The sequence below is a fragment of the Pyrgilauda ruficollis genome, unplaced genomic scaffold (genome assembly GCF_017590135.1).
Source record: "Pyrgilauda ruficollis isolate IOZ18807 unplaced genomic scaffold, ASM1759013v1 scaffold58, whole genome shotgun sequence".
In the NCBI taxonomy this organism is placed as follows: Eukaryota; Metazoa; Chordata; class Aves; order Passeriformes; family Passeridae; genus Pyrgilauda; species Pyrgilauda ruficollis.
In genome coordinates this window covers 3,288,911-3,433,089 of record NW_024527488.1, presented here as the reverse complement: position 1 = coordinate 3,433,089, position 144,179 = coordinate 3,288,911, and positions in this window count along the sequence as shown.

Genomic DNA, 144,179 nt, shown 5'->3' with positions numbered 1-144,179 from the left:
TATGTATCTGAAGGTATAAACAACACTTGCAGACATAAATTATTCAGGTTGGTCTACACGAATTTAGTAATGTTTTTGCAGAAAATGGAGGGAAGAGAGTTACACCAAGCATTACAAAAGTCTTACAAAATGACAAAAGTCTTGCCTTTTGCAACAGGCAAAACACCAAAAGCTGCAGTGTGTCAAGCCATCTTGTAGTTATTGTGAAAATCCATTGGATTAATGGATAATCCCATTTGACTAAATAGAAATAAACACAAATCTTTCTTACCCTGATGTCACCCAATAATTACAGGTGCAGGGGTATGGCCCAATATTATGTTCTTAATTACAAAGCCTTTTCCAGTATGAGTGTTTAGCTTTATTTTTGTCTTATATAGTTTTGCATTTTCTGTGCCTTTATCCTGATTGCATAATTCCCTAGTTACAATAATAAAGCATATTCATAATAAAACAAAATGCTTTGTAAGAGTTCAGTCTTGGGTTCTTTCTTTCCAGATTAGTTTTGCCTCTAAATCACTACTTCAGTATAATAATCTCAGATTTACATCAGGTTTGCTGAATTTTCAGCTTCACTGAATACAGCAGTGTAGACAAGAATCTTCCCCCTTCTTTTTCTTGGACAGTCCCTTTTTTCTATTCCTTATTCCTTGTTTTTATAAAAACACAGATTTCTTCAGAAGTTTTTTTTTTTTTCCTTCTCTATTATTTATTAATTTGTTGGTTTTATTTATTTAATCATTTTGCTACATCAACTGCGTTCTTTGCGATGGCACTGAATACATTTCAAAATGGGTTTCCTTGATGTGTCTGCTGGATCTGCTGCTCACACCATTTATTACCTGCCTGCACTGCACTGGAGAATCCTCTGAGTTATGGTGATAAGGACAGCAGAACAGAGCATCCCTTTACTCTGATAAGGACAGGAGAACAGAACAGCCTTGGAGAAGTAGATAAAGGGTGTAGCTTAGGCAAACTGAAGTCATGAAAAATGCAAGCAGGGTGCCAGCTCAGTTCTGCAAGGGTGACAAAACACAAGTCAGGCAAAGCAATGATACTGCGCTTACCCAAAAGCAGGGGTCAAGGAACAGCCACCTGAAAAGGACACTGGACTTAGACAAACACAAAAGAACAATGAGACTTCTATTAATTAAAAACAAAACAAAAACATAAACTAGGTATTTCACATAATTATTTAAGATTTTCTTTTATTTTTCACATAACATGGATTCTCAAAGTGAAAAAAGAAAGGGGTGAAGGCATTGAGCTCTCTGCCACCCTGCTTTCTGTTTTTGATTCACTTCTTAAAGAATACAGGAGGCTTAGTACTGAAAATCCCAATAAAGGAAGGAATTGCCAGGAAGCATTGTGTAAGATGCCCAAACGCCAGAGAGAGACACACTTGTTCCTGTCCTCACCATTTCCTACTGGATAGTTACACTGGTTTTCAGCTGATTGTCTGTCTTGCATGGTTTTATCTGACCCTCATCTTCCTCACAGTGCGCAAGGAGGCAACGTGACAGAGTCTGCTCACAGAACAGATGCCTAAACAAGGGAGATGATACCCTTGCACTAAAGATCCTTTGGGGTTCTAGGTGCTCAGTGTCCATTCAGCGTTACTCTATGCCACTGAGTTCAGGATTTACTTTTAACAGCAAGATGATTTGTTAATCTCTGTTAATAAACAGTTCCCTGTTTTTGTATCATTTCACCTGCCATCACTCTAAAAGATGCAAATATGAGAATATTACTGTTATAGTAAAAGAAAGCCAGGAAGACAAAATATTCCTCAGGCTTCTGGTAATTTTTTTGCACTTTTGAGAGGGCATGGAATGTACAGAAAGCCTGCCATTGACAATCCATTGCTTACTCAACCAGCAAAGCCAGAGAGGTGAACAGCTAAGTTATTGTGATGCCAGCTAGATCCTTATAGCAGATATTCAAGCATATTTTCTTACAGCATATCTTTCCTCAAATAGTCACTCTTCTACAATAACTGCTGTGTTCAACCTGAGAGCCTGGAAATACACATACATTTTATCATAAACAAAACCCCCAAGGCTAGGTATCCTACCTATATCCCTCTTACACCTCTATACCACCATATCCCTCTTAAAATCTCTATGGTCATGAAATTGAGCTCCTTAATTATCCTCTTTTACACTCCAGCTGATAATTTCCATCTGCACGTAAAATGCAGAGATTTGTCCACACGTGTTTCTACTTTTGTAGAACTCAGATTAATTTTTCCTCCTTAATTCAAAAAGAACAGAAGCAGATGGAGTCCAAGGTAATTTTCCCTTTGGGAATGGCAGATATGTAAAATTGGATCTCTGGCATTTGATCCTGTAAATGCTCCCAGATGGAAAATGCCTTCCTAACATTTTTTTAAACTTAAATGTCATGATGAAAACCAGAGAATGCAAGGACTGTAATAATATTACAAAGAGAGCTGCAACTAATTGACACCAACCATAATAATATTAAGAAAATGAGAGAAAAAAATGTATTTATGTACATGAATTTAAAAAATCATTACGTATTAAGCCTATTTACTTAAATTACAATATTCAACAGAGTTACCAGCTACTTATAATAAAGATAAATCAGACTATAATTTACTTACCTTTAAAGTAGGTAGAATCTTACTCTCATTCAGAACTTCCTTTAGATATTATAATTGTTCACTGAGGTCAGGCTTAGAAATCAAACAGTGCTGTGTGATAAGGCAGTAAACATTTTAATGCTAAAGAATAAATTTTAGAACTTCTAATTTTATTTCAGTTTAGAGAGTAATTATTTTTTAAATTTTATTTTAGCTAAGAGAACATTCTGATAGAGACCTTTGGTTTAGTTTTCATTCCATAGAAAACCCAATTTTTGATCTAACACACAATTACTATTTACAGAGAAAGAATTCAAACTATGATGCATTAGGGACATTTTTTCTCTTGCATTTTGTTTCCAGAAATCACACCTGAAGCACGCCATCAAAATTATGTGATATTGATGCTACTCAAGGAACAGATAACAAAACATCCTAATGTCAAAAGTAATTTCATTTTTCCACCAAGAAGAATGAGGCCATCTCTAAACATATTAAAATATTATTCACTTTGACAATCAAACCAGTTCTGAGACATGAACTATTGCTATATTAGAGAAGGGAAGCAATCAGTATTTTTCATCTTCTAAGAATCTCTATAATACAAAAAATCCATCATTGTCTAATGGAATCATTAAGTACCTGGAAGGCAAATGTCTTTTCTTACTTGCAGTGTGAAATCTAGTTTGAAACAAGCACTTACAGTTAACTCACTTCTCTAACATCTAGGAAAGTTTGACCAGTAATGAATGAATATTATCTGTATCTTTTTTTGAAATTACATAAATTTTTCATTACTATTCCGTGGTGTATTGCTGTACCATTAAAGAGCCCTAAAGGGATATATATGGGGCTGCACTAATACTCAACACTTAAAGCAGTTAGTTTTTCAACATTTTTGACTATTATTACTCACTTGCTATGATATTTTCTCTGCTAATCTATTAAACTTATCACAGTGTTTTACACAATGGCAACATTTGTGCTATATATGCTAGCTGCATTCTAAAGAGGCATTTTTAAATGTTCCTAATGTCAGTTTTAAGTCAAGCAATATGGCTGTTAAGGATAGAATTTCATGCATTTTATTATGAAAAGTTTATTTTAACTGTGTGGTTAATCATACCTTATGCATTTAATTAAATGCATGGTAATAAAAAATAAAAATAAAATTTAAAAAAAGAAAAGAAAGGAATGTTGAGTAAACCTTTAAAATTAATTTCATGTGTACAAATCAAGAGCTTGAGTACTTCATCTGGGACAGGTCAAACTTTTCCTAACAATGTATAAATTGCTGCTGCTCTGTATCAGCTTTAGCAGCTCAGGGATCATCACAGACACCATTCCAGTTACATGTCTCATGTAGTGTGTCTAATCCCTCTAACTTTATAAATTAAGAAGCTGCATCATTGTGATGGAATTTCTCTTTGCTTGAGAAAGAGAATTACTCCTGATGCAGGGACAGGTATTTATTTTTTACTTAAGACTCAATCAGCACAGCCATTCCCTGTGGTTTGCTTCCTTCTCCATTCTACACTGGGCTCACCCATGTTGTGCTTCCTAAAATCCACTGCTGTTCCACACTCCGAGTGGAGCCAAGCTGCTAAAGGGACAATCAAGCCTCATAGATACAAAATGAGAATTTTGTATCACACTGTTTTCACAGGGAGTGAAATGAGACTAAAACCCTTGGTCCTCTCCCACTGTAGTTCTCTGGGTACCTGCATAGGATGGGGGAAAGTACTATCCTAATTAAAACTACAGGAACTGTTATCATTGAAGTCTACTGTCAAATTTACCAACAATATTAATTACTAAAGCCAGTGTGACTATCTGAATCATAATTGTAGGCATGTGATGAACAGGGTTTGGAATATGAAATATATTGGGATTAGCTGACAGTTGGCTTTACTGTGATGCTGGAGATAAAACACAGAAACCATAGCACACATGCATCTCCAGACTTGCCCACCAGAAAGAAATCTCCTCATTCAAGGTCTCTCAATTGTATATTTTATCTTCACGGCATCATCTTCCCATCACCATTACTAAAGCAGCCAATTCATTACCATTAGAAATATATTTCATGATACTTAAAGAGTTCTCTGAGCATCACAAGTGAATTTGACTGGTGCTATCAAATCACAGTCTTGAAACAGGTTTCTTTTCCTGACAACTCAAGATGGTTTGGAAAGGACATAAATAATGGTGTGCTTCAACATCTTACCAAAAGCCACCAAGCTATTTAGACACCTTTTTCTTTACTTAAACTTTTAAAGGCTTTGTAACATCATTATATTTTAAAACAGATTTAAAGAAACCATTTTAATGTTGTGTTGAATCATAGTTTTCTGTAATTTTAAATTGCTATGTTCTTTGTTTCATGCCTATCTCTTTGCAAATGTGCTCTGGTTAGTGGGACTTTACAAAATGCAAAATGAATGATCAGGTTTCTTATTTAAGAACAGTAGCTAACATCCCTTTTCTGTGTGGAAATACAAATACGAAAGAAAAGTATTTAGATAAAACTCTTAGTTTCTATGGTAATATCATGAAGCGTGGTAGCAAATGTTATTTTAGAGCATTCTTCTATTTCTTATTCAAATGGTTAGTGCGAAGTATTTTCCAGTATATTTAGTCAATAGCAGATCAATGTTTTTTTTTCTCTCCTGCCAGGCATATTACAGACAAGGAGGAGTCATACTGCTGAGCTATATTGCTGTGGGAGATGGGATTAAAATAATCAATATGACTTTTAACACATGTTTTTCATTTGGAAGGAAACTGTAAAATTCTAGTTCTTGGATTGCCTCCTGCACTAGGAGGATGTTGTAATTATTATTTCCCACAGCAACTAGCTGTAGTAACACAGGGATTAACACACTAAATCAGCTGCGGGGTTCATCTTGTCTGACAACATATTTCAGACTGCCTGATCATGTAAGCCCTACCAAAACGCACACGAAAACTCATATTTCAGCAGAAGGAGGCTGGTTAGAGAGCCTCTAACTTTCATGCTGCTAGTGGAAAGGCTGTGTATGGTTCCAATGCCAGAACTATGCTGGGTGACCCATTGTGAGGCTGCCAGAGTATTATAACTCCTAGTTGTACTTATAGGCTTCAGAGATTTCAGTTCCCAGATGGAATCTTGTGTTCCAAGCACATGGGTTCTTCTGGAGCTATAACTTAAACTGCAAATATTACAATGGAGGTCTTCCTTACTCATCAAATCACTTTGGTTTCCATGAAAGATTATACCTTGTACCTCAGGAAAGACTCAGATAGTCCTTGACCTCCCAAATTCATCAAGATGTTGATGCATGGATGCGTATCACAACAAATGTGGCACTGCAGTTTTGCACTAGTTCTCTTTAATGGAATGCATTGGCCACAGTCCCAAGTATGCTAAATTACCATAGTTTCATCTGTGGAAAAAAACACCTAATGTGTATTTCCTAAGGCAGAATCTATTCCTTCTAGTTCCTCCACTGTCTACAAAGGCAGTATATTAGAGCTGGATGGTGACAGCATTGCCTATTCCAGCATTATCCCACTTCACTGGCAGCACTGCTGCACAAGCCAGTGTCTAACTGGCCATCTGCTGTTAACTCTTTCAAAGAAAGGGGCTCCCATTTATGAGGGCAAACAGGCATTAATTCTCATAATGCTAAAAAAAAGTATGACTAATATATTCAACCATATACACAGACAGAAAGAGATTAAGAAAGGAACAAGGAATGGAGCTTAAAATAATACATATTGATGTAGTATCACCTTGATTACCAAGTACTCAGTATATATTAACATCTTAATTACTAAGTACAAAAGCAAATTTTTCAAAGCAGGTCTCATGAGTGCAGAGCAAGACTAGAAAAATATCCTGTTCAGAAACTTAGAACAAATTATTCTTGGCAAAATAGAACGATAAATAATAAAAATTCCCAAAACAGTTTAATTTTTCAATAATGTTCTGTTGTGCATGGCTGTTCTTACATTATCAATCCATCCTCCTCTCTTCTAAATTTTGAATTTGAGCTACCACTAAAGGTATCACTTAGAAGGAGCCTGAATAAAATCTTGCTGAACAAGAAGCATACTCATTCAGTTATATGTCCTCTTGCTTCCTATACATGCCTCTAAAGTTTAAATTTCTTCTTAAGCCATTAAGGGCGATTTGGGGTTATCTGATTTTGAAATTCAAAAAGCTGCTGTAGTTTTGAAGTATTTTGCATATAATTTGGTATCTCTTCAGAGAAAGAAAACAGTCAAGGATGATTCACTGAAATTATTTGTGTCAGGGGACAAACACCACAAAATTACAATCAAATTGTTTCTGCCAAGGGAAAAAAAAAAAAGGAGGAAAAAAGGAAACATGCTAATCCTGGCATTTCTGATACTCTTCACATTACAGATAAATGTAATAAATTTAAATGCATATAAGCATGCAGGAATTTATTTGCACACAACATTAGTAGTTGGATATAGACTCACTCGTGGGATGGGGAGACCAATGTTAATGTTCTTAATTTGAACATTAAGAATTTCAAGAATTTGGGTGAGACTGGGAGAGGCCAGTGTTCCACCCTGAGTGACCACGTGCCCCTGAACCACTCCATGAGCAATAACAGCACCTCTGTGTCCTTTGGCTGCCCAAGACTTCCAAATTTCCTCTGTGTAGCTAAAAATGACTGCAATAGAAATGTAATAATCTTTTCAGGTTTTGTGAACCTTTTTTTCCTCTCCTTACTTTCTAGGGAGACACTACGAAATCTATTTTGCATCTAATTTCAGCTTTTGCAAGCTGAAATTTAAAGCTTCCAGCATGTTTGGAAGAGAGCAAAAATTATTTAATAATGCCCCATGTGATCCACGAGTAAGATTGGTAATATCTATCAGACAAAATGGTAAGCTGCCTCTTGTTTTCAAGTTATTCTTCAGCAATTGATCTAAAAATATCTAAAAATAGTGTCCCAGGTTACAGAGACTGGCCCTGTAACTTTTATTCATATAAAGCTTGATTTTGCAAATTACTGAGGACTCAAGGCTTAAAAAAAGTTACATGCTGAATTTACATCATAGAGCTAACTTTCATACAATCACAGAAAATTCTGAGTTTGAAGGGGCCCACAGGGATCATCAAAGTCAGTCCCTGGCCCTGCACAGAACAGCCCCAAGAATCACACCATGTGCCCCAGAGCATTGTCTAAATGCTTCTTGAACTCTGGCAGGTAAGAATAAGTGAGTAAAATTATACTACTGACAAATATAAGTTTGTTTCCTCTCTGATCTCAGGTCAAAAAAAATCCAGCAACTCTTAGAGCTAAAAAAAAAAACCCAAGTAATCCCATGGAATTAAAGCAATTGAATTAAATAATTCATGTTGGACTGAATCTTTAATTTGCAAAAATAAATAGTGGAATTGCTTTCCCTTAAGTTTCTTACCAATTTACTTCATTTTTACCTTGTTGCAGAGATTCACCAGTAATATTTCCTGAAAGACTTACCAAAACACAATTAGGGAAAGGAAAAAAAAAAAAAAAACCAAAAAAAACATATCCAGGTAAAGTTTGACAGCACTTCAGACTGTGAACTTGTTAGGTGAAGGGACAAACATTCAAATATCATGAGACAACCTTTTATTTTCTGTAAGAATATTTGCATTGCTCTGCTGGCCCATGTTAGTATCTTATGGTGTCCTTAAAAACACTGGAATCAGCTGTTCATCACAGCTTTGTTATCTATCTAATCCTTCTAGGTTTCTTAGTAAATGAAGTGATTTACAGGTTTTCTTTGAATTTGTAAAATTTAAGGGATGAAACTTGCCAGTGTTTAAACATCTGTTGTTTTATTTGTGAGGAAGATCTGTCACAGGGACAGACAGTCTGTAAAAAATGCGAAGCATCAAAGTGTTTCATTCCACAGCATTTTTTTTTAGCCTCCTATTTACATTTTCTAAATTGTTTCTGCTTTTATTTATAATATACGGGGGAGCTCTGTCAGCTCTTGGCACTTTCAGAACAAGTCTCAGGCTTTAGCAGTCCAAAATAGCAAGTTTCATTTTCTCATTCTCTTCAGAAAAATTACTATACACACAATTATTTACATAGTTCTTTCCTTTATTGAAAGCTGACTTTCTACTCAAACCTTGGTAAAAGGAGATATTAGCATCATTTCTGAGGAAATCTCATTTTTTTTCCATTTATATATGCACATATACACACAGATGGAACTAAGTATAGGAAGCTAGCTTTACTTAAATATTTGGTGTATACTATGACTGGAGAAATTATGGGATAGAAAGGTATAAAAGAATGAAAACATTCTTTTATAGGGATTTTGAGAAGCTTACTGTAAAGAAATTGAATGTTTGTTTTAAGTTGTACCTGATCTATACTTAGCTCCTGTGGTTTTCCTATAAACATGGCTGTAAAATTTCAACAAAGGAAGTTGATTTGTCTTTCTCTAGAATGCATGACAAAAAAGAGATATACATAGCTTGGGTAGCTATATCCTATATTCCATTGAACAGGATGCTATTTAGTACTGTTGTATAATAAGCAGAACTTCAGAAATCACACTGGCTTAAGTGACAATTTGAATAAAAAAGAATAGATTAGCTCATCTCCTAGGATGTGACCATGCACTACTTTTAATGGACCTCACAAATACAGAAGCCCAGATCTCACGAGGAAAAGCTGAAACATTCCACCAGCCAAGCAATTTAAATTCTAACCATTTACCAGAAGACATAAAGGTCAGATATGTACCAGTATCTCTAGGCACCCAGATACCTTATCTCCATCTCTGAAGGAAAAAAAATTATTAAAGGGAGATGGTACATGAGAATCAGAAATAAGATGCAGGCACTTCTGCTGGAAATAGCATCAGGTGAAATCTCACCCATGGGACAAAAAATCCTCCCAAACTCAAGTTCTAAAAGATTCTGTGGATTAAAGGAGAATACTCAACATCAGTCTCAAAGCATGATTATTCTTATTGAGGATTTTTTATTCTTACATACTCACTGTGTGAACTGTTATTCTCACATGGATATTTTGGGATAACACAACTAATGGAATTATGACTAATAGCAAGTCAGTAGTGGGGGAGTAAAGATGCTGAAAATTCATCAGAAAGAGTGACTCTGACTGTGGATGCCTGAAAAATTGGGATTCCAGTGTCTTTTCCTTTAAAAAACCCCACCGTGTTATCTTACTTTGAATAATGGAAACCAAATGAAAGCTACACAGTTAATTTGTTTTATTTTAGCCTCCCTCCAAAGCTTTGTTTCCCCAATCTGCTCAGTTCATACTACTGGTTACAGCTGATTTCTCTCATAAATGAAAGTCTTTGGAGATATAACTCTATTTATAAATGGAAAACAAATCAAGCAGGCAGAGAGAGCAGTCTCTGTGAATGCTGAGCTGAGACAAAGTTTTTTATCTAGGAAAGAAAAAATACCTCTTACAAATTCTTTGTTAAAATGCCTGGAATTCAAAATGTAATTTCTAAATTAGGGGTGTGTGGCTACTAACCCTGGCATAAATTTGGCAGTGACTGGGACATCAGCAGGGGCAGAACACAAAGGCAGGAGAACGAGGTAGCACATAACAAGCTGTGTTGAACAGCAAAACCATTTGCACAAACAAAATAAAAATCAGGATTCTGTTACTCATTCAGATCCTGCTAGATTCAACCATGTAGTTGAAAGACAACAGTTTCACTCTCAGTCCCATGAGAGATTATTTCAGCCCCAAATTATTCCCAATCAGTGCAATTTTTCTAAAATATATGGCAAGATGGCTAGGGTTTTTGGGGTTTTTTTTCCGTCTATTCTTCTCTTTTAGTTCCCTTTTAACATAAGTTTTACCGGCAGTTGATTCATTGCCCAGTTAAGTCAACTCTAGGTACATCAGAATCTCTTCATGAATATTCACAGACCTTAATAGAAAAGCTGCCCAAAAATCAGATTTGAATGAAAAACTAGGACATCTGTCACACAGACAGGTAACCCTGAAGAAGTGTTTTGTTGGAAGAAACTGAAAGAGAAAAGTTAGCTGCAAAAAGAGACTTGCCTGGATTTTTAGCCTAAGCATCAGGGAAAGTGAGTCAAAATATGTCTCAAAAATTATATATATTGTTGAATTTTCCAGTGTCAATACTGTCATCCTTTCAGCAAAAAATCTGTGATGTATGCTGCTTATTGAGGGAGGGAAGTATTCTTTGCAAAATATGCTGGGCTTTCAAACCCTTTTAGAAAGTGTGAGGGATGTTTCACAAATTTTAGTAAGAATTCTTACCTATTTGCATCAAGTCCTGCTGTTGACAAGTCTTCTTCTCTATGAAAAGGCAGTGGGAGAGGATTTCCAGAGAGCTAGGGCAGGCTGCAGAGCGTGCTGCTCTCCTGTGTGCATAGTGCAGCTCCAGGGAGAGCTCCTACTGAAAACTGTAATCACTCAAAGGACCTAGACACCACTTTCTGTTTCATTCGCACTTCATTGCCATGCTGTAGCACTTTGAAATGAAGAGATAAATTAGTCTTTACAGAAACAAGCAAGTATATCTTCTCCCACACCTATGAAGACTTATGGAAACTCAAGCACTGAAAAAGCCAGCAGGATGTCCCTGCCTTGCATGTGCTCTTCAAGACATCGTAGAATTGTACAGATTATTGCCCACACACCCATCAGGGCACTACAAGATTTCTCCCGAATTGCAGATTCTATAGTAGGACCATAGTCCACCATTTTGCTTAAATGGGCAATACCAGGACTTTCCAAATAGGAAAAAAAAAAAAAAAATCTGTATTTTTTTTCTTGTTGATGTGTCAATAGTACCAATATAGTATACAGGGTGTCCCCCAACCAGAGAACGGTTGGCATCTGACTCCATTGATTCAGAATGCTGAACAATTGCTTTATTAAACTATATTATATTACATTTATACTATACTCTATTAAATAGATTCATACTATACTATACTAACTTACATACTAAAGAACACCCGTGATTGTCTCCAGTTAGGACACAGCTTTGACTTAATAGATGAATTAATATAAACAACCATCACTGGAGTCTAATTAAGAACTCACTTCAGGTAAATAATCTTCTTAACACATTCCACATGTGCCAAACCACAGGCGCAGCAAGTAAAGACAAGAATTGTTTTCTCTTTCTTCCCTCTGTGCTTCTCCAGGAAAAAAACCTGAGAGAGAGAATTATCTCTCTCTGTTCAGAGAATGTGAATGCCACATACCAAAGCACTGAGTGGCTCAGTTCCCTTCTCACTGCACAGCTCAGCGCGAGCATGCTTTATAAAGACATGCACGCTTTATAAGCCATATGAGAAATCTGGTGTTGAACAGGCTACTCCAATTTTGGGTTTGCTGAAGTTTAGAATACTTGTGGGTGTACAGTACTTATGGCATATCAAAGTAATTAAGGAGACTTGAAAATTGATTAAGATCTTTTAGAATTAGAGAAATAATGCTAATTTTCAAAGAGCCAGACTTTTGAGCATTTGGTCAAAATGGATCAAAACATCAGACAGAAAATATTTTGTACTTTTAAATGCTTGCGTTCCATTTAACATCTATTAAAAAGAAAACAAAGCAAGTTCAAAGAAGACTTGAGTTGTTCCTTCATGATCTCTATTAGTACATACCTTCCTTGAACCTGACCTATGATGTCTGGGTCCTACCCAGAGGAGCTTATAACTTTTTTGATCTGTAACTATTTGGTTTTGTGCCTCCTGGACCAAGCCCCTCTGGACATAATCTGACCTTAAAAGAATTACTATTGACTCAGACATCATTAATTCAGCTGTCAACTTTAGTAGTAGTTTGACTGAAGATAAAGTTAAATCATCCTTTACCCAACCTAGTTTGCTGAAATTCACCCAGTCTAATTGAGTTATCCTTTTAATAAGAGACCTTTCACTAAGTTTTTCTTAATACAGAAAGAATACATCAAATATTAAAATCCTTATGTGTTATAACATAAATTTATACCTATGATTTAAAAACAAAAAGACCTTTCTTTTTCATACTTGACTTCATTTTGAAGGCTCAATTCAATCAGATTTGACATTTTCAAGTAGGTATTTCTCAGTTATTTAATGGCAAAACTCTGAACAGAATGTATATGAGAAGATACACTCTGTCACAGAACTTCCAAAAATCTGCTTCAGCTCCTCATAAAGACACACTGGCAGTGATTTGCAAGGGAATCAAGGATATTTTCTTCTCCCCCTCTTTTAGGACTAGCTAGTATAAGAGAAACCACCAAGTCATCTTGCACTGCAGTAATTAATATAGGTTGAACTTGCAACTCTCCCAATTCAACTTGAATGCATAAAATGATAAACTGAACGGAAAAAAAAGTGTGCTGAAAGGCTCATTCGCAAATTCTTTAAAGGGTATAGGGACAAGAGGGACTTTTATTCTGCCTGTAAGTTGTCCTGATTATGCTTGAAATAGTTTGTGCAGATTTGCACCGTAGACAACCAGCAGGTACCATGTAATGGTCCTATCCAAACAACAGCCTGGGCAATGACATTTCTCCTGCCAGATATATTCATTATCTCTGCCACCCATTTTTGAAAAGCATGGACAATTGCTAATCTTTTCCAATTAAATGCTCTATGGTAAATATTTTAAAAAATGTTTTAGAAGTTATTTATACTACTGTTTCAGTTAGGCAGTAAATTGCTATTATATCACAGAAATCATTAAGCATCATATATTTAAAGTTCTTCTGATCTTAATGCCATGCTTCTGAAACAAAGGTTCATACTTATGGTTCTATTCTAGCAGTGATTCTGGGGGATTGGGGAAGGGAATTCTTTTTAAATGTCCATTTCAGATTGACTTCTTAGAAGAAAGTCTAGTTGAAAGGGTTAATAAGGTATTTAGCAGTGTTTAACAGATGATATCTGGACAAAAATAAAGTTGTTTACTGAAAAAGTATATCCAAGTCTATTCTCCACATGATTAAAACCATGCTGCAAAATTTGAGAAAGCAGCAAACAGCAAGGATGATTTAAACACTGGAAAATCTGCCTTACCGAAAGAGATTTAATAGGTTCAATCTATTTAGCTCATCAAAGTCAAGCTTAAGGGATCTGTAAGAACGGACAAGGGGAGAGCGTATCTTTCACCAGAGGGTTTTTCCACATAGCAGGCTAAGATAAAACTATATTCCTTGACTGAGAGTTAAAGTTCACAAAATAGAAATTAGAAATAAGGTCTGTTTTAAACAGTAAGAATTATTAACCAGTAACGAAACTTAACTAGGGATGCTCTGGATTCTCTCATTTTTGAAATGTTTAAAACAAACCTAAGTATTCCCTTTTATTTCTTAACAGATATGATGTGCAGGCTTGATGTTGAGCTAAAAGATTATGAGCCACTCCTTCTTGCACAGTTTCACAATTGTGTTGTTCCCTTTCTGGAATGGTCAATAATAAAACTTTGTGTGTAAATTCTTCAGCACAGGCTAAGAAAGCTCTGATTCATCTGCAAAATCCAGCTATGGTCAGGGGTTGACTCATTTTCTGGTCAATAATAACAATTAAAAAGGCACTTTCATGGTGATGTTATCTGATTAATGAGATGAATCTCCAGAAAACTCCCTTCTTTTTTTTTTTTTTTTTCTGTCCATTATTGCTACAACTATAATCTTGTTGAGAAAAGAGGAAAACAGCACATATGTGGAGTGAAGGATTAGGATTTATTATTTGGCCACTTAATATTTCAAAAATTTATCTCTTTATTTTTAAACAAACATACCATCTAAGCAAGCAATCACGTAACATTCCACCTGATTTCCCCTAACAGAGGTTATTACAAACCAGCAAACTGCTGTTGGCTCCTGGAGTACAAGGCATAAACACCTTATCCAGAAAGCTGCTCACTTCTCGGTGCTACAGCTTTTCATAATACTTATTCTTGATCACAATTAGTACTCACTATGTGTCCTGGACCCCAAGGATTCGTTAACCTCATCATTATCATCACAGTTGTTTTAACTGTAAATGCTATTATTCATATGGAAAAATCAGCCTTTAAAGAGCCATAGCTACATTATTACCTTTTGAAGCTTAATCAGCACTTCAGTGCAAAGTTGGTCTCATTACTCTGAATGACAGGGAACTCCCTATCTGGTTGAGGAATCTGAATGGAATGTAGCTGCCTGGGACTTCTACCAAAAGAAAATGTTAATTGACATTTATGTTCAAATATGGATTACTTTAAACATATCCCAGAGTATAGCCTGCATGTAAATCAAGGGTCTAAAAATGCTCTCTAAAACTTTTGGTTATTTCCTAAGTTTTCTCTCTCTGTAAGTAATTATCATGATCCTTCAGGAGTTGTTTTCAGAACCCACCTTCCTGTTCAAATGAAGCAACTTCAATCTCTCTGACCAGCTGCTTCTTATAAGCCCTGTATTTGCTCACACTTTAATCTTATGCTTCCTTAGAGCATATTTACCAAAATAGTGAAGTGTAGGAAACGGTTTTCTCGGAAATGCTTTCTTTTGATGTTATACTGAAATAAATTGTGGAGTAATTTTCAAGTGCACATGATAATATTTACACAGTTCAGACAATATTTAGATATGTAATTTGGCCTGTTGGCAAATCAAGGCCTTCAGAATTTTGAATTTTATGCTGTAAAAAACTCAAGGCAAAAAAAAAAAAAGCATTGGGAAATGTTAAAATTAATGCAACAAACACTGACATTTTTTCTAATGTTTCATCAAAGGCTTATGTAGCTGAAAGGCCACCTAGCACAAGAGTTGCAGTACACATTAGTGAATAAGATAAATAGGGGGGAAGAAATGAACACAGGCACAAAATCAAGAGACAGAGGGTAGGTAACCTCAGAAATAAATCTTTCATCAGCACAGTGTGTGGGAAACGACTGTGGGGAAAAAATGGGCAGGGAGTCTAGGGAAAGCAGTGACAAAACCAGTATTTTCTGTGTTCTAGCTGCTCTGCTACTAATCACCCATTTTGTTTGTACACAAACCCCCACCATTCACCAATTTCCCAAAGTTGCGTTCTCTGCTATTTTATTGGACACTTTACAAGCAAGAAGCAGTTTTAAGTTTGTATCTTAGGACACATGAGTAGTACATTTCGTATCCCTCGGTTGTCATCCCAAGTGCATTTACAAAACAGGGTTTAGCAGGCAGTATCCTTTGAGAGTAGATTTTACCCTCAAGCAAGAAAAGCAAATTTATGCACAGCTTCTGTTAAAAGCAGGGATTAGGATTGCCAGCTGCTATGAACAGGCATAGAGCATCCTAACACCTGGATACCTACACTGTGGTAGTGGTCTGGATGTAGAGAATGATGAAAAGATATTTCTTCTGCCAGCCAGCAGAAAGTTGCAGCTCAGCAGAACACATCTGTACATGTAAAATTACCTTCAACCCAATCATACAATTAATGAAGCAAAAGTTGAACACACACACACACACACACACATATTAAGGCAGCTGCTGCTTTTTTTGTTTTGAATTATTTTCCATTATCAACGGTCAGTCCTGAATCGGCAGAGCCTGGCAGTTTAATTTTCATAAGTTTTTCTTATTTAATCCTGATATCAATGTGTTTGTGTAATATTTAGACTGTTTTTCAGAAAAAATCACTAGTCAGGTTTTTTTCAAGAATACAATTGTTCAAAGACTGAAAGAGATATATATGTGTGTGCAGATCATTTAGCATTTTTTTATTTCTTTATATGATATATTGATTTTTCCTTCAGAGGTGTTGTGAGGGACTGAAATGTTATGGTTAATGGATTAAACGTTGTTATGAAGAACTTTTTGCCTGTTATGATCAATTTTGTTCTTATTAGGTCTTTTAAATCTAAAAGTAAAATGCTGAGAAATCACTTCAAATTTCTGTGAAGAATAGTAGAATAGTAGACTCCTTCAGTTTCTCTGAGACTAATTTCCATCTGAACTGGGGGAAGACATAATTTTATTTTGGATCAGCCACAGACCACAGTTAATAGCTGGTGAGTGTAGGACCAAAGGGACTTGGTTCTTAATCTCAAAACTCAGTTTCTGGGTAAACTCCTGTAGAGAAACCACAGCAGCTTGAAGCAGCAGTGCTGCTCTGGACCACTAAAACAGTACAAAGAAGAGCAATGACAAATATAAAAATCTAGGAAAAAACCTTCAACCTGAAACCCAGCTTTAAAAACTCATTGATTCTTTTTTGAAGACAATGGAATGGCAGACCTTGCACAATGGCAGGCATTGGGCAGCATTCAACACATTGGGCAGTATTCAACACTAATATCTCACAATATGTGAAATATTTAATGACAAACCATTCTACTCGGTGATGTAAATGCACAAACAAGACCATAGGAAATGTGCTTTCCAAAATTATGACTGGATAAGTTTATTTTGTTTCAATGGTTTTCATAGGGACTTTTTCTTCTCTTTTAAAGCAGGGACAGAACAATAAGAGAATTGCTACACTGAAAGTATATAATTGAAACCTCTGTTATGCACCAGAACTTTACTTCCAAGTTATAGGATTATTGCATTTTTTTCTCATAATTAAGCATTATATGTTAATTCTGCTTTCTTCCTTAGAGCCATTAGCATATAAATATAGACACTGACTCAATCTTCAATTCTCTGTGAAAGATTAAGTTTTTAAATTTCAATGGACAACTCATTCATTAAAAAATAAATATGCTTCATGAAATTACGGTTGCTTTGACATTTCCATTAATAAATGCACATCTAAAATAGAAGCAATTTTAATACTACATTGGACAAGATGGAAAAATTAAATTTTAGATCATTAAGTGCATATTTACTGTTATAAATGTTAGATTTATTTACTGTTACAAATGCTAGATTTTCTTTAAAATATATGTCTTCAGTTTAGAAGTTATTTTCTTCTCCATTTCGAATCATTAAAAAAAATATGGTTAACCATTTCCTGGTTGACTTTTCTTATGTTTTGCAGCAATCCAAAATATCAGATGACATAGTGTCAATAATAATTACTAAAGGCTGGCAACATTCCAAAGAAATTTGCTGAATTGGAAGAAATCTCAGAAATTTGTTTTTATACAAAGTAAAAGAATTTAAATCTTCAGCTGCCAAAAAAAAAAAAAGCTCAGGAATCTCAGTTGTTCATATCCTATCCATTCTTTGTGCTGTTACTGACTGAAATTAGAGATATATATATATATATATATATATATATATATGTATATATCTCCATTTTTCTAATCCTGGAACAGGCAAAGACCACACATTCTAACCAGTGATACAGATAATTCTCACAACATCACTGGTGCAAATGAAAGGCTGCTGTGTGAGAGATGGCATGTTTGGTTTCACTTTTATACAGTATTCCTCTACAAGGGGCGACAGAGAAGCCCCTGGCAGGAGGGGGATGTTTTCCTCACCTTCTGAATTCTCACCCAGCTTTTAGCGTGTGGCAGAAGCTGTGACAGCTACACCAAAGAGCAGCATTCACCTCTCAGGCAGGGAGCCCACAAAAAGATCAAGGTGCACAGAGTCATGGGGTGTGTGACTTGGATGTTTTTAGTTCCAGTCTACATTTTGGAGAAAGAGGACAGATTTGAAAGAGAATTCAGAATTAAGCAGCATAATCTTTCTCCTACAGCCTGCCAAATGTCAGAGCCTTTTCTGCCTTATGCTGACAGCCTTTGTAAATTGTTCTGAGTGATATTTGCTAATCCATAGGGAATTTTCACATCTTCCTTTGCTTATGAATCAGATGTTGAGCTCTTGGCAGCTGACCAGAAAGATAGTGCCTTTTCCCTGCTGTCTTATCAATCAAGAAAGTTTCTTACTGTTCTGTGCTGCAGACACATTCCTTCACACACTAAATTATCTCTGATGGACCGATTGCAGCGAGGTTAGCATGCTAAAGCCATTTGACTGGAGTGCATAAAACTCTTTATTGCTACACAGACACAGCTGCACCAGCAATTCATATCTTTGAGTGGCCCAAAGGAGTTTTCTGTATGGCCTTTTCAGTAGTTAATATATGTTCTGTAACAGTTTCTCTGGCAAGTTTCTTCCAACAGTGCCCTACAGGTTATATAGACCACTAAACCCATTAAATATCCTGGTGACATAGAAAGATGTCACACAAAGGAAACAACGAGCAATTCAGTGCTCCACATAGCCTCAGCTCTGCTCTGCAAATTCTCCATCCAGCTCAGTTCAGAAAATATTGGCAAATCCCACTGGAATATCATACCAGAGCAAGAAAACACTCATTCCCTTTCTACCTCAGGCAAGACACATAAAAATCACCTGGCTTGTCTGGTTTGTTCTCAGCAGTAGCAGTTATCAGTGATGTCCCAGCTCTCCCTCTAGCCTTCTCTAGCCCCCTTCTCTTTCTACAGCATTTATTTTTTTTAATTTCATTGCTCTTTTCCCCCTAATAACACTGTTTTAAACTGTGTATCCTGTACTTTGAAGATGCTCATCTCCCACATCTCTGTAATTGTAAAGCAAGAATATTTGTGATGCCAGGTTTTGCTAGCACGAGTGCTACAGGGGTGGCTCCTGTGAGATGCTGCCAGAACCTTCCTCCATGTCCAGCAAAGACAATCCCTGGCAGCTCCAAGACAGAGGTCAGAGGTGCTGGTTGCCAAGCAGGGCCAATTAGAAACTATGTTAATGCCTCTGTCGTAACATATTTAAGAAGATATACCTATGAGGACACCAAGATCAGTGCAGAAGGAGATGCAGGAGGTGTTCCAGAGATGAGATTCCCCTCTGAAAGTGGTTCCTGGCAAGGATCTGCAGACCCATGGAGAGAGGAGCCCACACAGGAGCAGGTGTCCTGGTAGGGCTTGTGATCCTGTGGAGGATGCACACTGGAGCAGGCTGTTCTGGAAGGACTGCACTCCATGAAAGAGTTCCACAATTTCAAGACAACCAGAAAAAACCTGATTTTGGATAAGCACTGATATGTAAAGGGTGTTGAAGAAGGCAGGGAAGAGAAACATATAGGTATACCTTTCATTCTGACTGGCTGCTCTGAGCATTTTCTCTGAAGACTATAAAAGAAAAATTCCTAATGAATATCTGATGATTCTGTATATGAAGTTATTTATCTTTACTTTTCAAGGAGAGATCTGTGTTAAAATATCCGTCTAAAAATCTAAGAGAATCAGTGCTGAAGATTTCAAATAAAATTCTAGAGATCTGGCAGGTTTAGACTACAGCAGGGGAAAGCCAAATTTCAGATCTAAATTCACCCTAATTTTAACTGTGTTGGTGTATCAGATCAAGTATTTAACTCCAGTAAATAGCAGAAAGGAAATTGATATCAAGGTACTGTCTTAGACTATCATTAGACTATTAGTTATTTTATTCTCTTCCCATATGGAATATTGGCATGTTAATTTTTTTTTGTAACTACTGTTTGGAAAGGAAATTAATTCCCTTTCAACAAATCTAACATTCCATCATTCCATAAAGAGCAGAGCAGAAAACACAACCAGGGAAAGGAGCACTGTGTAGGACGTGGTAAGTACTTGCATTTTGCAGGTCACAGCTCTGTGTATCGAACCCTGGTGCCAGGCAGTACCTGCTGTTTAAAGCAGTGTTCTGGAGTGGAAAACATCTGGCTGTAGTTAATGAGATGTTTTGTAGCCTCCTTCAGTGTTAACAACACTGAGCAAAGGTGAGGGTGGCTTTACCTCACAGGGAGCTCTCTTTCCTGGTGCAGTGCCACTGATGTTCCAGTCTGCAGTGTATATAATCATATCCTCTCCTATGGTTCTCCTGTACATTATTACTCATTTATTATCACTTTTAATTACTACTTCTGAATGCACCCATCTTTTCCTGAGCTTAGTGTTTCCCAGAAAGCCCAACAAAAATGAACAGAATATAAAGATCAAGGAAATTCTCAATGATCAATAGATCCAAAGAGCTCATTATTATGATAATTTATGTCATCACTTCTATCTACTACACACATTCTATGGCTGCTAGCAATGATGCTGCTGCTGGTAGAATGACAAGGAAAATACTTTTTTTTTTTCTTTTTTTTTGCCTACCCATCTAGATTACAAAATCTAAATTTTATGTGTTATATATTATATATTTTACAAAACACATAAAATAATGTAGATTTTTTTTTTAACCAATGTACCCACTAAACACTTTAGAAGGACCATAGAAACTAATCAAATTAGAAGGCAATGGGATTGGTGGGATTAATCTTGTGGGATTAAGTTGAAAGAAATTTTGCTACATGCGTCAAATCAGCATAAATTTAATTTCGGGAATACCCGGAGAAGCACCATGCTACTAGCACTCAAAGCTAAATCTCAGGCTAAAAAATGAAATTTTGTTTTTATGATTTTCTTTAATTTAATAAAAAACATGAATGATGGGCTCAAAGAGATCTGATGCATTGTGATAACTTGGATTGCTGTTGACAAAAGAATATATTCACCAAAGAGCCTGTACAGCCTGTTGCTACACTTTAAAAAAAAAAAAATTAAATAAAAAAATACAACAGTATAAGAAAGAATTTAAATGTTCCTTTAAAAGTTGAGATATTTCCTGTTCATTGAGGTGTAGTATTTAGTGAAGAACAGATATGTTTCTGCCCACAAAAATAACTGATTTGGATGAAACCAAAACTTCTCACTCTACAAGTGGAAGGCAAATATCTATATATGAATAAAAGACAGCTTTCAAAGACAACTACTAAAAGTAATAAATAAACACAGGTCACTGTCTGACACAAGTAGATGGACACGGGTCTATCCTGAAAATAAAATGTTTGGTTGGGTTTTTCTCCTCCAGTTCAACTGAATCAGACCACTCAACTGAGATGCAGCTTCTCAAATGAGAAACAAGCTTAAAACAATTTCTGTCAACCTCAGCTGACCTAAAAAATTGATCTCTGTGTTCAGGTGGATACTAAGGCATCTATTTCCAAGGAGCAATATAATAAATATATTTCTCTTCTCATTTGCTGGCTGGCAAGCAGAAAGTTTCATATGTAGCAGAGTTTTATTTTTAAGTCTAATGAGTTTACTGTTTAAAAGCATTTGTGGGAAGTCTTGGGCTAAAAGATGGATTTCCCATTTTCTCACAAAATAAATAACAAAAGTCAACTCATGCTGACTTGCCTTGGTGAAATTACTATAGACACGACAGTTTCCAGCAACTGGCCCTTAATTCAATCACAGTAGTCAACAGCAATTGTGGACATTTTAGAGACCCTTTTGAGGGTCTAACTGTGTGATACATTCTGCCAAATAGATCATCAAGAGAGGAAGACGACCCATGTGACCTTCACTGCATATACTGCCTAGCCCCTCTTCAGAGGCTAGAAATCCAATTTGGCATGGAAATCAGCCTGATACTTCCTGAGGAGAAAAAAAAAAAAAACCAAGATGAATGATCCCACCCAAACCCCTCCTTTCCAACTGTTAACTGTAGCTTGCCAGCAAATCATTTCTTTGAAAGAGTCTAAGGCTTTTCAGGCAGATTCAGAAAAAAGTTATAAGTCATTGTTCTTGATAGCTGGGTGAGCCAGTCCATACCTCTCCACTTTGGGGTCACTTAAAATTGGTTACTTGGTTTAAAATGTTCAGAAGCAAAAAATAACCTAACCTTGTTCAAGCTCCCACTCACAGGTAACACTGTGATTCTGCACAGATAGTTTTAAATGGATACATGAACTGAAAAGGTAATTAATTTATTACAAAGGGCTATTTTTATAGGTTATAGTAATGGCTGAAAGCTTAAAGGTTTTTCTGCTTCAAATAATTATATTAATATTTCTTTTGGAAGATCAAAAGGAGGTTGAAAAAATTATTTCTTTAAGAAGCAGTAGTCTTCTGAAGCAATGCCATTTACTTTCAGCCGTGATGTGATTTCCTTTGGATATAAATGTGCTGAACCTCAATCAGGATGCAGAGCAGACAGTTAAAGGAGAACTTCAAAAAGCCCTGAAAAAGGGAAACCTGCATAAAAGTTCACAGTAATTTCTGCATACAGTTCTGAAAATGAAAGGGCTTTGTAACATGAGTTCTCAGTTTGCAATTTAAGGTGCGCTGTTCATCTAAGATGCTTTTCTTAAGACGCTTTTTGCTTTAAGATTCAGACAGACAAAAATTAGCCTTTAGATGTTTTCTCTTTTTAAAATTCTGTTTCTTCTTACATTTCAGAAGGCCTAAAGCCTTTAAAATAGGGCTTTCTTTATGTAGCTTTTTTGGACAAAAAGAATACCATCTAACTGTATCATTTTCCACACTTTTCGTATGAAGTGTTAGAAAAGTAACTCACCTCAGTGGGTAAGAATGACTAATCCCTCAAAAATATGGATAAAGAAGATTGAGAATAGCTAGTATGAGGCTGTAAGATAAAGCATATCCTACCTTTACAAAATTTTAATATTTTAATACATTTCAAATATCTTTCTAATTATGAAAAATTAAGGCATATGATTTTAATAAAGTACTGGGAAACCCTCCAGGAGACATAGGAAGCTTAATGCAAGCCATATGCAAATCCAGCCCTGTGAATTTGTTATAAGTATATGGCATATGTAGGAACATATAAATATACTGGGTTTAAAATTCTGGTTTGAAAACACAAGAAATTTTTTTCTCAGCTATATTTTGACACAAATATGACAACTTGCTTCTCACAATAGAATGTAAATAGTCAGTTCCCTAGAAATGACGGAGAAGGAAAAACAGGAACAAAAAAAAATTGTGTAGGAAAGAGAAGTATATAAGAGCAAGACCCTTCAGAAAAATATTGACAGATGTAATGGAAAAGAATGTTAACAGAGTAGCTCATACTATTGCTGAAAGCAGAAATAGTGAGTTTTATAAAATGAATTAATACAAGACAAGACAGTCACGGATTCCAGGAATGGCAAGTTGTCAGAGCCAGATCCCATGCTTTTAAAAGGCTTAAGTCAGAGAAAACACAGAAAATCAGCAATGTAATTTATATGCCAGCAGCAAAGATGACACCACATCAGATAAAACTGATATAGAGATGATGAGCAAGACAAGGCTGATAGGAGCAGTAGCCCCGTACAGCTACACCATGGGAAGCCAAACTGGCCTTGCAACAGAGGAAAACAGACTGTGGGAAATGTAAAAAAGCATCAGGCCAAAGGAGGAATTAGATTTCCAACAGGAGACCAGGATGTAGCAGGTGTTACAAACATAATATTTTCCAAAAGCACTCAGGCCACTCCGAGCAATCCATGATGGGATGCAATCATCAGATAATGGTCTCCTGGGAGATAATGTCATTAGTGCAGACCACAGGGATGACTCTAAATAGACAAAATATTACACATCAGGCTGCTTCAGTGCAGAAGGGGTCTTCTTTTTTGTCACTTTGTGCCCCATTTCCCATCGGTATAAGCAGGATTATGACCCTGCTGTGTGCTGCACATGAGGAAACAATTGCGAGCAGAATTGCAGTCCCTTGCTGGGAAATCGTGGAGGTCTCAGCAGCAGCAACTGTAAAAGTCTGTTTCATCATTATGATCCTAAGCCCTACCAGTATAATATCCTTCTAGCCTGACCCCAGCATACAGAATATAGTGAAAAAAAAAAGATTGGTGTAATACATACACAAACAATCTGATAAGGACTTGAGGAACCAAGTTGGACTCAATGTTTCAAGAAATGAGATAAAACAGGATTCTGCTGTGAGGTGGGCATTCCACAGTTGTTCACGCATGGAATTACTTCTTTTCTCTTATTTTGGTGGTGTCTGTAAGGTTCTGTTCCTCAAACACTTTAAGGAATGAGGGCGCTTCACAGTGCTGTAAAGGGACTGGCCAGTATTTATGCAAGTCATCTAACATCAGAGCTCAAAATGTTGCATGGAAAGTGACCCTTTTATAACTGTCTGAAATGCATTTGCAAGCTTTTCTGCTCTTCCCAAAGCAAAGGGCCTAAATTCTAAAGATCTCATTCTGTAACCAGCCCAGCTCCTCCTGGATGGTCTCTGCATTGCAGCTAAAATTTCCTTCTCCTTGTTTATATTGCTTCATACTGAAAAAAACACCCATGAGACTGAATGAGAATATCACACATACAACCTTAGATGGTTAAATATGTAACTTTGAGCTTTGATAAGCTGCTTCTGATTTTGAGTAAAGAGGACAGACCAAAGACAATTATGCAAGTATAGCATACCCCTGCTCAAAGTACACAGTGTGGTTCTAGTTAGACAATTAGTGAAATTCCTTAGCAATGCTTTAAAATGTCCAAAAGTTTTATTGTTGCTTTCTCCTGTTTCATTGCAGTATTTGATACTTTGTGACCAACACACAAAAGTTATTTTCACAAATGCAGAGAGAAACATGCACATATTTGATAATTTTTTTTGGCTATTGAGAAACTCTTTTAAATGTATTTTTATTGAGCAATATGTATATGAGCATCTAAGATGAATCCTTTAAAAAATGAATGCATTCATTCCACAAATATGATAAGTAATGTTATTAAGAGGAAAAGAAAACATAAACATAACCAAGGTTCACATTGGGTAATTTTATTTTCTTGAAGGCTCAGCAACACACAAGAAAGGGACAATATCAAATTTTCTAAGTCTGCATTCTTCACATTTGAAGCAACTGAAAAAGTTAAGCCTGTCCATTACAGAGCAGGACTAAAATTTTCCTGTCCATGTTTTGGTTTCCACTTCCAAGAATGACATTATATGTATTAATGAGATTTTTAATAATTAATCCGTTCCACATTTTGGCGTCAGGAAGAGAGAAGGCTGAATAGCCCTACCACATAATGCACACAAGTTTGTCGAGGTCAGACATGGCAGGAGACTATGAAGTTCAATAGTTTGCATTTTAGGAAACACATTTATTGTAATGGAATTACTAGGATTTTTGTGTGTGTGTGTGTGTATTGTTTTTCATGGGTTTGGAAAAGAAACAGCACTGTGATGCAGAAGATCTATATTACTGCTGGCTTCCTAATATGTGGCTTGCATTACATATTAAAAGAATACAGTAACATGTATCAAGGTCTATAAAACAAACAAAACCTTCTGCCATGGAAAATTGATAAGTGATTTTCACAAGTTTTCATAAATTTTGGGAGAGTTTGCTTAGCTGAGCCTGATTATAAATGCAAAATTAGAAACACTAGGAATAAAGGTCAATGATCTAAATGCTCAAGAAATAAAAACCAGAGACATCAGTGTGAACAAGAAACTGAATTCAGAAAAAGAAGGAATAAATACAGGAAAATCCAAAAAATATATTAAAAAAAAAGTATTTGCAAGGGTTAATAATGTGCATATGTATGTACATTTCACAAAAACAAACACCAGCCTAAAAACGCTGCTCCTGACAATGGATTTGATGGTGACAGTCCTGGACTATAATTATTATCTGGCCATTTAATAAACTGAGGTTTACTAAATGGCCAGATAATAATTATATTAAACCAAAATTTAAAGTTTGAGTTCTAAATGTTACCTGATTTTATACCACTGTTGTTAATCATTAAAAAACAATACTGAACCCAATCAGCATTACATACCTTAAGTCACTGAATTATTTCCTGCTCTAAAAAGGTTGAGCTTCAAGGAGGAGAATTTATATTAAATAAAAATACACCTTTAAAAATATTACTTTTTCCTCTGTTTTCTCTTTACCTTCTATAGCAAGGGATACCAAGACTTCTATAATTCCTTTATTTTTTTATCATTATTTTCCTGGTCTTTTAGTTTTATCTGTGCTTTCCCATGTAGTTCAGACACACCAGCACTGGGGGAAAGTAAAGGAAAAAACAGATGAAGAACACTGAAATCAAAATTAAGTCTTCCAAAATAACATTTAAATTATGGTACTGTGGGAAAAAAAAAGTACATTCCTAAGTTCTCCTCTGTGACTGCCACCTGTGACTGCTGGTAGGAAATAAAATAGAATGTTAATTTTAGTCTTAAATACAGAGATTAAATAGGATCTTCTCATACAGCTAACATGCAAACCTGGCTAAATCTCAGTAACTGAGTTCTCTATGCATTTGTCATATTCATATCTATGTTATGCATTATAAGCCAATGCTTCTATGTGTTTTCCTCTAAGTGACCTCTTGTTAATGGCCAGTTTATTTTGGATAGCAAATCTCAAAGCATACCAATCTCATAATCTCTAAAAATACAGTAATTACACTAGTGACATACAGCAAAACCCAATCTCAGTTTTGTACCAAACAAAAGCTAAAGCAGGTAGTTAGACTGTAAGTTAATGTTAGTTCCATGTGCCTGAAATACAGTTTTTCAGAATGAAAATTGCTATCTTTCTGATTTTGCTTAGGAACCTAAGAGAGGAAAGGTGAAAACTTTGGAGATTTTGCCAAAGGTTCTCAGCTAAGTTTTTCAAGCTCAGAGGTTTCAAACACAGAAGGTGTTTAAAGACAGAAGTAAACCTCAGAATATCTGGGTGCCCATTGATCCAGACAAACTTAAATTTCCAGGCCACCAAAGATTTGCAGCTAAAGATCACTTCTTTAAAAACAGAACTGAAACCAAGGAATACTTCAATGCAGATTTCAACATGTCTGCACTTTGAAAATGAAAAAAAATCCTACAGCTATATTCACATTCATAATACCCTTTTGCATATCACCCAAAATCTGTAATGACTGCAGTCCTAGTGATAACAATTGCACTGACACCTGAATAACTTAATAAGAAAAAGCAATTTTACATTCCCAGAGTACACAGGTATTCTTTTTTTTTTTTTTTTTTTTTTTTTTTTTTTTTTTAAAGATGAATTATAAACTGGAATTACTGTAATTTTTTTTGCCAAGGGTAGACATTTGACAGAAATGTTGAGATTTAGAGCTGTACAAAAGAGAAGTGAAAATAGAGCACAAAATTGGAGAGGGCTACATTCTGACAGAAAACAGAGAAGCAGCTGCAACAAATCAGTAGCATGCTATCATCTATATAACAGCTTTCTGGGACACTGAGGCAAAGAAACAGAAGTGTTAATTTGTTACTTTACTTTATGTTCAATGTATTCGTTGCCACTTGTCAGTGTATAGCCTGAGCCTGCATTTCCTTCTTTCTTTTTTTTTTTTTTTTTTTTTTTTTTTTTGTATTTTTGTATTTTGCTGCTGGATACAGTATTGGCTCAGGGCTGCACATTACAGCTATTTAGTTTACTTTGTTATTGGATGAAAAACACTTGGGTGTAAACAACATCAAGGTAACAATATGCATTACTGTAATAATTATTCTGGTAAGATAACAGGAAGACAACAGGAAGTAATCAATCAGTTTTGCATTGATGTAATGTTGTACAAAGCACTGGAGATATAACTGTAACTGGGCACGTGCTAAATTACCCAAAAATTCAGCTCTAACATGCATCTGCTTTCCCTGAAAATAAACAAATAGGAAAGAGGCACGGAAAAAGAGTGTGCACTTGCCGTGCTAAAGAGTCTAAGTAAATAACTGAGCACAAAAAATAGTGAGGCTAAAGCAAAGGACAGAAGCTATTCCACTTAATTGATGAATCCTTTCCTATTACAGCAAAAGCACAGCTGTTGAAAGGAGTAACTCTGAATGTAAAAATAAAATTGCATTGGACTGTTCTGCTGGAGTTGAATATGCAGAAAGCTGACAGCCTGGAATAGTGTTACCAAGGTGAAGTCATGCTCCACTCTGGAGGTCAAGCAATAGTGAACCTATACCTGTACCTTAGCTTCTCCAGTTACTTAAGTTTTTTTGAAGATTTATAGACCATTGTGTTTTACCACACATGTACAAATGCAAGTTTGTAACTCCCACTGACCCCTCAAAAAATACTGATTTGAAAGAAAGTTGATTCCATAATAATATGGAATGCTGTCCCACCTTCTCCATGCAATTGTTCAAGGATTCCACACTCACAAGACAGTGGGCTTCCATTACTATTTCAGTGGCATTAAGGCCTTATGACCCTTAAAGTTTGTGCTGTGTCTTCAAGTGTGTCCTTATCTTTATGATCAAAAGCTGCCAGGACAGGCTTGGTGAAAGATAATGAATATCAGAAGCAATAAAAAAAAAATAAATAAATAAAAAAACTAAAAAAAATTAAAAAAAAAATCAAAATTCATCTTTCTGCTCTGGCCTTCATCAATCATTCATAACCACTGCAGCTACTTCCAGCTTTCTGCTTTACAGCAGCACATCCCAGAAAGGCATGTCTTGTGTCTTGATAAAACAGGAGTGTCCTGCAGACAAAATCAAAGCACAGTGGGACCAAAAGTGCTTACTGATGTGTAATCTTCCAGCTCAGAAAAAGTATTTCTTTCTTTCATGACAATCACATTCACTCACAATACAAAGGATCACAGCCCTTTCTGAACACCAATTTCTGCAAAATAATGTTCCTTCATCATTTAAGCTTTGGGCCCTTTGATGGCAAACTAGGAAATGAGACTTCTTATTTCTCTTTTTCTAATTTGTTCCTGGTTAACATTTTAAAACAGAGAAAACATATTTGCCTCAAGCTTTCATTAAGTAAACATTTTTTTCAACTCTTAGGTCTTCTTGCATGTGTTAGGGTGTTTTTAAACTTTGTCTTGATTTTTGCTTTGCATCATTTTGCTTAACTGTATTTTTTTCTTCTTTATATTACTCTGGTATTTATCTTGGCATATTTTCCCATCTAATTAATTTCCCTTTTTCCCTTTGCAGCTTGCTTTCAGTCTCCTCTCTGCTCCTGATAGCCTTCCACACCAATCACCTCTTCCCTTCTATATTTTTGTCAGTTCCTGTCAGGAGCCTGTAGACAATCCCCAACACATCCCCAAACATACCAAGAACCTCTCAAGCTCTTGTGTCTTCCCCACGTGCACACACCTAGGTGCACATCCACACACACACACACACACGAGGATTCTTTGGAAACAGTCACTGTTTATTTCAACAGAACAATTCACCTTCCCCACACAGACTCTCCATCATGTGTATCCTTCCTCCTCAGAAGTATAAAAATGGGCATGTAGAGAGGAAAATCAGATGTTTCATTCTTTTTCTAGAAAGGCAAAATCATTAACTCTATTTTTCAGCTTTATTTGCTGGTTGGTATTGGACTAGGGGAACACATGTTAGTTACAACTGGGTAATTAGGGAAAAGAAGTATACTGTCACACTATGTATAATTACCTGCTGATTGAGAGTGAGTGAAGATATTTTAGAGAACAGTAGGCCATCTTGAAGGAGACAGAGGCAAGCGGTTTTTCAGGACAAGATCTCACACCTGATTTCCTGAGTTCATGTGTGCTTGCCCTCCGTTATCCAGCCATTGCACACCCTGTACACCTTTAAGGTCAGCACTTCTATCTCCAGCACAAACAGGTTACAATCCAGCCATTTGCTGCCTAGAAAACCTGCAGCAGCAACACTGCATGTCCCTGCCTGCTTTTGTTCTGCACTTCCCAGTACCACTACCATTTTAGAAAGACTTCCATGAAGAGGCAGCTTTTGTTTGCCCACTCTCTTTCATTTGCATGATAAATTTGAGGTAAAGAAGTTACTTGGGTATTTCTCTACATTTAGTTTTCCAAGCTCACATTAAGCTGAGATACATGCCTCCAATTACCTTAGCAGTGTCATTTATTTTGATGAAGTGTAATAGAAGTTGTTTTGATGAAAGATAGTGAGCCATATTAAAACTGGACAATTTGGTCAGCTGTGACAGGTTTCAGCATGTCATAGAGAATAAAAATAATTGGAAGTAGAAATAGATCTATTTCTCCCTTGCAAAATTTAGAGATGTCCAATTGATCTTGCAGCTTAAAAAACTGTATAGAGGAAAAGTAAACTGTCAATCATAGTGTCATTTATCTCTGTCAACTCTAAACATGCCATGCAATGCTACAAACAGCTGTCCAAGATAATTCCTTTATCCAAGACTGCTAGGCCAATTAAGGAATCTTGTGGATAGATAAAGGAGTTCTCTTTTTTTCTTACAGTAGAATGTTGTGTAATTGCACCAGGTGTTCAGAAACTCTTATGTGTATGTTTTAGGAGACCAAAGAGAAGCAGTGTGTTTTTATGGCACTACTTTAGCACAAAATACCCGTTTCTCTGTGTTTCTTCAGTTGTAATTTAACCTGTTCTTAAGGATATGTTTTCAGTGAATAATTCCTTAACAGCAAGTCACCTACACTATAAAAAAAAAAAAAAAGCTTTGCTGAATATAAAAGAAAAGGTTTTTGATTTTATGTAAGTATAAAACACTACAATTTCTATTTTAATTAAAAGCACATGCCTCCTGCCCCCAAGGTACAAAATTTTATTCAGTCTGTTTCCTAAACCACATTTTTAGAAGGAGACTTGGGAATTCAGATGCCTGAATTTTAGATCTTTGACCTGAAAGGGTCGGATTGTCAGAAACTGCTCTGAATCATTCAACTGAAGTCTTCTAGCAAAAGAAACAAAGAAAATTCCAAGGTTTGTGTAGATCAACTGTTTGATGCAGTTGGTAGAATTTCTGAAAGAACAGTGTGTTGAGCAGATACTTCTGTTCTACAGCTGGAATAGAAAAAGAACAAATATCCATGATGGTGATGCTGAGGAGCAGGAAGACCTACCTACTTGTTGCTAAAAGTATTTTCAAACTAGCAGCTTGAAAATTTTTAGCCAAGAGCCTCAAACAAAGTAGCTCAGGAGACTAATGAACCACTAATAATACTTTTTAGCAAATCTTGCAAAATTAAAAACCTTCCTGAGACAGCCTTGTCCTGCCAACACCATCCTAATATATTCAATTTACAAAACCATGGGGAATTATAGGCAGATCAGCCTGACAATTATCCCCTATAAATTAGTGGAACTACTAGTATATAATGAAATTCTTGAAGATAAAGTAATTTTGAGTTAATTATCCAGATGACTGGAAGGATGGTAGCTGAGGTGTATAAAACAGAGTGGAAAAGGGAATGTGAAGATAGATCAGCTGCTGACTGTGTCTTCCAGGTTAAGACCCAGAGGCATCAAATGAAACTAGCAAGAAGAAAAGTCACCTAAAAAAATGAAGTGGTTCTCAACAACACTCCAGTTAAGTGAGATAGCTTCTTACCTTAAAGATTTTTGTCGTTGGTGTGCTTATACAGGGCAAAAAAAGCACTAGGCAAGTTCAGGGGTGGGGGGCGGGAAATCCAGGAAACTCGGATATAGAAATGATATCTTTATGTCTCTAAGCTTCAAATTGGTAAAAATGTCCAGAATATTCAAGAAAAAAACCAAAATATTGCTGTTTGTCATAAGAATAAATATTTGATTTTGTCCCAGTCACACATTAATGAGCTAGAGGCATCTTTTCTATGGTCTTTTTCATCATTCTCTAACAATCAATCACCTTGTGAAATACTTGTAATCTAAGAAAGTTACAGACAACACCTAATACTTCAAAAATTACAGCGTGAACAGAAGGAAAAATATTCAGAAATTCATTCATAAATGAATGTTTATCACGGGTGAAAAAAGGAACACACCTCTGTTCACATGTATATACATATATACTTAAACTGAACAGGCAGAGACTCACAGCCAAAGCCAACATGGCTAGGATCTTTTTGAGAGCTGTCTAGCATTTGGATTTGGAGTTGTACAAAAAAAAACCACCCCAGCTTTATATCTCCCCCAAAAGGGGAGCTGCCTCTGGCCTTGGAATTTGTGGATTGATGAGTCTTAGTATTCATCCTTCCCAGTCTGGGGCTTTAATGAGATGAAGGTTGACAGACTACCTCATATGCCTATGACACTTGCTATAAAAGACAAGAATTACTGTCAGTTTCCTGCATCACAGTTTAACACTGTCATCTTCTTGGGTAAAGCTTTTACATACAGATACTGAAGTTTACCTGGGTGCAATGGAGGATTTGTTCTGGCTGAAGAATGATAAATTGGCCAAAGCTAGAAGCAGTTTATTAAAAGGGATGAGTTACTGCAGCTAGGTCTGTTTTTTTAAATTGTTGTATCTGATCTGGCCTTTTCACATATTTACAGTCTCTTTGGCTGTACTTCACTGCACAAAAAGGAATCCTGGTCTCCTAAGGTGAAGGAGTAATTCTTATCCATATGCCAAACACATGGAGGGCAGTGGTCCAAGGACCCTGTATTCTGATTTCCTCAAAAGATAAAACAGGGACATGTGAACCTGTCATATGAAACTGACAGATTTAGCCAAAAGCAACTTTGGTGTCAGAAAGAAATTTCTCTGTAAAAATGTATTCAATGTGGAACAAGACTTGAACGTTCAGCAGCTCCTCTGCAGGCTGTACTTTCCTGCTGAAATCATCCATGTAGGTGTGACCTCATCAACCTCCTGCCAAGACAGATATCTTGGTGACACCAACATCTCTGTGCTCTCTGCTGTCTCAGTGTTCTAAGGAACAAAATGTTTTAGTCTAATTAAGATCTCCCTACTCTGGTTACATGAACCACAAAGGCCTGTGATATAAAAGAGACTAAATTAGGTTAAATAATGCCTTATGATCTGAAACTCTATGAAAATTTTAAAAACTTTACAAACTCCAATTAATAATGGTGTGTATCAATAGCCTGTGTTCTGAGACATGGTTCCCTGATTTCATTTTAGCTCTGCGTTAGTAAAGCGTTAGCTTTACTGAGTTTGATCTGTGATAGTTTGCCTTTGATATCCTGGCCTTGTTTTAAATAATGTCAGGGAAAAATTTGTAAAAGGCTCTAGATGGACTGACAGTGAAACAGCTCATTTTCAATAAAATAATAATAATAATAATAATTTACAATTACCTACTTTTTTATTCTTAGAGGATTGATCTTAGCACAGTGTACAGATTTGCAATCTTTATATAATAGCTTCAGGCCTTGTGGCTAGCTGGAAATTTTTTTCTTTTTTTTTTTTAGTTTTTCTTACAGCTCCTACTATGACAAATTAGAAAGCTGAAAGCAGGTGTTATCTGCTTAACTCAGAAACATTCACAGAAATGCAAAGTATTAGGCAGCCTTTACAGAAGGCTCAGTGAAGCCTTTGCAGCTGAATGACTTTTAAATACATGTCACATGAATATTCAGTTAGATATGCAAATTTAGGGTTTCTGTTCCTTTAGTAGATTGATTTGTTATTTGAGATCAAGGCATAGATCACACCAAAAGCATATCAAAATATCAGACCTTTTATAATATTCTTGTACAGAATATATTGCAGGTGGTCTTGTTTGTTTTCTATTCCTCTTGGCAGTTTGTTTTCTTCCTATAGGAAAATAAAACCTAAATTCCTTTTAGCTTTGTCATTCCATATGCTTTGATAACGTGCTTCATCACTGAGGCTTTACAAATAACCTGAAAAGAAGGTTTTGATACTGTAATACCAAATCTGTGCAGTATCCAGCATCTCTGAATTAGTTATATATTGCAGATAAATGCAGCTAAAATATTTGGAAAGTCAAACAGATTCAAGATAACTCTGTATTTCACAAGTGGCTAACTGGCTCTGTAAAGTATTCAGGCCAATGAGAGAATGGGAAGGATTGCTACCCTATTTCAGCTGCTGTTTCAAAGCAGGGCTCACCAATTTCTTCTGGTGTATTTTAAGAAAAAAATTTTGAATGTTACTCCTGAAACTGTTTCAGAGAAAAAAAATGAAATTTACAGGAGGGAGGGCTTTAAACAAAGATCAAAATAAATTAATTACTGACCACTGAAAGAAGTCATGGTTAGTTGAGAGGAGACATATACAGTTCTGCAAATCTCCTGCTATACATTTCAGGATATTAATAAATCAGACAAGTAAATCCAAATTGCCAGGTGTCCCAAACTTCAGCCAAAATCTCTCTGCTTCCAAAAAGACCTAGGACTTTTTACCTTCCCTTTCTCACTCTTACTGCCTTTTTGCCTTCCCCTCTCCAAAAGGATGCACACAACAGTCCTATGCACTGGGCAGTTTTACCTGCCTGGGAGAGGACACAGTCTTCTCCAGATATTCTTCAAAGTAGTTCTCTCCATCTCTCTGTGGATTCTCCTTGGGAATGGCTGTTAGACATGTTGCCTCCTTTCAAAATTAGGAGTGGGCAGGACATCCAGTGCTTTAGCCTCTGTATAATCCCATTACACAATGGAGGATAAAAGTTTGAGGGTTTTTTATTTCTCCCTCTCTCCCAGAAGAAGAAAGCCTCAGCTCAGTTTTGTAATTCTTTAGTATTCTTTGTCCACCGTTAACTGTGAGGGATTAAACATCCCTCTGTAGCACTCTTTTTTTTTTTTTTTTTTTCAGCTGTATCACTTAGCACAACAAAAGATGTCAGTTCTCCCTAAAAACTCTACCTTATCTATGTTTCAACCACTACATTTACAAAACTACTTTTAAGAGTTGAAAATGCAATAAAGGCCAGCCAGGTTTATCCAGAGCAGGGTTTGGATGTTGACAGCAGTGCAGACAATAGGATTGCAATGACCCAAGTTTCCCAAGTTTAAGAGAAGGGTACCTCTCTCACTGATAGTTGGCTTGGCTATAGAATTTATTTGTAGGTTCCAGTGGCAGTGATAAAGTTAATCTTCTTTGTCACAAATCAGCCAAGGCTCTAAAGAAGCTCAACACCAGACCACACAATCCAAGTAAACTTTAGTTTTAGATGCTTAAGTTCCCAAAACTCTGCTGTGACTAAGATGAGTTTTATATATCTGCCTTTTCCTTTTGGAATCTGTGGTGCTTTCTCTACAGGATCTTGTGCAAATGAATGGTGTTGCTGGAGCTATTTGTTTCATTTAGGAAACTCTCTTTAATTTCCTTCCATGTTAAGAGGCTGGTATTCCAAAAGAACAAACTGCAGAAGAGATGTGATTTGCAGCCACAGTTATTTGTTAGTCAGACAACAAGCTCATCAATGATAATAAGCAAACAGGAACTAAAGATCAGGAAAAAAACCCATGAGAAATGAGAAGAGTAACTTCTTGAAGAGCAATAAAAGAAGTGAAGGGAAGCTTGTAGCTAGCAGCAGGAAAATACGAGGAGCGTTGGAATATTCTGTTATCACAACTTTTTACATTTACTTATTTTATATAATAAATATATGACATATAGTTATATCAATGTACTTTACATTTTATATTAAGTATATGTATAGATATTGATTATTTCACTACCACCAAAAAGAAGATATTAGGATTTTGTTTTATGACCCATAAAGGACACCTGCCAATAGCAAAATGATCCTCAGAGACTCAAGATTTTAACAATTTTACTAACTAAGCAGCTCAGTGGCTGCTTAGTTTCAATTTCAGTGATATGAGACATGGAGAATCATACAAAATGTGTCTGACATGAACAGTCTGCCTCCAGAAGGAAGGAATTTTACAGGGCATGCCATGTGTGACCATGACATTATGAAAGGAAGTTCTCCCCACCGATGAACCCGGGACACAGCACTGGAAAAGTCTGATGACCATTGCACCTTATGCAGCTATCAAACATTATACATGTAATTTTTTTTATGATCAATAAAACCAATTCCCAGTCCATTGCAGATGGACTCTATTTAATGGTCACTTTCCTACTGTCATCATCTTTGCTGCTGCTGTGTAAAAAAAGTAATGATGATTCCATCACAGAGCATTGCTGCACGTAGATCAGATAATCTAGGTCAATGTAATTGTTATTACTGTGTCAATGATATTGGCCTAAGGCACCATTGATTTAAAATAAATCTCCATATTGTTTAATTATAGTGTAAATAAAGAGATTAGCTCGGTTGGTCAGAGCATGGTGTTAATAAATGCCAAGGTTGCAGGTTGGATCCCTGTGCAGGCCATTCCCTTAGGAGCTGGATTTGGGGGACTTTGTGGGTCCCTTCCAACTCAGAACATTCTGTCATTTTGTGAAACATGAACAGCTTTATGTACAGATTTGTTCTTCATAGCTAAAGAGATTCTCAGCATGGTTTCTAATCCTGTGAGATATCAATTTTAATAAAGACTCAAACAAAAAGTCTGTGTAAACCATATGTAGAGGATTAATCATAGGTTCATTCAGTTGTCATAGACTGCACTATGGGAACACAGAAAAGAAGAGAACATGGCAAATATGAACTCTAAAAGGATTACGGGTTATATAGTTCAGTCTATGATTAACACATATTTTAGTTGGACCACATACAATATAGAAACTGTAGGAAGATAGTTCCCTTTTAATTGAAAAAGATTACTGTAAAATTTTAGGTCAGAAAATCATTTTACAAGATTTTTGGGAGTGTTTTTTCTTCCTTTTCTTTCTTAGTCTGCCCATGTATCAGAGGAAGTCACTTTTCAATTACATATGAAGCTGAGGGTTAAAAAATTAACACAACCAGAACCCAGACTATTTTTAAAGAGGTAAATTCAGGCAGATACTGTTGTTTTTTCTAAAACCTATAAATTTCACAATAAACTGGATATGCAGTGTAAAGTGATAATGCTTGTTAACTCAACAAAGGAGTCTCTCTGAAGTAAATGTATTATACTAGGACAGGGAGAAGTCTAGCTGTAGTTTATAAAGCACAGAGACATTTTGCAAGATATCAAGTACAACAATAAAAACTGATCTATGAAGTAAATAATTTGCAGATAAAAGTTATGCCAAAAGCCTTCATTAATGTTGCAAAATCTAGCTGTTGGCATTTAGGAAAGGTCTAAGTCAGAGTTTAATACACAACCATTTAACTGAAGATCACATTTTCCATGAACCCAAATTAGGCATTTCTGAGACATATCTGTAAATGAACTCCGATGAGCTACTATTTACTGTTAGGAATGTTACACAGTAAACACTCAAGATTAATTTCTTTCCTAGTGTCTTTTGAATTCTTCATTGTTTTTAATGGTGTCCATTTTGTTTGTTTTAACAATACACCAAAGTAGTTATTAGTTGGTACTTCCTGCCTCATAAGTCTTGCATTTACAGCCCATTCCTCTTTGAATTTTGGCAATGTAAAATCATGGTAATAGAACTGTCTGTTCTGAGGTCTAGACTTTGGATTTGTTTCTTTTCATGTTAAATATGGTTAAAGTTATTAAATAGTTATGGGCTTCATCTTTGCATTCATTATTCCCTTTGTAACCATCTTGTATTAATATCTAAGAGTCATTATCGCTACTTAATAGAACACCCTAAACCCTTCTTCAATGGAAGGTGTATATAATCGAACACCTGCCAATGGCAGAGGCAAGCACGCTTTTGTTGTGACATCTGGATTATTAGATTTATTAATTTTTAAACACCTAGCTTCACATCAAAGTGAATGATCCCAATGCATCAATACCAATTTTGCTATTAATTTTCAATATTTTTATAAATCATATCAGCCTCAGGAAGGGCTTTTCTTATAAGCTCCCTTTTCTATACTTTACTTATAAACTCCCTTCCTATATAGAAGGACCTATTCTGGTCCTTCTGTAGGAGAGAACATTGATTAAAGTCCTCAGAAACACATCATTATGTCACTGCAACCTAAATTGTTCATCTGCTTTGCCATCTTGAAAATTCTCCCAGCTGATAAGAAACAAAACAACTCATCTAGAAAAGCCAGCTTACCAAAACTGAATCACTCCATTATTGCAGCTGCCTTCCTTTTACAGCTCCTCATCTGCTCTGTCTCAACATTTGTTTAGAAATTCACTGGAGTGGAAACTAAAATTTACCATAACTATATGGGATAGAGCCTTGATTAGCTTATAGATCTCTGGGTGTCTCACCAACGTAACCAGGAAAATAGAAAAAATGAGACCTGCCTTGGGAGCACAATAACAGCTCATAAAGAAACTTCCCTGCTGGTGTCATAGTAGTTCAGGATGTCTTTATCACAGACATCTGAAATACAAAGATTTAGAAAGAAATTATGGCTCCAATGAAGTCCATGCTTTATTTTTTTATTTTTGATATCTTATTTTGGTAATAGCATAACTTATGGAACATCTGTGTATAAAACTAACTTTAGAAAATGGCATATAATTTTCTCTTTCTCTGTTCTGCAATGGCTTTATTATTGTATTTACAAGTAGCATGACAGAATGTTCTTGTTTTCATCCCTGGTTTAGTAAAGGAGCTATTTATTTTTCCTTTCAAGCTTGTGAATCAGATAGCTGTGTGTCAGTTTTGTAAACTTGACAGATGTGTTCAGTTAAGGGAGGAGATCAAAGGGAAAACTGCTGGACCTCAGAGTTTTGGCTGTGACAGGATGAACCCATCACAGAGGACTGTGCTGACAAGTGTTGCTGCCAGGGCACAGCAAGAGCCAGCTGCTTGCTTAGGGATGGGGAGGCAGGAGCTGGGGAGGCACCCTGTGGTGGCTGTGCTCTCACAAACAGGGTCTGTGATATTTTATTTAATATCTATATTTTTGTGGGAACCAGTATCCCTAAATGATTTTAGGAAGATCCATAGATGATTTTTCCAATAGGCAAAAGTGTAATTAGCTCAACTGTATTTTAAACACATTAAAGAGAAGAGGTATAAATACCATTTCAGCAATGTTCTCACAGCATCCCCAGGGTCTGAGCATGGCAGGCAGGACACAGTGCTGGTGAGAGAGCCTGTCATCAGCGCTAGACATGGCAGTGAACCAAGTCCAGATAAATTCCTGTCAGGAGCAGTTGGTAATGGGACAAGAGACAGGGCCAGGCAAAGGTCCACACCTCAGGTAAGCCCCGCACAGGGCTTGTGGGAGCTCCCAGGAGAGGCTGGTCAAAGAGCCCATTAGTGCTCATCAGTGAAATCGGGCCCCACAAAGAGCTATTTGCTTTTAATTCTTTCCTCCAGTTTCTTTCTTCCTTTGTTTTTCTACCAGCTGCCAACTTAACAAGGTGAACATAGGTTCACCTCATTCCTTTTGTGAATGGCATCTTGCTTACACATCTATGAATAACACTTAATAAACACTTAATAAAATGCTGAAAGCCTTCTTCACACTTAAGGGAAAACCAATTAAATGCTCTACTGCATATGCTGAGTTCTCAAGTGGCCCCCTAAACAATGTTTTCTTAAACAGAGCCCCACCTGTCTGATTCTATCAATCAGCACCTAAGAGACCCTGTTTGCATTCATATCTTTGGACTTGTACACATACTATTCTGAAAACAAAATGCTAGTTTACTTGCACAGCCACACACCACAGAGGAAAATTTTTGATAGCACTTAAAAAAGAGGAAATTTTGTTCAGTAGAGATGGGATTTCATACTTACTTTTTTTACTGTTCTAAAAGGTTTATCCATGAAAGTCATGGATGTGTTTGGAAAGACTGATCAACAGCTCCCTTGGGAGCTGAAAAAAATGCAGAACAGTAACAGAAACTTTTGCATTTCAAAGGAGGCTCTTGAGACCAAGTTGGTTCCAGAGAAATATACCAGAGACTCTTTCCTTATTCTTTTAACTAGATAAATACAATGCTTTTGAGATTAATTTCCCTCTTACTTATGCTCCGTGTATTTGTCAGTCAAATTTGCTCAGTTATTAACTATTCATTTGCTATTCTGTAACTTATTCTGTTAATTCATTGTACAACAAAGCATGCAGGGACTCATCTTTCTATGTTCAAATAAGGCATAAAACTTTATGCTAACCTCCACAAATCATGCTGAACTTGTCAGGAGTATTTATCACATGACCTAAAAATGTATATACAGAATTTTCAGTTAGTGATATTCTTAATGAGTTTACTTTCTTTCTTTTTTTTTTTTGGTTTTTTTTTTTCCTGTTTTATCAGCATGTACTGATTGGCATTTGTGATCCATACAGTTTACAGACTTAATCAGGTCAAAATAAAATTAGTAGAAGTTGGTCAGATATTTTCATTGATTTATCAGTTCTAATGACAGCATACTGAAAAGTTTTAAAGAATGCCACATAATCGTAATGAAACAATCTTGCCTCAATACATGATAGCCCATTGTATTGGAAAGTGGCACAAAAAATCCATTTAATATTATCATCATATTATTAGACACATCTTGAAAAGTAGATACTTATTTACCGAATTTATCAGTTGGAAAAATATAAATGAATATAATGTTCTTAGCTTAGTGAATGTGAAAGCAGAAAATTGGTTTTGTCTCACTAAAACCAATATATACTACTGAAGCTGGACTAAAACCAAAATGTGACATAGTGCTTTTCAGTGACTATTAAAAGCCTATTGACTAAAAAAAAAAAAAAAAAAAAAAAAAAGCTTCTTCTAAAAGAAACTGGGTACTTTGCCACATATATATCATTAACTTTCAGTGGACTTTTTGGAAAATTAGGTCACTAAGTTACCACTATAAGAAGTATTAATGTAATACTTTCCAACATTTTCACGTATCTTAACCCCAATACTTCCATGCCTAAAGGTACATTCATAAATCATCAGTTCCTTGATTCTCCATTCTATAATTTAATTGAATCTCAAATTGACCCCAGCACCTCTAAAATACAGGCTGTGTTTACTTAGAACTCTCTAGCTCAAAAGAAAGCTTAAAACAGGCATCCCAAACAGACAACACTGGTTCCATTTAGATAATTTAATATTTTGTTGTCACCAAATATTTAAATAATATTCCTTTGATTTTGCCAGCATACCAACTGTTGAACAAAATACTGAGAAGCAGAATGTGTGCACTATTAGCATTTTGAATTCAAGCAGATTTAAGGCCAAAGGAGGACATATACATAATTGAAATCAAAATTGTTCATTTTTTCCCCCTCATTAACGACTCTTCCTTGTTTCCTTATTGACTTACTCAGGTAAGTCAGTGCTATCTGTAAGAATCTTTCTGGCATACAGAAATCTTACAAATGTATGTGGAAAACTAGTCACTGAAACTACTCTATGGAAATTAATAGAAAAGTGCAAAACATTGCTATCCAAACAAGAGAGTCAAATAATTACAAATAAAAATAAAACTATTGTAGAAATGAAAACTTCTCTTTGTACAGCACAGACTGACAAAAATACTGAATAACTTGTGACTGGGGAGAAAATATGAAAGATCCTTGTGAGACACCACTTTTAGCAAAGCAGTCATTCACCCCAAGAAAATTTTGAACATATTAGATTGCTATGCTTGAAATTGTGTTTATACCTCTTCTGTTTAATGTGTGTAAAATACAGTTGAACTAATTACACTTTTGCCTACTGGAAAAATCATCTATGGATCTTCCTAAAATCATTTAGGGATACTGGTTCCCCACAAAAACATGGATATTATCTGAAATATCTTAATTTGTACATTTACTGCTGACCTGGCTGTTATAATTCCATAACCCAGGTTTGTCCATTTCTGGTTTGTTTGCATGTTTGGCTTTTTCCAATCTAGAAATCTTCAGATGGTGAGAGAGGTGTTTGTTGCAACAAACCCCCTTCAAATGGAATCAGAATTCTGTCCCAACCCCTGCAGCAGTTCAGTCTAATTATTTTAATCCCTGTGCAGCATTTAGAGTTGGGAAGGGAAAGGGCTGCTTCCATTGGCTCCATCTGGCAAACTGTCATCTTAATGGATGGGAATTCCAAGTCATCTTCCACCCAAGGCCATGCTCAAACTCATATCCCTCAGCACAACACTTAACAAGAACAGTTTTTTAAAAACCTAGTTGAATGAACTATCAAGCCTGTTCTTCAGGGTAATAGGTATTTACCTCATTAAAATGCTTAGAAAAAAAAATTTTTAGGGTTTTCTGTGGTTATTAGTTCTTTGGTTTGCATTTTTTCCGCCTTTATTTGCCCTGCATTAGTTATCAGTTTCCACCATCAAGAATGATTCTTGTTTTAAAACAGTGGTAGAAGTGAATTAATTGTGGATCTATCATCCTCTCAAAATTTATCAACAAATCAAATTATTAATTTATCCCCATTCTAGCCCTAGAATGGGGATTTCTCTTGCAGAGTTACAGCAAAGGTCCGACTCAGTGGAGTTCAGAGGCTCTGCCATCCGTTTTGGGAAATGGCAACATCCCCCAGAACTTGGTCAAAAACATAACAGAATACAGGATTTATGTTCTTCTAGATTTGGAAAACAGAGGGGAGAAAAATTTCTGATTAATATATTTCTGGCAGCCCAAACAGGAAGTTTGGCACTTGTTGAACTGAAATTGTGTTATTTGTGCAAAGTCTGGTAATTTATGCATACTTCATTTATGTGTATTCTTAATAATTTGGGGAGAGTCATACATTATGAGAACACAGAAAACTCTAGCTTAATATAAACACTGATTTAGAAGACAGAAAGAAGTGTTTTAAAAAGAACAAAAGGAAAAAAAAAAAAAAAACCAAAAATGGAAACAGGAAAAAAAACTGGGTAGAAGACACAGCTGTAATGATCTATTTTCATTATATATATAATATATAATATGCTATTTACCTAAAGCAGACACTCTGCAAGTAAAGTGATAACTGAACAATAATTGGTTTTGTAATATCTACACCTCAACTGAAGGTAGCTGATCCATACTGGGAAGGAGACTGCAATTGTAAATCATATTCCAGTTTCCAGCTGCCAATAAATCAGATAATTTACAAGCATTTAAGCCTCATATTTTTGTTTTACACATGTACATGACCACATTCCATTTTTAGATCATTCAGTAGATCATTTGCAAGTGAATTTAGGGGTGATAATGGAGCTCCATAAAACAAACATTTACACTAATTTAAATGACATTAAAGTATTTTTATACATCCCATTTGCCATAGCTTTTGTTTTACAAATTTCCTCTGTGCATTTGCATTCCTAAGATTAATAAAATTAATATTTTTTGAAAATTGCAGTGTCCCTATAATTACCTTGGATACAAATTCCACACATTTCATTGCCTTCATTAAGCCTGTAGACATATGTGGCTAGAAGATTAGTAATTAAGTGGTTAATGGACTGTTTATTCTACTTTTCCAGGCTGCCTTGAAATTTTTTTTACCAACCCCTCATAGCTTCTTCAAGCAGTTGTAGCCTTTGCATGATGATATATCCCTTCTTCCCTGGCTGAAGGAATCACCTACATGGAATTTCAGAAAACTCACAGTCTTATCAATCAGCATCGAATTGCACAGAAATTAGTTTATTTCATTTAAAATCTTCCTTTCTAATTAGATATTGCTGCCTACAGTAACCAAAGCTGTGAATCTTTAAATCATACTGTGGCTACTATCAGTTAATGAAGTGCAAGAACACGTCTATTCCCTACAATATTAAGATAAAAGATATGTAGATTAAATAGAGATTCAGTCTAGATTCCTAGCAGGTAGCCCACATGTTCTTAAGTTTACCAGCAATTTTGAGAAAAGGGGTGTCATGTGTTTTTGGGAAGCCAGAAACAGGTAAAAGAGCAAATTGTAAATTTTTCTTGTGCTCTACCCTCAAACCAGGGACTCAAAAAAATTGCATATCCCTCCAGTTGGTCATATGACATAACATGATTCAGAGACACCAGGTTTCTGCTTCACACTCTGATGACCAAAGTCAGGTTTTTCCTACTCAGTCGTTTTGAAGACAACTAAATAAAAATCTCTCCAAAGCACAGAATGACATCAGACAAATACTGGTTTAGTTAGAGGAAATCTACCCATACATCCAACGCCTTCAATTTGTGGGTACAATCAAGAAGGGCAGGGGGTCAGACAGTTCCTTCTCCAGTGTGTGCATGCCAGAGATGGGGAGAAGGATGGGGCAGGACTTTCTGCTCACATATTGACTATTCCACTAGATATCAGATATTTTCTCTTTACATCTTCTCTGACGAAGATTAGACGCATGAAACATTCTAAGTGATTTCAAATGCCCTGCAAAATAATATTTTTTAGATCTCTTATTAGCTATCAGTTAAAAATGCCCTGCCCAGATCACTGGCAGATCAATAAAGGATGCAAAGGGTCAAGCATTTTGAATGGTATAAGGCTTTGCTTTTGTTTTGACAGTCAGGATCCAAAACTATTGAAGCTTTAGAATTTCATCAAATGCAAATTTTCAGCTTTGGTACACAGGAGGTTAACACTGTAGTTCCTAGCCCTGGAGTGATATATGAAAATACACAGTCAGTGATTTCAGGAAAACCCATCTAAGCCCTACATGTACATTTTTCACTTCACCAGCCACTCTGGTGGTAGCCAGTAGATCTAATTTCATCAAGCCTTTGCTCTTGACAGCAGTCACATCAAATTAAAGAATCTTCCAGACTTAGCTGGCACCTTCATCTAAGCCTTTATATCAAATAATATGCCTGTTGCCTTCATCATGCAATCCTTAATTATGTGAAAATCAGCAGACTGCTGCTTGTGCCAGCAAAGAAAATGAGGAAAGAATGGTGTTCTTTCCAATGCACATGGCTGGACACCCTTCAGAGACATCTGATTTGATTGGCAGCAACAATATTCCACTGATGTTCATTTTTATATCTATAACTTAAGGCCCAATTAGCTTATGCATGCACATTTTAAAAGAAGCTTGCTTTTTTTTTTTTTTTTTTTTTTTTCTTGGTGACAGAGATGCTGCAAATTTTAGCTCTGGTTTTTAAAGAGATGGATAAGTATTATGTGCCCCAAGCCGAGTATATTTTGCTAAAAAAAAAAAAGATTAGGAGGATGGGCGAATATTGTTTACTACAGAAGCATGCTGTGTATAAATCTCATGAGAGATTCACAAAATACCTTATCCAATCCCAAACAAAGATGTTCTAATTTTTTGAAGTCAAATACAAACCCCAAAGGGGATCAAGGTCAACACAGCAAATTAGGTGATCCATCAACAATCTAATTACATTCCATTGAACCAGAAAAAAATCTAGAAGCATCACAGACACCTCTGGATGCTGGAACACTATCCACCAATTGCTGGACTCTGGTCCTTGTCATATCCTGACATCTCCCTGCTAAAACCATCCCTAGGAATCTTTGCATTTCTATAACCTGACCATTTAGGCTGGATGCCAGTACCATGCTGTTCCATGCTATATTCCAGCAGAAAGCATCATAAAAGGGATTTTGTTTTTTCTAACATCCTGCCTCTCATTACCAATGTAAAATATTTTAAAATAAGCTTCTTTGGAAATCACATTCTGATATTTACCAAGCATTTCAGGAAACCTGGCCAGAGGGAACATCTGAGGACTCTTGTCTGCCTTATAAAAGAACCTCTTTATAAAAGAACCAAACCCCAGTAACTTCACCAAGAGGAAAGGAAAATAATCAAATATTTTTTGAAATGGAAAAAAATCCCCTATGCATAGACCAATTAGCAGATATAGACAGATTGTTTATATCAGATATTTAATAGATCCTGGTTTTTTAGTTACCTGTTATCTCAGTTGGACAGGGATCTGTTATATGTGCCCAATATATTATCAATTACAAAAAAAAAAGTAATCGAATTCATGCTTTATGAATGTTGATTGCTAATGGCTCAGCAGAACTGCTCTTTTCAATGATGTCCACTGGTGCACTGAGGACGGCTGAAAAAGCAAATGAGAAAACTACACTGGAAAAATAAAAAGACATTACTATAAGGATTATCTGTTTCTCAGTCTGATAACTTTTCAGGGGGAGAGAAGCACACAGTGTTATTGGCAACAAATAAATATTAAAATATAAAATAAAAGGTACTTTATGTCAAGTCTCAGGACTGTGAAGTACTGTGAGTGTGAACTGTAAAAAGCATTCAATTGTTGCAACTGTATTGAACTGTACACTGTACATTTCTTTTTGTTTATTGCCTCATGCCACAAATATTCCCTTTTTCCAAATCTCAGCCACATGCAGGAAAATATATTTGTGCTGCAATCTAAATGGACTAATAAAAAACAACATTCAGCCATTTGGAACTGAAATATTCATGAGATACTCAGGGAACAATGAAAGTGAAGTGCTTCAGCTATCCTCAAGGAGCAAGAGTCAAGAACACACAGGAGTAACTATAAAGTGTCCTACTGCGCCTTCAAACTTGCTCTTTCTTTTTCTTCTGCCTTTTATTTCAAATCAAGCAACCTCATTCCCATTTAGTAGATGCCACTCCTGGCTACCCAGGTGGCTCACATCCATTTATTTAAATTTTAGCCTGTGTTAAATCACTATGAAAGCAAAATAGGAGATTACTCTGCCTACTTTCATGAACTCCCCTTGCCACAGTACAGTCCTACAGCCAGAGGATGTATTTATGTGTGTGCATTTTCACCTGAGTCCAAATAAATACTGAAATTAATTTTAAAAATTTCCTAAAATTATATCCTCAATCTCAGGAAAAACTGCATATTCCTTGCTTGTTAGAATTAAATGCTACAACTTCTGGGAGTTAGCTCTAGCTCAAGCTTCTTGAGACATTTGTATTAGCTGGCTATTTCCCACTTCAATGAAACATAGGACCCAAATAAGAAAAACTGTCTCCTAATTAAAATTGTAAGCAGCAAAACTAAATTCTCTCACACTGTTATTTAGAAATCTGGGTCAGTGCTGTTCTTGCCAGGAATTGAATTGGTCTAGAAATAATGTGCAGTGGGGCCAGCTATTTTAAATTCCTGCACCTTTACGAGTGACATCCACAGCTAAAGAGGATGTTACCTGTGCCTCTTCAGTACCTGCTGGTCTGGGCAAGCAGAAGGGAAATTCACATGATTCTGCTTATAATTCTTTATTCTTAGCATCTATGTAGCTATCTGTAATGTCAAATATAACTGTCACCTTCCCCTTCTTTTTAATAAATGCCCGTTTTCAGAAGAAGGTTGAGCATTCCAGCAACAGCACAGAAAAGGTCTCTGTTTCTCCCATTTCACAGATGTATTCAGTTAACCCATACTTTTTCTCTCAGCCTTACACAAAGGAAGACAACTAAAACCTAAATAAAAAAACAAAGCAGGTAATCAGCCTGATAAATCTGGAAATAAGAAATATTTTAGAGAACTTTTAAAGGCACTTTTGATCTATTCTGACCATTTCAGATGATGTTCAAACTGCCAGGACTGCCTTTAATGTCTACACTACAACTTCCCCTTCCTTTTGGTGTAACAGCCAGGATTGTCTACACACAAATTTTCTTTACACATCTTGTAGGGGCAAAGGCTGCTGTGGCTGCAGCCAGCCTCCTCTGTTCCAGCTGCCCAAAGCTGTTTGTCAGCAGCTTTCTGCACCACCTCTCTGCACAACCATCCAAAGTCCCATGCAGGACTTCTACATCAACACCTAAACAATGTGTGAAGCCAGGACATAGAAACATAATTTGAAACCACACCTCTAAATCCAAGACTGACTTTGAATTGTTTATTCTTGCCCACTAGAAGATATTTCATTAATAATAATAAAAATATTTTATATGAATTATCCTCAATTCAACTGTTCTTTTTTGGAATACAAAATAAATAAATAGGCTTGGGGGGGAAAACTAGGCAAGCTTTACCTCTAGAAAACTAATGTTTCTCTTGACTTGTTAAATGACAATTTTTGACATGTTCTTTAACGCTGATGACCATTTTTTGCCAGTGTAAAACATCTCTTTTCAATTTGCTACAGCTTTCAAATCTTAAATAATTTTCACATTGTAAGTTCTGTTGGGAGAAGTCCCATGGGTGTAGGATACAAATACTGACAGAAACTGAAGAACTAAACAGTAGCTTCCCTAGATTTATGCACAACCTGCTTTTGTATCAAGCTGTCCAGTGCTAACAGCAGTATAGTAAACACAGGATCTTAACACTTTTCCACCAAAGAAGCACCAGTAAATTCATTTGTTTGGTCCAGTTCACCCCACAAGCCCTCCATTTTCATAGCCTTGATCATGAGCTCTTAAACATCTTTAGGGGCCATCCAAATTTCCAGATTACAAGCTTTAGGATAGTTTTTGGCTGGTACATTGTTCAACCCTGGCTCTTTTGCTAGATTTATATTGTGTATTTTGCTAGATTTATACTGTGTATTTTTATCCCCCTGGGATACTGAGTGTTTCGCAGACATGAGAATGTGCCATCCTCTCCACTGAATTTTGACTTCAAAGTTAAGCATGCAATTCTTTTTGTTCCCACTTTGACAAGTGTTTGGGGGATGATATGAGAGAAAAATTATAATCTCTTTACCTTTTAGTCATAAAAAACCTTTATGTATGTTTAGTATCTTCATTAACATAAGCAGTAACAAGAGTTTGCTTTTGTTTTTTAGCAAAACATTTACTGGAAAATAGTTTAAAAATGAAGAGGACTTCAAGTTGTCATATAGCAAAAAAACCCAAAGAACAACATAAACAAGTTTTTAGTTGTCGTTTTCTGAAGGCATTGTATGTAACAGAAAAGTAATATATATTATTTAATCTTTGTAATGATGAAGACCATTAGTTTCGTCTATTGAAATTATTAATCTGTGTTCCTGTTTGATTCGAAATGTGACAAATAATTATTGTGTTTCCATGCCTGTTAACAGAATTCTGAATACAGCTCAGTTAAGTCTCCTCAACTTTGTGGTTACTGTTAACAAATACAAGTACTCATATTAGAATTTTTATATAAGGAATGGCATAACTGAAACAAGACATAATTTAAGAGTGAACTTTAAAAAATCTTATAATTTATTTGAACTATGTAGAAACTGACAAAACAGAATTTATTTATAAAAAGACTGTAAAAAGGAACAAATAAATGAGAGAAAAATAAACTAAAATATAGCACTATACTTCCAAAAACTTTGATAATAATGCTTATCATCCTCTAAAATATCAAGTTCTGAATTTCTATTCTGCAATACCATTTTTTAGTTCATTATTTTGGTTGAAGAGCTGCTCAAAGCACTGGATCTCAATGCATAAACCTCTTGCTATGAAGAAACAAATGACCAGTTATTTGCTTAATCTCCTCTTTGAAGAACTTCCAGCAGTAGTTATATTAAGCATTTATCTATTGAGTTATTGGAGCTTTAGATTTGAATCTGTACTATAGATGACACCTAAGGTATCTTCTTGGTATTTTCCTAACAAGAAAGTCTGTTCTTCACAACACATGTGGAATAGCAAAACACCTGTTCTGCATGGAAGAAGATGTACTTTTTTCTGCCTCATAATGGCAAATCAATTAAACCTTGATTAATGTTTGGCTCAGTGTCACATAAATTTGTCTAAGAACTGATGCTCCACAAGTTAAGATGGCTGGATGCCAACTCTCTTAAAACACTGCACTCAGTGCATCCTGTGCATCCCTTTTGAAACACGGGTTTGCTTCCTCCAGCTGCCAAAAATTGCTAACATGAAGAATGAAGACCTAGAAATACCCATCATGTGTCTTTTGTTTGCTACCAAACATAGCTAAAAATTCAACCAGAAATATTATCAAAGTGCAAATTACAAGTTTCAATAATATACTTTAGGGTTTACACTCTACTTGCTACTGCTTTTGTTTGTGTGACAGCATAAAGAACACTAAGCAAACTGGAAGATAGATAAAGCTGTCAGATTCTTCCAAAATAAGAATTCTTGATACATCTCAAATACTTTGATTAAAAATTCCATAAGTTTGAGTCATTCAGATCGATTGTCTGACTTAAGTAATCTCTACAAGCAATCTATCTGCATACTCAGGCAAAGAATGGCTAATGCTATGCTGAGCTTCCTTTAAAGAAAGTAATAAACAGACTTCTGATTATGTGGCAATGCCAACCAGAAAGGGTGTAATCATATAAAAATGTGGTTCTAAATAATTTGCATGAGTCCCAGACACACAGGGGCAGACAGGGTGCAAGAAATGCAGAAAAAGAAAATAAAGTACAGTACACAACAAATTACATGTCAAGAATTCAAATGTCCTCTTGATACTGTGATAAGTAACACTTCTTAACATGGACAAAGTATGTACAACATCTTTAAATGTACACCTTCCATCTTCTGATCACAACAAATGTGGAGAAGCATCTAATATATTTAACTGATCATGGCTGCAGAAATATGTCCAAGAGTTCACTGATGTAGAAAAAGCATTTCTATAATTATGAAGTCATTAAAAAGCAGTTAAAAATAGCCAGCAATAAATACACAGGCAATTTGTGACATTAAAAAAAACCAACTCAAACTAATTGACAAGGAGACATTAGTATAATTTTTGATGAATTTAATCAATATTGATTGTACAATTTAACAATACCCATAGTGGTCAATAGCTCCACCCTGTGCTCTATAGGAACACGAAGCTCAGTATTTGAGGCATTGTGTATTATTCAGTATTTATGGTAAAGCCATCTGTGTCACCTCTATCATTTAGCACTGGGCAAGATCAAGTTGCATACAAATGCAAACTGTAATTAAAATGACAAGTCAAGCTAACACTTGCACAATGGCAGGTATCTACAAAGTGACCAGATTTCTCAATTATTTCAGATTACTTTTCTCAAAATGTCTAAGAATTTTCATCAGTGTCCACATTTAGATTCTAATTAGATATGCAGCAGGCAATTAGACATTTATTTCAAATGCTGTAAGGATTGTTTGCTGGCTTTCTCTTCTCAAAAAGCCAAAATAGCTGACAATGGCTAATGACTACATATTTCATGTGAAAAAGGATATGCAGACATAATTACTGCTGCAATCTCATCAGAGCAGCCAAGTCTAATTAAGTGTCAAACTAGAGTTACAGAAGGGTTGTGAAACTTTCCCTCAAAAATGACAACTCAGCTGTGGTGGCACACAGACAATAAAACAACCTCAAGAGCAAGAGAAACATGAATTTTATGTAGGTTTGTGAGTTATGTTATGGAAAAGACCCTATTATTTCACATTATTCATAATATATTATTGACAATAAAACAAAATTGCAAGATTCAACTTGTAACCAAGAAAGAAAATGTATTGTACTACTCCCCCTTTCATTAACAAGTCCTTAAAGCTGTTAATAACTTTTTAAATTGTTATTCTCTCCAAATCAACATAGGAGGCTGTCATAAGCCTTATCTCTCTTCCACTTCTAATGATTTACATTTTTAATTACTATTATATCCTAATAATGAGTGTTAATTATTATTGAATTGATCCTTAAAACATGAATGTTCTGTATTCTGTTTGTAGGCACCAAAAAACCATATAAGAGACAGCAGTGTATTAGATGTTCAGAAACAAAGATAGGAAGGAAATAATATTATTGAGCTGCAAATCTGATAGTTTTTAAACAGCTTTCCTCTGTGGTATTTTCAGGGTCCCCTGACAAAGGGAGGAAATGAATGAATCTAAGTCCATGTCCTTAGAAGGCTAATTTATTATTATATTATTATATTAAAAATGCTGTACTAAACTATACTAAAGAATACAGAAAGGATACTTACAGAAGTCTAAAAGATGATTAAAAACTTGTGACCTTCTCCAGAGCCCTGACAGTGATTGGTCATTAAATACAAACAATTCACACAAAACCAATGAAACAATCACCTGTTGGATAAACAATCTCCAACCACATTCCAAAGCAGCAAAACACAGGAGAAGCAAATGAGATAATATTATTTTCCTTTTTCTCTGAGGCTTCTCAGCTTCTAGGAGAGAAATCCTGGAAAAGGGATTTTTCCAGAAAATATGATGGTGACATTCCTCCTTCTCGCAGACAGAGCTTTAAATTTCATATAAAAATCTAGACAGAGTTGAAAGGCCTGTTTTACCTAGACTTAGTGTGTACTGTGTAAAGTCTGATTCTCAAGAACAGAAGATGTAAAGATGACACATTTTATATTCTGTTTATCATCCTGCAAAGATACACGGACATTCCTCATAACCTCTTCTTTAATGCAGCAATTACTTTACCTCATTTGAAAAACATCCACTAGAAATAAAAGGAAATCACTGTGGTTCTATCACATCCCATTATTTCTAGAAGTGGCTGCCCATCTCAAGTTAGATGGATTAGATGGATTCTTATTTTACTTCTTCCACACAGCTCTGTCATTTTCATGATATTTGTATTGAATAATACTGATCCTTTTTAAATTTAAACATTCAATTGTGTTTCAAGTCAATTCCTGCTATACTACTTATCGTGTAGAGCAACACAGCTATGCTAATGCTTGTGGTAACAATACAGAATTTGCTCAGATTTTACTATTAGGAGGCACTAAACTCTTCACGTGTGGCATGCTAATCTTGTTCTAATTTTTCATCCATCTCTTTTGAACCTTCCTCCCTTCCTTACCCGAAATAAGCTGACAATCTCATACCATTGAATATCATTACAGTTCCAAGAACTGTTCAGTATATATTTTATCTTGCTCAAAGAATCCTCCTAATAATATGAATATGTACATGGAATATCTTAAACTGATTGGCAGCCAGTCACCTTTTTCTCAGTCAAGACAGATATTTAGTATTTTAATATCTTCTATTAGAAATGCAAGAAAGAATGCAGGAGTTTAACACCCCCTCTAGCCCAATCACATCTCTGATTTTCCTTCCTATTCACAAGCAATGATGTCTATGCTGTGTTCTAATCAAACAACGTTCAGCCAAAGGGATGAAATAGCAGGCTTACTTAAAGATATTATAAATAAATCTTGGGGTTTTCAGTAAGATCGTTTTGGGTTTGTTTGTTTCTTTTGGCAGGGTTCTCATTCTGGATTAGTTTTGTGATCTTTCGATTTTTTTCATGCCATCAGTTTGAAAGGGAAGACATGACAGAATCTCTGACACAATGCAGCCCGCTCCTACTGGTGATTTGAATGCAGGTATTTGAGATTTGCACTTTTCACATAATAACTTTGCTGCCCTCCTAGAATACTCCTTACCTGCAAAACCACATAGGCTGTTAAACTATTTTATCTTTTCCCTATAAAAAAATCCATGAAAATCACTTTGACTTTTTTATTCAAAACAGCTCATTAAAAGAACAGTCAGTGCTACACAGTATTGAAAACAATCCTTCATCACAGAGTCTGACTTGAAGAATCAATGTATGCATCCTGCAATAGCCTGATTATCTGCTGAGATAAGGGCATGCATCATCTCATCCTCTCCACTCTTTCTGACAATGGCATCCCTGTGCTTGAGCTGAACTGCCAAACAGGGCAGCCAGAGGTGTGAGCCAGATGATGCCCCAAAATCTCATATCAGCAAAGAGAGAGATTGAGCGAAGGACTTAAAAAGAGAGGAGTGCAAGGTGAGGTAATAACGCAATGTTCATGCACTTGCATTGAGTAAATTCATTTGCTTTCCTAAAACTTTTATTTCAAAAACAGAAGTGGGAACAGATTTTGAGAAAACTTCAGGAGAGGATGTGCAATTCCTGATGTGGGTTGTAAGATACACTACTTCACAGAAAAAGACAGTTAGTTACCACTGAAATTAAACAATATCCAATAAAAGCCAAATAAAACATCTCTAAGCATAAGTGCTATTTATATCTTGCATTACAGCTTCTCTTTTCCTGCATGCAAGTTGGACTTTACTATTGTTGTCATTCATTTAGTTTTGGGATATCACTCACATGAGTAGACTAAATTCTAGTAGCTCTGAAGAATATGAGAACGTACTCATATTCACATATGAGAGCAGAACTTGTCTGTAAAATTGCAAAACTGCAGCTAAGAATTTACTGTCTACATGTTTGGGTTGGGGTTTTTTTAGGTTTTTTTTTTTGTTTTGTTTTGTTTTTTTTGGTTTTTTTTTTTTGAGACTTTTGTCTCAATGGAGCTTTGTCCATTCAAGCAATCCTAAAATGCTGGCCACAGCAATACTGTGAAATACCACTGTGAAATAAAAATAAATTGGAAAGAAAATAAGCTATTGAAGTGACACTCATATTTCAAAGGCATTGTCTTTGAGGATGAAAAATAAATTTTTAGTATTTTCCAGTCGTTTTAAAAACTCCGGTGATCTAAAAATAATAAAATATCCCAGGTAACTATATGTCTCTATTATAATAAAAAAAAATCTATAAATTTTCTATGATATTTATGTAATATCATTTGCAGAATCACAAAGGTAAGGCATGAAATTCACTTGCAGAAGGGCCTTGTAAAAGGAGCTTAAAAAAACCAGAGGACTAATGTTTCTCATTGACTCTGCATATGAGAAATACAGGCTTAAAATATACTGCTGTAAAAGTCTTGCTAGAGTGAAATTTTAATACTGTCAGATCTTTGTAATTGTTCCTTATATTTGGTGCAACACTCAGCACTCTTAAATATCACAGATATTTAAGAAGAACAACATCCAAAACCATGAAGACCTTTTTTCCCATTATAGATTGAATCTCCAGTTTTAAATTAATATTTTGGAGGTTTTAAATAACAAAATACAAAATAGATATAGCTATGTTGTTGCAAAGACCAAAAGTCATCTTTATAAGAATCGTATTTCGAGTAATGCATATTGTAATTGAGTTAAATATTAACACACTACTAATCTCCCAGAGTCAAAATTATTATCTGTAATATTTTGCAAGCAATGCAGGATTGTTAAGCATAAGAATTAACTAAATTGCAGCCAGAAGATGGCCCTTTCAAATAATGTTAAAGTATGAAAGACTACAAAAAAAAAAGAGGAAAGATATACTGAATATAAACATTTTCTACCACATGGTGAGCAGAAATTTGCTGCATCTTTAAAAAGCAATAATGTTTAATATAAGAAGCAGACAACTTCAAAGAGGCTGTTTTCCTCTTATGTTTTCCTCACTAGTTTTTCCTCCATATTTTTTAACACCTAGGAACCTCAAATTTCAAAATTCCAAGCATTTTTTTTTTTTTTAGAAACAATGTGCATTTTTTTTAACAAATTTAGGTTCTTATTATGGCTGTCAAATACTGTCAGACAAATTTAGCTCACAAAGCATCACAGAGGCCTGGGCTGCTGGTTGTACCAATTTGGACCACAAATTTCACAAATTTGCATCAAAAATCCACCTTCTCCTAATGATCTACTTACAGCAGAAAAATGTCTCAAAAGAGATTAATAAATCTGGGGGCTTGTGAGGGCATCAAGTGTCATAGTATAAGTACAATATTTATTTTGAAAAATTAAAAAACCATGCAGGGTCTCTGCAAATGTATTAAAAGTTGTGCTCCGATAACATGACACATTGGATGATAAAGTTTTCATCTTCCTTCAAACACAGTCTTGCACCTGTAGAAAAACTTCTCCAAATCCACAATCAGTAAACAAACATTTACTTAAATAAACTTATTCTTAAGGGTTCAGTGATAGAGTTCCATTTGGAGTGTCTCTTCCAGAGAGAGGATTGCTTCATTTTTATCCTACCTGAACACAGAGAAAGGCAATTATTCATGAAGGAAGGAATACCAGTGTGACTGATTTTATTACAAAAAGAATTAAAATAGATCAAAGCCTATCCTACTAATGAAAACCAGGCTTGCTAGATGTATTTTATCATCTTGAAAAAGATGGTGCTTGCCAATTTCATGAAGTTATGGCCAGGTGCAACAAGCTATATAAATCCAAAATACCTTGATTTAAAAAAAATAGAAAACAGCAAAAAAATCTGAAGTCTCTGCTTGTCTGGTAGTATCTGGTGACATACCAACTGAGTAAGAAATGTATACATCTGAGAGGTCTGGGATCAGAAGAATGAAGGGGATTTAAAGGGAATTATTAAAATTTGTAACATTTATATTGCTGTGAGGAAACATAACTCAACCTTTGAAAATATTTCAGTATTTAGTGAAAGCCAGAGCCTGAAATAGAGCAATACATTCTCTTCTGTCATTCGGTGCCTCTCCAATTACCAAGCTTCAACCCACTTCTCAGAGGAGTAAGCAACATGAAAGACAGCTTTGTGAATGACTGATTAACATGGAAAAGATCATTTCTCCAAGATTATATTGTATTCCTAACAAGACCAAAAGCGTGCACTAAATTATTATTATGATAATTAACTTTGGCAGACTTTGTCTTATTGTTAAAAAGCAGTAATAAGGTACCTTAAGAGGCAGAATAATTGCACTTATCTGCTGTAATTAGTAAGTTAATTCTCAGGTAAAAATGATTCATAACATAGGAATTACGCAACGGCTGCCATTTAAATTCTTAGTGCAATGCCTTCATATAATGTAAATCAAGCATTGTTAGTATTTCAGAACCTTTACTTCAATAAGGTAAAAAAAAATTGGTTCAGGAAGGAGAAAATTTGATTTCTACGTGAATGGACTGGAATGTTGAAACTGAATATCAAAATATGCACATATAATCCAAATGAGGGGGGGAAAAATGATAAGAGAGCAGAGTTTAATATTTGTACACACATCATTTCTGATATTAGTTTGTTCTTTTTCCACTAGAGGCTATTCCAAAATCTTTTTTCATTAGTTTCTTTATTTCACAGCAGGATCCAAAAAACCCCCAGAATTTCACAGAGAGATTTAATCCTCTGTTTTTCTTGTAGAGAATTTGTGCCAAAATTTGTAATTTCACATAATTTTAAGTGAATTTCTTTAACTGCCTTTCAGATCTATTTTTTTGGACTGCTCTTTCTGGGTGATCATCAGAAAACCAAAAAATTAGTGATTTCTGTCCTGTTTTATAATAAATTCTTCATCAAAGTAATAAAAATGTATTTCGTGCAAAACAATTCCTAGACTACTTGCATTTTACTACCAATACTCCTAGATGACTCCTAAATCACACTCCTAAAGCACACAGAGCTCAGAGCCCCATCCAACCTGGCCTTGAACACCTCCAGCGATACTCTAATTTAGCTGTCAAGCCACTTCTACAGCTGGACATAGGCAGCTTCCAGAACAAATATTAGATTACCTCTGAGCCATAGGTACAGAATTTAATTCATGGGGGAAAAAAAAAAAAGAAAAAAGATGGTGTATTATTTTCCTGGAACACTTGGTGTGTGTGTCAACCATTATACAATAATCATCTGTATTCGTTCAGGTATTCCAAGCTTACTGTCCTCATTATAACATTAGCACTTAATTATAACATGTTTCATCTCAGACAACATATGTACAAGTTTTTAGCAAACTTGCATTACTGGGCATCAGTCATACGGAGAAGAAAAAGACAATATTGTGCAGATGTAAGACAAAAGCTTGATTATCAAAGGATTCAAGTTGTGTCTTCTGCTCCTCTGCCTCAGCTGAAAGGCCAATTTTCTCAATGGCCTGATGTTCCCCTTTCTAATATTTGTCATCAACAACCCACTTGTGTTATTTTTATAACTGAATTCCCCAGTTAAGCCTCTGACTCTTCAAGAACAAAATCTCGACATGTACACCAGGAGATGAATACTTCATTCAGTTCCTATTTACAGGACCAGACAAGGAGGTCCACACTAATGTCTCAGAGCTCCTTTTGCCTTTAAAAGGAACAGTTAAATTCTCAGTGTTCAACCTTACAAAAAGTTAGCTTCCAAGTCTTGGTGGTCCTACCTGAACCTATCACTGATAAGCAGAGTTACTGATATGATAATTCCTTTTATTTAAACTTTTTTTTTTTTACCTCATTGAACATCCTTAAGAATCAATAAATACTTTGAGAGATAAAATAAACCAACTGTTACATGATAAATGAAGCAGGTCTTTACAAAGATGATAAAAGTTTAAAAGCCATAAAGGGTTCTCTACAGGTGCTAATTTTACTACTTGAATGAAATTAATAAGACTCTCCATAAAACAGCAGGAGATCCTTAGATTACATGAGTAATCAGCAAGAAAATTTATTGTGGATTCATGAAGCACTAAGTGTTTGTGTAATGTATGCAAAAGTGGTACTTTATTCTCTGCAGTGAACAATTCTGAGTCCTTATAATAGAAAAATATTTAATAGCTTGAAAACTCTTGAGGCATAGTTTTAAAAAGTTGTTCAACTGTGATTAATTCAACTCATGACAAACCAGTAATGAAAGGTCTGCCTTATTTTACTATTCAGTAGAAACCACTATTAAAAGAACTACTTAAGGTTAAACAATGGATACAGAGACAACTGAAAATCCAAGGAATGTAAGAGTTAGGAGAGTGAGACTCACAAAGTGGGTAGTGCATTAATCTGAACAGCTAAACTAAATCTTCACCTTGGCTGCTGAATGGATAATGTATTTATTTACATGACTACTTGATCCTGCAAACTTCATGTTCTGTGAACCATTTCAGATGGAGAAATTCCTCTATTCCCATAGAGGAAATTCTGTCACATTTGTGCTATCAAATTCTCAGTAAATTATGCCCTCCAAGGAAGCATATAGCCAAGCTTTAATGATTTTTTCAAAAATCTTTTATTACAATATACCACGGAATCATGAGTTTATGTTCAATACTTTACATTTAATACTTATTGATTGCTGCAATTAATTGCCTTTGGTTTGTAGCTTGGGGCTTAATTAAGTGGACTAAAAGTGTCAATACACTGAGGCTGCTCAACTGACTGACAAATGAAACTAAATAATGCTCTACCATGACTAGTTATTAATGTTCTATCAATGAAACAAGCAAGGGGAATGCATGGGTCAGGGAAGTAGTAATAATAATAAAATACAAAGCCTTTAATGTTTAGATTAGCTGCTCAGCACAGATTAACAGTAGCCAAAATGACTGCAATCTAAGGACCCCAATTAATTCTTGTTGCATTATGTATTATGTGAAATGAGATTACTGATAACAGTACAGTGCTTAGAGACACCTCATGGCCTGTACAGAGGCGAGCAATCTCTGCCCAGCTTTAGGACTGGTTGAAAGGCACATGGCTGGGTCAGTACACTGCTAAAACAAAGTAAACACATGCTACAGACAATACTAGCTGGAGTGTGAAAATGTGCTCCTCATGGCTTTTGAACTTAATCTGCGTCACATTCCACAGACCTGTAGTTTGGGCAATGGAAACATACTGTGTAGATACATTCACTAGCTGTTCAGGAGAGGGCCTTTGTATCAAGGAATTTGGGCACTGATCTACACTGTGACCTTTGTAACTATTCACCCCTTTACATGTCTCTAGCCCAATAATCTAAATAGGTTCATTTCTGGATTTATCAAGTAGAAAATATAAAAAACAGGAAAAATATTTATTTTTAGAGCTATTTCCTCAGGAATATTATGTTAAAATTTATGCAAAGAAAGATGCTGTGTTTGTTGAGGTCAATTGGTACATCTTCTTTGATAGCAACGTAGCTTTGGGGAAGTGAGAAAACCTACTCCAGAATATGAACTAAAATCCAGTTTCCCTGCTTAAAATACAAGCTTCACATTAACAGATGTTATCAATTCTACCTCAGTAACATCTTCTATCTGTTCTATGCAGGTTTTTCTAGCCATCATTTAAGTCTGGACACATACAGTTTCTAAGATCTAATTGGTTAACTTATTCTAAACCACAGATGTTCACAACTTGTTCATCATTAACTAAAGGCCTTAAAGTCAAACTTAATTTATCAGTATTGCAGGTTATCCATGGAGTTGCTGCCAATCTTTTTTGAGCATCAGTGTGATACTACACCATCTTTTCCCAGGCTTTCAAGGTTTTTCCATTTCCTGCATACTAAGTAATTTGTCATTTAGCAGCTTCCTTTCAAACTTCCATACCTTTGCCCTTATCAAAAGGCAACATTCAGCTACAAATGTCCCTAAGACACTTAATTTTGAAAAAGTGAATGGGCTTGGCTCTCAAAGTATCCCAGTTTCACAGAATCATAGAATGTGCTGAATTGGAAGGGACCCACAAGGATTGAGTCCAGCTCCTGGCCCTGCAAAGGACATCCCCAAGAGTCACACCATGAGCCTGAGAGCATTGTCCAAACACTTCTTGAGCTCTGTCAGGTTGGTGCCGTGACCACTGCCTTGGGGAGCCTGTTCCAGTGCCAAACACCCTCTGGCTGAAGAACCTTCTCCTGACATCCAACCTAAACCTTCCTTCATGTCATTCCCTCCTGTGTCACTGTCACCACAGAGCAGAAATCAGTGCCTGCCCCTCCTCTTCCCCTTATTGTATTTGCGAAGGAATGATGCATCTGACTCCATGTTCTCAGATGACCAATTTATTATTTTATGATACTATATTATATTAAAGAATACTAAACTATGCTATACTAAAGAATACAGAAAGGATACTTACAGAAGGCTAAAAAGATAATAATGAAACTCGTGACTCTCTCCAGAGCCCTGACACAGCTTGACCCTGATTGGCCAATGAGTCAAAACAATTCACACAAAACCAATGAAACAACCACATGTTGGATAAACAATCTCCAACCACATTCCAAAGCAGCAAAACACAGGAGAAGCAAATGAGATAATATTGTTTTCCTTTTTCTCTGAGGCTTCTCAGCTTCTGAGGAGAGTAATCCCGGGTGAAGGGATTTTTCAGAAAATATAAATGTGACATCCCCTCATGAGGAAGTTGTAACTGCAGTGAGTCCTCCCCTCAGTTCCCTCTTCAGGCTGGACAGACCAAGTGCCCTCAGCCACTCCTCATACGGCTCAGAGTTTTACAAATCTTTTTTCCAAATCTTTTTTTACCAAGAATTACTGTTTTTGTGAATCTTCTCTCCAAATATCTTACCATGTTGAATATCTGCTTTTTACTTTTCACCCTTTTTTCCCCTCCCTCTACACAGCAACACACATGCACGTTATCTACAAGAAGATTTATACATCTACAGGTTTATATAGTATTTATACATGTATAGGTTTTTATGGGTCTTATCTGATGCAGATCTCCTGTAATATCTTCAGCCATTTGCTCCCTGTGGGGGCAAATCAGCCTCACTAACATTTCAGTTTACTATTTAAGGACAAATAATAATCTTGCGTTCTGGGCAAATAAAAGCAGACCATCTTCAATAATAAAACACCATGCTTACATTGTATAACACCTATAAAAATGGGTTACAGAGAAAGATAAGGTTTAATAATTTGTGAAATACTTGTATTTTGGAGGAATATTTATGGTTTTCATATTCTCTGCAAATATAAATACAAGACATGAATCATGCCCTTTAACATATTTCTCTGAGTTTTCTGGGACTAGATCAGGTAGAACACTTCATCAGAATCCTTGAAATCATGCAAACAAACATGAGCATCTGCATTTTAAATATTAACTGCTAAAGCACCATGAAAACCTCAATGCTAGCAGATTTGCTCTGACTCCACTGGCAAAGCACAGGCTCATATTCTTTACCTTAAAAGCATTTTGCACAAGAGATGAATGTGAAATTTAGCTTTCATTGCTGACACACATATAGCAAAAAGCCTTACCATCATTAAATTTAATCCTGATAAAGAACACAGTAATTCCTATGCTACATTATTTATATATGATTTAAAGAGACTATTCAGTAGATCCAAATTCAAATAATTATATCCACCCTTACATCTTTGAATCCTAATATGTTATTTCAGCATCTCTGGAAGTGACTTTACTGACAAACACAGACAGAAACTTTTCATCCTGATAGGCTAGTTCCATTCTTTAGTGGCCTATCTTTATAATTTAACTTATTTGGTCATTTCTTCAAGGAAGGAGAGGAGGGTGAGAGGGAGGGAGGAAGGGAGGAAGGGAGGAAGGGAGGAAGGAAGGAAGGAAGGAAGGAAGGAAGGAAGGAAGGAAGGAAGGAAGGAAGGAAGGAAGGAAGGAAGGAAGGAAGGAAGGAAGGAAGGAAGGAAGGAAGGAAGGAAGGAAGGAAGGAAGGGCCACAGGCTGTTCCATAATAAATGATCCCACGTAATGACAAAGTCCAAAATATTTATGTAAAAGGAAGGCATGGCCAGCTGTCTGCATTTTCTGGCTTTGTAGACTACTCTCAAGTTTACAGCAATGTCTACACTGGGCAATGTGGAACTAGTGCAAGGATCCCAGAGCTTGAGTTCAGTCAAAGTAGCAAGTCTGGAAATGATATGCATACAGTGGTCTATCCAAAGCACTCACTCTGAAAAAATGCATGGGATGATGAGAGAAAGAGACTGCCAAATAGTATGTATAGTCCCTCTGAGGAAGATAAAGACTTTAAAAGCAACAATAACCACAAAAGTATGCAGACAAAATCTGAATGGTCACATAAAGTAAGATCTGGAACAGAATTTACAGCTTGGCAGAGTTGCAACTTCAGTTTGTTCCTTTCTACAGATAACAGCATATTCCTTCTTTCATATCTCATTCCCTGCACTTGTCTAAATGATGTGGTCAAATTAAAAACAGCACAAGCACTAAAGAAAAGAAAACAGGCCTAAGGACTGAGGATTTTATAAGCAGCCAAAGATTCCAGTCTCCAAAATCCCCAAGGCAGCTTTGAAAATCTCAGCCTAAATGTTTAGCCGAGTTCCTATCTGCTTTCCTTTCAAACTGCAAATCCCAGTTGTTCTCACAATTTCCTAATGCTCACTGTGCTTATCCATGAAACATAAGCTGGGGTTAGGATGAAACCTTTGCCCTGCATTTTCTCCATGGATACAAACTGTCTGTCAATACACTACAGCACCGATACCATTCCCCTCACATTGCATTTACCAACATCTGCACTTCAGGATTTAGGAGGCTTCAGGAACCATCTATCTTAAGGATTTTCAGCAATGTAAAAAGCAGTGTTGGTCGATTGCAAGTTTTTAATATGACGCAAAAGAATGTGAGGTGGTTGCAAACACGGAGGAGTGCTGTGAAAAGGAAGTAGGTTTTCTAGATAAAAGTACTTAAGATTAATTTAACATGCACAGGATTTCCCAATTAAAACTTTCACATTAGCACTGCATTTTAAACAGTTAATCTCCTAACGAGACATCCCCAGCAATAAGAAGTGAATTGCAGGACCGAATAAGGCCCTGAGGCCTGCATCTGGAAAAGGCTGTGCTTTGTAAATGTTGGATTTATGCTGCTGCCCGAATTCTGCAATCAAAGAGCTCCACTGCCACCTACTGCCAAGATGTCTTTTCCCACCAGAAACCACCACTAAAAGTGAGAAATCATCCCTGCTTCTGCACAATATGCTAATCAAAGAAAATTAGGCACCTCAATTCTTCACACACACAACTTTAACACTTTTTTGTAAAACTCTAGTAGCTGGAAAGGCAAATTGTTTATTTTTTTGTGTCTTTTCCTCATAATATGGTAAAAGCTGAACAATGTGGGAGAGTCTATGCAAAAGACTGGTTTTCCCCCTCTCATTCCCAGATGTCATCTTTGAATCCTGGCTGACCTGCAGGTCATCCCTCATTTTCTACTAGATTATTTATTTTGCACATTCGGATTTTTGATAAGGATCCTCAAGGAAAAAGAAGAAGTTTTAAAAGACATACATTTAACTTCCATTATCAGTTTAAAAATGCAGTTCTGCATCTTAAAGCCTTTACAACCAGGCTTTGGTTTTTATTCTCTGTGATGGTTAGGATAGAAATAAACACATTCAAGAGCTGGAAAATATTCCTGGTATACAATCTATTTTGATAGACAGTCTATAATGATACCCCCACGGACTCATTCAAAAGAGTTACACTGAGGTTGACTTCTTCCCTTCCCTGAGGGGCCAAAGACAACACCTCTGTGCTGTGCCTGATCTCCAAGAGTCTGGATGTGAAGGAGTCCTGCACAGCATCTCACAGCACCACTGTGGAGACACTGCCTTAAACTGAAAATGAAGCTTTACTGTGGTTTCCTTTTGGGGTCTTTTTTTGACAGCTAAATTGCAAATCAATTAACATTTTGAGAAGAGCTACTATCTTGCCTTGTAGACAAAGCCACTGGAAATTGCTTGTGAAATAAATTTTTGGAAGTAGCAGAAAACAAAGGGAATTAATATTTCAGAGCACAATGAAAGATGCTTAACAAATAGTGAAGCAGGGAAGAGAGAACATCAGGATTAATGAATGTCAGCTGTGCTCTCTGTAAATTCTAGCCAACTTGAACCATGGATCTAGGATTCCAGATACAGTCCTCCATAACTAGGTGGTTTTTCTGCCCTTTGCCTTAAGAGCATATGCAAATAACATTATAGGTGTATAGGTGAGAGAATCCCCATCCTTGTGTTTATAGTTGTTTGGTAACATTGAAGCACAGCTTGACTCGAGCTGCTGCTAGGAAAATCACAGCATTACATATCATCTGCAAGCACCCTGGGGGGAAAAATATCTCCAATTCACTGTGGCAGTGGTGTTTCAGACTGAAGTTGTATGCACACGCTCAAGAAATATGTGCTCTTCCTGCATTACCATCAGAATAAGTACAAAACAAGCAAGATAGCTTAATTACATTTTTAAGACAACACTTTTTTATTTTCTTCTTTTAGACAGACAGCTCCTGCAAGTACAGATGGGGTGAGATTCACTTGTTTAATATCTAGGGAATAAAACTCCAGACATCCTGACACTATCTCCTCTGCCTTCAGGCTTAGCAGTACTCCACATTTCAAGTACAAACTCAACTACAAAATTTGTGTATCTCCATTCTGTATCTTATTAGATACATAATATCTCACAGCACCAAAGGATTTCTAGGTTTAGGGCCTGGAAGAGAGCTGTTTCTTTTTAAAAGCATGAATACAGCACAATAATCCTTGAGAAAGCATAAATTTTCACACATTTGCACTTGAAAAATGTCCTTTCACTTCTCATTTATCAAGAGAGTAGTTCTGAACAAATAATTCTGTTAGAAATTATATTTTATCTGTTGCCCTGAAATTAAAATCTTGTATTTATCTGTTCATTGTCTTATGTGCTTTAGGGTTTTTACTGCAAATACATTCAAAATTTTTGTCTCTTTTACAGAACAATGACAAAAGGTAACAAAAAGCAAACAAATTTTCTTCTGCTTTTATGGAAATTCTGCCTTTTCTTCCCACTGGAAATGCTTAAAACATCTTCCTTCCAGCAATAAGCCCACGTGATAACTTTTATATGGCATACTATTATGTAGTGTTAACAAAATAAAGTTTTACTTTATCTATTTCTTCTATCTACTGTGTTTAACTGCATCTAATGGAATCGTTTCCATCAGGAATAACAGACTTTTAAGTCATCTCTACAAAAGCTCTTCAGCCAGCAAAGTCAGTCTAAATAATTATATGTTTTCATCCTGTGTTTTTACACAAAATCATAAGACAAGTACATAGCAAGAGTAGTCCAGAAACAACTTTAGGAAGACTAATCTGCCCCTCCACACTTTCAGTATCTGCTGGCTTGGGTTCATCCCTAGTTGGCCAGACCATCACATACTTGGCCCAAGTCATTTGTCACTTTGACCTATTTTAGCAAGATGTGTCCACAAAACATTTATGAGCAAAAGTGTATGAGGTTTATGTCCTATAACACAATAGGAAGTCCTTAATCCAAAAGCATTTTGCAAATGCAAAGCCAAAAAATATTGAATTCCTTTCTGTATTTAGTTTCATAGAACTCGGGGGTTTTAACTCTGCTTTTTTCTATTTCCTCTCCCCCAGACTGACTCTCTTGATAACCTTTGTCTTTACACAAAGAAACATCCAACAGTATTTGAGCTGAACCTTCTACAATGTTCAGCTGTATCAATGGTAGGGAAAATAAGCTGTTCATTTTAAAAAGAAAATTGAGTAAATATGAGAATCAATGGAGAACTGAAAATAAAAATCTATGGGAAAATTATGAAGATGGTTTTGGCACGCAATCAGTTTCTAACAAATTATACATATTCTTTTTCATTATTATTGTTTGTGAAGAACCAATCCTGCAATGCATTTCCTTTTGTAAGTAACCTTTTTTAGTACTGGAAAGGCAAGGACAAAAGGCCAGAACCTCAGGCCCTGTAAATGATGCGGCTTGATAGCCCATAATAACACTGTTCTAATAGGAAGCACAATAAAGCAAAATCCTGATGTACTACAATGCAAACCCAGGATTTCTACTGTTTGCAGTGAACTTGAGAATTCACTTAATGAGAAGCTTCATTAACACACAGCAGATATTTTATTATACAGGTTAACAGAACAAAACCCCAGCTCTCACATAGAGAATAAACCTTTCAGAGCCCCAGCAGCACTTTCTGACAGGAGACTGAGTGCCCAGCTTCCTGCTGATGAATGACAGGATGTCCAAATGACACTGCTGGAACTTCACTGAGCAAAATAAAGATACAACTCTCCAAATGACAAAGGTTAACCACATACAGAGACATGTCCAGGCTAACAAGAATGCCAGGTTACAGAGGCTTTAGCTGTAATTTCTCCTCAGTTTTGGTTCACTGTTAATAACATGACCCCTTCCACAATATTCATCCCCATTGTCAGCTTTTACAGCTGAATGTCCTGGCTGCCCAGCACAGCTCTTTCACATCTTTCTCTCCTCACAAACTGCACTACTGATACATACAGGCAAAAGTTAATGAAACACCTGCAAAATCTGCATACATAGTTAACATCTCTTCTAACTAAGAATCTAAAGTTCTCTTTTATAAATCTTAGTGGCAAACCCAGGTCATTTTAGGGCATATCTTCCTGGAAAAAGTAGCATATCCTGCAAAAGTATAGAAAGAAATGAGACCTTTAATACAGCATCTCTGTTTACTCAGAGATTCAGGTTAGTGTAGGCATTTACAGATCTGCCCACCACAAAGGCAGCTATCTCACCTCCAGCTTGGCCCTTGGATAGAATAAGGACTGCAGCAGGATTTCTTACCCAGGAGATGATACTTCTTGAGATATTTAATTTTAATGTTCCTTGTTATTTATACTTCAGCTGATTAAGTAAATTAACTAGCCAAAATTGTTAGAAACCAGTTTAGAACAGAGTACCATCCCTCATTTTCTACTAGATGCTTTATTTTTCATATTCAGATTTTTGATAAGGATCCTCAAGGAATAAGAAGCATAAAAAAATATACATTCAACTTTCATTATCAGCTTAAAAATGCAGTTCTGCATCTTAAAACCAGTCTTCTTTGGTTTTTATTTCCTGTGATGGTTAGGATAGAAATAAACACATTCAAGAGCTGGAAAATATTCCTGGTATACAATATATTTTCAAAAGGAAGAACACAGCTCAATCCTAGATATAAATCCTAGTTTTGCAAAAGTAGTGTCTTTAAGTAAAAGTGGTTAAGCTTAAACCACCACAACTGAAGGAAAATCATTTTTCTTTGGGCTTTTTTTCCAGTGTATTATGCACAGAGAGTTGCAATGAATTGCTCTTGACATTAAAGAGAAGATGATCAGTAAAATGTTCTGCACATCTTCCAGATGCTGGGAATAACAGCACAAAGCAATAAATACACTCTACTTATTGATGTGGTCTTTGTGAATACTTGTCAAGAGTGGAACATACCTGAGATGAAGTCTCTGCTCCATGGTTCTTCCAACCACAAAAAGAAACAGAGGTTGAGATAAAGACAGAGAAATTCAAATGGTAATTCTGCAGCTCAGAGAGATAGGATGCTGCTGAGCTGAGTGGTACGTGGGAGCTGAGACAAAGCTAAACTCAAACGTAAGTCAAACTCAAAGTTTAACTCAATAAACTCAAAAATAAGTTTAACTCAAAGTTAAACTTAAAAATAAGTATTACTTATCCACATGCAACGACTTTATATACTGATTGTGCCTTCAAAGTGCCTGGCTATCAAAGGTGATTCTTACACTGTCATCTATGGAGCACTTCTGCTGAATGTGACACTCAGAGATCCATCTAATCCTCAACAACATGAAAGAACAAGTTAGATTTGACTTTAACTCACATTATTGTACATGATCAGCTGCCTGAATTTGTTTTAAGATTTACGACTGTATTAATGCATGACAAAGTTTATGTGCCTCTCACTTGGATAACCATGGGTGAAAGGTGTGCTGGTTGGACACAGAATCCTCATTTCTTTCCACATGAAACAATTTGATATCAAATTAACCACTTCATTTCTGAGCTGCTTTCCACCACAGCTCAATCAAATTGCAGTGACAATTAGGATGGAATTCTGCTAAGGTTTTCCAATGGATCACACGGGACTCCATAGCTTTGGCAGAATCCTTTACCAAGCATTTTCCCCAAGAAGGAAAGCTGTGACTCTCCTTACCTGGCAGTTGAATTACTGAGCTTCTGGTTTAAAAATTTCAAGTTAAATGAAGAGGAAATTTATGAACAATGCAAACTTAAAGTTCTCTTGGGCTGAAAGAAAGAAAAAGAAACAAAAAACCTATGGTGTTTAAACAAGAAAAGAAAGGGATTCAGAAGTTCTGAAGAGATTTTTCACCATCTAAAATAAGACTAAATTCAAGACCTGCAACGCAATAAGGTTAAATAAGGTGCTTGAGAAACCTGCATATTAAGGTTGTTTCTCTATAATGAACTAGCCTAGGATGGCCTGTCTTTCATCTAAAGAATATGAGCGCAAGCCCCTTTACCCTAGGAACATTTTGTGGGATAGAGGCACGAGTACCTTATCAAAAAGAGATGAACTATGGCCAGGACTGACCAAAAACCTGAGAATGTAGTCTTAGATTTTCATGTCTCACTCCTCCATCTTAGAAATAATCTATTATTCTTGAAGCAACAAGGTTAATGTCAAGAAAACTTGGCAGAATTTCTTCTAGATAGTTCAGTCATTTGCTTTAAGGCCCAAAAGACCATTCTCATCTGCTGTGCCATGCTGGTGAAGGAAGATTAAAGATGTCAAGCCACATTTTTGGGTTACCCACAGCACATGTTTTGCAAGAGTTCCAAGTGTCGTGTTCTGGCTCTAATACACAACAGGAAATGAAAGCAGAAATACCCACCAAAAATAAGACAGTATTAAGAATTGTACTGTCAAGACAAAAACACTTGCAACATGAACCTGTCATTTTACACTTGACAATGGCAAAATGAGTGCTCAAGTTGAAGAGCATTATATTAAGAAAAATATCTTTGCTTCATCTTATGTATTGAAATTGTCTTCATGTTTTAGTCAAGTAAACAAAACTGAGAAAACCGCCCTTTATTTTGGGCTATATTTCATCACACTTCTGAGAAGCTGCTGCAGTGGCCAGGGTGAACCTAAATATTCTTATTCCAGAGGGCAAAGCAGGAGCCAGAAGGACTCAGTAGTACTAGGGCAGAAGGCAACAACACAGAACACATGGATATACCTCTGTCTGAAAAGCCTGAGTACAACTGAAGCTTCTTGGTCTTCTGGCAGAAACTTCTGGAACAGGTAGCCAGGGAATGACATTAGCTTCTGATGGGCTGAATCCCCATCCCACAGGTCTTGAAGGACCAGGTACTCTACTCCAGCCTCTGAACCTCACTTCTTTCATTTAACTCATGGTTTTCAAACTCTTCATACACAAATTTTCAGCTGTCTCCTTGCTGTTCATAGGTTATACTTATTTTTAGAGTTGTGCATGTATGTCCAGGTCAGCAGCTGTTACAAGTAAGGAAACAAATTCTGTGCTGGAAGAGCAATGGTGTTTGGGCTCCAGAAAGACAAACAGCCAGGCTCTGCATTACATAATCCAGGTGTCCATCACTCTCAATTGTGATGAGCACCGTTTCTACGTAATTGTATAGAAAAACTGTTAAGTATAATTAAATATCATTTCAATCCCATCAGATCCTCATATTATTCTCTTTAGGATTAGTTTTAGACTTCTAAAAACATAATATTAAGTACAGATAGTGAAAAGTCGTTAATTATCTCCATTTGTTCATTTTATGAAGCTCTACAGTGCAGCATTTTGCAAAAAAAGTGACACAGTGAAGGATGTTGAAATGCATGGATTGGTATATTAAAGATATTCTCATTGCTACCAACAGACTTTAAACGAAAACTGAACAGTAATCTAAACTAAAAGCTGCTATCAGGAAAAAACCCTCAAGTTGTAACTACACCCTCACTTGAGTTTCTATTATTTCCCTTCTTCCCTTGCACACAGTTATTTGTTCACCTACCAAATTCATGGTATCGGAAGCATTTTAAGATAAGTTAGATAGACCTAGGTGCTAAGAAACACCTAAGAGAAAATCCATCCGAAACATGCAGCTCCAAAAAAGTTCATTAAGAATATGAATATAATGGTAAAAGTTATGTGATATATCATAATTAATTCTATATGAATTTGTTATTAATGTGGTAATCCTGTATCATATACCAAAATGGGCACTACAGCTCTGAAGTCCATCTGAGGCCGTCTTCGCACCAACAAGATTAATGAAAGTAGCTGAAATTGATACTTTGTCCCACTGTATTATACACAGGGTAAATTGTTTTCATACTCTGATATTTTGGAAGGGGCAAAATCTCCTCTCATAATACTGTATGCATACAGCAATGTGAGAAAAAAAACACATGGTGCTGTGCACAATTAATGCACATTTAATATGGAAGTTACTACCTAGCAACAATCAATTTTTAAAAATACACATTAATTTCTGTCCCTTTCCACATATTAATTAAATACCATCCTTTCAGAATCTGTGTTTCTATTAATGTTTCTCAGTTTAAAAATGAGAGCCATTCTTGGGAGCATGTTGACTTCTGTAATGGTTTTCAGATGGTGTTTTCCTGAAAGGTGGGAGGTGACAGGTGCTGCTGCACAGAGCTTTTCTATTGTCTCTCAACTTACTCACCTGCATGCATTCATGTGTCCTGAATCATCATGCAGAGGCATTACAATTATGGAGAACTAAGATGATATTTAGGCTCTCATTAATTAGTTCCCTTGTTTATATGATTTTTCTTGTTAACTTTGCAGAAGGCTCTAGAATACCAGAGTCCTATTAGGCAATACTAAAAATGTGCATAGAAGCCACATTTTAATATAGCATCACAAATTAAATCAGCAGCACCACTAAGCATTTGCAAATATGGATTCAGTTATAGATGCATCATGATGCATTTCTGACTTATTTCAGTCACTTTCTATAAACATTCCAATGAACATATTTATTTTGACACAAATATGCACTGAAAAATACTAAAAGTGATGTGACTAATGATATGGCCATGCAGCTGCATAAATGCTTATGTATGATGTCTTTGTGTGTATACTGAAAGCTTTTTGTGGAATTATGTTTCATCAGAGCATAATACAGAAAAAAATAATTTGCTATTCAATATATTATTGCAATTCAGACATATTCAATATAGTATTGAAATTCAGAATTCCAGATATAATTGATTTGTATTAAAGGCAAAAAACCCACAAAAGCATAGATTGAAAGTGGCATTAGAGAGGTGCTTTATGACTCAAACTCCACTGTAGTGGAAACTTTAGATAGGCACACTATAATTTGCTAAGTGAATTTGCACTATGATCAGGATAGTAGGGTATGGCAGCTAGTAAATAATTTCAAACATTTCTTTCAATAATTCCTGGCTTTATTTAATATACAAGCTTGTCTTTTTATGTCATACTATCTTCACATTTCAGATATGACCATTCTATTTAAAATAGCTTAATAAATATATTTATAGAAATTACAGACAAGTATTAGCTCTTACCATTCCTTTAAAAAATGTAAACTTATTTTTAGGCTGATAAATTGAAATTTGAAAAGACATGCACTTCCCATCAAAACAACTTACAACAATTTTATTAGTTGCTTAATTAATCCTGTAAATCTTTCATTGATTATTTAGTAAATGTGTGCTGCATAGTGGGTGCATTTAATTCAACTCCATTTTGCTCTGTTTCTTCAAACTAATCCACTATCACCGAACATGAAGCTGATAATATTTTTGTCCAGTAATTACAATCAAATGAAAATCAAATAAGATGCAAACTCAGATCTTTGTGCAGCAAAATATGTCAACATCCATTTGAATTTAAGCATGGAGTGGTTTTTTTCTGTTAAAATCATTATGGAAGTCCACATGATTAAATCTAAGCAGGCCACCAAGTGGTAAACTGGATCAGGGCCCAAACATTTAAAGGAAAAATCAATCCTTTGAAAGCCACCAAGAAATCCAAGTAGAGAAAGTCAGGGTTCTCACTTACCAAGATTTAGGAGAAGAGTCAAAAATGATTAACTGGAATCAATTTGCACATATTGTATGCACTGTATTTAGATCACACAAATTACTTCATGTTAGCAAATCAATACTTCCATTCATTGCAAGTTCCAAGACTGATTATCCCTTGCAACTCTGAAAAGACCATAGAGCATTTTTATCCATTAATAATTCACACAAGGATAAAGGCATTCTCCAGGCATATAGATTAAAATAGATGCTTATAAATATACCTTTAATTAATATAAAAGCTAAACTAAAGAGCATTCGGGAACTTGTTTTGCAAGCAGCCAAAGAAAAATTGCAGTATTGTATTTGCAGATTCCTATTCTGTTACTGAACTACTCAGAATCTTCCCTCATAGCAATCCCATCCCGTTGTAAGTAGTGACTATTATAAATATACTAGGTGAGCAAAATTTGCTTATTTGGAAATGAGCACCTGGCTACATTAAAAAAAAATTAAATCTCCAGAAGTACCTGGTTTTTAGGCAAATAATCCGGATGGAATAAGATAGTAACAATTCCTGACACAAAAATACATCCAAATGGGGTGTGTAATATAATGATGCGTTGGCTGGGATGAAAATTGGAAAATACAGGTTTTTAGCGGAATGCTTTCAGTGATAATATGGCCCTCAGTACTAATATAGGTGGGTGCAAACTCATTCTGTTTGCTGGCAGAATTGTTCTCAGCTGAAACCTGTGAGATTGTATTACCTGAGAGCTGAGCTAACAGGCTCACTGAGAGCTAAAGCAAATGCCTGCATGTTCAGGTCTCTGCCTGTGTGGCTGTTCAGCTTCCTGACCAGACCTATCATCTCTCACCTCCTGAGTGAATTGCTTCTCATTCTAGGGCAAGTCACTTCATCTTTTTGCTTCCCCTCCCACTTCCATATCTTTGCCACTCAGTGTAAAAGCTCTGCAGAGCAATGCAGGCATGATTTCAGCTGGGACTTCTAGATGCTTCTGTAATATGAGCAGCAGCAATAAATCGGGAGAGGATAATAGAAGTGTCAAGCGAGTCCTAAGTGCAGCAGCAGAGCTGTAATGTACTGTACGACACCCTACATCTAACACCATCCTTCAAGGACTTTGCACAGCGTGGTTTATTCCACTGCAATAATAAATGTATCCATGATGCATCTCCAAGTATTACCCAGCGTTAAAAATGAATCACAGTAATGTTACCTTCCCTTCTCTCCAGCAAGAAGATAATACTTTTGTGGATGTGATACCACTCTGTATAGTTTTTGACAAACTGGAAATACTTTAGTGAAATAAGGCTGCATGGGGAGCACATGATTCATTTTGAGGCAGTAACATATAAAAACAGAGTGCTGAAATCAGTGTGGCAATTCAATTCATATCTGTTTAGTAATGCTGGCTTATTTTGCTATTCCTAATGGTTCTAGATTCCTGCAGATCCTTTCTTTGCAGCTCCTCCCATTCCCCATGACCAATACTTTCTGAGAGGTTCTTGAGATGCTGCAAGCTAGGCAGGAAATACCAGCAGGTGTGTGGATTACTAGCTTACACAGAGATTGTAGAATAATCAATGTGTAATTTTTAATTCTCCATTAAGTCAATGGTGTTTTTCAAAATTTGAGATACTGCTGTTGGTTCTCTCGTTTCTCTCACAAATCAGTAAACCTGGCTACTGGTAATCCTGTGAATGTTACTGTGAAGAGCAAAAGTGAATCAGTACCATTTTCTATTCATGCTCTTGCTTTTTTTTCTGGATGTTTGCTCAGGCCACGTTACTCTTCATTCTATTTCAGCAGTTTATGCTGATATAACGTTTCATGAATTTGTAAATCCATCTAAGTATCAAATGTTCTCTTTAAACCTCAATAAGTTCTGCTATGTAGCTGTTTCAATGTTATCTACTAATTTAGCAATGTTCAAAACCCACACAGTCTCAGTGTCCTCTTTATAAATCAGTGCCAAAAGACATTGCAGTGAACAGCATGTTTTGAGTCTGAATACCCTGTAGTTTAACCAGTATTTTCTATATCATCCCAAGAAAATTTGGTATGTTCCTTTAGTTCCCATTACTCTACAAAAATACCCTTCTCTTCCATACTACTGATCACATCTATTAATTCTCTTGGCAGAAGACTTTCTTTTTTCTATTGCTAATAATTTTGGAAGGCTAATTTGTGATTTTTCTGAGCATTATTCTTCATCAGCTTTTGATCATTCTAATTGCCTTATTATAATCTGCTCTCCTACAGTGATAAAGGCTTTTAATGTTTCATGTGCTAGGGAAGAAAGGGAAAAAAAAACGTGAGCAAAAATCTCTTTTTGTTCCTGAAATATTACCACCTCCACAGTTCATAACTATTAGGGGGAAGAATTCATTTTGGCCCTCTGTTGTGTCAAAGTTTCATCTTTTCAGTGGCCCCACTGTCTCTTTGTGATTTTGTTCACTTCAGCAGCAAAATGGATTGATCATTGCAGCTCCTTTTGCCACCTATTTCACATGCTACTTTAACATCCCAGAATAATGATTTGGAGTCTCTTCTTTAATTTCTCTATGAACTGTACATGCCTTTTTTCAATATAGTTTCTTGTATAATGAAAAAAGTGTATCATCATATTTGCCTAGGACCCGAATTTTATAATCTCAGTTTTTACATCCTTTTCTTCATTACAAGGACACGCTTAAAAAGCAGAGATTTAAAAACATGACTGAACTTGTGTAGATTTATCCACCATTTTGAGTTCTGTCCTTTGAGAAGTTAGAAATGGCTCCAAATAATACAGTATCTACCACCCTCCACGTTATTCTGCCTTTGAATGTCAGACTTCAGAAGCATACACCAGAAGCTTACAAGTAGTGCCACCAAACTCCTCATTAAAAAACTTTTCAGATTATTCTTCCAATAATTTTGTAGCCCATTTAATTCAAAAGTATATAAACTTAACCTTGTGATTTTTTAAATCTTTTTTTTCTTTGTCAGTCTACCAAAACTGCTCATGGAAACATGCTGGCTTCAATATTTTCTCCAGAAGGACTCCTCAGGTTCATAGTGGAATTAGTGCTCAAAACAAAAGATAAAGTAAAAGAAAGAACAAAGAGAAACAAAAAACACTTCTGCCCTGGTATAGTCCCAGCCCATTAATTCCCAGGAGATTATCCTAATTTAAATTAGAGAAATAGTCTGCCAATGGTGTGTGAATATTTTTTTTTTAATAACTAACTCAAACAGTAGGTGGAAGAATAAGATAACAGCACTGGCTTTACAGTACTGCAGCAGAAGTGTTCAGTGCTTGGCAGGAAACCTGGGCTCCAGTTATCCTTTTGGTTTGCAGCCTAGAGCCTGTTTTAGAAGGTGTTTGGGACAGTTCTTTACTAACTTCAGTTACTGAAGTTTTACAAGTCTGAAGAAAAGACATTACTCCAGGTCTTTTGAATGCCAGGATATGGAAGATACCTTCTGGATATTAGCCTCCCTCTGTCATCCCTTTGTAAAGCTCCTATTTTGGCAAATTGTTCTTCTGTATAGAAGTGAATGTTTCATTTGGACAAGAGAGACCCAAGTGCTACATGGTCTAGTGGCTACAGCATCTGCTTAGGAGTCTTGTATTCAATTATCAGTTTCAGAAAAAAGAGCAAGAAGAAATTATTTGAAGCCTTTCTTCAACATTTCTTGTGGAGCAATTATCTTAAAGAACTAGCAAGCTACTGAGTACAGTGTCATAACAAGGCTATGCTGCACTGGGGTAAAGGAAGGTCTACTAACAAGGTCAACTTCCAAAAATGGTTACCTCACAACTTTTCTTGAAGGACAAAACCAGTGAAAAACATTAGAAGGATTTTATTTTTTAATTTGTGTAAATTTTTAGTCACATAATTATGCTCAGATGAAATTTTGTTGTCATAGTACTCCTATCTTAGTTTAATCACGTGAAAGAAACAGCTTTTTTACATTTAATTGTACAATAAAGAATTATTATTATTATTACTATTATTATTATGAGTTAAAGAAAAGTAAATGCACATTGAACTTGGCAGTCCAAACATAAAAATTACAATTATTTTGCAGGTCTACTTCATTAAATAGCACAGACCTGTATGAACACTTTTAAACTGATCTGCAACAAGTTTCTTGTAGCTTAAGTAAGAAATCAACTTAAGGTAAATCAATATAAGCCTTCTGTAAAACCATTTAGGTTTATATGAGGGCTTCAGGACTGTTACTAAGTTGATAATTTAAATGTGAGTTCAGTTAAACAGACACTGCTTTTGTGGGGAGAGAAGGACTAAATGTGTGACATACTGTCTTATCTGCACTGACTCCATACTTATTTTTAATGTTCATTAGATTTTTAATCTTGTTAATGTTGTGGCCTTCTTGTGAAAGGGCAAAACACCAGCCTTATTTATATATTCTGTGATCTAAAATGCTCAAAAACAACTGCCTGTTGGTAAACCCTTAACTATCTGTGATCAAATCCCAAAATAAACTTTACTGATTAAGGTGGTGTCCAAACTGCTTATTCACCTTACCCTTTAGCATAACTGCACAAAGAATGGTTTCCTTCCAGGCTACAAGTAGAAAACAAAGACCCCATTAGTGGTAGACTTAGTGACAGCTGCAAATACCACTGGTCTCAGTTAGGGGTTCTCTGAGCTGTCGCAGCAGAGCCGGGATGGGATTGCAAACCACAAGCTGTTCACGCTTAGAGAAAACCACACCTGTTGGATTCTGCAGGACACAGCATGAAAATGGCCAGGTAAATGAGATACTCTTAAAATATTGTGGTATAATCAGAATGGTGATGGACATCAGGTAGTCCAGGCAGCAACAGACTGTTTCATGCATCTGATTGCACTTTTAGTGTTCAGTCCCTCCAAAAACAAAGAACGTGTTATGACCCTCCTACTCATTATTAGAACAGTGGATTTCTTCTGGTGCCAAAGACTCTGGATTCTGGCCCATACATGTTCTGTTATTTCTAATTTTTGCCCATTCTGTTATTTCTAATTTTTTTTACTGGGTTGTTCCCTAGCTTGACATTTTTCCCAACACAAAGGAGAATCTCTCTTTTGTAATTTTACAAAATGAGAGGTATGACTTTAAAAGCTTAAAAAATAAAAACCTCAGCAAAGACTAGCTACACCTGCATTTCTGGGGAGTTTCCTTCCCTAACTTCTCATGAGTATGTGGAGGGATTGAGGGTTTTCAATGAAAGTAACACAGTATCAGAATTACTTGGAAACAGTTCTGTTTTGATTTGTCCCTTCAGAAAAGACAGTGATCATGAAACCATGACCTTCAAAACCCTGGGATCTCAAATCTGTGGAACAAACTTTAACCAAAATGAACTGACTGCCTCTAGGCACATTTTCCAGAAATTAGATTACTTTGTCGTGACATATAAGCAGATTTATTGAAAGACTGCTGTGATATTTCCAGGTACGTTGTCATTATCATCACATTTTTCTGTGCAACAGCATGGAATAATGCATAGGAATAAACATTCTTCTAACACTCAGTTGAATTCAGAGAATAAATATAAGGATATTTTTCTATTATGGTAGCTGTGGTTTTGTGAGAAAACTAAAATGTTCCTCTCTTACATCTTTAATAATAGATAGCCATGGAGCCAGCTATGCAGACAGGGGGTGAATAAAAGGAAAAAAATAGGAAAAAAAAAAAAAAAGGACAGTAATAATTGATCCACAGCTATGCCATATATTGTGCATTAACAAATACCTTCATATTTTAAGGAATGCTTTCTAAGTAATAACCATTTATACACAACTGTAAATGTATGCAGTACATTACAAAAGCCTAAAGACATGTTCTTTTGTCTGGATTGCTTACCAGCTACCAGTTATAAATATTCTAATGAGGCTCTTATTCCTCTAATGTCAGTGTGGTACCAGAGTGCCTTTCTATTAGTGCATTAAGCTACCTGACTAGCATTTTTCTGTCTTTCTGTCCCCAGGTAGAAAATTACATGTATTTAAAAATAATTAATATTTTATTTTGTATCTATGATGTGCACGCGCTTTCACTAGAAAATGCAGACAGAATAATATCTATCACATTTTATTGTATAGAATTTAAAGTACTAGACAAGCCTGCTGTACTAAAATAAGAATACTTATATGCTGAACATTTTATATTACTTCCCACTAAGGTTACACCAGAACACCCGTGAGTTACCCAAAGAAATTCTGTGGCTGTATTTTATTGTGCCATTTTGTATATGACACTCACAATTCATGATGCTACTTTCCTATTAAAGTCCCTTACTCCTGCTTTTATTTCCAAGGCATAACCATACAATGATTTCAATTCTCAAATACATAATACATATTTTAGTCGGGTTTAATAGGAAAATTTTGATACTCCAAAATGCTTTTTTCTGCTGGGGACATGACATAAGCAGCATTTTACTAAAGATGCTTTTAACTTAAATTTGGATTAGATCTGTACAACTTTTTTTGGCATTGCAAGGAAAGCAAGGAAACAAATATTTGAAAGATCAGTGCAGTTTGAAAAATCTGTGCAACTGTCAAAAGCTTGGGTCATTCCAGCATTCCAGCAGGCTTCCAGCATTTGCTTGGAACTAGACTCCCAAGAACAGATTAAACAACCCAGAGGCCAGGAAAATGTTACACTGTTACATAGAAAACTATTCTATTACTCATCTAACCTACCTAGATTCCTATAAATGCTGAATACAACACTTATTCCTGCTTAATTTTTATGCAGATATCTCCCTTTTTCTCTTTTTAAAAAAAAAAAAAAAAAAAAAAAAACAGAGAAAAAGTTCTTTATAGCGAAGTATCACAAACTCAGCAGCAGGAAGATGTGAAGAGCTCCATTAACAAGAAGGAGTTTTTAAAAGAGTGATCTGTATTGTGCAGCAGCCTGACATTCAGAGTGCAGTGCATTACTGCAGTACACAACCCATTACTGCACTGGATTATTCTCACAGCCCCTTCCTCAAAACACAGCAGCCATTTCAAACTGATCTCTCTAGAATCTAACTTCACTAATTCATGTTTCTGTAGTCTAGAATGACATAAGTTCTGAGCTGCATTTGCCCTTCACACATCAACACTTCTTCACAGAAATATATTTTGCATTTTTAATATCAAGTCTGTTTTTATCATTGGAATAGCTTTGTTGTTACAATACTATCACTATTCACAGAACTTCTGAGTTCCGAAAGACTGATGAGGCAGGTCTCCTATGGATGTTTATCTTCACTTCCCCTTATATCTATACTACCATAAAATCATCTACTCTCTCATGGCTTGCTTTTTACCCCACAGCACCTTTACATCCCTGTGGCTCTTCTACCAACCAACAGACAGCACCTATAGTCACCAGACAATTATTTTGATGCTGATTGACCTACTATCTGCAACCACCCAGAGCATAAAACAGCTGAGTTGTTTCTGGATTTTCCTTAGAGCATGGGGAGGACATGAGGCTTTTTGCTATTTTGTTAGTGCTCTGGGTTTTCATGAAAATTGCAGTTTCAAGATTCCTACCTTTGTTCCAAAGAAGCTGAAGCTGAGCAGCTGCTTTAAAAGCTACTGGGGAGGGATAAGCAGATGAACAATCAGGTTTCACCTCTGCCCTCAAAAAGAGAAGAAATATCAGGATCATTCAATGGCTTACCAGCAAGGAAAGGCAGCAATCACATAGCACCTTTCTAGCAGGGGAAACCAGAAGAATCTCACAGTTACTCATAATGAGGTCAGAATTTTGTCAGACTGACGTGAATATGTCCAGAATAATCTCTGTTTCAAAGATCAGAGATCACCCAGTCCTTTCATTTTCCCAGTACTTAATAGTGGAGATATGACATAGCAGAGAACCAGGACAGCAAACACCTCAGTGTTAAACTATTATAATTTTGAGTCAGCTATACTTGTAAGCTTTAAATTCTGTTAAGACATCTATTCTTGATTAGTAGGTAATCAAGAAGTGAAAGGGCATATCCAAACACAGTCTTATGTTTTATTTCTCATCTCAGAAATGGATTTAAGTCTAAACATGTATTATTTATTTACTCAACTGATCCAGCTAGCCTATGAAATCAATCACATATCTGATATCAAAATTAGGTCCAGCAAAAAAGTGGGAATGACACAGTGGTTAAAGGGGGCTGACCTAGGAGGAAGGAACAGCCAAGTTCATCTGCTAGATTTGATTAATTTCTCTAATGTGCCCAAAAGTAAATCACTGTGGAGCAGGCACACCAAGATATTTACATCTGTAAACTCTGTCCACTCAAGAAAGCTGGAGAGACAGACAAACAGAATAAAGGTACAATCCAAGTGTCACTGTTCATCCAGCTTTTGAAATATTTATTCCTCCCTGAAATGTGTAACATGTTGTTTGCCTGGCCTACAGAGGCTTTGAGAAGAAAAATAGACTCAGATAGCCTAGGTATGCAAAGCACAATCATATTTTGGCAGAATCCTCAACAAGTAAGAACAAAAGTAACAAACTCCTCAAGAGTGTGTTTTAGGCTGCGTATAGGGTACGAAGACCTTCTAACTGTGTGAACACCACTCGACCTGATCCGAATCCTGATTAAGAAAAAGGACATTTTTAACTGAAATTAAATAAATTTGAACATGATCAATCCTCAGTTAACAATGTACAGGTGCCTATCACACTCTTTTAACAGGGGTGTACAGATCACCTCTGTACTGCCAAGTGCAGCAAGACCACACCAAAAAAACCACACCCTAATGCTGTTTAAACACTTCATAACCAACTTAAATACTATTTCCTCTCATATTGACCATCCTTAATTAAAAGAAAAATCTGTTCCAATACTTCAACCATACAACACCAGCAAATTTAGGCTGACATTTGGTTAAAGATATGTTTGAATTCCAAAGTTATTTAAATCTGGTGGGAAATAAGGATGCTATTCCAGAAACCAAAATGTCACAAAAATGTATGAAAACAATACACTTGATTCTACTTCAGAGAAAAATACTTAATCTTGGTTCTTGGGTTTTTTACTTACATTCACTAACCCAAAAACACCAAGACCATAAAAGCAGCAAGGAGGGGAAAGAAAAAAAACAACAAGATTTCTTGCACGGCTATAATGCAATCCTTTGGTGATAAATTTGGTGATCAAATAGCTAAAAACATTTTTATTATTTTGCCAATATGATAAAAATACAAATGCAAAGATACATAAGAAATTTTAAAATCCATATTTTTATCAATAATAAATCTCAAAAACTCTTATTCAATAAACAATTCCTATTACATTTTTTAAACATAACAGATCCATCTTTGGACGAGAATGCTTCTATTTTAAAAATAAAGCAGATTTTTCAACCTTGGTTCCATTCCTTTGTGTACCTTTTTCACTTTAGTTAAGAAGAGTGTATATTTTTTTTTTAAATCAGACTCCAAAAGCTACAATAATTAAAACCACATATAGAGCAGGAACATACCATTGTTCATGTTATATTATTTCTTCAGCATTATTATAAGTTCAGCCTGCCTGATGTGAGTCTAATTCTTTACTCAATCTTGGGTTAAGTCCCACTGGAAAAGTGGGATATTGTGATTATTAAAAAAAAAAAAAGTAGAGAAAGAAGAGGCTAAAAGCTCCCTGCTAATGAGTAGAAGAGAAGAAAAAGTGCCCATCTACAGTGTAGTATGACTAAATTGAACTGCCAAACAATAAACTACAATTCTTCATTACAGTGAGAGATATTTTTTGATGTTCATAGATAATAAATGAAGAATGAACAAAAATATCGATAAGAGAAAACATAATAATAATAAAAATAATAATAATATGCCATTTGGAATTTATAATGTTTGACTACTTCTCCTACAGCCTTTGAATGAACAAATGTAATTTAGACCTCTGGTACATTTACTAAATATTTGAAAAGATAGATGAATAATGAACATCCAGTAAGATATTGCTAATCTTATTAATTTTTATCTACTTACCTTAGCTGATGAAAATAACAACACAATTCAGTTTCAGTAAGAAGGAAGGCTGTTGTGCTGTAGAGTAGGACCCAAAAACAAGTGTATTGAACTGAACAAAAATACTAGTAAATGTGCAGACAAAATATTTAGAAATGACAGTTTTGTGGTACTTGGGGTTTTTAAACTCCAGGAATTGTCACTTACACCATCTGTACTCCCAGAATCCTAATTCCATGCAAGTTAGAAAAAGCACAATGATGATGAAGAAAAATGTGTTTGGAGACAGCCTACAATCCAAATTCTCTAAAGACTGATGTTACAGAATCAGGTAGAATATTTCTGCTTGCAAAATTATTGAACGGACACCATCTTATCAGGACATCTCAACACATTCTACTAAGGAGGAAAAATTTTTAGATGGAGGAATTCATGGAGGAAAAGACAAATGGAATGCCTATAATTAACTAGCATATTCATATGGCAGAGGTAATAGTAGTAAAAAATCCTCATTTTTGCAAAGTTTTTTTTTTTCTAAATTGCCAAGAAGAAATTTGTGCTACTTGACAGAATTACCACAAGGACTGGTGGGACTTTAGATATAGTAGTATTTATTAGATGATTGCAAAATATCTCTAAAGTACTTGAGAACCTGGGGGGGAAAAGAGCATTTTTACCTTGCTTCACACAAATACAGGCAGACTCATTGGTGATTCAAGAGAGGTCTCTCAGTCTTTGCACCATCTTCACACTGATAATGTTTATTCCAGACCATTGGCAAGCACTGGAATACTGTCTGGCCACCACTAAGAGCATGAGACTCGTGACTGCTTGGTGATTACTCATCACTCATTTAGCCACTCTTCATCCATACAGTGTGTACTGAGACAATTTTGCACTCTTCTAGCTGCTTAATCAAAATTCTTTTCCCTCCCAAGTCCCCTTTTGCCATAAAAAAGCCTCCCTTACTTCAACTGATCTCTCAGACCTATCAACCCAAAGTGTAATCTCATCAAAAAGGTGTCATATCAACTTTACAGTATCTATCTTCCACAAGTCTAACAGTTATTATTGCCCTTATTTCACTCTTTATAATTGAGTCCTATATCAGCCATGCCATTATTTTGCCTAAGATGCATGTCAGTCTGACAGGCCTGTAATTACCACTGTACCCTCTTTCACCCTTTCAAGATATTGGCTCAACAATAGATTTCCTCTCATCTTCTGGAATTTTCCAGTGCCAGTTTTACTGAAAAACAAAGGCAGTGATCCTCTGGGACAGTTTTTCTGTAACATTTGGACATATTATAAAGAAATGCTTTTGATTTAAATGATTTTACGAGGTCCATTTTCATCCTCATTAATTGTTGAAACGAGGTATTTCAGTTTCAGCATCATCATGTGGCTATCACTCTGTTCCTTTTCCACAGAGAACCAAGAGGAACATTTGGGATCATCACTAACTTTGAACTTTACTCATTAAGCTGTAGCAAGCTGCAGCTGGGAAAGGCAGTAAGTTAGACAATAAGGGAGTAATAGATGAGATACTTGCTTGGGGAGTAAAAAGGGTTGCAAGAAGAGAATGTCAGTTGTCTTGAACACAGAAAAAGCAAAGTTGTTTGCTTCCCAGAGTGAAGACTACTAAGGAACCCTAGGGATTTGAAGAGACAAACAATTTGGCAGATTAGGAGAAAAGGATCAAGGTACAAATGAAAACCTGTTCAAAATGAAACCTTGAAAATCACAAATCTTTACTTAAGTAATTTTCCTCCCTCATTTCCAATTATTTACCACTTTACAACTCCCCTGCTACTGCTGACCCCTCCCTACTTCTGCTTAATCAACAATTTCTCTGGCAGCACTTTCCTTTGCCTCCTAAATCCACTCAAAGGAGATCACTGAGCACGCTTGAGCTGGGAAAGTCGGTATCTTAGCAAAAAAAAAGCTGGAGAGGTTAACACAGAAATCAGAAAAGTAATTTCTTAGCGAAGTAACAGAAATATTTGTTGACTACCTCTGTTTTTCCTGCATTATTACATACATCTCTGCCTTTTCCACATAGTAACAAGCCAGCACCAGCATTACTGCTTTATTTTCCACTTTAAAAAACTTATCAAAGTCCTTAATTAAATGGCAATTTCTTCGTGTATCCTTCTGCTTCCTTTACAAACATCTTCAATTCCTAACTTCTCATTTATATTCATTTATTCTTTGTGATCACCCTTCTTTTTTTCCTATTTGTTTCATTATATATTACAGCTGCTTTCTCTTCCCCTGTAAGCCAGGTAGTTTTCAGCTGCTGAAAAATTTTCATTAAAAAATGCCAAGGAACTGACCCTGAAACATTTCACTCCAGATATCCCTAGTTTGATAAAACTTTTGTCAAAAGCAGCAGAGGATTCAGGAAATAAACTTGGGATTCCTTGGGACTGCCACAGGGCCATGCACTCATTCTCTGCTCCTAGCCCTGGGGAAGATCCAACAACAAAACAAAACAAAAAAGCAAAACCAAAACCCACACACACACACAAAAAAAAAAAAAAAAAAAAACTCAGACCATAGCAGATTTTAAATTCTCAGTGCTTAAAAACAAAGCAGTGTATTTTTCAAATACTTTCAAAACAGAGACACCTGGATAGGGAATTATACAAAATCACAAGACTGCAAAAATACAAAATCACAAAACAAAGAGTCTAGGGCTTAGTCTGTGCTTGTCTACTTTACCAGAGCTTTCTTAGTTACCCACAGCTGCCTCAATTCCAACATTCTGTATTTTTAATTTGTTCAGCTAACTCATGGAACATCTCAGGAAGCGATGGCTGTCTCTCTGGCTGAGAGTGACTGACAGGTGCTGTGCAGGCACACGTGTAATGAATGTCACAGATAACACAGGGGCCTGCTCAGAGAATGCCACTGGGAGAGACAGCTTGTCTTCTGGCAGTTTGTAAATAGCAATCCTCCGGGAGTTACATGGATTTGAGTTACAAGTCACTTCACTCCTGCCTGCTCTCTGGGGGAGTCAGGAGAATAAACAAGCTCTTTTCATCGTGGCACTTCCCATCCAGTGGAAGACAGTGTCTGTTCAGAGCAGAGCCTTTCAAGGGACAAGCTGTATTTTGCTTTATCAACACCCCAATCATGTAGTTGAGACTGCAGTTGGAGCCAAAAAGTTGTCACAGACCTGGATTTGCACAAGATGCATTTCTGCCACAAGCCTGTTCTCCCCTCTTTCAAACACAACACACACTCCATGCACAAATGGTAGATGGGATTCTGAAGGTAAAGTCTTTTAGAGATTTGTTAACATGAGCATGACTTTTACTGCCTATTTTACCAAGTTATACCTGGACACAAGAACAGACAGCTCAACAAGAGCACTCTCACACATCAATGCAGGCAGCATGTTTTCAAGATAAACTTTTCCTATTCAGAATAATATGCATTTTTCCCTTTTTTTTTTTCTTTTTCTGTTTTTGTTCCCTTACTGCCTCTTTCTATCATGAGAAGAGCAGAACAAGGATGAGCAGCAATACCTGGAGTTTTATCCAGCAAAACACAGATACTAAGAAAGCCTTGGGATGCACACACAGTCGCTGTCTGTTGGCCTGGATGCCCCTAAGACGTCTGACAGGCAGGACAGAATTGTATTCTCTAAAGATGTACCCAGGAAATGTCACTGCACACGCACTTTCAGAGAAATGCCTGCATCCTGAGGTTGTGTGAGAGGCCAAAGCCAGCAGGTGGCACTCGGAAACGTGTGCCAGAGCCTGGATGAGAGCAGGATTTTCTGCACTACACATCTATTATTTCTCAGCAGTACCTTGTCTACATAACCAGACAGACACAAACAAATATGGAAAATAAATTTGTTCTGCAGAGAGTCTGATTTTTAACCCAGTATCAGAGAAACATCTATGAACTCTTTGTCCCAAGTGAAATAACTGTGTCAATAGGATCTCTAAAGTCACACTCACACAACCCAATCCAGAAAATTCGTGTACTCTTGTTCCATTTCCTTCTTCTCTTTATGTCAGTGTGATTTGCCTGCACAAAGAGCATTCCCACGCTTGATTACATTTCTTCAGTCTCCAGAGAGGGAAGAAATTTTATCAGGCTTCTGTAGCAGGTATGGGTTTGGAATCCTTTTTTCCACTGCCTTCAGTGTTCAGCAGTGAAAAATCTGAACACCTGCAGGCAATTGTCCCTATTCTCTGCAGATGATGATTAGTTTTTTTCCAACATTTTTGCTGTGTGCCCCTGCAGCTTCTTTCAACACATTTGCTCAAATTAGCAGGTGTCCAAGCCCAAAATTAAAGCTTGTTTAAAAGTTTTTTGTTGGCAAAAATTTGCTGCTGCTTTATTAATGATTAAACCAAGATTGCTTTGGTTTGTGATAAGGCATCACCAACCTTGTCTGTCATTAAATAACAAGAACCCAGTGCTGCCTGTCATTCCTAGAAAGACACTGAATCTAAGGCTGCCACTTTAAGCACAGCTCTCATTATTTATTCTCTTTATTCTACACAGTCTGTTATCAAAATAGACTTCCTTTCATATTTCACTTTTTTTTTTATTTTAAAACTTAACACAGGTTTGGGGGTTTTTTCCTCCCATTATTAAACTTTCTGCAGGAAAAGGAAAAAAAAAAAAAAAAACTAAAAAATTTGCAAAGTTGGATCATATAGCAAAAATATTGTTCCTAAACTTTTATGATTTTTTTCTACGGCTGTGTCCTACAATTTATAGACAATTTAATATGTGAGTCTGTAAGAACAAAACCCATACTTTTTCTGAAAGACTGGCTTTATGATTGATTCAAGCAGACTCTCTAAAGTGGCAAGACAGAAAAGCCAACCAGAAAAATCATAAAAGAAAAAAGTGAAAAAAAAATCCTTACACCTCTTTTATCCATTTTTTTTTTAACTGTGACCCTTATTGTTCCTACAGTACCAGGGCAGAATCAGCACAAGAAGCTCAAAATAACCTTATTCCTTCCCACCACTAAGAAATCAAACAAAACTCTTCATTCAGATTTACACAGTAAATAGTTTGTGAGATAAAACTGTAAGTTCAGAGTACTTCAAGACATAATAGTTTATGCAGTGCTTCATGACCTTCCATACTCCCAACCACAATGTTGTTGAATGTGTCTCCTGATAAGAGGAGGAAATGCTCCATGCTCAGATTTAATTTTTTTAAGAGCTACAAACCTGTATTTTCTTCCCTCTAAATGACGAGATAGAATATTTCAGAGATGTTTCTTCTTTTCCTGCCAACAAGAGGGATACATAAAATAAATGTGGTTAAATTCACTCTGTCCTTGTTTTTATTAAAACAATTAAAGCATGTATTTATCCAGAGAAGCCTAGGGGATTCTTTTCTCCTTTTTTTTTTTTAATTTTTATTATTAATTCCAGTTCAGCACTCAAATGAATCAGCAAATAAATCTAATTCTAGTTAAGGAATTTGTTAGGTTGCATTACAAAATGCAGACTATTTTTGGGTGAGCCAGGCCCAAATTTTACAGCCCTGATTAAATTAGTCTCAAAAGTGAAGAGATCACTTTCTTCATCACTGAGTCAGAGATCTGGCAGAACAGTTGGATTTCAAAGGCAATACTCAGAAATTGTCAGCTTGCATGGAATTGTCACGTACTTCAGACTTCATATTTTGCAAGTTTCATCTTAAAAAATGTTACTGCCCCAATTACTCTGCTGCTCTTGTCTCACATAAAATTTTAGTTTAAAGATGAAACAAATAAGCTCTTGAAATATTTATTCTTATTGTAAAAGAGAACAAAACTACTTTTGTGTTTCCTCTTTCTCATACTTTTAAGGTGACATACTCTTTCATGGAGATATTCATGTTACCGTTAGATTACATACTTTGCTTATAACTATGAATTAAATATTAAGTAAAAGTGAACTGCATTTTAAACATTAATTAGAAATTACATACCTACTATACAGTGGATGGCAGGAAGGACTACACGTTGATCTATTTTAATTAATTCCAGCTGACTTAATTACACAACTTGATGGCTTTTTTCTTCTTTTTTTGCAAGTGGATGGTAAATTTCAAAAATTCTGCCTGTCTCCTAAGACTGAAAATAAACCCACTATACATTAGAGAAAGCAGAATGGCACATTTTTAGTGATTTACAGAGAACATATTGTAGCTAGTTAGGGATTTTTCCATTGGTAATCAGGCCATTTCTCTGCCAAAAAAAAAAAAAAAAAAAAAAAAAAAAAAAAAAAAAACAAAACAAAACAAAAAAAAAAACACGTCAGAATCAATTTTATTGTCCTTTTCTGTGTTTCTGCATTTAAAGAAAATTCAAATCTCAAAAATCTTAATATTTGACACCCTTAAAATAGGAACACACAGAACTATTAATATACCTATCCACATTAAACATACTTGCACATGAAAATAAAACTATTTGCATGTATCCATCCTTGTTCCTAACTGTCTGGAACACAGACTGATAGGAATCCATCCTGCTTCTAACTGTCCTGCAGAGTTAAGTGTCCAGGATCCACACATGTGTCCACAAAGAAAAAACCCTTGAACTGATTAATTAAGGGACATGGATTTCAGATTTTGCTTAGCAACAAGTTTTCACTATAGTCAGTGATAGTAGCTGGAAGTCTGGCTTCATAATTTTTAAAATAACTGTCTTGATTAGAGAAGAAAAAAACCAACATAATCACAATATTAGCATAGTAACTTTTATTAGAAGGTTCGGATCCATAATGAGGGAGAATTTTTTTTTTCCCAGTTGGAAATAGTTACAAGTGCTTACGAAATCCTAAAGGGAAAGCATTTTTTAAAGTTACAGAAGGTTTAAATCAATTTGTCTTTCCTAAGTTGTGGGGTTTTTTGGTTGGGTTTTTTTTTCAGCAGAAAGTTTTACAAGCCTTAGACAGAGTCAGTGAATGACATGGGTGTCAGAATATATTTGCACAGGCTGCAGCTGTACAGAATATGTTGACATTTGGAAAAATATTGTTTCTTTTAATCAGATTTTTATCAAAGGAATGGAGTCCTTCATTCTAAGATGAGTGACGATAATTAGACGGTTCCCCAACCAAATCCTCCTACTCTTCCAGCTTTTGATACAACAGTAAGTTATCTACTCATAGAATAAGCCCTGCACCAAGATAATGAGATGCACAATAAATGCATCATTAATTTATGCTAGATACTATTCTGCTCCTTTCATATCTATTGTCATTATCCTCCCACAGCACTCAAGCTAATTCTAATTGATGGTTTCCATCAGCAAATTAAAAAACAATATACTCCAGACTATAGTGATGAAAAATATAGAGAGTAAAACAATATGTTCTAAGAGAACACCACACTTTGTTATCTTTATGGTGCAGAATGAAAGACAAATTAGCTAAAGAATGCTGTGCAAGTCTTTTTATTGCTTTTATGATAATAAGAAGATACTTTTTATTTGTTTTGATTGGATGGTACAAATTCATTGTCCTGTTACAAATTATTGATATGGTTGAAAGTCAGCACTGCCTGATTTAATATGTACAGGTGTTTCCTTCTGATAGTTTACATTTACAATTTAAATTGCATTTGGAAAGCTTAAATGACTAATCCTCAATTTGTAGGCACACTCCTCTATGGAAAATAAAATCCAGTGTCAAACACCTTTTTTCTGTTAAGCACAATATTGGTAAAGAATTTTTTACTTGTCTTGTGGAGAGAGAATTACAAAGTTTGGGGGAAGCTGAGGCAGAGCCAGCCTGAGGGCCAAGCTGGGGCTGTAACAGCATCTATATAAAAGTATAGATTTATAGTATAGTTTATAGATTTATAGTATAGACACCTCTCCACAGAAAACTAAAGCTTCAGCATGTACAGCCCAGACCTAGGATAAGATTTTCTAAATCTTTCACATGAGCCACTCTCCCCATCCTTCTGAAACTGGACTACAGCAGCAGCTCAAACTCATTTTACACACAACTTTTCAGATGCCTTCTTCAAGCGACTGTCCTTCCTTTCTTTGATCTGGTCACATCCCTATCTAAGCCCCAAGCCAGGCAGCCTGGACCTCTGGCACTGCCCAGGCTCTGAACTCAACACATGTTGTGTACATTTGGTATCTTTAGGGAGGTACTTGCCCTCTCTGTAACTCAATCTCATCTCAAGCTGTAACCATGGCAGTAATATTACTGTACAGAGTGTTCATGGCTAATGTTAAAAAATCAACATGGAGTCCAAGCAGCCATGACTATTTTCAACTGGTTGACAAAAAGATTAACTGTGATGATGTTTGGGTTATAGTTTCAAATTGAAAGAGACTAGGTTTAGATTAGGTATTTGGGAAAATCCTTTACTGTAAGGATGGTGAGGCCCTGGAACAGGTTGCACAGAGAAGCTGGATGCCCCAGCCCTGGAAGTGTTCAAGGCCAGGCTGCAGAGAGTACTGAGCAACCTGGTCTAGCAGAAGGTATCCTTGCCATGGCCTTTAAGGTCTCGTCCAGCCCAAATCACTCTATGATTCTGTGATGTTATTTTTGTTTTATTTAACCGCCTCCTACAAGCCATACCCTTACAAGACAATTTTAATGTTCTTCCTCCTTTCCTCTCCTGCCACATGAGTAATAACCAGTCCTCTTACTTAGGTTTTCACTCTTCACCTATATTTGTGAAAATTCCCCTTCCTCAGGCACAACTTAGTCAAAGATAAACAGTGTAGTTTTATAACTAACATGATGTTTTTCTAATGTTTTTCTAAGTATTCAATAAATAAGCAATATAAACATGGTTTTCACAGTTGACAATATCTGATATTTAGATAAAATGCTGTTCATTTACTATCATTATTAACAGTGCCTCTGACCAACAAAAGAAGTTATACTGACACATGAACTTGTACATCTCCAGCAGATTAACTACACAACACCAGCAGGATGCCACTCAGAGGAAAAATGCCTTGTCTTAAAAAATAGATCATAAACTGATGAGAAGCCTACAGCTCCCAAGCCACAGGCTTGGAGCAGCCACAGGCCTTGGTTCTTCTGTCAAAGTTTATCAAAGGAAAGGAGCTGCAAAGGGGAAGAGCACTCTGAAGGCTTGCAGAGGCAGCAGGTGGTCATTTCAGGTTACTGCTGCTAAAAGGAAGTATTGCACATGTGCATACACTTTTAGCACCCAATTAATGTTTTAAAGAGATTCTTGAGCACTTCTTACTTTATTATTTTTTCACTTTTATTGTTTTAATGCCCTCTGAGAACCTTGAAAATCCAATGTATTTTCCTATTCTTTTTGTCCTTTTCTATTTGACACATTTGTTTATCTGAGTTTCTTAGCCAGCCTCAAATTAACACCTTTTTCTTTCCCTGTCCCTTCCTTATTTGGAAAACCTATCTTGCGTCACATGTGGAATATACAATATCTTGCAGTAAACAGCACAGAACACCACAAAACTCAAAAAACTTCATTCTAACTTCCCAGAGCAAGACAAGGGGCTGAAGAGTCACATCAAAATATTAACAGCAGCAATGAAACAGCAGCCAGGCAGTAAATGGTAAGGGAATAAATACTGGTTATTGGGTAAAATCATACCTGGTTTCAGATAGCTTGGGTTAATAGATACCTGGTTTCAGAGAGCTTGGTATTTTACAACATACCAGGCTGGATACTTGGTGAAAGGGTCTGCAGGTACCTACTGTGGCAAATATGTCACATGTCACATTCTAGCATTAAAATTTATATTGCTAACTTAAAACATCAGAGCTCACTGTCAGTAGAGGCAACCCTGGACTCTGACTTCACAATTAAGATAGAGATACCAAATTCAGAGCTACAGTCCTGAAATACCTAACTCAGCACTCAGCTGAACTTGAAGGCCCCTAAAGCCATAGTACGTGACATGTAGGATTTCCAAGCTACATTCTTTTACAAGTTACTCCTCTTTCCTAATGTGAGAGAAGCTTTCTATGCACTCAGAACTGCCTCACTTAAAAAGAATTGACACTTTTAAGGCAAACCAGCAGGCAAGCAGTCCCACCTTTCCCTACAAGGGGGCAAAATCCAATAGTCATTCACTGTCCAGTTAAAACATCCTTGGTGAGAGGGTCTGCAGGTACCTACTGTGGCAAATATGTCATGTGGCAAAGCTTCCCCAGCAGTCAGTGAAAAAAAGCAATTCAAAGCAAAGAGCAAAGAGGCTCTGGATTGTAATGAAGAAAACACTCTCTGAGCTGTCACGTACAGAAGTTTAGCTAGGTAATTTTCCTGGCTAAATTAAATGTGTACAGTAAAGAGCTAATGTCAAATGCTACAAACTGGTGTCCTTTGTCCTAAAATGCAAAGACAGGGTGAAAATAGCATTCAGTAGCCTTTCATTCAGTTCAGGTCCTGTTCTCTGGGCTGTCACTGACTGCTGAATGTAGATTGCACAAATGCTGCTGCATGCAGAGAGTAGAGGCCAGCAATCCTTCTGCAGGCATGCTTGAGCATGGTGCAAGTCATCACATCACTTGTGCTATCTCTTTTCCTGTGCCTATTGCAGCCTCTTCTACATGGTGGATCAGCTTTAAGGGCAAAGTTAAGATAGTTGCTGAGATTGCTGCCCCAGCTAGATTAGTTCATGTTTCACAGCACTCTCCTGGTGCTAAAGAAAATACATATGGAGCAAAGCAAACACTCTATCTGTGACTATCACTCCTGTCCAGCTCTGCTTTAGGAATAAGCAAGACAAATGCTCACTGCTTAGAAAATCTAGTTAGAAACACTTACAATTAGGAAATAGCTCTTTAGAGTGGAGGTGGTGGAAATTGAGGGGTCTGAGTAGTATGGTAAAGGGTACGAGGACAGATTTCAGGCACAGGATTTGTTATTTTTTTTACTTACTAGTTAAGGCAGTTTGCCATTCTCATTGCATAATTTCCAATGACTTTTAATCAATTTAACTCTTCACATACAATGTGCAAGACTACAGATTGGTTACCCAGGGATCTGTTTGCAGCACGTAGCTTGCAGGTATTTATACTCTTTATCAGAACTACCCCCAGTGGAAGCACTCCCTGCAAGCAATCATGTTGACAATAGAACATGACCATAAGAGAGCTAATGTGTTTAAGTGTGAGAAAGCAAGTTTGGACAGAAAATGAAAGTGACAAAGGGGGCTGTTAAAGACTACTGAGTGCCTCAAAGCAGATATTTTCTTCTAAAAAGGGTGTGGTTTATTAATCCCAGGTGGTGAAGAGAAACATCAGATTCATTGTTGTTCATTTAATGCAGCAGCAATACCAACTTTTGTCCTGTCCAGTAGGTGATAAAGTAAGCAAGCATCAATAAGAAGACCCACAAAAGGATTAAATTTACAATCATAGAATCAATAAGGTTAAAAAAGACCTCTAAGCTCATCAAGTCCAACTATTAACCCAGCACTGCCACCATGTTCACGGCACGTCCCTAAGTGCCACCTCCACAGGATTTTTGAACACTTCCAAGGATAGTGAGCCTACAAGTTCCCTGGACAGCTGGTTACAATGTCTAATCAGTCCTTCAATGAAGAAATTTTTCCTAATATCCAATCTAAACCTCCCCTGGTGCAACCTGGGGCCATTTCCTTCCATTCTGTCACAGTTTTTACCCGGGAGAAGACAAAATGATTGTTTATGCTTATTAATGTTTCCCTTGGAGCATGAGGCCTAATTACAAAACTTCAAAATCCATGAACACAGAAAAGCATGGGGCTTCCCTGCCTACAGATAAAGATCATCTTCCATGTAACCTTTAATCTCCTCTAGGTGCTGAGACTCAGGAAAAACTGTCCTGATATCATAGAAATAGACTTTTTCTAAGATTTTACATAACTCAAGGAAGTGGCAGATTTATAGCTTATCTTCCAGTGAAGTGAGGAAAGAATCATTCACACCTCTAGTTTCTTGAACTTTCCTGTTTTAATGGAAAAAACCCTCTGTCTGCTTACCTTTGTTTAATATGCAGGTAAGAAAACATCATCCACTCTTACCATAGTAAAGTTGCTTCATTATCTTTCAAAAGTCGAACTCACAAATAAAGTAATTGTTCCATGTCAGTCTACCCATTTAATACATAAAGGTGTTGATACAATTATCTAACAATCTTTTCCCTAATGCCTGCCTCAGAGAATGATTTGAAAATGTGTTATAGTTTTAAATGTAAACCAACAATAATGATTTTTAATATGTTTTCTATAGTAGACTTTCTAAGTGAAAAATCATTTTTAAAATAAAACTGCTACAACCCTCCTATCACTTTCTTTCCCCTAAGATATTTCTATATTTCTGAGTGGTTCACAGTTTTCTAGCTCCCTTATCTAGATCCTACTATAAAAAGCCATTATAAACTACTAAATGTTTTTAAAATAGTTGTTTCAATTTTCCATAACTTTTTCTTATGTAGTATGTTCTTCTTGTATGCAGAAAATGCACTAGCTACTGGTTTTGGAAAACATCTGTATGCAGCATATTGTATAGAATTTTCTTTTTACCCTTCTACTTATAAAAAAGAAACCAATGCTGCAGAAATGTGTTGGCCTTTAGGAATAACTCACCCTCCCAAAAAGTGAAGACTAGACTGACACTTTCAGACAAAATTAAGATAGCAGAACTCAGATAGAAAAGAAAGTCAAAGAAAACAGAAGCTGATTGCATTACCCAATAACAGAAACTGAATTTCAGCCCATGGCCCTCACTCTCCACTGCTCCCTTTCTTTGCTCTTATTTTCCATATAATTGTTATCCAATCCTAAATGGATTACTTCAAAAATTCTTCTTACAGTGACAGATGCACAGAGGTTAGTTTCTATCTTTCTTTTCATTTCCTGAACAGAACTGAAAAATCATTTTCCTGGTCTCATTAACACTCTGCCTGTCCTACAAGAGGGTTCAGATGCCCCTTGGAAATATCCTATATTAAAGCATCATGTGAGAAGTAGAGTAGTAAAGGATAAGCATCAGCAGGGAGGATATGCCCACACATTTGAGCACTAAATCTTAGGTGTCCTGGGCTTCCCTCGGCCTCTGGAGTCATATTCCACTAGCCAACACCCTTACTTCCCCCACCTTGAAATCACAAGTGTGAGAGTAGTGGTATCAGTAGCACTTAGTTTCTATCATGAAACATGCAATAAAACAAGATTGTTCATGTCGAGAATAGTGACTTTCACTTAAAAATGAAACAAAATCATCACCAATGGTGGAGCTAATGAAGCTCAGTCTGATACAACCCAGTGCCCTCACAGCCTTCTTAGAACATCACAATAAATTCTGATTATTACATTCATCACAAAAAAACACCACAGCTGCCACCACAAAGGCTGTATAACATGCCAGTCTTACCAGGCTTTCCTTCACTGCAGATAGTAATTTTTTTTTTTTTTCTACTTTGCATTCCATTTACCAGTTTTTTCCTCATCTGATTTAAATTTGTTAGACAAGTTCAAAGGTTATTGGACAAAGTGATGACCAGAGGCAGAGAGGTCTTAAATCATCCTTTCCTTAAGAAAATAACTATAAAAAAACCTTTTATGGATATGAAGAAAATCGTTTGAAGTATGACTACATGTACACCCACTTAAAAGAGAGCAACAACTCAGGTCTTTTGAAGCTGCTAGATGCTTGAATTCTATACTGAGACAAGAGAAGGCTTATTAAAGATATTTCGGAAAGCGCAATATGAAATACAAAACAAGAACTCTGTGAAATCTGACTGACCATTTTGCCTCACAAGCAGCTTTGCCATGCTCAGAGAAGGATTCCAAAGCACCTGTTTCTTACAAGGCTTAGGTAGTGAGGTTTCCCATCATAAACCTAGCTTAGGCCTTTTTGCTCAGAAAAGAGCTCGTATTTCTACTGCAGGTAGTATTCTGCTATGCATGATGCTCTCTCAGTACAAAGAGAGTACAAAAAACAGACTGTGAAGGCTTTAAGATCCACAACACTTGCTTTCCTTCTTAAGAAGTACCCTGTTTACAAAGACCTAATTACTCCAGTCATCTTGTTTGCAGACATTAAGTCAACAAATAGCAGGATGGGTAAACTTTCTTGTGACATGGATAACCAGTATGAATAACTCATTCTGAAAATTATACTCAGAGGAGCACTTACAAAACTCCACAAGCCTAATGTGGTTGTAAGATTATTTGATGATAAATAATATTTGATGATACATAAAACACACACAGTCATATAAAAAAATCATTAGCAGGTCATGGATAATTCACAGATGGAAAAAGTTATTAAATCCCAAAGTGTTTATCTACAATGAATATCTATGACCCACTCTATTCAGTACATGTGTCTTGCAAAAACCAAGTATATTGGTTCTTTTCTGACATTACACAGATATTTACATACACTATTCCAACTAGATTGGAGTAAGAAATTACAGATTAGAGTAAGAAAAAATGTCAGGTTAACAAGCTGCTTCTGAAAAATCCAGCAATTACAGTGATTCATAAACAAAAACCTGAAAAATCCCACAGATTTACTTTAAATATTTTCTTGAGTAAGCTATGGAATACAAAACCTGTGTGTTCTGTATTTATATTGGAAAAATGCCTTCAGTGTTTCAGAATAGCAGTTTGCAGGAGCTCATTAAATTATTATAGGGTTGTTTGGAATCCTGTTCCACTAGTTACTCCATGTGCAAATGCCTATTGATTTCAGTGGAACTCCAATTGCACTATCTGCTGTGAAGTCTTATTTATTTCTCATTTAAAATCCCCACTACTGTGTTTGCTCATTTCATTTTATTATTGATTCAAATCATGGTGATATTAGAGCTAACATATCCAGGCTAAATCTGTGAAATGAGAGAGACTACAAATCAGAATGCTAATGATAAAGATGGTCATTCACAAAGAGGAGACTTAACTATTCTTTTTAAGACTGCTAGGAATAAAGAAATCCAATCAATAAATGACACTTAATCTTTCTTAGCTCTAACATACCATATATAATCTTATTTGTCTCTACTGTTTTTACAGAAACCTCCTTGCAATGTAAGATTAATTCTATTTAATAATTAAAATTACTTAGAAGCAAAATTGACTACTTACAGGTACAAGCACTGATTATGTTAATTTAAATTATAAATGCTTTCTCTTCAGCGCAGTTATGTATTTTTAAGTCTTTTAGACATCATGCTTCAAGCACATTTGCTATATGAATGGATAACTTTTTTATGGTACTAAATTTCCAATTTAATGTAAACCTTTTTATTCTTTTCTTTTTTCACTGAAAGCATTTATCTTTTATTCATTACCTAATCCTCTTTACATACAATAGTTGTAAAAAATATCAGTAATTACCTGTTTTATCCTTTTGATTGCTTAACATGTCACACAGAACAATTTTTTTTTTTTTAATTCTAGCACAGATTTCTATATTTTGCTTGGTTCCTGTGTTGCTTACACCCAAATCAGGAACCCCTGATGTAAATACATACAGAGCTGATTCTGTAAAAATATTTAAAACACCTGTGAGATGGCTGTGGCATTAAAGTACCTACGTGAGTGTTTAAATCCAAGCAAAGGCTTATGTGCTGCGCCTTAACAAACTTGATTTTATTTTCAAGGCATTATAGCCAGCCCTGTGACTGTATGCTTAGATGATACCTTGTTAATAATGGAGCATATTCCATATATATGAAAAGAGCTCACTGAAGAATCAGCTCTTGGTATATCATTTACAGGCTGTTTACAATCCAATATTCTTTTAATCCTTAACAAGAGCATCACTAGTTACTATCTAACATAGTCAGAATAACCCTCATTTGCTATGTGCTGCATGCTCTAACAGTTCAAACGGATGCCTGAGGGACTGTGGAGACTCAGTAATGACAGGATAAATTGGATTTAATTCAGCAAATATATATATATATATACACACACATACATATATACATATATATATATATAAGCCAGTCGATTATTTGTGCTTTGTTATTTGAAAATTGAAAAGAGGGTTGTATTTGGGAACATAACAGAACAAATACACTGATGACTTGTCTTAAAAGAGCCAGTGCATTAAATATATTAAATATAAAAAAGAATGCTGATTCACAAGACAAAAGAATTTTAAAAGGCAAAAAAACCCCAAAAACCACAACCCAAACAAACAAAAACTAAATAACAAACAAAACACCAAAAAACCACAATGAACAACCAAAAATCCCCCCAAAAATCTCAAACTATTTTGGCCATTATTGCTGGAAAGGAAAACAGGTGAAAAAGCAACAAATCCAAATAAATAAGCCCAAGAACTCTATTAGACGTTAGAGATGTGTGATGTTAATTCAGAAAGTTGCCCTTCCAGGAAGGTGTTCATTAGTCCAAAACTTTATGAGAGTTCTTGATTGTTTCAAAACTTCTAGTGCTGAGGGAACAAGCATAATCTATAGTGCATATAAAGTATAGAAATATTATCATTAGTCCAACTGGCTTAACCCTTTCTAGTTTACCATGCAGCAGCCTGTGAAGAGTTCTTAACAAAAGATTCCAAACAGCATTGTTAAATTTTCAGTGAAAAGCAGAATTGTGCTGTGTACAAAGTAGTTTTTCTGGAATGAACTGGGGGTGCAAGCACACCAAATGTTTCCTAATTGTTTGCCAGGTGGGTTTTAATTTGTTTGACAGTCACTTTTAAAGGAAAGTTTTTGCACTCCATTTGCAGGCAGAAATAGTTCACAAAGGTCAGCCCCCAAAACGGAAATGTCAGACAAATTACCATCCAGGTTGCAAACTCTGCCTCTAAAGGATACTCAGTGGGATCTGCAACTTCAAAGTTTGGGGTTTTTCATTGTTCATACTCCTGAGAAAAATCACTGTGGAGCTCATTTGTTCCAGAGCCTGCAGAGTCAGAACTCCAGCATAAGGAACTCGTGCAAGGCATGACCACCAAACATGTGGCTCTTTTGTTCACAGAACAACATCTTCCAGAGGTCAAAGGAAAATAACTGATAGGCTGATGCCAAGTCATACCTCACTGCAGAGATGGCTGACTGAAAGTGGCAAAATCAAAGTTCTGTTTCAAACTGGGATCATCCAGTACATCCTCCACAGCCAATTTTTCAGGAACAATACAGAAAGAGAAAAAAAATCACAGCACCTGCAAAAAGCTTAAGAAGTTGAAAGGAAATCTGTGGCTGTGTGTTTAAAATAAGAATGCTTAGGTGAAGGTTCAGTTAGTAGTTTACGTGTGTTTTGTTATTTTTTTAAAATAACAATATTTCAAATATATATATTATATTATACATATACTATATATATATATAATGTACAAATATATATTATATCTGTATTGTATAATATATATTTTAAATGTAATAATATTTTCACCAACCCAATCTATTTAGCACATCTCTTGAAATTAAAATGATTACCAACATGGATATATTTTACTAAAGAGACCATTATGCATCTTCCATCACATACTAAAAATTTGCATAACACTAGACTAAAATCTAAATTTTTATAAGAACTTAGGTGAAACTATACCAGTTGTCCTACTTTTTAATTCTCTTTTACCTATAGAAACAAGACTTAGGTTAGGGACTTCTGTAAAGTTATCATTACATAACTTATGTACATGTGGATACAGAGACTTGAAAACCTGCACTGCCTCATTTTGCATGTCATAAGGGATTGAGCCACCAGTATCACCTACATTAGGGGAGATGAGCAGACAAATACATAAACAGAGCGCAAACTTCAAAATACTCCTGTGTAGGATGCTCTGTTCAAGTGAACAATGACAAAAATCTACTTTGAAATAAAAAGGAGGCACATTTGCTCCAAATTCTAGGTTGGAGGCATTTGTAAAGAGTGGACTCTAGACAGGTCATTAGCTACTGGACATAATCACCACTTCTGCCTTTAAGAGCATGCCCACAGGCAGAAACTGCAGGGCTCTGTGGCTGCGGTTTCAGGAGCTTAGAGGCTGCCAGCAGTGTCTATTTCCTGTTCCCAAATGCATTTTTGCTTGGTATTTATGACTAAAGAATAAATAAAATAAAATTATTCTTTTCTTTGCTGGAATTTAGAAATGTTATAGGAAAACCTACAACAGAAAAGATTTCTTACCTGAATCTGGCCTAATTCTGTCTGCTCCCCAGACAGATCAAAAAAGGCTATTTGTGCATTTAAATGTGCTACTGATGTTACCAGGCAGCGTTCACTTAATTAGGCTGCACACAACTGAACTGAGTGACAAAGAAAATTTGCTTATACACAGATTATTCTGATTTGCCCCTATTGTACTTGAAATGGGTATTTTGGTAAAGATCATTACTTTATTGCACAATTTCTAGGTGCATCACGACCTCCTTTAAGTGGTGTGGTTAATGTTATCTGGGTTCTTTCTCAAATCACCTGAATATAATATCTGTCTTTGTAGGCAGATATCTGATATTCCACCACACTATCCAAAACTGTCAAACCTACGAGCAGTTCTTTAGACTTACAAAACTCTGGGAGGGAAACAAAATTTTTAAACTAGAGATGGAGAGCAAAGGCATAGGCAAATGGAGATGACCAATCCCATTCCACAAAGGATATCTGTGCCTCAGCTGAAAACTGACCCTGGATTTTTACAGTCAAGCCAAGCCAAGTACCTCAGCCTGCAGACCATCCTCCCAAGTGCAAAGATAATTGCATATTAATTAAAAACTATTAGATGTGCAAGACTTCCATATGCACTCATCACTGAGATTAGTAGGTTTAAAATGTTGTGCATCACTCGTAACTTCCAAGAAAAGGGATTTAGATTTATTACCTCATCCCATCTACAGACATTTTTCCATTATCATTTTAGTGACCTTTAACAACTGGAGGATAGATGGGAGAAAGAGTGTGTTAACATTAAAAATGGTTTTTTTGAGGCTCTAGAAAAACAGTGGTCAAGGATTCGCTTTCATACATTCAATACTGATGTTCTGTTGAAAAGGTTTCTTCCCTCTCATTTATACTTTGGCACTTCAGCGGTTAATAAATTAGCACTTTTCAACTGCAATAAAGTTATGCCACGTGGTCTGAAGTAATTTAATTATTTCCAGTGTAAGTTAAATAGTCACATTTAAATGAACCTCTTACAAATAAAAGGATATTTTTAGTTCAATTTTACTCCAGCAAAATCAAGCAGAAGCCTCTTGAATCTGACTAAGAATCTGAAGCCACGTGAACTATTAAAATACACAAAAGTCCAAAATAAATCTTGCAAAGTAAATGCTAAAAAGAAAAATCTCGAAAATTCAGATCATGTCTATATTTCACTGATCTAAAATAAACCGTGCAGCCTCAGAAGACCACTGATTCAAAAGTATTTAAGATGGATGATCTTAAAGATGAAAAAATTTTGAAAATGTCTCCTAAAACTTTGGTCTTGAATTTGTAGATTTTGTGAAAGATATTCAAACATGACAATGATTGAGTAACAAATTAAAATTATAAATCAAACAATAAGGACCCAAGTCAAAGATATTTCCCCATGAAAAAAATGTTTCATAATGTGTCTTGACACTTCCTTTGTAGTTCCCTGACTACCCAGTTCCCAGCATATTTATTTAGAAGTGTCAATCAACAGATTAATCCCCAACCACAGTTTTAACATTTGGGGGGAGTAATTCAGCTTATTAGAGATGTTTACATGTAGTTTTTTTAACTCCTGATGTTTTTTCTTTAGAAATTAGCACAGTCTAACAATAATTACTGTATGTGTTTAAATATTGTCCATGTTTTGCAAAAGTATTTGCTACCTTGCAAACAAGAACTGCAAGAATATGTCAACTTACAGAAGGAATCCTACTTCACTGTTAGCTATGGAAAAAGTGGTTTTTGCTGTTGTTGCATTCTGATTTTAATCTGTTTGCAAGAGAGTATAAAGTAATTGAAAAGAAAACAAAGTCATGGTGTAACCAAAAGCAACCCTACTTAGAATAAATGACTTGAATTTCCATCCAGGCTCATTGATGTGCATCCTTAGCAAAAGTTATGAACACTTCATTTTCAAATATTTATTGAAATATTTGTTATTTATTGAAATAGCTGTTGAATTATTTATTAATTTAAAAATTAATAATTTTTAAAGGTAGATTGTTAAAGATCACTTCAGCTCTCCACGCTCTTTAATGCTCATGATTTTATTGAGTTAGTCCATCAATGTCATACACTGTTTGGAGAAGGGATGCAGGGCTAGGACTGTTAGCACTGCATGTGGAAACGACTTTGATTTAATTAACAATAATATCTCCATGGAGAAATTTTAAAGGCTATAATCATTCTGTTCTAATAAATTGAATTAGGGGTTTTTTGTTTGAACAGAGTGGGGAATGATGTTCAGGTTTATTTCTTAGAAGTGGCAGGACATGAAATAGAGACAGGTTGCAGAATGTCAGTAAGTTCAAAACACTTAAAAAACAAATTATTACTTCACTTTATTAGAAATGAACCAGGAACACTGGTCTGCAAGCCAGTCCATGAAACTCTACTGCTTCCTATTCTTGTGGTTTTTTCACCTGCTGGGATGAAAATTCAGTTTCAACAACAATACTAAAAATAACCAGATCTGTAGTTCCATCTTAAATGCACAAGGCATTCCTGGTTTATTTTGCTTTGGCAGTTAACTCACTAAAAAGGCTGAGTTAAGGTAATTACATGAAGTAATGTTTAAAAGAGACCAAGATATGTGTTGATACCGGCAAATGAATCTTATTCAGCTTCATTGGTCTCCATACATCTTAATTTGTTTTTCATTTTGAACACTCCACTGAGCATCTTTAAAATAATAGCTAAATATATTTGTTTTTTAAAAAATCATTCTGGCTAGTGCATGAAGCATAGAGCTGAGCTTGGACCGTGAAATAGAGAGAAGATAATACTCACTTAAATTCTCTCTAAATGCAGTTAAACACCAGCACTGGCAGAACTGTTTTCCAATATTTCATTAAGGTACAGAACACAGCATTAAACAGGCACATGATGGAATTTATCTCCTGCTTTTTATAGGACCTTCTAACTTGCTGTGTCAGAGGCAGTAACAACACTTGAGAGAAGTAGAGGTAACAGTGCTTGTTCTCATTTCAATCCAGAAATCTTGTATTTCTGTTAGAGAGCATTTTGGGCAGATGCTGTGGCCTATGTGCACAACCCTGCAGACAAAAAACAATGGACATTCTGTGGATTCAGAAGCATGCTTGCCAACACTTTGGGTACGTGCCTGATAGGAGAAGCATGCTGCCCCCTTGGACAGCCAGCATGAGAAAGTTTCCCAACTGAAGAGGATGTGAAAGAACATGGTCTGAAGATTCTAGCAGAGGATGAGATGATGTTCTGCTGATATTGCTGACAAGCTGAGCTACGTGACCAACATATATTTAAGAAATAGTCTTTGTTTTATGCATAAGTGCTTTGTTAACCAATCAGATATTTTCCCATGTCACTTGAACCCTGGAACCATATAAATGTACCCTGAAACTAACAATAAATGGAGCATTGATCATACTTCTATGAAGACGCGATCTTTGACTCTGGAGGCTCCTCTTCCTTTTTCCCCTACCCCTACTCTCTCCGTCAAGATATTTCAATGTCCAACAACCAAGAGTTGTTTGTTTCCTACCAACAAGAAGTTGTTTGCAGAAAGATAAGAGGAGCACACTGTTTCTGGAGTAGAAATACACTAAAAAGGAGGACTGGTGATGCTAAACAGAACAGGGGACCTGAGAAAAAAACAACTACTCCTAAATGTTTTAGCAACAGCTGATAGGAGACTCCAAAGTATTGATTCTATCTTTTATTTTCCTAGGCTGTGTGAGCAAGTAAATAAACAGCAGGACCACATCAAAACCAAGACTATTCAAACAGAGATGAGAAAGATCAAAGTAAGCATGAATATGTTTTATCTTTGTTTCCTGCTGGTAAATATTGTTAAGTGAAGACTTAATAGGAATCCATGAAAGCAGAACAAGAGTTATGCAGTTTGTCCTAGAAACCAATACATAAAAAAATAATTAGAGCACCAACACACCAGCTTAAGTTTAAAGACAAAAAAAAGTGCTATTATTACACACAGAAATTGAGTACAAAAAGAAGATATTCTAGAGTATTTTAGAACACTTCAGGTTGCACCTTCTGTGTATGTGTGTCTCGTCTAGCTTTGCTATGGTTTATTTGCTTGCTTGTTGAAAGAAAAAGCTGTCACCACCAATAAACAAGGATGATTAGATGCCTTTCGTTAAATTGTTAAAAGACCATTTCCTCTAGCATAAAAGCATCCTTTGACTACTTTGAGTAGTCCTATGAATAATTGTAAAATCTTGCTGAGGCAGTACTTGATTCAAGGTAGCTGCAATGAAGTAAAAAGTGTCACCTAAAAATTGTATCTTTATGGCAAAGTAAAGCAAGTTCAGTCTCCAGAAAAAAAAATAAATAAAAACAAGTAACCCCTATACTACATCTACCTGCCACGAGAGCTAATACAGGGAAGAATAAATAATATTTTTTCTAATCTTCCATTAGCTCACTTCTCTATGAGGAAGGCATAATCAAAAATTGTGACTCTACTGAATTATATGAAAACAAGCAATGTTAAATATCTCAAGCATATCACAGAATGCTCTTGATGTGCTATATATGTAAATTTGATAATAGTAGATAAATTACTGTGAATGAATTGCAAGTATCTCTTATAGACAAAGTTTGTTCACTTTCTTGTTTGCACAAATCTCTCCAGTTTTGAAGATTTTCTGTGGAGAATTGCTTTTAATAAGAAAAAGAAATATAAGAGCATCAGAAACATTTACCTTTTTACAGAAACATTCTGTGGTTCAGGAAGGAAGGACTAAGACCATTGATACAATATTAGGGAATATAAATTGTTAAAAGTAATTAAAGTTTATAATCATTAACAACCACCAGATATGTTTTTTTCCTCACATCTTTGAAGTCCAGTGGTTTTCAACCTTTCAAAAATTTGCAGTCTACTAAAGAAAATGCAGCTTACTTCAAAAACTTTTCATATATATAGAATGCTGTGGAACATTAATTAACTTTTCTTCTACCTTTCTTTTTTTGAAATTTTCTCAGAAACAACCACAGATCCTCAGCCCATGAATGACTGACCACAGATGAAAACCTTCCAATGTCCCAATTATAAGCTCCTTGGGGAAGAAATCTCTGGTAATCAGTCTACAGGTACTGTTAGGAAAGATTTTATTTCAGTTCATTCCTTTTTTACCTTCCTGACTACGTTCTGCAGAGACTTTAAAGTTTTGCTATTCCATTTAATATTTCTCACAAAATCCAGTTAGAAAGAATTAGCTTCCAGACGATTCAAATAATTATTATTTTTCCTTAATGAATATGTTGGACAATACTAGACATTCAGCAGCTGTTCACATTTCAATCATAATTTTCTAGTGATTTTAAGCTTCCATTGCTTCAACCATTATAAAGTTTGTGCAGTCCCATTGCTATATTATTAAAAAGTCACCCAGCTCAAATTTTCTTCAGAATAACCACCACGTTAACTGCTCTTCTGGACTGGATTTGTTTTAAGCAATTCCTATGTGTATCCTTGTCCAGGATTAAAATTCAATGTCAGTGTAGGTCATAGACACAAAACTAGGTAATCATTCAATAACTGGAAATAGAGGGAATTCTAAGAGATCAGTGTAGCTGCCCAGAAAGCAAAGTGTGTCTCCTAAGGGCTGAAGGATTTTTGCTTCTTTCCTTATAGATCTGCTCAAATTCTTAAGGTAGCACAAGGAGGACATGGAATAGCTCACAAAAACTTCCAAAGAACAGTCCCAGAAAAAAAGTTGTGAAGTTAAACATGCCAATGAAGCCTCTAAATATATAACCCTAAGCTCAAAACTACATAAATTTAATGTACATACATTAATTTACACCAGTGTCATCTTATTTACAGCCCATGTCTACTCCATAGACATGGCAGCCACACAATAGCACCAGCCTGACTTTGAACATTGATTTAAGAACTTTGGGCTTTTGGGTTGTCTGGTTTTTGGTTTGGATTTTTTTTTGGTTTTGGGGTTTTTTTAGTGGGTGGCTGTGCTGTGTCATTTTGTTTGGTTCAATAGGGTTTTTTGGTTTGGGTTTTGTTTTGAGATTTTTTTTTTCTTTCAATTTTACAACAACGAGGTGAGTCATTCTACTACTAAAGAAACAGTGTCACTTAAAGTTGGCTTATCACTGAGCACTCATGGTCAACTACCATGGCCAATCTTTGCTTCTTCTGGGCAGAGAAGAACAGCCTAAAGCTCAGCAAAGGCAAATGCAGTGTCCTGATGAAGACTATCGGTGCATGAGAAAAGCCCACCATGTCTACACCCCATCTTGAGTCTCGATATTGTTCTGCTGTCAGCAAGTAGTACAGCTTGAAATCCTAAGGCCTCTCTCTATAGTAGATAGTTTACCTGAAAAACTCAACACCTTATCAACTTGCTGAGTTAGATCAAGCAGGGCTATATAACTCAAAATCTCATGTGCAGTTTCACATGATGGAGTTTTTCATTTTTTTTACCCTTCACCCAAAAAAAGTAAAAAAATAATCACATGAAATCATTGTGTTAAAAGTTAAGACTGGAGAGTAAAGCACTCCAAAAGGTAGGAAATAAAATAAAGGTGTATTGTGCAACATATCTCAGAGGCTTCAGCCACAAACATTGCAGTTTCCATGTTGCTTTACACAATATGTGCATGATATGTGTTCCTTTCCCTTTTCTTCTCCCTGCTCTGTGCCTTCCTCGTAAAATGACCCCTGCTCTTTCATTAGAAAAAGGCCAAGCACTGTGAATGGTCAGTTTTGTCCTTTGGAAAATAATGGTGGTATCCAAACAGATGAACCTTCTCCCTGGTGTCCCTAATGCTGACCCATAATGGATGTTTCAGACCCAGTATAAGAATAAAAGAAGCACATGGTGGAAAAAAAATTCCCTGGAGTCCAGTGATTTGCAGCTCAAAGCTTTATAAAACTGATATGATGAATATTCAAATCAGCAGGAGCTGAGCTTTGAATTCTGCAAGTACTGTATTAATACTAAAATTGATGGAAAACTGGATCAAGCTGACACTCAAAATTAGTGAAAACTTCTGGCCTTAAATTCTCCACTGATAAGGGGATAAGAAAGGAGAAGCAAGGAAAATCTTGAGATTGCTGTGAAGATAAATTCCTTAGCTTCTGGGAAGTAGTTCAATGCTACATCTAACATAAAACAAAGGAGCACACAAGGAAATTAGCAATTTTGTACTCTGCAGGGTTTGGATGGCAAGGTAAATAAGACTTGGGTATATGTAGGCTGTGATTCAGTACAAGTACTTTTTGAACAATTATCCGCACGGTGACCACTGTCCAGTTGTGTATAAGTGCCTATATGAACTACATATGTACACACACGGTGTAAAGGGCAAGGGTCCTGTGGAGGGGAGAAACTATGTCAAGTGCCAATTAAAACATTTCCAGCTATAGATGCATTGAGGAGTTGAATAAAATTTCCACAGATTTCTCACATTCTGACATTTGAAAACACGATTTTTAATTTTTCTTAATGTGTGTCTCTGGGGTGCAAAATGCATATATCTCTATTTTCATAAAGTCTATTGATTGACAGAATTGCTTTTCAATGTTCTTTGATACACAGAAAATGCTTTCCCTTTGGGTATGTGGTTTTTTAAAGATGTACATGGAACATACATGCGCTTGAAATTTTGTTGCATTATTTTAAACAGCTGCAATAATTCATCTTGATTTGTATCTTTTTAGTTCTTTTTTCCCTGTGTACTGGAATTGACTTTGTTAATGAGTCAGATGATGTCTGCTTCCCACAAGAAAAATTAAACAAGGACTATTGAGAATATATTCTCCTCCTCCTCTTGTAGGTCATTTGGATATCTAACTTAATTCCCTACTAGCACTTTTGAAGGTGTACTGAAGCCTCCAGACTATTTAAATATAGTAAGCACTTAAGCACTGCTGAGCCTTGACCCAGCCTGTCCCAACAATGGGACTTACTACGTGCAATTTCAGTATATGGACACTTGCCCTGGGGCCTCTAATCAGGAACAGAGTAAACCATACAAGTCACAGAATCTCTACAGATTATCTGCACAAAACCCCAAGTCATGGGGAAAGAACTACCCTGGATTTCGTACTGAGATGAATTTCACTCCAAGAGGAAACATTGCTGTGAGCAGTGACAAGATGACAGATAACTATCAAAACAATTTTATATAAAGGATATTAAATCCTTATTTTATTTACAGCCCTTCTGAAATTTCTATATTTGAACTCACTTGTATGTATACACTTCCCCTTAAATCATTGCAGAGTTTTTCCACAGGTTTTACTTGACAAATTTACCTCCCCTGAAGTCTTGCTTTATCCCTCAGGAGTACACCAGAAGTTCATAAAAGCATATTGCAAACTTTTAAAACTATTATTTAGATTATTTGTAAGGAAAGTCTGGGTTATAGGAAACTTGATGATTAGGAAGCCTTTGGGTGCATTCTGATTCTAGACTGTTTCACTCCCTGGGAATGCAATAAGCCAGAAACATCAGAGTATACAAGGAAGCAGCATCTTGCCAACTAGATCAACACAAAAAGCAAAATGAAAAGTAGCCTTCAATACACAAAGGAGATAAGAAGAGCTGTCTGGGTCTCACTCTCATACTTCCAACATTCATAAATATTTGCTTTTACTTCCATGCTGTGGTCAAGAAAAAGCTCAAGTTGCCACTGAAATGTCATTAAGAAACACATCTGAGGATACACATTTGAAATCTATATATAAAGGTACAATTGATTCAGCTCTTTCCATGTTACTGTAAATACAGATATTCTAATAGCTAATGCAGAAAGCTACTGCATGAGTCATACCATACTTCCACTTGCTTCAGCCTTGCACTGTACATTTGTTTACAAGTACCAAAATGCCAATACAAAAAAAAGTCACTCAAAAACTTTGATTATAAATGAAACTTATTAATTTTTTCATTTGCTTTCATCTGAAGAGCAAGATAAAACTGAAACTCTTCAGTAAACTGCTTGTAACAGGTCAAGAAAGACCTTAGAAAATAACTACATCTGCACTCCTAGCAGATGTCTACACCAAAGAATGCAGAACAACTTACAGACAGCAGCTACCCCAACTCTAAAGGAGCTGGTGCAGGCTTCCATGTCCCAGTAGCACAAATATACTCCCACAGATATACGAATCCTTCTGGAATGTAATTTATCTTGTCCTGGTGTACTTCCAGTGAATAAATGGAACCTTGTTAAGGAAAATGGCGTTCAGTGTGCCAGGGGCACATCCTCTCCTTGTGTCCATGAATTGCCACAAATGTGCTTCAACCAAGGTATCACCTCTCCATTAGCTGCCCTGTTTGATGTCAAAGCTCACCCTGACTATGGTGTGCAGAAAGCAGGACAGGAAAGCTATTGACAAATAGATTCAAGCCCCCTACTAGCCATAAAAGGGCTCTTGTTTGACTTAGCGATCAGTGCTTAGGAGCACACACATTTCAGAGGCAGTGACACTGAAACATTATCGATCCACCAACACACTTCTATCTATGGCTCTGGGCATGTTCTTGTTGGCTTGTGGTGAAGCTTTTTCTATGTAAATGAATTGCTGCTTCTTCAGCTGTCAAATGTATAAAGCAAACAAAACAGCTAGAAACCATCCAATAATAGCATATTATCTCATAAACCTGACCTTTATTAGAAATTACTCAGGAAAGAATTACAATGGGTGTAGAGCAATTTAAATTGTGACTTTTTGGATAGAAAAATAGAGATTTGCCACCTTTAGAGTATGTAGATAATAAAAAAGCTTTCAGTCCTAAAACGTGCCTTAGATAATTTAAATGTGTATAAATTTTACAGTAACAAACTAAAGCTCAAACACTTGGGGAACAAGTTTTATAGTTTGTGTAGATAGAAAGGTATCATGTGCAAGGTGAGAAAGAGAAGGTTGGCAGCTCTAACCCACCTTCACATTCTCAGAGTTTTAAGGCTGGTCTTGATCCAAACTCAGGCATCCGCTTTATGTTATAATGTGTTATTGTGAAGAATATTTGGAAAGAAGCAGGCAAATCAATAAAAGGCAACAAGACAATGATCAGATCAACCTTTCCCAAGTGGTTGGAATATTCTGATGGAATATTCAATTCTCAAGTGAGGTTTCTGTTTTCTTTCCTGCACTGAGGAAGTAGAGAAAATACAGGGTCAAACATGAAATCCAGCACCTTCTGCTGCACTCACACTACGGAGATCAGAATAAGGTTCTTCGGTTTTGTCCATAGCTTTTTCACTGGATCACGCAATTATTTCAGTAAAATAATGTAAGGTTGAATCCTGCTTTCAAATAACTCAGCAACAACATCATTGTTTTACCATATGGAGCGACCAATCAAAATTTTAGGTATTATTTCTCTCCATTTATGCACCTCCAGGGCAGTGTCCATCAAGGAAGCGTTCCCATGTGGTTCTTCATGAATACTTCAGTGACTCACATAAGATCTTGTCCATAGTCTTAGTTTTATAACTTCAAAATCCTGCAATGATACTTTTCTACCTCCATCCATTCTGAGTACCCACATAGTTGGGAGACACATAAGAAATTTAATCTTTGCCATGTACTCTTCACTGTGTGGTGCTGAGTACAGCAGCAGAGCACTGATTCTGCCAGACCATTATCATATATTTAGTTCTGGTTGGTAGCCAGTGCTTCATAGGAAGATGCAAAATGCTGTTCATTGAAACAACTGCAGCAATCTCAGAGTGGTAGGTGAACAACTTCAGATGGGAAGCGCTTCAAAATGTGTCTGAGAGGCAAGACAACCCTCCTTTTCCCAGAAATTAAATTACAGACTCAAAATTACACCAGATTATTCTTCCCTGTCTATAAGGTATGATCAGTTAGGTTTTAGTCACTACAACTTGAAATATGAGAAATTCATCTTTTTGGTAAAGAGCAAAAGTGAGGAATGTTACAAGATTAAGGAAGACCAGATTGCTGTCTAAACCTGTCTGCAGTTTCCATGGACCAGCCCCAGCCCAGTGTCCAAGGGATCCTCATGGAGCTGTAGCTGGAGCACCCCAGCTTCCCTCAAACCCAAAATGATTCCACAGAGCACAAGATTAAAACCATGACAGAGCTCATGCTTTATAAGCCATGCTATCTTTCTTAATTGATGTTCAAGCACAGTTGGCACCAAATACCAGATCTTATTAACTGTGATATTGTCATTTGTAGAAATGTTTTGTAAAGAGTATTTCAAAGGTTCTCTTGAAATTAGTGAATTAAAATTGTTTTCACCCTCTGAGACAAGAACTAATAGATTCATGTTACTAAGGAGACCTGTCTCTCAGCAATTTCCTAGATAGCAAAATAGCAACATCAACAACAATCTCTAAATCCATTGTTAATAAGGTTATTTTCTCTAATAATATTTTTGGCACATGCTAAAAACATGACTAATTGTTACAAAGGCTCTCACTTGGATGACCTACATAGCTTGTTCATGTCCTTGCTGCCTATCAATCTTTGCTATATCTATCTAAAAGAGATGTCAGTAAACATTTACACCACACCTTTTTATCCCATGTTGTGTTTTTATGATAAATGCAAGCTGTACTTTAAAGTATCTAGAATTTCTGTACGTGAGCTCTTCAATACTGAATTAAATTTCTACTGCTATCTTCTTGTAAAAACAAACTGCAAGACCCTAAAACAGGGCCAGACCATAAAAATATCTCAAACATTCCTTAGGCAAATGTATAAGTATGTAATGGAGATCAAAGCTGAATATATAAATCCAGGATGTGAAAGAGAACAGAATACTCTCAAAGTGTCTAAAATCACTGACAGACTATCTGCTAATGTTAGCTTTTCAACTAAAAGATAAGGAAAGCACAGAAAGAGGAAAATAATCCTCTCATACTATAGGGGAGAAAAAAATTAAGCCAAAATTCCCCTGGACAAAACCCCTTAATGTACAATACTTATAATATGTCCAAAGTAATTTATGCATCCCTCAATCAATGCATGTATAAGGAAGTATGAACCAAGAACAAACATAAAAAGATAAAACATCATAGAATCATAAAATATGCTGAGGTAGAAGGGACCCATCCCAGCCCTGCACAGGGCATCCCAAGAACCCACCATGTGCCTGAGAGCATTGCCCTAATGCTTCCTGAACTCAAGACACCTCTGCAATTACTTCCCTCGGGAGCCTATCCCAGTGCCCAACCACCCTCTGGCTGAAAAACTGTCCTGATATCAAACCTAAACCTTCCCTGACTCAGCCTTATGCTGTTTTCCTGACTCCTGACTCTTCTCTGCTGAGGTCAAACCTCAAAACCACTGAAAATCACCTCTTAATCTTTGTCCATTAGGACAAACAAAGTTTTCAGGAATTCTTTCAAAGAGACAAATCTGCCTATAACTAAAATTGTATTTTAAATGTCAGTGAAAGCAGTTGTTCTACAAATTAAAGTAAGATATATAAAGTGAATCCATATTTATCATGCAAAATACTTTTAGGTAATTTGATAAAGAGAAGCACTGAAAAGCAATCATATTAAAAATGAGAGTAGAATAATAGAACAGAGAAGCTATAGTACAAGAAGGAATAGAAATTTTAAAATTTTTACTGAATCTAATCTGAAATAATTGGTAATTAAGAATGTTTTTTAGAATATTAAGCAGATGTTTAATCAGTTGAAAAAATTAAATATTAAATAACAAAATTTCAGATTATTGGCAAAATATTGCAAATTCAAGGTGATATAAAGTGGGTCAGTTGCCTGTGTGAATTGTGATGAAAAATATTTTTTATAAATTTTATTATACAAAACCAGTTTAGGCACTGACCCTGCAAAAAGACACTTCTAATTTTGTGAGTTGTGGGTGGTTGACTTTCACCTCTGGAGCATTTTGGTCCCATCTAAACCCTCCACAAAAACTTATATAGCACATTAAGAGTGCTATATTTTCTGACACAGTCTTAAAATAATCAGCATTTAATTAAAAGTTAAAGAATACAGTTACAGAATAAAGCTATAGGCTACCTGGAGAATGAAAATTTTCCAAACATTGGATATTATTTTGGCTGTTTTGTCTACTGGATTACTGTTGGAATAGACCTCCCAGGGAGAGCTTTGTTAAAACAGAGTTTTCACGACAGTGAAAGACATTTCAGAGATACTTGTTAGTGAAACATACAGTAGGAGGAAACCATTACTAGTGGGTTCTGGATTGTTGCACCAACTAGAGAAAGGGTGAAGAGATTAAAAGAAGAAATTCTGCTCATTCCTCAGCTGTACAGATGAAAATGGGAGAAGAGCAGACAGTTTAAAAGAGGAAGGAGCATGCCAGGAAGATACAAATACATAAATGTTTGTGCTTCAAAGAGAGTGAATTATACAAAATGTGGCTGGCAAGAAGGTATTTTACAGGTTGGCACTTGAGTACAGCCCAAGCTGAGCTAGTGGATGAGGAATAGAAAGCCATGAAGCAGAAAGACCTTAGCAGAATTTGGCACTGGCAGAACTGGAGACAAAGAAAAAGCTCTTAGCTGAGGTGTCTGGTACTATCATGAAGGACCACATATATATATACATTTTTTAAGCTTTTATTTCTTATTTGACAGTGATCTACTCAAATCCAAGAGTAATGACAGGCAAAGAAGGCTGTTGTGTGCTATATGCAACAGACTGTATCGTGTATCCATAAATCTGTAAGTAAAACCGATGCAGAAAACTGTTTGCAATACTCACTAGAATGAAATTCTATTTAGCCTCCCAAGATAAGATTAATAATGGCAAATTAATTTATGGTCCCTCTAAACCAGTAGACAGAGACATACACCCAGTATGGTCAAGATAATGTCTGGCTCCCTTGTCTCCAGTGCAATAAATTTAGATGAGGTATTCTCTATGCAAATTGAAAACAAATATCTGATCCAAGAGAAAGTGATGCTGTACAAAACAATTTGCAGGGCTGTGTCAGGCTATACTGAGTAATGCTCCTATAAATTAGTGGGATATGAAATCCACATCAGCCAAGCAGTCTCTTTCTGATCTGCAACATAAGATACAAGATTATTTAAGTGACAGAATGGGAAACGAGTACTGTAATTGTCCACACTTATTTTGTATTAAAATTGCAGTGAGGGGTAAGATTAGAATACTGTAGTCAGTTAAAGATTTGATTTTTTTTTTTTTTTAAATACAGGAATGAATCATTATAAATAAAGTAACAACAGATGAGTTCTAGAAAGCTCAAAGGCTGAGACTTGTAGATCATGAAAAGCCTCAACTTCTTGTCTGAGTCTGCTGGTTACCCCAAATAGAATAGAAGTATTTCATCCAAAAGCACTTAATACAGTTCTATGTTCAATGCAACGTAAAAATTGCACAAGAGGGATGCCCATCACCTTTCTGTCCATCTTTAATATGTTAGGCGAGTTTCCCAGATTTTCAAAATTAAAAAAAAAAAAATAAAAATTGCTGTTTCAACCCTGCAAAGATACTCTTGGCACACTAATGGCCAAGAGGAAAGTTATCAAAATAAAGTCTCTGTACTATTCTATACCCTGAAGTTATTTAAATGAGACTGAAGGACACTAATAGGTACCAGCTGGCTACAGCCCCTAGAGCAATACATCAAGTAAGTACAGCCAAAATGCTCTGTCATGCCCCTCTTCACACCTTTTGCCTGAGGGGTGAAGACAGAGAACTGCTCACCACCTGAGAGGTCACCTTTGCCTCATTTCCTTAAATTCTAGGCATGATCCACACATTTATTAAGGTCCTGCTGCATTGTCTGAGTGCTTTCTCTTCCTAGATTAAATCTGAATTACATGAAATGATAAAAACCCAGCATGTAGCCCAGTAAAGTTCAATACATGCGAGTGCATAGAAATCAGCTACGTCCACCTGAACAAGGAGCACAGTGAAGAACCTAACTTTACACATACAAAACTCTCCCAAAAATAAGCAAAAACACAAAAGCTAAACTACACATGCATTGTGAAGTTCATTGGCTGAGTGGCATTTTATTCATAAAACACCTTTATACCCTCTGTGGATCTCCCAGGTATGCAAGGTACCACCACCTACCATCATGAGTACAGCCCCCTGATCCAAGGTAGAAAAATTGGGCTGTAATTTTCCAGAATTGCAAATCTGAGCAAGTTTCCAGTCATAAAAGCCAGCTTTCAAAGAAAGAGTGAGAAGGAGATATGGATTCAGATACTGAGAAGTCTCTCCTGTCAGAGTTGCACAGCTAGAGTCACTTCAGAGCAAAACAATCCAGATTCCCTTGCTGTCCCACTTTAAGACTAAGCTTATCAGTAGTTCAGATGTGGGGAACAGGTATCAGTGATACTTGGACAGTAAGACAAAATTGTTTGTGTTAACCCAAAACATTATACTTGATTTGGAATCTCTTGGATTCCAACAAGGACTGAAAAAAACCTAAATTTTTTAAGTGTCAAATGTGCCAACTCTTGCCTGCAATAATAAAATATGTAGTCCTTATGAATTGGTTGTAAGCCCACTGGCATACTGTCTGCCTTGTGTTTTCTGTGTTCTCAGGCTGCAAAACCAAGCTCAAGACTGAAGGCATTACAGTTTAAATGTAACCAACAGTAACTAAATAAATGTAATTCCAAATTATCCGTATGCTACTGCTGCACATATCATTATATAAGTGCATTTCACTAAGGTCAGAATATAAAAATCCCATAATATTGACAATATGAGCAGCATTTCAAATGGACAAATGGTTGTAGTGAGTCAGCCTGAAGTTCCTCAGACCTAGGAACTTCACCAATGGCAGAGTGAAAAATAATATAACAAAAATAAAGAAAACACATATGCTGTTTCCTTCAGTGCTTGAATACCTTCAAACAGGTGAGGCAGATTCCCAAATGAAATGTTTCAATGGGTGTTGTAATGCTGAAAAGATTTACCTTCCTGGGAGCTTTTTCTCATTGAATCAGCATCGTTTTAACACACATCAATATCTATGGCAACTTATTTCACGACTTTACATTGTCTATATTATACTACTGTCTATATTATATGGTTTTAGTGTACTCTGGACAAGCTGGACTTGATTAAAAGGGGTTTTAATCAAGCGCAAGCTAAGTCAGCAAGGCATTTCAGCTTAGAAGCACGGAAACACTTCCAACTCAATCATGTGCCTGTTCTGTCAATTTTATGCTCAAGCATTTTGCTAGTGCAAAACTGAAATTTGTTAATTTATATTGATAGTACCAGAACAGTTTGTACTTCTGGACATACATCCTTCAAAATAAATAGTAAAAAAAAAAAAAAAACCCAAAAAAAAAAACCCAAAAACTTTTGTCTTAAAAAAAATCTCATCAAATACAACACTGGAAATTTAATTAGTAAGTTATATACACATAAATTGTTAGCCCAAAGTAAATAGGCATCTGCAGTTTTGTAGCTAAAATACTGTAACATCCTGGAGCACTAGAAGTCAGAATCTGAAACAGTCATTAGCTTGCCTTAAATGAAAAGGTCTGCCTTTGCCCCAGATGAAAGATGATCAAAAAAGAAAAAAAAAAGGTGATAGAGCACACAATGAATGGAGGTTTCATCAAATCCCTGTGTTTGACCCATTTTTCATCTATAAAGGTCCCTTACGCTGCCATATAAAATATAAAAGGCTTTAATAAAAAATTGCAGCTTTTACCTATAAGCTGAATGATAGTAAAACGTACACGGGTTTTAATGCAAAGCTATTAATATACACTTGGATTATTTTTCTCTAAATCACAGATTTTAAGATAGTAGAACATGCAAAGTGAAAATAAGTTCATGGTCTATGCTATTATTATCATACATATCCATTATTAAGGAGATCTCAGTGTTCCTGGTCTGTATAAAAAATAAATACCATTAATGCAAGCTGCAGCAAATGAAAGCCATTTAGAAAAATAGAAATATAAAATTTAACACATGTTGGAAAGGGACCCCACTAATTGCATTGTACACAAGTAGGCCTTGTGAGCCAGAAAATCTAAAAAATGTTCATATGGGATTGTTCCTTTTTTATTTTTTTTCACCTGGGAAAACACCAGAACAAGAGATACAGCAGAGCTGATATTCAAAAGCCACCAGCATTTTACATTTAATAACAGATGTCCAATTACAGCCAAATCAATTACTATAGCCCTGCATTAGGGTTTAACATATTCAGGTCTGACTTACATTAGGCTGTCAAGCATATCTTAAAGTGTTTTGCAGTTGCATGGTACTAATATTGTACCAAGATGTTTACAAGCACTGAGAAAATTCATATTCATAGCACTGGAATTCTGGATTTAGATTGGTGTCATGTACAATTTAGCTGAAGGAAATGTGCACTGTTTCGCTGGATAGGATGTGGATGTGCAATCCCCTCTTTTTTTTCCACCACTGGTGATAGCATGTGCCTCTTTATTCTGACCAGGAGGTTACTCTGCTGCCTCTTTTCAGGACACTCCAACCCTTACAGATTGTTTTGTTTGCATTTAGCATTTCCTGAAAGTAGGCACTTTCTAAAAAGAAAAAATCACCTTGGTCTCCTTTGAAAATCAACAAAAATCCAATTACAGCTTTAAAGTTAAGAATTGCAGGTATTAAATTGGCCCTGAGAAAATGTGAAAATTATGGTTTGTGCTGGCACCTAAGGCATTACCCCAGTCACAAAAATGCAGCACCATTACAAGGGCTCCTATCAAGTAATTAGTTACCATTATACATCTGCTGTTCATTATTTCTGTTAAAAAACCTTGGCTCTGTCAGAGCTTTGCACATCTGACTTTGTCATAGCACTTGTCCCAGAATGATTGAAATTTATATATATACACACGCACGTATAGGAGAAATCAGAAATGTTACAGATAAACTGCAAGCCTAGAACTGTCAGTTCAGAATTTCAATTTTTTACTTATTTGAGGCAAGATGAAAGCAGTATCTTTCATTCCGTCTCCATAACATCAGAAGCAACAGCATGTCCCCGAAGACAGTGACAGCACAGGGCATCATCCTTGTTAATTCAACAGATTGGTTACAGTTCTTACACTGGGAACACTTCAGCTCAAGTGAATTTATAAAAATAACTGTATTTGTAATCTGAAAAAGATCTAGAGAGTTTTTAAAATGTGTTTTTATGTTTTTAAAAATCTTAAATCCTAGGAAAAATAAACTGACATAATCCCATTGATGAAATTATCAACATAACTTACATTTTTACCTGAAGTTCAGAAGTTATTTCATCCCAAGCTGACATTCCAATATGTCCTATGAGACCTCATCATGAACCTAGCAAAGCATGTTACTGGCATACTCATATTAACCTGTATGTATCCAGAAAAAAAAAAAAAAAAGCTTCAGGGAAGTCTCAGCTATTCTTTGGTGTTTTCTACACTAAACTTTCACAATTAGTTGTCACAGCATTTTCCCATCTCTCACTGTGATTGAAAATGTTTTAGACAGCTTTTGATCTCAACCACATGACAGGAGCTAAAAGTCAAAGCATAGTATCAAAAAGTATGAGTAACACCTTCATTCACATATTCCCACTGGAAGGAAATTCCATTGCCAAATCTGGACTGTCTGATAAAATGTGGGCATACCAGCAACTGCCTTGTACGTTTAACTTCGTAAATGGTAATTTTTGCTACTTTCAGGGAACAAAAATCAGCAAAAGTTTGTCAAACAACAAAAGAGGATTTTCACTGACATAATTTGCACAAAACTTTGCCTGTATACCAAAATGAGTCTCCCACCGTGAACTTCATATTGATGCTTCTTTGAGAGCGGCCAGGTATAACTTTACACTCAGCATGAACAAATCCAAGCACCTATTTTCTACCTTGCTGCCCTAATTAATTTTTGAGTCTATAAATACCATTCACGTCTTCTCTGTAATTCAAACCAGAAACCCAGATACTGCCTTCAATGCAGACCTTTGCCAAGCTCTCAAAATGCTAAAATATTCTTATCTCACTTCATCTTCCTACACAAATTTTCCAAAGAGAAGATTTTCTTTTGTGTCTGAACAGATGAAATTAGCACCTGGTTGGTCTGGTTTCCAGCAGACTTCTATCTTCTCATCACCCTTGACCTCCTCCACTTTACGTCACAGAAATCCACTCAAAATGCTGCACAAAAATCAGTTTTCCTCCTAAATCCCATATACCCTATCAAGCCTGTTTTCCTTCAGTGGCTCTCTTTTCTCTCTGAATTAAATGTGAAATGAACTTCCTGTGTCACTGGTTCCCTAAAGTGTCATCCTCTTATTTTCCCAACCAGTTCTCCATCTGTTGAATTTTCAAAGACCTTCCTATAGTCTTGTTCTGAGGCCATCTTTAGTAGTTGGAAACACTTGCAAATTTCAAAAAAATACATCAATATCTTAATCTTCTCCAAATTTTACCAGAATGGTGCTGGAACGTGAAAGTTATAAAACTCCTCCGTGCAAGGGGCAGATAGGATGAGATAGGATGCAAATACAATTGACCATGGCAAATGGTCCTTCTGCTTCATTATACGGCCTCAACATTTTGTTCTAGGTAACACCAACCCTAACACAAATTTTTCCTTCTTGCTTTATGAAGGACTTCTTTTGCATGTTGAATCTTATTCCTGTCCACATGTCCACTGTCAGAAGATATATGCTAGAACAAATGCCATCAAGCTGTAAACTTCAGTTCTGTATTGCACACTGTGGATTCCCATTATAATTTCACCCTTGAACTGTCATTTTAAAATCCCAAAGTAATGTCAGTCCATTTTTCTGAACTCTTTTCTTTTCCCCCAATTTATTTCTTATTTGAAACAAAAATAAATCCCAGCCATTTTCAGCTGAAAACATCTAGAAACAGGTATGAATTTTCAATTCTTAGATGGTTCAAAAAGGGCAATGCATCACGAGCATTTCTGACAACCTTCAGTGAACCACCAATGTTGGTTATCACCCAAAGCTCTTCCAGAGATATTTCTAGTTCATTTCCATGAGATCTTTGATGAGGTTACCTCAAAATGTTTAAATAACAAATATACTGAAACCCTGGGCTTTTCCTCTTCTGTAGTTGGTGTTTGTCTTTATTATTCACAGACAACTTTTCTGCAGTTCTCATTCTGCACATCAAAAACAGTTTAATTTTTTTTCTACCATTGATTTCATAGGGACCAGTAGAATTGAAAGAATTCTTGAGAAAATTCTCACCTCATTTGAAAAACCACCAAAAATCCCATTTCTTTCCTCCCTACAACATCTTGTGACACTAAATTTTTTTCAAAAACACAGAATATGTTTAATTTCAATAGCCCTGTACTCTCTTTGTAGTTAATCATACTTTTACTTACTCTTTCTTTATCACTGCAATGCTACCACTATTTACCATTATTCACTTTCTTCAGCTCCACAAGGACTGGTTCTCAGAAAAGCACAAAATGTTGAAGCATTGCAATTTCTCATGCATTTTGGAGAAATTTAAATATGCAAATGAATTTATTGCATGCAATGCTGAAATATCTGTATCAGAAAGCTGATTCCTTCATTATTAAAGGGCTAATGAGATTCAGCTTGACCTTTAACAGGCCACAAGTCATTGCTCAAATTGTACTTTGCAGTGGGAAGTTCAAACTGAGAAACTACTCCAAGTAAAAATGTTGATGTTCTGATAATTAACATTTTAGTAGAGTTTTTTTGAAAATGCCCTATGACTCTTTTCTGCAGAGTTACCTAAGTGCTATATATAGCCTCACTTAGGGGCAAGTGTAATTAGGCAGGATTTAAGAGGTCCCACTGGCTACTTCAAGCTCTATCTTCACTTCAAAAGGAAACTGAAGCCGTTTACACTGTACTGTTTAGTTTTGTATCAAGATTTCCTAATATTTAGCAGAGGTACTGGAAATCCAAACCAGCTTTAAACAACCACGGAACAATGTAAAGCCAGAAGTGAAAATATTTAAAAGAAAAGTAAAGCAGATTTCAAATTTACACAGCTGCATCTGCTGTGACAGTTTATTAAGCTGCAAGGCAAGGGATTTTTTTTCCTTTCTGAAATATTTACCATAAGCTAAATAGAATTGTCACAGTGTCTCAAGCCACAGCTGTTGGAAAACTCAGCATTGGTGTTCTCACATGAGAACATTGCTTGGTTGATCCATCGAGATGAAGGGTGAGCAAAATCAGACCCAAATGGGAGCCTTACCTGCAGCAGTCAGATCTGTGGAAGGAACTGAAAATGAAAAAAAAAAAATGGAGAGAGGAAGTAACAGGCTTCATGCATTAATGGATAGAAAGCAGAAGAGAATTTGCCATTTTCGAAGAGTTTCCAGCCTTTGATTATGTACTAAGCAGAAAACAGCAACATTTGAACCTTTTCAGGAGAAACTGAACAATTTAATGAGGGTTTTCTCTTTGAGAAAGTGACCACCTTGGCTGAGGAAACTAATGTGTAAAATAATGGCCTGGAGGGGGTTTTTTATTATTTCCGAAACCATTAATGTAAGGTATGGTCATTTAAGTTGCATCATTGACAAGTGCTGTATTACTGGACTTGGTAGAAAAGCAGAAATACAAATCCCTTCTCCTCCCAGCTGGCCTGTCACTGGAAATTTTACTCCCAAAACTACACACCAATCACCACACCTTTAAGAGACCTCATTCTTCTAACTAAATCCTTCTGTGCTCAATCCTCTTTAAATTTACAGTCATGTGAAATAAGTATGCATAATAACAAAATAAAGGTTTGGACCTCTGAACTGGGCATTTACTTCAATGGATCAGTTCTGACAATAAAGCAACCATGACAGGTTTTATTTCCTCCATGTAACCAGGGCAGCTGTATGGAGTACAGGAGAGAAGAGAATGAGGGGAATACACACAGCAGCAAGAGGCAAATCCCACCAGCCTGACTCCTGCAAACTTCTGCAGAAGTTAACAAACCACCTTGGTGAATCAGACATCACCCCCTCACATTTTTCCCTGATGTTTAGAGAAGTCATTGTACTCCACGTGTGTGCCACACAGTTAGGCCTGGGAATAAAGATATTGACCTTGAAAAGCTTGTTCCTAATTAAAGTTACCCCTTTGAAAGCACACAAGTAGTTCTGGCACCTTTGGCCACTCATGGCTATTAACTGTTACCTGAAAAAGCACTGCAACAGAGTCTGCAATTAAATGTTCTTTAAAGTTCTGTTCCTTTAAATGAGTAAGAAATTGTGCACAATATTTATTGCATTGTTTTGAGTCCTCTGAAAATATTTTCAACCATTAATTAGACTTAGAGAGAATAAACCCCTATGATGCTGATAGAAAATGTTGACATTAATTACTGCATAGAAAGGCAAAGGTTTCATCATAGTATGTCACATCTCTAAGAAGCTATTACATGGGGTCTAAGAAACTGAAATATAACCTATGTCACGACTTACTGGTAGCACTAATTTTCTTACTACATATTCTATTCGTATAAATTAATTTGTGCTGGAGCGTAATCAAGCGTAAGTTGTGTTCTCTCTTTACAGGTACAGGTTCCTCTGATTTTCATGATCATCACAGAACCTTCACTTTCTTACTAAAGGCTGAACAGAGTTCTAATCATTCTCTTTTTTTTTTCTTTTTTTTTTGTAGTACAACTTTTTCTTTTGGGGAGAGGTTGTGAGGTTGAATAATGGGGATGATGAACAGGAATTTTCTTGTCCAACCAGGTATGACTTTGATGAAACTTAGAGATTTAAAATCTTTTGTAAAATGTTACATCAGCACGAAAAGGGCATCATCATCTATTTGGTATACCAGGCTCCAGAATTCAGAATATATTTGAAAATCAAACCTAAATTAATAAAATGAAAGAAGGATAATCTCTTTGAAAAAGAAGAATCAAGGCACTGATTTAAGGCTGGGAAGCAACAAACAATATCAGAAAACTGATGTTTAAATGGGAAAGTCTTTCCCTTCTGAAACCAAAGAGCTGGGGGCAGGGAAGAACTTAGGGAGTGTCCCTAGGATGCTACACCCATTCAAAGACCAAGAACTCATTTTCATTTCCAGCATGACAGCACTGAAAAGCTTTCATATGACCCATTGTCACTGAAAACCTCATTGATTTGTTTTTCTTTTTGTTTGTTGGGGGTTTTTTAATATTGACATAGTGATGATAAGGATATTCACTGGTCATAAGAGGGTGGAATAATTACCTAATTAAGTCAGCACTGCAGGAAATTAGGCAATTACATGAAATATGCATAGGAAATGGATCAGTTTGTTTTCCAGGCTTCTACTCTGGTGTTTTTTATCTGCAGCTCACATGCTGAAGGGGAGGAGAGAGGCAGGAGGAGAAAAAGGAGTGGGAAAACAAGAGCAAGGAAGGCTGGTGTGCTGCATCTGCTTTGCAGCTTAAAATAAAAGATTAAATAAATAATGAAAACCAACTTCAGTTTCAACTGGTTAGTGTTTCATGAGAGATATATTCATTACACATTTCAGATATTTAAAACTAGTATTTTTTCATATATAAAAAATTGTGCAGTTATATATGTTATAAAAGCGCAGAGGATCCAATGCAGCTTTATAAAAATAACTTATAAATATAAGACTTACAAGTGAGGTACGCCATTCACTGAGCTCTATACACTTAGGAATCCTGACTTCCTGACGTTATTCCATGCCTGTTTTTCAGATTTCTAAGTAGAGGCCTCTGGTGCTGGGGAAATTCTTTTCCTTGTTTTTCCCTGTCTGCATTTGTGACCCTACTACTCTGGTTACACTGGTAACTTTCTGATTACTCTAGATTATTCTCTACTTTTCATAGCACTCTCTAGAGTCAGGGAAGCATGTAATTCAGTCTTGCTGTGCCTATTCAGTGAAGGAAGGATAAACAAATGGCTGTAGGACACAAAAAATAGTATAAACCTACTTTTAACCTGTTGAAAAAATTTTTCAGTGTAACATCACTTATTGAACTCCTTTGTTTAGTCAAGAAATGCAGAAGAAATGAAAATTTAAAAAAATAGCTGCAAAAGAAAGATAATGAGTACCCTATACTGAAGTCCCATTAACAAGACAAAATTATGGCAAAGTCACCACAGAAACTTCTGAATAGGAATGTGTGAGGGGTGAGGTGCCAAGAGTGATCTCTTTATATACAAAGATGTTTATTTTGCATGCAATACACTGCCCTGAACACAAATTGATGGAACAGCCCAGTTAATGAGAACAAGAAGCACTAACATCAGCATTCAAGAGAATGTTCCTGAGAAATTCTGCACTCCTTTTCATACCTAATGCAGAAGTGAGGTACACAGAATAAATCTTCATGTATTTGCCCTCAGCAATACCACAGAACATCAAAAATTGAATTGACCTTAAAATAAACAGGATATTTACTTTGAATGAAGGAAAGGAAGCATCTTAACAGCAGGTTTCTAGCGGCTTTTCATCTCTATAGTGGACCTTGGTTTCATTTTCTCTGTTTTTGTAAGTTATCAAAGGAGCTAAACTTAAAAAAAAAAAAAAAAAAAAAAAAAAAAAAACATTCTATCAGTGAAAATATTGGGTTAACTCAAACCATGACTCACTTAACTCAGATACTAATTTTATCAAAGTGAGTTCAGTAAACCAACAAGTTGGGAGTGATCTTTTTGGTAACCTTCAACTTGTCCTCTGAGCCCACTCACAGAGTGGGGATATTTGCAAATATTTGTCTTGCATTTTCAGCACTCTCATTCAACCAAGAGCAACTCCAGACAGTGAAGAACAGCCCTAGCAGAGGCTTTTTTCAGTGATGGATCTTTCCTTTAAGAATATTGACACTACAAGGACCACAGAAGTGCCTCATAATAGCAGGCTTCAAAGTCATCCTCTCTAGCATCTTTTTCACATGCTCTGCTTTAAGATTTCAACCAGCTTCAGGTCCCCTCTTGTGCCACAATCCCTCAGTTGCAATTCAAGTAAAGGACATAACAATCATGGGGGAAGTCTCTGTGTTCCATGTACTGCTGGATTCCACTTTGATGGGTTTGCTTTACAGGTGTACAGGCTGCAAGGCTCTCATTAAACCTTTCCCGTTGCTATTTGAGCTTATGCACGGAGCCACCATAAAGAAATAATTTCAGCCTTGTTTTTTTCCCCTCTCTCTGTTAATTATCGAGTGTCTGACTGATTGCTCATGATTGATGACTGCTGGGGAGAAGATTCAGCAGGTGTTAATGGATTGGGTGATGTGAGTGACACAGAGGAAAGAAGTGGCCCAGAATTTCAAAGTATGATTGCTGATGTTGGCTGTAAATTGTTTTCCTCATGGTGGACTGTGCATGAATCTGTATTATAAACTGAAAATGGATATTTCTGTAATGCAACATTACTATGGAGATCAAAAAGAAGTTTTAAATATTTCCATAAAGAAAAGACTCACTGGAACTACAATCAAAATACATTTTTGTGTATAAATAGGTAAATACAAGGCTATGCAATTATATCAAATTATTAAAGAATTTAGAAAATCAAGATGGTTTTGTGCTAAAGTGTGTATTCATTTTGAAATATTATTTATAATTATTTATTTGTTAGCATATATCTGTACTTGTAAAGCAAGATAAGTTTGATGCAACCATCTCCTATAAATTATAAAATAAGCAACTTCTGAATCTCTCATCATCGTTTCATTCCTATAATTGTTACTGAAATTTGTAAAACCCTATTTTGGAACCTTTTGAAATGTCCACCAGTTTTCTGTTCAAAGGTTGATATGATAAATTAATTCCAAATACAAAATTTGAATTATTTTAATCTAACACTAGGAAAAAGAGAATTTCCCAAATTAACCAAAATATCTATATAACCAAAAAAAAAATTATAAAAAATATTTATAACCCAAAATCTGTTTCATTTACAAAGTTACAGTCATTGTTAACTGTTTGTAATATAATTATTTTAAGGTTTTAGAAATGCAAATTTCAACTTAAAGAAGCATGAAACACCATATGCTGCTCAGATCAAGAACTGTTTAGAAAAGAGTTTGATTAAAAGTAGCTCTTCTGTTTTAAAAGCAGTTACTAATAGTAGGTATGAAATTCAAACTTCCTTTCAAGTTCCAATAGGATTTCCACTTGTAAATCCAGTAAGAGCTTTTTTAAACACCCATCCTCTTCTCTCTCCCACTTTGGCAACTCTTTTGTGAAAACCTCATTCTGAAATAGATTCTTTTTGCACTTCAGTCAAAACAATGGACTCCTTAAGGACAAGGAGTGTGTACTAGATTCTGAACTCTTCTGTGGGAACAGAGTTGTTTTAGCATAATAAAATTAGTGAAAGCTTTTACTTTAAATAGGAACAGCAAGATAGACATATGTCCTTTACTAGATTTACTATATTCAAGGTGAAAATCCATTTCAGTGACTTCAAGAAAACTGGTAGTCAAAAGAGAGCTTTTTACAGGGAAAGGGAATGGGAAAAGAATTTGTCCTCATAGCTGCAAGAATAAGAAACTTGGGCCAGATGTATAAGAGAGTTTTTGATCAAGTTAGAGGTTCCAAAAAATTAATTTGCTTCCTCTCTTACTCAGCCAAACAAATACTCTTACTGCTTTCAGTAGTGATTGGGTACAGCTTCAATACTTGTACAAAACCTAACAACGGATGCTAAAGAAAATGGGAAACTAGTGAAAAAAAGGGGCATATCAATGATTTTAGCAATAAAGTTGCTGAGGTCAAGCATTAAGAAACACAGGAATATACAGTAGGAGCATGGATTTTTGTGCTACATCCCAAACAGCCCAGAGAATGCTATCCTGGAATACATTTTTCTCTAAAGAGGAATTTTACAACCACTTGCTTACATGGCAGTCAGAAATCATGATTTCCCGACAGTAATATGTGACCACCACAAATCAAGCTTTCTGAAGGCAGTAGTTCCAGTTGCTATGTATCCTATGAAGAATGGCAGTTTTATAGAGGAAAACACTGGGAACCACCATATATATATATAGAGATATAGATAGATATAGATATATATCTGTATCACAATATTGTGATATATATATCACAATATTGTGATACAGAGCACAGATTTCTATTGTTCAGGTCTGAACAGGGTTTTTTTTTATTTTTCTTTTTTTTTTTTTTTTTTGTAGGTACTCCAAAGAAAAAGGATTTGCAATGGACATGCATAGCTGAAAAACATAAACACACACACACATATATTTGGCATGCATACATTTGTTTTGTCCATTACACCAACAGACTGTTACTTCCCTAACTTATTGCATCCCAATCATTTCCCAGCTTCACTAATAAAAAGTTTAAAAATTTTAGGTATTACATCTCATGTACACTGTTACTATTGTTGCATATTTGCATGAGGCTGATTACAATGATAGAACATCTCTATAACCTACCTTTGACAAATAACCTTTTGTGTAAGGATATTCTAGGTACTAGTTTCCATCCTTCTTTATTTTGGGGTTTTTTTTTGGCAAAACATCAGTTATATTCCAGTTTGGAGACTTAAATCTTTGGGGAATTTGTCTCCATTACAGCAGTTTCTACTAAGCAATGTAGTCTCATGGTTTTTACTAATGAAAGAAGACATTCTTATGGAATGAAAAAGGACAAATATAAAGGGGGAAAAAAATTCTGTTTCTGAGCTCTAAGGCTAGAGCATTTAAAGCATTTAAAGGTAATTATTGAAAAATGCTTATGTTTATCGTTTTGGAAAACAAATATTCTTTGTAAGGGAAAATTAAAATATTTGATTATTATTACTGCAGACAATCCATTTACTGAATGTTTCTGTCAACCACACTCACAATCCAACATCCAATGCACCATTTAGCAAGCCAGCAGTATATTGCCTTTTCAAGGACATGTTAGGGACCACAATAAACAGAAGTCAAGAGGAAGAGTGTTACTACAGGAAGTAAATGAGTTATATTTGCACAGCCTGAAAGAACAAAGCAGAGTTTTGATAGAAAGCTTTGAAATACTGTCAGATGAAAGAAGCAAAACCATTAAGCTTCATGGCAGAGATAGATGGAGAATAAATTATGAGTGAACTGGACTACCTAAAATTCTTAAAACTGTCTGAACAGTTTAATTGACTGAGAATAAATTATGAGTGAACTGGACTAAGATTCTTAAAGCTGTCTAAACAGTTTAATTGACTAAATGACCCTGTATGTCCAATATTATTAGCATAGTCACAATATGCCTAAATACATACATCAAAATCAAGTTTATTTTCTGTAGCCATTCTTCAAAACCAGTTCTATAAAACTATGTGAGTCCAAAGTAATGTTTTCCAGTCTCCTATTCTTGAGGGTTTTGTTCTGTTTTGTTCTTGAAATCAAGTCTATAAATAACATTTATTGCTTTTAGATAACTTGAAGAATTGTTAGATCATCCAGAAAAGTGAAAAATTGATTAGCAATGCAGTGTTATCAACTTCAGGCCATCATCATTACCACTTCTGATAACTTCCATGAGTCTGACATTAGATGTGATCATTAGACCATCTATCAGGTCTGCCTAGAATTTAGGATTTACATTAATCAAGGACCAGTCTAGACTTCAAAACTGACTCCACCAAAATAATCTCTAGCGATCTTTCTTTCTAGCCCCTATCAGTGCTTGCTTCGTGCCTCCAGGCATGAGAAGCTTTAGGCCTAATTAATTTTATCCTATCTAATGTAACTAACTGCCTGTGTTCTCATTACCTGTGTAGGTGTCTAATCCCACTAAGCTCTTTACTTTCTTGGTATTTCATGGCAATAATTTCCATAAGCTAATTATATGGAGGGTAGAATAATGCCTTCTTTAAATCTCTTAAGCATCCCTTAATCTCCCACAGCTCCATAGACAATTTTGTATCCCTCAGAAATCCCTTGCTTGGTGTTCAGACCCCCAGAAATTTATCTGATCACCCTCACAGTCTCTGGCCACTGCTTCTTCTCATTGAATAAACCTGGATCACAGTGAGGACATCCAACATTTTCCTTTGCCAATTTAGTTCACCTGTAATATCTTCTCAGCATCCCTCTGTGTTCCCCAAAGCAATGACACTTTTCATCTGCTGATTTTGGTTTGCATGTGTGTGCCCTCAGTTAACCAATTTTCATGTGTCTAACATCAGTTGTTACTCTGTCTCTCTTTTTTACCTGTCCTTGTCAGCACTCCAGACCAAAACAACTTTGTGCCTTCACCTGTATTTAATATTTCTTCAACTCCTTCTCCAGAAACTCATCTCCGCTACCACAGTTGTTTATTTATCCCATAACTTCCTGTCCTGTCTTTTGTTATCTTCATGTAATGATTTTTCAGACAAACTTTTCCAAACCTTTTGATAAGGTTTTATATTTGAATAGTAGGTTCTGACTGCACTATGAACCCCGAAGAAGGAAAGCAAAGGAAATACAAAGCTTTCACAATAGAGAGCCTCTACTGGTCTAAGATCACCAAAATTTTGGAAAGTAGAAGCTAGAAGAACTTTCCGCTCAGTGCACAACAGGGTTTATCTTTAGGCTTAATTGCGAATAAATCTGCTAAAATTCTCTAGCATTCATTTCTTCAAAATATTTTGGGGAGAAACCAACCATCAAAGTCTTTATACATCATTCATACACATCTCATTTTTTCTCTACCTCATTAGTAAATACTTGTAGATGTTATCTATGGCATGTGAGAATTATTTTTTAAAAAATATTTTGATTATACTTCTTAAAAATTGACAATCTCTGATGGCAAGATGCTAATTTAAAGAAAAAAAAGATACTCTGTTTCTTTTATTATCTAATTTGTCAGAATGACACATCAAGTTAGCAATTTTTAAATGACACTTGATTGAAATAAAGGCAGATTTTAATATTTTATGTACAAATGGGACCTACAAATGTAGACCAAAAGCTATGACTATACTCACAACTAAGTTTCCTTGATCTAGACACATTTTGTGCTTTCATACACATGCCTGAATGCAAATTTATATTTTTTCTTTTTTCCTCTAGTAGAGGACTCTTTTTGTCAATAAATTTGCTGTTAAAATTACGAAAACACTGCAACAGATTTATCATTTTAATTGTAAAAATTGTATTGCCTTGGGGACACATGAGCTAATAAGAAATATATTTAATAAATAAAGCGTAGAGCACAATTTACTTTGAGTAATTAAACAGAATCCTGAAGGGCCACGATGTTCTGTATTACCAACAGGTAAATCTTCTGGGAGACACTAAAGTATTTTGCATCAACAAAGCTGGACCCCACAATCAAACAATGGATTAAGTGGGTGTCGTGGTTTCATATTAGCCACTCTGAAGAAAATTAATGCTACCCCAGCCAAAGCAGCACAGTAAATAAAATATATACTCTATAAAATAGAGTAGACTCTATGTGGAGAGTGCAACTAGCTATCGATGGCAGTGACAGTCCCTCTGTACTCAGCAATGCTGGAGGCCACCCATTTCCTTTTCCTTTCCTTCCTTGGATTCTATACTATATTAAGGTCACTTCAAAGACACCTCATTAATTTAATTACTCCCAACATGAAAGTCTAAAATTCTCTATCTCTCATGGTATCAGTTTTTCAGGTTTGTCTCTGCTGCAGTTGCAGATGTATTTGTTGAGGAGAAAGGTCCAGCCCCTTACCAGGGCATTGATTTCTCTTTGAGAGGATTAGCCTCTTATGACAGAGCAAGTTCTGTGTATCTCAAGAGAAAACAAAACACAGCAGCTTACAAAATGAGATTTTAGAATAATTTCGTCCATCTAAGTAGCAAAAGCCATTAACAAATCAGGTCATTAAGCTTTTATGAAAGAAGCTGTCTGCACTGTATTATTACCTCTGAAATCACAGTTTATTGCCCTAGTTTAGAGAATCTAAAAATAATTCTTCAGCAAAGAGAGACAGGAAGTGAATTATGCAATCCAAACCCAAAATCAGCCTGAAACTCATTAGTGCTCCCCAAAATTAACATAGATACTATGTGTCTTCTTTCTGGCTAGTCTGATGCTGAAGATATATCCAAATCTATTCTGACACTCATTTTTATTTATAACCTCTTTATGGGGTCTGAAATAAAACTATTCAATGTTAACATTGCAGAGATTACAATAATTAGATAGCAGCTACTAGGATTCTTTTTCTTCCATGTCACAAGAAAAACACCTCAAAAATAATCTGGGTATCTAGAAGACCACAAGAAATAAGAAATGCTATGAATGATTCTTTATCCTAATATAGAGACTAGCAAGCATCTCCCCTGAAAAGCTACACATTTCTGCACAATTACTTTGATGTTGAATTTAGTTTAGTTTCACCCAAGAAGTCCAGGCAAAGGTTAAAATATTTTGAAGTGGAACATCTACTGAAGCCCAGAACACACACTCTGCAGTCTTAGCTTTTCTGAGGAGGCACATCCACCTCTAACAGCAATACCATAGAGAGTATTACTATTACATTAAGTGGTAGCCAAAGCAGGTTAGTTTTCATGAATCACTTGAAAATTTTTGAGGGACTGTACTGATTTTGTTTCAAATAATTGCTAACCTAATGTGTCTTTTAAGCGGTTGTCAGTCATTTGATATAAACGTGAACGCTGCTACAGAAACAAGCCAACAAGAACTACACTCCAGTCTCTAAAAAACCATCCATCCAGTTTTAAACATAAAGTTAAAACATGGCAGTCAGTAGTAGCTTAGTTCCAAAACAATAAACCATCTGCCTCATTAAATCATCAAGACTACTCATCCTTTACTTCCTCGTGGCTAAATCTGTTCTTCTCAAAACTGTTGAGCTGTAGCCAGGCCTAATTCCCCATCCTTTCAAGAGCTGCTCCTCCTCTGAATAACTGAGCCTCATCAGCTGGCTCTGTCACTCAAAAACTGATGCATGATTCTCTTGCAGCTGGAATAGAGCATTCCGTTATTACTTTCACACTTAGGAAGGTGAATACCACAGACAGAGACTAGCAGGTGAAAGTGGTGGCTATTCTAATAGGCCTACTCACCTATCCCTGACACAAAATATGTATTTTCACATGAAATAAGAAACACTATAAGTGATTCTTTGTCCTAATATGGAGATAACTGAGCATCTCCCCTCAAGAAATCTTTCCAGCTAGTTTTATCAAAACACTACTAATATTCCCTTATGAAAACTCCACAAACAAACAAATAAATATCTTATCTTAGAGAAAGTACTCTGGATTTTTGTCAGCCAGAATTGACCTACTACATGAAGATTTTGTTGCAGAATGAAGAGATGGATGAGGCAAACATTTTATAGAAAAACTAAAAATACTTTTTTAGTATCAAAATACATTTAGAATTCAAAATACATTTCTTTTCCCTGGAATAGAATGAGCTGATTAATCTACAATGTGTGGCCTAAAGTATGAGTCAAACAAGAGCTGAGTAGTAAATCTTATCCAGCATAACAAATAGCTCAGAGGTTTTATATCAACACTATCAAAATAACAGAAAACATCAGAATAATTACAAGTGACACTGGGATAAAAGCCCAACAATTATCAGAGGCAGACAGAAGTGCTTAGGAAAGAGTTCCTCAGGGGGAAAAAATCTGCAGAGACCCCTTGGATTTTGTGGAGGAAACCTAATTTCATAAAATTCCCAGAGAACTTTTCTTGCATGTTTGTGAGAGATATTTGACTAATAGCTGCTTAAGAATTTGAAAAAAACAGTGACTCCTTTATCTCAGTGGACAGCCTATACCACTGTATACTATGTTTACCTGCAGAAAGTTTAGATTTGCTTTTAGAAGTGCGACTGCATGCCCAAAATGGGCAAAGCATTTAATGGGACAATCTCCTCAGCACTGAGGGAAAACAGCAGCTTAATCAAAATGGTTTTGCTTAGATATGTAAATATGATGCTTTCAGTTCCTTCAATAACACTGGTGATGTAGGCTCAGTTTGTAATTCACTCTAAACTCTGTATTCTGAGGAATTATTGCTGGGTTATTACCCTCTAAGCATAGCATTTGTCAGCAGGATGGGATTCAAAAGGGGGAATGCCATAAGAGAAAAAAACAAGCAAGAACCTGTTGAGTCAGATTTTTTTTTTTTCTAACATACAAAATAATACACAAAATTTCTTGTTCTCTCAAAAATAGGCTTGACACTAAAAATAAGCAGGAGAAAAGTGTTTTCAATGCTAACACTGGACTCTATTAGTAAAACACTGGAGGGAATTGGACTCAGGATAGATCCTGCCCTGAGCAAGGAACACCCCTGGTCTGGCAGTGCACCACCCATCAAACAACTTTAGAAGTTTTATCTTGTTTAATGAGCAAAATGCTGATTATCTCCCCTTGCTCAGAGAATTAAGGGGGTTTTGAGGAATTTATCAAAAACAGCTCTTCCTTGATCCGTCATGCTGTGGAAAAAGTAAAGTCTTGGACTTCTACAAAGATCATGCCATTTCCATTGATTTGGAGTTCTGTGAACCCTTTTTATTCAAAATGTTTTATTCCAAATACTGCTGGTGTAATCAGAAAATTTACAGAGCTATTTTATTCCTTAAGACTTCATCTATCTTTGGACACTGCTTTGCTGCCCTCTCTGTATTTACAATAGCTATGGTGCCATTTTTTTCTGTAGCAGCTATTTACTCCTGAAAATTCCAGTTCCTTTTTTCATAGTAGTGATAGATGCATCCAGTAAGCCATAGAAAAGTAAACTTGACATTTTCTTCTTCCAATTCAATTTCTATTCTGTTTCTACATTGACTCTTTTTCTCCAGTTAACAAAAAATGCTGTCTCTGAGCTCATATCAATTTTAATATTTACAACCTGCCAAAATGATTCACATTCCTTACTGAAGCCTTAGCTCTTGTGTTTAATTGATCAGGTCCCAAATCCCTTTCTTTAATATCAATCTCTTAGAGCTGGCAACATCCCTCACAGTAGGTAAAAAAAAAAAACATTTCTAGTACAGATAAAAGAAAAATACCTAATTCCTATTTAGTTAAGCTTTGATCAATTTTCATAACACTTCTGACGTTTCAAGAGACCTTATATAAATAATTAGCTGGAAGTAAGAGGCAATACTGTGACAAGAAGCTGTTTGTTGCTCAGCATCAGTGTCAGGCTCCAGCCTTCCTTGCAAGCACATGCACACACAGAACCACCTGCCTCAGCTGGAGCTCCCCACGTGCTCCCAAAGGTGAGATCTCAGTGCTGCACAGAATTACACAGCCTCTTCACCCTTCCCCCACTCTGTGCTCCCAATTTGCTGACAGGAGACAAAAGGCAAGGGCAAGTCTAAATTTTACTCCATGCAAAAAACTTAAATGGGGATGAATGGGGCTGCTCAAGTTCTGAAAGGTCTCTCCAGGAATCAAATTGAAACGGCTTGTGAAAACAGAAAGTTTAAGACAAATTATTTTAGGTAAATAGATACAGCTTTCTACATGCCCAAGGACTGTACTAGAGCATTGTCCCCTAGAGCTTTATATTCCATTTCAAAGAGTGAAAGATCCAAGCTGAAGACAGAGGACACAAGATTCTCCAGCCTTGAGTGATCCTGCCAGCCATGAGACCAGTAGCCCTGCAGGACAAGTGCTAAATATCCTGTTAACTGAATGTCAATGAAAAACACAAGAGAAAAAAATGTCATTTTCTGTTTTCATTAATCACCTTGCTCCTTTCTATCAGCCTTATTTATTCAACATAACCATAAATACACAGACTTAACCTTAACTACAGGAGGAAAGCCAACCGACAAATTCTTGCAATTCATTGGGTAAGACATTCCAAACTGAAGTGACCACAAAGGTTTTATAGCACCTTGATCAGCTTTAAATATCCTCAGTCACATCTGATCCTTCAGACAATATAGTTAGGCCAATTTCACATTTAATTTCTCACTTTTATAATGCTTGACTCTTCCACCTCAGCATATCTTAAAAATTGAAGACATTCCCTGCAATAATAAAATAACTACTTTCAAGGATACAAGAGATAATTTGATGATCATTCTTTAACACAGGAAGTTAAACCTTTTTTCTCTGGAGTTGATGGAATAAATTTATATCAATATATAACTGCTCTACTGCACCTTTATTATCATTTTGAAATACTGACTTCTCACAGTTGGTCTGAAACTATGAGGAAAACCCTGAGGTCAGAATTTGATAGGAGCCTCTGCCTTTTCTGTCAGTCATTACCAAAAAAGAACCTGTAGATTGATTTTAACACTAGTAATTTAAGGGTTAGGCTTAATTTGAAATCAGATACAGTAATTTTTGGTTGATGTGAGTAAAATGTATTTTTGTCATGTTAAGAATAGTCCCAGACCTTGATGGACAAGGATTCATTTGAGTCTCGTATTTAAAGGTAATGTTATATGTGTTTACATGCCTACATTTATTTTTATTCTATTTTGTTTGTTTTTTAGTGAAATAGAAATATCTTCTTGTTTACTGAATATAAACCAAGAACAGGATAACATCTATTTGCCAACACATCTGGGTGAGCAGGCTTTGCTCCTCTGGGTAATTCTTTCAATAGAGCTACTCACATGAAAAAGCAGCTCATGTGGGTGTGCAGTGAGTTACTGCACAGTGAGGATTGTTATCCAGTAATACAGATTTTTACCATTTCCCAAAAGTCTTACTAAAAGAAGCTCATGAAATAATTGCTCTGTATCCTCTTGCTGTCACTCTTTTTCCATTTCCCTCATCCCCTTCCCCCCCCACCACCCTGAGCTGTTCACCACTATAAAAGAGACAGTTACAAAAAACCAGAATTCTGTACAAGTGGCTGAAAGTTGAAAACTTCTTTCCTTTCCTCTCTTTAATTGAAAAATGTCTGGGGTTTTTGTTCTAAACCCAAAATCCAAACTGTTTCTTTCATGTGTCTTTTATGACATGCTTCACCCTAGAGCAAACGCTTACACAGCCAGGAACAGGGAATTGTAGTGGAAGCAGTAACAAACGTCTCAGCTGCAGCAGTTCTATCTGGCATGAACATAACTGGTTTAGGCCTGAACTGGGAGCTCACATCCTCAATCTCTCTATAAACTTAAAGGTAGTGTCATGTTTACAAAGATGGTGAAAAGGTAAATTCAAGCTGCAGTGCAAAATAACAGGCAACGATGTGGCTGTGCTCTGAAAACAGAGCCTGACAGGAGGAGAGGATCAACACCTGAGGTGAAAAAGCATCTGTGGTAATTGCAATGATGCAGCATTTCTAGAGCCAGCTTACTAAAATGAGAAAAAAAAAAAAAAAAAGGAAACAGAAAGAAAACAGAAAAGAAACTAAAACATCTCATACGGTCATGAAATATTAAAAAGAAAGTCAAAAGGAAAAAAATATAAGATGGGAAGGTGGTTTTTTTTTTTGTCTTTTGGTGTCACAAGTCTGAAAATTTTCAGTACTTTATCCATGTTAACCATGGATAAGGTTTGAACAACAGTAAATTGGGCTAGTATTCTAGCACAAGACTGGAATATGTATTTTAGCACCCTTGAGCACTAAAGCAGAGTCAGTATTAGAGGAAAAACCTAATTCATGCTTTAGGACAATATTAAAGATTTTTGCACTATAAAAGTTATGATAGAAGGACTATATATATAGTTAGCTTACCATATTTAAGCTGTGACTACTGAAATCAAAACTTTGCTTTAATGCCCCAATGTCCATACCAGTTTATTCCACATGGCAGAATACTGGCAGCTATATCATTTTAGCGAGGGAAGAAAAACAAACAACCAAAACCAAACACAGACATTTTTTTCCCTAAACAGGTAAAAATACATAATATTAAATGCTGACCCTTAAAATGTGACCACTTCACCACAGGCTTCTCTAAAGCAGGAACTCCATCCTAAGCACTTTGGGGTATAATTAAAAAGGATTCTTATCTTTCCTAATTTTGCATTTTTCCTACAACAGAAGCACCTCATTCAATGATTTAACATATGAACAAAGTTCTTAGAATAATTAAAGAAATTAATTTCCAGCAATAAAGTATTAAAGTATATAACAGTATTTCTTGCTATCAGTTTTTACTGAAAGTTCACTGGCTAAAGCACAGACTTAGCAGTGAAATACAATCCTCTCTTCACTTGAAATGCCATTGAAATTCACCTGTTCTGTAGAGTTCATGGCTGCTCACTCACTGGTAGAAATTAACAGCATATTCATTGTAATAATTCACACTAAATTCACAGGAAAAAGAGGGATAGATAACTCAAAAGATCTGCTCTAAGCACTGTATTTCAGCATTTTCTTAGCAACTTTTGTTGAGTATCAGACGCTTTAATTCCTAACTGATTCAGTATATGTGTGTGGGAGAGCAAAAGCAAGGAAAAGGTCACTAATAGGCAGCAGGATAACATCTAAATTAAAACTCCTTTCATGTACATTTCATTTAGGTCTCAGAGGAAACCAGTACTATTTTCATGGCCCTGGCATATTGCTGCCATAGAGTCAATCACAAAAATAACTAGTGTTGTTGCACCTATTTTCGCTGCCTGCTGATATAAACTATGCCCTTAGCAAGAACAAAATATTCTGCACTGTTTTATTAAGGTCAGAAAATTATTTATGAAAAAAATAGAAGGTATGCACACCTATTCACACAAATTCACATGTACATACATATGGTATTCATAACATTAACTGCTTAATCCTTTTTCCTTTAATCCTATAGCACTACTAACATTCGTCACTGACTGTTGTCAAATACAAACCCCAAGCACCTTTACAAGAATAATCTATAGTTTCATGTTCACTCTGAAATCATCTGGTAAACAATATTTACTGTTCTGGTTAGCAAAAAGTAAAAGACAGATTTTGGTTACAGCCCAGAACTGGGAAATTATTACAATTTTCCATTAAAAAAGCATCTTGCATTAGAGCTTTTACAACTTAACAGAACTTTCATTTGTTTCTGGCCTAAAATGGAAGTGATTGATTTTTTTTTTTTTTTAAGCACTACATTAAAGGATATTTCCACAGAATAAATGAATTATATACCTGCACACAGCATAACATGCATCATCTGTGATGCAAAATTTCTGTCACCCAACCAAAGTGACTGCTCAGGAGATCCCACAGTAATCACTAGATATGTCACTTTCCCATCTCCAGGGCTAGTGGGATACTTACAGAACTAATGAAGACCAAACACTTTTGCTTTGAGCATACACATGCTGGCACCAAACAGCAGGTCTCTCAGATTAGGGGTTTTTTGAGGGAAAGATACCTTCAGGCTATTTTTAAAAAAATGTTCAGATATATAAGACACAGCTCCAGTGACATAGATTAGCTCCTGTTGCATTACCTAACTGCCAATATTATAGTTTTTAGTGATGACAACTACAAATAGCTGATACTATTTATATAAGTTTAAATATTTAGTATATGTTTGTCATACATCACTGTGTTCCTCCTTGGATTTCAAAGAAAGAGTCTTCACTCTGATTACAAAATATCAAATAAGTGGACTTCCTGAAAACATTTTCTACTTTTCTCTGAAGTGGAAGTTTGTTTTGACAAGTACATGTACTATTCCACATACCAGAGAGAATTTCTTACAGATGCTGTCAAACCCAGCGTGATCCACTACCCCTATTCTCAGGAGCCATCATCATCACATTTAATAGCCAGAACACAAGTCAGAAGAGATGAAAGTGGTGAGAAATGCATGGAGGGCCTGTTGGGACCTCCCATCTTTTAAGCATCTCTCCCAGCCAAGAATAAAAATAAATTCTTGCTTATTGTTAGTGGATCCCACTCCACAGCACAGGATCCTGAGCTTTACCTTTAATAAAGGTTTACTTTAATAAGGTTTCAACCATCCCACTGTAACAGGGAGGCAATCCCTGATGAGACCACTCAAGTTTAGAACTCAAAAATATTCTTCATTAAAAATTTTTCTGGTTTACCATACTGATTCATGGTATGCTGCCTCTACTAATTAAATTAATAGCTACACTTGCTTACTAACGAGATTAAGAGCTGCATTGCCCTCACTCGGCGGGTTAGTTGCTAGGCAGCCCTCACTGGGGATTTGGCACTGTGCTCTTATCTCCAAAGACAAAGGATCTTTCACGAGGAGAATGAATGCTACACTGCTCCCACCTAGAGCATTCATCTCCATTTTTATATCTCAATAGCTCTCCATTAATTATTTTCATCATTTGGTGCATTCTAGTGTTGCAAGGCTGTTTAATCTGGAGTACATGTCGACTTCTATGCTACGGATTGCTTCCATTTTTCCCTCTCTTGCCAGTTTACAGCCTCAAGATTTATTTCAAGTCACACATGAAGGTCTTGCACTCCAGAGCTTGCCACGATTTCTACTGCAATAATATGCAGTCTGATGTTTAAGCCCTTCTCAATATTTTTGTATCCACTGAACTGTTCATTTTCAATTTTTTTTTTTTTTTTACTTTGTCCCACACTTCAGTTCACACCTGGGAAATTATACCTTTGATCAGCAGCCTTAGTGTGCCAAAAGCTTTGTCAGTGCAAGCAGCACACACACTGTGACATGGCCAAGGATGCGATTTATGGCACCAACAGCCTGGTCTTAATTTCTGCTGAGCAGCTGGACCTCCAGGTGCCCAGAGATGGCTGCACATCTGCGGTATCCAGATGACTTCCAAAGAATAAGACAACTTTTTTTTCTTTTCTCATGGGCAATCTGACCTATTTTTCCTAGTGAACAGATCCACATCAACAGCTGGGAAAACACAGCTTAGCTCCTCAGATCTCAGCAAAACTGAAGACACAATTCCTGTTCTCCAAAACAAACCCATCCAGAGCCAAGGATTTATTGAAATTTTCAGGTCTAAGCTGGAAACAGAATTACTTCTGGGACTCTGTCACAAATTCTTAAAAAAAAAAAAAAAATACAGATCTCAAAAGTCATAGATATGTGCATCAGTGTTTTTCAGACTGTGCTTCCAGTGGCTCCACTTGTAAAAGAATATCGTGATTAGTGAGTGGGAGAAAACAATTTGCAGCAGAAAAACGCAGTCCTTTTCTCACTTATTTCCTATATTACATGAAGATTTACCAAATAATTTATTTATTAAATAAAAATAAAATTTTTCTTAATTTGCATTTTTGCATAACTATACCATGCAAATTTATGCCACCTTGTGCTTTGCTATTTTGTTTTTTCTCATGCATCCATTTCTGACTACTCACTACCCTCTAGATATTACTCAGGTAACATTATTATTCCAGAAAGCTCCATTTGATGGGATGGCCCAAATGTTAGAGAGTTTGAGACAGGAAAACATGAATAATTAATAAAATATCCATACAAATTCAAATTCCCTCGTTGAATAGAGAAATAATATAATTCATATTCTTTTTAATGAATGTGTGAGCACAGTCAAGTTGAAACATTTTTATAAATAAGGGGGCTACCCTTTTGTCCAGTTGTGAGAACTGGCAAGGTTTCCTGCAATTATGCAAAGCCAAAACCAGTCAGCAGCACTGCAGTTTTCTCCCAAAACTATACTGCCAGTGGATAATACAAGGAAAAAGAAAGGCAGCACAAATCAGTCAGTTCTGCTTCTGAAAAGGTCAAAATATGGACATTTTAAAGCTCAGCTGAAACAAAGGAGAGTGATTATATCTTCACAAATTGTCAGAAAAAAAACTAGAAAGGAATGACATGGTAATGTTGAATTGATAAGAATTGTATATGATTCTTTTGTTTCTAAACAAAGGTTAAATCATGGTATTAGATGCATCAATGATTTTCATCTTTTTCAGCATTCAAGGACTTGGGATGCTACAACAACAAAATAAAAATCAAACTGTCAATTTTATTTCCTGTAAATATCAAACTGATGACTGCTTAGAGAAAAACACAAGGTAACCACCCTGCTGGCACCTTTACTCCCTCTAATATGTCAGTTCTTTTGACATTTCATGGAGAAATATTAAAAATATTCAAAAATTTGCCTGAAAATTTACCTCTTCTGGGACATCAGTTTGAAGGATAAGCTGCTAATGATGCATTACTTACAGGGAAATATTTGAAACTGACATACATAATTTATAGTGTAAAGTCACACATAAAACTGGTTTTTAACTCTTTTATTAGCATATTAAAAAGTGCTTTAGAAAGATGGGAATACAGAGCAGAGCCTACAGTTTTAAGAGTCAAGGAAAAATACTGCAAGTGAATCTCAAGCAGCCAGGACAAAAATTCTGGGAATAATGAATATATGTTCTGTGACTTAAAATAACTAAATATCAACAAAATTTCTGATCTATATATGATAAAATCTTACTATAGTAATGATTTTAATTATAAAATAATCAAACAATACACTGATTCTTGATAGGTGTGGTCTTGAAACCCTCTCTCTTTTGACCGACATGACTTTTTATACAAGAAAGCACATCCATATCCATAGGCTTTGCTACTCAAGATTTGCAACTGTGATCAAGCAAAAATCAAACCAAACCAGACAGCTGAACAAACCAGGATTCTTAACTTTCACCTTTGTTATACAGCCAAACTATTTTGAAGCATCCAGCTGCTTGAAAATCTACAGAAAGCTGTACGAGAGGTGATACATAATGAAGGGCTTAGAAGTCAGTATGATAGAACTGGTCTACTTAAAATATTTTGAAAAGAGACAGACGGCAGGTTTTCTTGTTGACTTTTCACAAATTATTGATAGGGTTTTGTTGTTTGGTTTTTTTTTTTATTATTTTGGTTGATTTCTTTCCAGAAGTCTCTTCACCTGAGGTGAAAGTGAGCAGAGGATAAAAGCTTGGAAGCCAGGGGAGCTAGAGCAGAAGTCACCCAAAGAGCACTGTGAGAGATTCCTCAAGATCTGATGATCTGTGTTCAGGGCTATTGACTTCATGGCTGGCTCACTGCTTACTGAGAGATCATAAACTCTTTTAAGATGCAGTAGGAATGAAACATCCCGCTTCAAAGTACATAAGAAAAGAAAAACATTCAAAGAAATGCTCTGTGGTACTGGGAAATTGCTGTTTGTGCTATCCCCAGAATGTCTTTCACTTTAATGTTGAGAACATGATAATTTTCAATTTCTTTTTGTAAATTTCTTTTTAAATTGTCTCTCTGAATGTGAGGAAAACCTATATCTTTAAGTAGGATCTGAACAGGCAATATGATTTGGTTTTATACATACACGCACAGATCTAATTATCACTCAAGCAGGCGCAAGGAGAGCATTCTCCTTGTGAGCACATATGCTCCTATCAGAAATCAAAGCTCCTCCCAGCACTACCCTCCCAAAATACTTAAATACTCCAAAAACTCCAACATTCCAAACCATCCCCAAAATACTAACAAACTCCAAAATCAGGAAAATTCATTCTAGCATATTTTCTGTAGCTGTAAAGGAAGCATCCAGATGAAAATCATAGAAAGGCGTAGAGGAGGTGTGCCCCAGGCAGAGAGAGAGAAAAAAATTTAACCTCTAGCAGAACATTTAAGTCAATAGAAACGACATGCAAAAAATACCCTCCATATATTAACTGACAAAAGAAAAATTGTAGAATTTTATACTATCTTCAGCAGGAAACTCACAGCTTGTGGTGGCATGTTATGAGTCTGCCTGCTATGACATCATTTGACTGTGAGTTTTTTAAGTATTTTTACACAGATATTTAGACAGAGCTGCTTCTGGGTTCATGTCTTGATCTAAAATCTCTGGGCTTGAGAAGAGTTCAAGCCAATGCAATTAGATAGCCTACATTTTCTCTCAGCCCTCCCCCTGTTGCACACCCTCACCTCAAATCACTGCTGACATCATCCAGACATTTTAACTAGAAATTATGGAAGAGATGCATCAGACCTCAGAACCTGCAGCGATGATTGCACCCTTCTAAGTGCATTAGGCAGGACAAGTCTGCTACATCTAACATGTCACAACTAGGGTTTTGGCACTGCCTGAAAGATTGGGCACATGCTGCCTTGTTAAGGTCATGAGGTTCACAAATCAAAGGTATGAGTGAAATTTTGTTTGCTCTTAGTATACACACACTTTTTTTTAAGGATACTTTACCAGATGCATCTGAAACATTCTGCTGATACAGGTTTTCAAGCAAGTCCAGTGAGGTAAATGATGTGACAGCAAGAAGAATGTAGAATATATATCAGAGTAAATGACTGATGCAGCAGCTAATAAAATCTCATAGAAATATAGCTTTTACCAGGGCAAAGTAGCACAAGAGTGCTAGTCTCTCAAAATTAGTGTGATTCAAAAAGTATATCCAGTCACTGCACTATGCCATTCACAGCATGTAATGAGCCATGATGATGTACTGTGCTAGATTAAGACATTTAGAAGGTTCATAAGGGTTGTTTGGAGTAAGAATAGCTTTTATAAACTGGTTTATATTATCAGCTGAAATGCTTCTGAGTATGAAACTTTTGCAGTATTATTATATTGCAAGATTGTTGGAAGAAAATGTTCTCATCAGTTGTTCTTGTTTAAAACTTAACCACGTGAGATTACAGGGAGAGGGCTTTTGTTTTAGGCACTCGAGATATAATTCTGATTGAATATAATTTTGGAAAAAGCTTTCTCTGTTTTCATTATTGATATTCAGAATGAGAGTCATATTTGGACCCATTTTTTTTTCTCTTTTTTGGTCACAATGATTAATCACCCAAGACTTGTATCCAACTCATGCACTGAAACTCTCAAAGCCTTTCCAGAGTTATGCTAAGTAGAACACTTGAGAAA